Genomic DNA, 144179 nt, shown 5'->3' on the forward strand with positions numbered 1-144179 from the left:
AATAACTTCAACCAAACGTTTCCTGTAGTTGCAGATCAGACGTGCACAACGGTCAGGAGTAATTCTTGACCATTACTCTATACAGAACTGTTACAGTTCAGCAATATTCTTGGGATGTCTGGTGTGAATCGCTTTCTTGAGGTCATGCCACAGCATCTTAATCGGGTTAAGGTCAGGATTCTGACTGGGCCACTCCAGAAGGCGTATTTTCTTCTGTTTAAGCCATTCTGCTGTTCATTTACTTCTATGCTTTGGGTCGTTGTCCTGTTGCAACACCCATCTTCTGTTGAGTTTCAGCTGGTGGACAGATGGCCTTAAGTTCTCCTGCAAAATGTCTTGATAAACTTGGGAATTCATTTTTCCTTCGCTAATAGCAATCCGTCCAGGCCCTAATGCAGCAATCAGCCCCAAACCATGATACCCCCACCACCATACTTCACAGTTGGGATGAGGTTTTGATGTTGGTGTGCTGTGTCTCTTTTTCTCCACACATAGTGTTGTGTGTTTCTTCCAAACAACTCAACTTTGGTTTCATCTGTCTACAGAATATTTTGCCAGTACTGCTGTGGAACATCCAGGTGCTTTTGTGCAAACTGTAAATGTGCAGCAATGTTTTTTTTTTTACAGCAGTGGCTTCCTCTGTGGTATCCTCCCATGAAATCCATTCTTGTTTAGTGTTTTACATATCGTGGATTTGCTAACAGGGATGTTACCATATATCAGAGACTTTTGTAAGTCTTCAGCTGACACTCTAGGATTCTAATTCACCTCATTGAGCAGTCTGCGCTGTGCTCTTGCAGTCATCTTTACAGGACGGCCACTCCTATGGAGAGTAGCAGCAGTGCTGAACTTTCTCCATTTAAAGACAATTTGTCTTACCGTGGACTGATGAACAGCAAGGCTTTTGGAGATTCTTTTATAACCCTTTCCAGCTTTATGCAAGTTAACAATTCTTAATCATAGATCTTCTGAGAGCTATTTTGTGCGAGGCATCATTCACATCAGGCAATGCTTCTTGTGAAAAGCAAACCCAGAACTAGTGTGTGTTTTTTATAGGGCAGGGCAGCTGTAACCAACATCTCCAATCTCATCTCATTGATTGGACTCCAGTTGGCTGACACCTCACTCCAATTAGCTCTTGGAGATGTCATTAGTCTAGGGGTTCACATACTTTTTCCACCTGCACTGTGAATGTTTACATGGTGTGTTCAATAAAAACATGGTAGCATTTAATTATTTGTGTGTTATTAGTTTAAGCAGACTTTGATTGTCTATTGTTGTTACTTAGATGAAGATCAGATCACATTTTATGACCAACTTGTGCAGAAATCTATATCATTCCAAAGGGTTCACATACTTTTTCTTGCAACTGTATATATATAAATATATATATATATATATATATATATATACATATATACACTGCTCAAAAAAATAAAGGGAACACAAAAATAACACATCCTAGATCTGAATTAATTAAATATTCTTCTGAAATACTTTGTTCTTTACATAGTTGAATGTGCTGACAACAAAATCACACAAAAATTAAAAAATGGAAATCAAATTTTTCAACCCATGGAGGTCTGGATTTGGAGTGACACTCAAAATTAAAGTGGAAAAACACACTACAGGCTGATCCAACCTTGATGTAATGTCCTTAAAACAAGTCAAAATGAGGCTCAGGAGTGTGTGTGGCCTCCACGTGCCTGTATGACCTCCCTACAATGCCTGTGCATGCTCCTGATGAGGTGGCGGACGGTCTCTTGAGGGATCTCCTCCCAGACCTGGACTAATGCATCTGCCAACTCCTGGACAGTCTGTGGTGCAACGTGACGTTGGTGGATAGAGCGAGACATGATGTCCCAGATGTGCTCAATTGGATTCAGGTCTGGGGAACGGGCTGGCCAGTCCATAGCATCAATGCCTTCGTCTTTCAGGAACTGCTGACACACTCCAGCCACATGAGGTCTAGCATTGTCTTGCATTAGGAGGAACCCAGGGCCAACCGCACCATCATATGGTCTCACAAGGGGTCTGAGGATCTCATCTCGGTACCTAATGGCAGTCAGGCTACCTCTGGCGAGCACATGGAGGGCTGTGCGGCCCTCCAAAGAAATGCCACCCCATACCATTACTGACCCAATGCCAAACCGGTCATGCTGGAGGATGTTGCAGGCAGCAGAACGTTCTCCACGGCGTCTCCAGACTCTGTCACGTCTGTCACATGTGCTCAGTGTGAACCTGCTTTCATCTGTGAAGAGCACAGGGGGCCAATGGCGAATCTGCCAATCTTGGTGTTCTCTGGCAAATGCCAAACGTCCTGCACGGTGTTGGGCTGTAAGCCCAACCCCCACCTGTGGATGTCGGGCCCTCATATCACCCTCATGGAGTCTGTTTCTGACCGTTTGAGCAGACACATGCACATTTGTGGCCTGCTGGAGGTCATTTTGCAGGGCTCTGGCAGTGCTCCTCCTGTTCCTCCTTGCACAAAGGCGGAGGTAGCGGTCCTGCTGTTGGGTTGTTGCCCTCCTACGGCCTCCTCCACATCTCCTGATGTACTGGCCTGTCTCCTGGTAGTGCCTCCATGCTCTGGACACTACGCTGACAGACACAGCAAACCTTCTTGCCACAGCTCGCATTGATGTGCCATCCTTGATAAGCAGCACTACCTGAGCCACTTGTGTGGGTTGTAGACTCCGTCTCATGCTACCACTAGAGTGAAAGCACCGCCAGCATTCAAAAGTGACCAAAACATCAGCCAGGAAGCATAGGAACTGAGAAGTGGTCTGTGTTCACCACCTGCAGAACCACTCCTTTATTGGGGGTGTCTTGCTAATTGCCTATAATTTCCACCTGTTGTCTATCCCATTTTCACAACAGCATGTGAAATTGATTGTCACTCAGTGTTGCTTCCTAAGTGGACAGTTTGATTTCGCAGAAGTGTGATTGACATGTTTTTGTGGCTTCGAGATAGAGTAACACTGCCTTACATACATCCAGCCTGTGGAAATTCTCTTCCCCTTTTGTTTTTGGGTTTGAGCAAAACGATGGGACAATAATTTCTTCTTGTCTGTGGAAATTTGATACCACTTTGGGAAGAAAAGAATTGTCCAATCTGAACACAATTCTGTCTGAAAACACGATGCAGAAGGGTTCCACTATCTTTAGAGCTTGAATTTCGCTTTCTCTACGTCCTGAGGTAATTGCCACCAAAAATAAAGTCTTTAGTGACAAATATCTCAGGGAGGTTTCTGACAGGGGTTCAAAGGGGGCAATTGTCAGACCTGATAGTACTAAATTGAGGTCCCAAGGGGAAACACTAGGTCTTAGAAATGGTCTTAACCTATCTGCCCCTCTCAAAAAATGGATAACCCATGAGTGCTCCACAATCTTTTCTCCAAATACAGCACTTAATGCCAATATGTGCACCCTTAATGTATTTGGACGTAATCTCTTTTCAAAGCCTGACTTCAGGAAGCCTAAAAACTGCTTGGACCGAAAACTTCTGGGAAGAAGTTTTTTCTTGAACATCAACTGAGGAACTTTCTCTAAACTTTGCGGTAAATTTTTGAAGTTACATCTTTTCTGCTGGCTGAAATAGTGTCGATAATGGCTTCTGATAGACCCTTTGACCTCAAAATCATCCTTTCAGGTTCCAGGCTGTCAGATGTAACCTTTCTATTTTGGGATGGCAGATCGGACCTTGAAGCAATAGATCTTGTTTCCAAGGAAGAATCCATGGGCTCTGGACTGACAAAGTCCTAAGCAATGGAAACCAAGTTTTTTTCGGCCATAGAGGGGCTATTAGAATCACATGGGCCCTGTCTAGCCGAATCTTTTTTAAAACCCTGGGAATTAGCTGAAGAGGGGGAAAGGCATATTCCAGTTGGAAATCCCATTTTTGTGATAGTGCATCTACCCCTATATTTCCGTCGAAAGGATTCAGGGAAAATTACTTTTTTTAATTTTGCATTTGTTGCTGAGGCAAATAGATCCACTTTTGGAGTCCCCCATAATTCTGTGATTTGGAGAAAAACCTGTTTCTCTTGGCTCCATTCTGTTGATTTTAAAGAAGTTCTGCTTAAGAAATCCGCTTTTATGTTTTGTGACCCTTTTAGATGTATAGCTGATAGGGATCTTAAGTGAACCTCCGCCCAGAAGAATATTTTTTTCGTTAACTGGCTCAGTGCTAAACTTCTTGCTCTGCCCTGATGATTTAAGTAAGCGACTACTGTTGTATTGTCTTTGCTTTGTATGTAATGAGCAAACACCTTTATTGCTTCCCAGACCGCCGTCAACTCCCTTTGATTTGAAGAGAGAGATTTCTACCTGTAGGACCATTTTCCTTGGGAAGAGAGATGAGAGCAGTGCGCTCCCCATCCCCAAAGGCTTGCATCTGTCATGATTATAATCAGATGTTTGGGATTCCATGGAACTCCTCTTAACAGATGATCTGACTGTTTCCACCACAGCAGGGACTGAATTACTAGCAAAGGGATTTGAATTCCCCCCTCTAGTGATTCCGGACTTCTGTCCCAACACCCTAATATCCACTTTTGTAGGATCCGAGTGTGGAACTGTGCCCATTTTACAGCCGGGATGCATGAAGTCAGGGAACCCAGTAGCTTCATTGCCTCCCTGATTGTACATACATATTGGTTCTGAAATCTTGTCATTTTTTTGCTTATCCCTATTACTTTCTGGGTTGTAAGAACTGTCTCTTGACAAGTAGAATCTAGACGGACCCCTAAGAAAGTTAAATTCTGAGATGGGAAAGGATTTGACTTTTTCCAGTTTATTAACCAACCAGTCTGATACAGTGTTTGACAAGTCAAAAACAGATTGCTTTCCAGTGCCTGTTTTGAGTTGCCTACGATCAACAGATCGTCCAGGTAGGGTATAATTAGGATGTTTCGCCTTCTTAAATGAGCCACTACCTCTAGCATTACTTTGGTAAACACTCTTAGGGCGGAGGTGATTCCAAAGGGAAGTACTTCGAACTGGAAATTACATTTTTTCCCCCAAATAACTGCTATGTGGAGAAATTTCAGAGATTTCTCGCATACCGGAAAATGGTAGTAAGCATCTTTTAGGTCTATTGATGCCAAAAAATCTCCTTCTTTTAACAGCTTTATTATGGATTTTATTGTCTCCATTTTGAATCTGACATATTTTATGAATTTGTTCAAGCTCTTTAGGTTTATTATTAATTGGGATTTTCCATCCGTTTTTTTACCAGGAAAATTGTTGAATAATAGCCCTTTTTTTGTTGTGAGACAGGAACCGGAATAATTGGAAGAGCCGAAGGAGGATCAAATTTATACTTCCTGTCCCTAACTGGTTGGAGGTGAGTCATCTCTCATGATATGCCGTCATGGAGGATGAAAGGGAAAATACAAAATTTATGGTGTCATTGCCCCCATGTGTCCCCTAAGCAAAACGCTCTGGGAAGCTTGAGCATGGAGGAAAATGACCCCTTTCAGACTTAATAACTGAACCATAGTAATTAATAAAATAACGACATGGCACCTTTTGTTGGAATAAAAATGGCCGCAATTCTTTATTAAGGGTAAATACATTAATAAATAATTAAAACTTCAAATTCATTAAATAAATAACCATTAAAAACTCCAATAATTACCGAAATCCACTCAGCAATAGCTGAGTGATACAGCCCCACAAGCCAAGCCTTAAAAAGGCGAGGCCCAACACAAGCACTGCAGCCATTTTTCAATCACATTCTGCAAGCCCACATTGAAAATGTCGATACCCACCTCAGGTGAACAGGTGAACATTATCAGATCTGTATAAACCTGAGAGATAACCTTCTAGGTCCACATGCCTGTAACTAAAACCACCAAGCAATGGAATACATTTTTCCATTGCCCGGTTTACCCGCTTTCTTAACCTAGGAACAATTTGCGAAAAAAACTATTTAGTGTTAGGCAGCATACATCGCAAATAAGCCAGATCTTTCTTAATTTCCCATAAGAGGTCAAAGGTTATTACTTTCCCTATATCGTTACCACCAACATGAAGAATAATCATATCAGCAGAAGGCCATCTACAAATTAATCTCAGTACTTCAACCAACAGTCTTTCAAACTAATCCTCTACTACCCCACCAAAAAATTTGCAAGGATGAACTGTCAAAAGAAAGGTTTGTAGAGTAAGATCTCCTTTCAGCTCGCTTCCGAGCACAGAATATAAACGAGTGGCCCAGAATCAAGACTATAAATTGACAGCCTGCAAAAATAGAAAATTACATTAGTCTGATAACATTAAATCTGGTCTAACATAAAGCCTAACTCTGTGAGTCCCAACGACCTATACTATGAATCACTGATTCATCCAGAACACAATTTGCCGCTTCTGTACCAGCACCAATCCTAAAGGAAAGGGACAAAATTTTAGCGAACTCAAGCCCAAAGCATTGAAACATTTTTTCTAAACCGAACAAAACAGAAATCTAGTCAAAGGGGAACAATCCTTTTGTAATAGAAAAGGACCTGACAAGGACAGACACACTTCTAGCCATGTCTTAGCAATAGCCACTGGGCATAAAACCGAACCAACCCATTGATTCAACTTAATAAACCTTCCTCTCCCAAACGGATCTGTCTTAGAGTGTCTCCAAAAAATATCTATTGAGGTCTCCTTAACTGACACATCTGAACAAGCTAACCCAGAACAAACAAACTTATTGTCTGCTACCAACTCCCCAATTCTTAATGCAGCAAAAAACGCGAAAATCAAAGCTGTCCTGAATAATAAAACTTCAAATTTATCAAAACAAACTTTCAGTAAAACATTATACAAATCTAATAACAATTGAATGGAAATAGGCCTTCTACTATCAACATTGGCAAATTGTTTCCTGTACTCTTTTAACATTTGCTTAATCTGAAAACAAGCAAACAGAGGCTGCTCACCATATCATTTTTGAAAGAAAGAAACACCTGAAACAGACTTAGACACAGCAGAAAAAGACAACTGCCTGTGACACAAACTTGCAACAAATAATAAACCTTTATCAGAGACATTACCAAAGTTATCGTCAAAACCAGAATTTAATAAAACCCAATCACGCCATGCGGCTGCATAAGTAGCCCATGTTCTGGGTGCTAACGAGCGTACAATATTCTCTGAAATTACTCCCAAATAAGGTGCCATAAGTAGCGGGGCATGGAATCCCTTGCTGACTTGCTTCCGGAGCGAGTTGCTGAAACTTCCCAAACTGCAAGCGAGATAAAGAGTTGGCTAAGCTATTTGATGACCCTACAACATATTAAGCTTTAATCCAAATGTTGCATTGCATACAAAGCAGCACCAAGTGCCTTAACAGCTTAAGCACTAACTCTGATTTGGATGTCAAAGGGTTAATGGCAAAAAGCACACCTTTGTTGTCTGTGTGAAACAAAATGATTTTATTCTTAAACTCTGAACCCCAGATTGCTACAGCAACAACCACAGGAAATAACTCTAAAAACACAATATTCTTTTTCACACCACAACTAAACCATGAATCAGGCCATCTCTCCGCCGACCACTTACCTTCCCAAAAAAAAAACATAACCGCAACTCCCGGCAGCATCAGTAAATAAACCTAACACTTTAGAATCTACAAATTCCTCTTGCCAAAAGCTAGAGCCATTGAAGTTCTGTAAAAATTCCAACCAAATACAAAGATCATCTTTCAAGCAATTAGTAAGCCGAATGTGCGAGCTAGGAGATTTCAAACCCCTAGTGGAAAAATAAAGGCGCTTTGAAAAAACTCTACCCATGGGGATAATTCTACTAGCAAAATTAAGTGTACACAAAACGGATTGCATTTCCTTCAGAGTACATTTCCTTCTCCTCAATAATGTGACTAACAGATATCTCAATTTAACTAATTTTGCTTCTGGTAACCTACATTCCATTCTAATAGTATCAATAGTAATTCCTAAAAATTGTAAACAACAACACGAAAAAACATTCTTTTCATGAGCCACTGGAATACCAAAACAATTACAGATATCAAAACATTTCAACAATAAATCGAAACAAAGACTAGAAACGGGAAAACCTACAAACAGAAAATCGTCCAGATAATGTAAAATACCGCCAATAGAAATTAAAGAAAGCAAAACCTAATGAATAAAGCTAGAAAATGCTTCAAAATAATAACACGAAAATGTAAAACCCATAGGAAGGCACTTGTCAAAATAATAAAAACCTTCAAATTGAAAACCTAGAGTGCAAAATCCAGCAGGATTCACTGGGAGAAAGTGAAAGGCCGACTTTATGTCAGCCTTAGCCAACAAAACGAACTGCCTAAGGATCAACACTGCACTGTCAAAAGAAGAATATTCCACCGTAGCACAGGACTTATCCCCCATGTCATTCAGAGAATGCTTCTCTGGAAATGACAAATGATGTATAAGTCTAAATTCACCTCTTTCTTTGTTACAATACCCAAAGGAGAGAGTCTAAAATTCTCAAAAGGCGGGCTGCTAAATGGACCCTCAATTCGGCCCAAAACCAATTCTTTCTGTAGTTTCAAACTTACAACATCCTTATGAATAGAGACAGACTTTAAAGGGACACTGACAGGCGAAATCAGCATATATAGTTAGATATATCACATTACAGGTCTTATAGAGTCTTTTAAAAGCATATGACTATCCCCCCTGTCCACCTTATAAAGAGCGAAATATAAAGTTTTATAACCTGCTTCTCCGTTCAGCAATCTGCCCAAGGGGCGGCGTTTCATGTGAAAATGCGCCCAGCCAGCCTTCCCAACTGCCGTTCTTAAGCCCCGCCCAGCTCATCATTATTCACTTCGCTGGGCGGGGCTAGAACTCTCCCCAGTCCCGATCCTGCGCCTGCGCAATTCAATCCTCCGGGCATCGTTCATGCCCAATCTTCTGCGCCTGCGCCCCGCCGTGCCGTCGGACGCACTATAATTAACCCCTTATATGATGTGAGTGAGCAGCGCTCTGAAGCGCTGCTCTGAACAGTGCATGGCTGAGGCAGCAGCAGCCTCAGCCATGCACTGTTCAGAGCAGCGCTTTAGAGCTTAGGGGCTTAAGAACGGCAGTTGGGAAGGCTGGCTGGGCGCATTTTCACATGAAACGCCGCCCCTTGGGCAGATTGCTGAACGGAGAAGCAGGTTATAAAACTTTATATTTCGCTCTTTATAAGGTGGACAGGGGGGATAGTTATATGCTTTTAAAAGACTCTATAAGACCTGTAATGTGATATATCTAACTATATATGCTGATTTCGCCTGTCAGTGTCCCTTTAAATTGTCAACCCAGCAACAGCCCTTACCAAGGAACTCAGGTATAAGAAACACTTCATTAAATCCGTCAAAAATCAATTTAGCTTTCTGCTGATCTGTATAACGCTCTAGCCATGGGAGCATTGCAGATAATTTCACTGGACTCAACGCTTTTGAGAACTTGTTCCTTGGCACCAAGCTGCTGCTGACCCGACTGTGAGTTCCTTTTGAAACAGCGCACCATGGGGTGAACGCCCCCACAAAAGGAACACTCATGCTTGTAGCGACAATTACTCAACCATTTGCATGATGTTTAATTAAACTAAAAGCAAATGCCTTTTTTCCTTTACACCCCATTTAAGAGATGGATAGACCACCAGCTTCTGATGAAATGTTTCTTCATAATAAAACCAAGCCAGGCCTCCAAAATTACGATAAGCCTCAATAATGATATCCAGGTGTTGAAATAGTCCAGAACAGAATTCTGGATGCTTTTCTCCCAGCACAGCTGAGAATATACAAAAGGCTTAAAGCCAGTTATTAAATGTCCTGGGCATGACACGTTTCCTCTCATCGTCACCCTTGTCCTCCTTCTTATCAGCCTTAGGGCTCTTTCACACTTGCGTTCTTTTCTTCCGGCATAGAGTTCCGTCGTCGGGGCTCTATGCCGGAAGAATCCTGATCAGGATTATCCCAATGCATTCTGAATGGATAGAAATCCGTTCAGGATGCATCAGGATGTCTTCAGTTCCGGACCGGAACGTTTTTTGGCCGGAGAAAATAACGCAGCATGCTGCGCTTTTTGCTCCGGCCAAAAATCCTGAACACTTGCCGCAAGGCCGGATCCGGAATTAATGCCCATTGAAAGGCATTAATCCTGATCCGGCCTTAAGCTAAACGTCGTTTCGGCGCATTGCCGGATCCGACGTTTAGCTTTTTCTGAATGGTTACCATGGCTGCCAAGACGCTAAAGTCCTGGCAGCCATGGTAAAGTGTAGTGGGGAGCGGGGGAGCAGTATACTTACAGTCCGTGCGGCTCCCCGGGCGCTCCAGAGTGATGTCAGGGCGCCCCACGCTCATGGATGACGTGTCGCATGGATCATGTCATCCATGCGCATGGGGCGCCCTGACGTCATTCTGGAGCGCCCCGGACTGTAAGTATACTGCTCCTCCGCTCCCCACTACTACTATGGCAGCCAGGACTTTAATAGCGTCCTGGATAGAGTTGAGCGAACACCTGGATGTTCGGGTTCGACGAGTTCGGCCGAACTTTCGAAAAATGTTCGGGTTCGGGATCCGAACTCGACCCGAACTTCATCCCGAACCCGAACCCCATAGAAGTCAATGGGGACCCGAACTTTTGGGCACTAAAAAGGCTGTAAAACACACCCGGAAAGGGCTAGAGGGCTGCAAAAGGCAGCAAAATGTAGTTAAATCCCCTGCAAACAAATGTAGATAGGGAAATGATGAGTTAACATAAAATAAATAAAAATTAAACAATATTAATTGGAGTGAGGTCCCATAGCACAGAATCAGGCTTCAAGTCACCCACCAATGGAGAAGGTCACTTACTATTATTTTGACCACAGCACCCAGACAAAGGAGAGAGGTCCCACAGCAGAGAACCAGGCATCATATCACCCACCACAGGAGTAGGCCACCATTTAGTTACTTTGACCCCTACACCCAGACGGAGGAGAGAGGTTACACAGCAGAGAATCAGGCATTTAGATCACCCACCACAGGAGTAGGCCACCATTGAATCAGACCCCGGCAACCATGTCAGATGGCACAAGCATAAGCTTTATATCAATCAGCACAGGAGAAGGCGACTTTGACAGACTTTGACCCCTACACCCGGACGGAGGAGAGAGGTTTCAAAGCAGAGAATCAGGCATTTAGATCACCCACCACAGGAGTAGGCCCCAATTTAATGGGACCCCGGCAACCATGTCAGATGGCACAACCATCAGCTTCATATCAATCAGCACAGGAGAAGGCGACTTTGAAAGACTTTGACCCCTACACCCAGACGGAGGAGAGAGGTTTCACAGCAGAGAATCAGGCATTTAGATCACCCACCACAGGAGTAGGCCCCCATTGAATCAGACCCTGGCAACCATGTCAGATGGCACAACCATCAGCTTTATATCAATCAGCACAGGAGAAGCCACCATTGAGTTACTTTGACCCCTGCACCCAGGAAGAGGAGAGAGGCCCCACAGCACATATTCTGGCATCATATCAGCCACCACAGGAGAAGCCACCATTGAGTTACTTTGACCCCCGCACCCAGGAAGAGGAGAGAGGCACCACAGCACATATTCTGGCATCATAATAGCCACCACAGGAGAAGCCACCATTGAGTTACTTTGACCCCTGCACCCAGGAAGAGGAGAGAGGCCCCACAGCACATATTCTGGCATCATACTAACCACCACAGGAGAAGCCACCATTGAGTTACTTTGACCCCTGCACCCAGGAAGAGGAGAGAGGCCCCACAGCACATATTCTGGCATCATATCAGCCACCAGAGGAGAAGCCACCATAGAGTTACTTTGACCCCCGCACCCATTAAGAGGAGAGAGGCACCACAGCACATATTCTGGCATCATATCAGCCACCACAGGAGAAGCCACCATTGAGTTACTTTGACCCCCGCACCCAGGAAGAGGAGAGAGGCACCACAGCACATATTCAGGCATCATATCACACACCACAGGAGAGGGCCTCTCTCAGTGATTTAGGCCTTTGGACCCAGACAGAGGAGAGAGGCACCACAGCACATATTCTGGCATCATATCAGCCACCACAGGAGAAGCCACCATTGAGTTACTTTGACCCCTGCACCCAGGAAGAGGAGAGAGGCCCCACAGCACATATTCTGGCATCATATCAGCCACCACAGGAGAAGCCACCATTGAGTTACTTTGACCCCTGCACCCAGGAAGAGGAGAGAGGCCCCACAGCACATATTCTGGCATCATACTAACCACCACAGGAGAAGCCACCATTGAGTTACTTTGACCCCTGCACCCAGGAAGAGGAGAGAGGCCCCACAGCACATATTCTGGCATCATATCAGCCACCACAGGAGAAGCCACCATTGAGTTACTTTGACCCCCGCACCCAGGAAGAGGAGAGAGGCACCACAGCACATATTCTGGCATCATATCAGCCACCACAGGAGAAGCCACCATTGAGTTACTTTGACCCCTGCACCCAGGAAGAGGAGAGAGGCCCCACAGCACATATTCTGGCATCATACTAACCACCACAGGAGAAGCCACCATTGAGTTACTTTGACCCCTGCACCCAGGAAGAGGAGAGAGGCCCCACAGCACATATTCTGGCATCATATCAGCCACCACAGGAGAAGCCACCATTGAGTTACTTTGACCCCCGCACCCAGGAAGAGGAGAGAGGCACCACAGCACATATTCTGGCATCATATCAGCCACCACAGGAGAAGCCACCATTGAGTTACTTTGACCCCCGCACCCAGGAAGAGGAGAGAGGCACCACAGCACATATTCAGGCATCATATCACACACCACAGGAGAAGGCCTCTTTCAGTGATTTAGGCCTTTGGACCCAGACAGAGGAGAGAGGCACCACAGCACATATTCTGGCATCATATCAGCCACCACAGGAGAAGCCACCATTGAGTTACTTTGACCCCTGCACCCAGGAAGAGGAGAGAGGCCCCACAGCACATATTCTGGCATCATATCAGCCACCACAGGAGAAGCCACCATTTAGTTACTTTGACCCCTGCACCCAGGAAGAGGAGAGAGGCACCACAGCACATATTCTGGCATCATATCAGCCACCACAGGAGAAGCCACCATTTAGTTACTTTGACCCCTTCACCCAAACAGAGGAGAGAGGTTCCACATCAGAGAATCAGGCATCATATCAACCACCACAGGAGTAGGCCACAATTTAGTTTATTTGACCCCTGCACCCAGGAAGAGGAGAGAGGCCCCACAGCACATATTCTGGCATCATATCACACACCACAGGAGAAGGCCTCTTTCAGTGATTTAGGCCTTTGGACCCAGACAGAGGAGAGAGGTCAGAGATTAGCTTTATATCCCCCAGCACAGCAGAAGACCGCTTTATTTGACTTAGGCCTCAGCACCCAGACAGAAGACAGAGGTAGCATGTCAGAGGTTATGGCTTCATGTCACCCGTTAGTTTAACCGGCCACTTTCATCTGGTTAGGCCCCGGCGCCCAGACAGAGAAGAGTTTCATTCAACTGTGGGTTTCATAAAATTTGTATCAAATAAAGAAGTGGCCCGTAGCACAACAAGACATGTTTTAGGCAGTTAATAAGGACTACTCTGCACAAGGGAGGGACAGGTCCTGTGGGATCCATGCCTGGTTCATCTTTATGAAGGTCAGCTTGTCCACGTTGGCTGTGGACAGGCGGCTGCGCTTGTCAGTAATGACGCCCCCTGCCGTGCTGAATACGCGTTCAGATAAAACGCTGGCCGCCGGGCAGGAAAGCACCTCCAAGGCATAACATGCTAACTCTGGCCACGTGGACAATTTCGAAACCCAGTAGTTGAATGGGGCCGAACCATCCGTCAGGATGTGGAGGGGTGTGCAGACATACTGTTCAACCATGTTAGTGAAATGCTGCCTCCTGCTAACACGTTCCGTATCAGGTGTCGGTGCAGATAGCTGTGGCGTGGAGATAAAACTTTTCCACATTTCTGCCATGCTAACCCTGCCCTCAGATGAGCTGGCCGTGACACAGCTGCGTTGGCGACCTCTTGCCACTCCTCTGCCTTCACCTTCCACCTGTTCCCCTGTGACATGTGGGAATGCTCTCAAGAGCGCCTCTATCAGCGTGCGCTTGTACTCGCGCATCTTACGGTCGCGCTCCAGTTCAGGAATTAAAGTGGGCACATTGTCTTTATACCGGGGATCCAGCAGGGTGGCCACCCAGTAGTCTGCACACGTTAAAACGTGGGCAACTCTGCTGTCGTTGCGCAGGCATTGGAGCATATATTCGCTCATGTGGGCCAGGCTACCCATGGGTAAGGACAAGCTGTCCTCTGTGGGAGGCGTATCGTCATCGTCCACCGTATCCCCCCAGCCACGCACCAGTGATGGGCCTGGGCTGCCACCCCGCTGTGAACTTGCGTCATCCTCGTCCCCCTCCACCTCCTCCTCCTCATCCTCCTCGTCCTCCAGTACAGTGCCTTGGCTGGCGACTTGTGAACCTGTCCTCTGCTGCTTAAACAAACCTCCCTCTGAGCCACTTCGAACAGACTGGCCCGAAAGTGTTAGAAACGAGCCCTCATCCTCCTCCTCCTCCTCCACCTGGGCCACCTCCTCTAACATCATTGCCCTAAGTGTTTTCTCAAGGAGACATAGAAGTGGTATTGTAACGCTGATAACAGTGTCATCGCCACTGGCCATGTTGGTGGAGTACTCGAAACAGCGCAGCAGGGCACACAGGTCTCGCATGGAGGCCCAATCATTGGTGGTGAAGTGGTGCTGTTCGGCAGTACGACTGACGCGAGCGTGCTGCAGCTGAAACTCCACTATGGCCTGCTGCTGCTCACACAGTCTCTCCAGCATGTGCAAGGTGGAGTTCCACCTGGTGGGCACGTCGCATATGAGGCGGTGAGCGGGAAGGCCGAAGTTCCGCTGTAGCGCAGACAGGCGAGCAGCGGCAGGATGTGAACGGCGGAAGCGCGCACAGACGGCCCGCACTTTATGCAGCAGCTCTGACATGTTGGGGTAGTGGTGAATGAACCTCTGCACCACCAAGTTCAGCACATGCGCCAGGCAAGGGATGTGCGTCAAACCGGCTAGTCCCAGAGCTGCCACGAGATTTCGCCCATTATCGCATACCACCAGGCCTGGCTTGAGGCCCACCGGCAGAAACCACTCGTCGGTCTGTTGTTCAATACCCCGCCACAACTCCTTTGCGCTGTGGGGCCTGTCCCCCAAACATATGAGTTTCAGAATGGCCTGCTGATGTTTACCCCGGGCTGTGCTGAAGTTGGTGGTGAAGGTGTGTGGCTGACCGGATGAGCTGGTGGAAGCAGTGGAGGAGGAAGCCGAGTAGGAGGAGGAGGCTACAGGAGGCAGAGAATGATGCCCTGCGATCCTAGGGGGCGGAAGGACGTGCGCCAAGGAACTGTCCGCCGGGGGCCCAGCCGCCACTACATTCATCCAGTGTGCAGTTAGTGAGATATAGCGTCCCTGGCCGTGCTTACTGGTCCACGTATCTGTGGTTAGGTGGACCTTGCCACAAATGGCGTTGCGCAGTGCACACTTGATTTTATCGGACACTTGCATGTGCAGGGAAGGCACGGCTGTCTTGGAGAAGTAGTGGCGGCTGGGAACCACATACTGCGGGACAGCCATGGCCATCAGCTGTTTGAAGCTGTCTGTGTCCACCAGCCGGAATGACAGCATTTCAAAGGCCAGCAGTTTAGAAATGCTGGCGTTCAGGCCAAGGGCTCGAGGGTGACTCAGGGGGAATTTGCGCTTCCTCTCTAAGGTTTGAGATATTGAGAGCTGAACGCTGCTGTGTGATATAGTGGAGACGCTAGTTGACGGTGGCGGTGGTGGTGGTGTCGGTGGCACATCCTCTGTTTGCTGCTCGGCAGGTGGCAACATTCCTCTCGAGGCGGAAGCCGAGGCAGCAGCGGTAGAGGGAGCAGGGGGAGCCTCAGCGAGTGCCTGGTTTTTAAGGTGTGTACCCCACTGCAGTTCATGCTTTGCATGTAGATGCCTGGTCATGCAGGTTGTGCTGAGGTTCAGAACGTTAATGCCTCGCCTCAGGCTCTGATGGCAGAGCGTGCAAGTCACTCGGGTCTTGTCGGTAGGACATTGTTTAAAGAAGTGCCATGCCAGGGAACTCTTTGAAGCTGCCTTTGTGGGGCTGGGTCCCTGTTGGCGATGTCCAGTAGCAGGCGAACTCTGGGGGCGGCGGCTCGTCTGCTTTGGCCCCCTGCTCCCTCTTTGGCTTCGCTGTTGTCTCGGTCTCACCACTACCTCTTCCTCTGAACTGTGAAAGTCATCGCCACGACCTTCAGTCCATGTGGGGTCTAAGACCTCATCGTCCTCTGCATCGTCTTCCACCCAGTCTCCCTCCCTGACCTCCTCCTGTTCAGTCTGCACACTGCAAAAAGACGCGGCAGTGGGCACCTGTGTTTCGTCATCATCAGAGAGTCGGTGACTCTGCTGTGGTGGTATTCCCATGTCCTCTTCATCTGGAGACATAAGTGGTTGTGCGTCAGTGCATGGTATGTCTTCCTCCACTGGGGAAGGGCTAGGTGGACGCCCCTGGGAAACCCTGGAAGCAGAGTCTTCAAACAGAAGAAGAGACTGCTGCATAACTTGTGGCTCAGACCGTTTCCCTGATATGCTTGGGGGTGATGTGACAGACTGATGGGCTTGGTTTTCAGGTGCCACCTGTGCGCTTTCCGCAGAAGACTGGGTGGAAGACCATGTGGTGAACGTGCTGGAAGCACTGTCGGCCACCCAATCGATTAATGCCTGTACCTGCTCAGGCCTTACCATCCTAAGAGCGGCATTGGGCTCCACGAGATATTGCGGTACATTCTGCCGGCTAGTTGAGGGAGTTCGTTCCCTACTGTGTGCGCCTGGGGCCGAACGGCCACGTCCTCTACCAGCAACAGAGGCTCCACGGACACCACCACGACCGCGTCCTCGTCCCTTAATAGTATTTTTCTTCATTGTTGCGATTCAACTCGCACCACAATGAAATATATTATTTTTTATAAGCAAAATCCCCTCACTGGAATACTTTCAGTCTTTTGACTGTATGGATTACAGATGGAATGACTGTTATATGTGAGTACCGCTTTCTTTGACAGATTCTAGTATGGGTACATATATGTTTTCCCAACCCCAGCACATTAGTTTGCTAATTCCAGATGTATGAAACGCAGGCCTAACTGTATCTAGTATATTGAACGCCAGATAAACTAACTTGGCCTTTTTTAAATAAAATAAAAATTCCCTCACTGGAATACTTTCAGTCTTTTGACTGTATGGATTACAGATGGAATGACTGTTATATGTGAGTACCGCTTTCTTTGACAGATTCTAGTATGGGTACATATATGTTTTCCCAACCCCAGCACATTAGTTTGCTAATTCCAGATGTATGAAACACAGGCCTAACTGTATCTAGTATATTGAACGCCAGATAAACTAACTTGGCCTTTTTTAAATAAAAAAAAAATTCCCTCACTGGAATACTTTCAGTCTTTTGACTGTATGGATTACAGATGGAATGACTGTTATATGTGAGTACCGCTTTCTTTGACAGATTCTAGTATGGGTACATATATGTTTTCCCAACCCCAGCACATTAGTTTGCTAATTCCAGATGTATGAAACGCAGGCCTAACTGTATCTAGTATATTGAACGCCAGATAAACTAACTTGGCCTTTTTTAAATAAAAAAAATTCCCTCACTGGAATACTTTCAGTCTTTTGACTGTATGGATTACAGATGGAATGACTGTTATATGTGAGTACCGCTTTCTTTGACAGATTCTAGTATGGGTACATATATGTTTTCCCAACCCCAGCACATTAGTTTGCTAATTTCAGATGTATGAAACGCAGGCCTAACTGTATCTAGTATATTGAACGCCAGATAAACTAACTTGGCCTTTTTTAAATAAAATAAAAATTCCCTCACTGGAATACTTTCAGTCTTTTGACTGTATGGATTACAGATGGAATGACTGTTATATGTGAGTACCGCTTTCTTTGACAGATTCTAGTATGGGTACATATATGTTTTCCCAACCCCAGCACATTAGTTTGCTAATTCCAGATGTATGAAACGCAGGCCTAACTGTATCTAGTATATTGAACGCCAGATAAACTAACTTGGCCTTTTTTAAATAAAAAAAATTCCCTCACTGGAATACTTTCAGTCTTTTGACTGTATGGATTACAGATGGAATGACTGTTATATGTGAGTACCGCTTTCTTTGACAGATTCTAGTATGGGTACATATATGTTTTCCCAACCCCAGCACATTAGTTTGCTAATTCCAGATGTATGAAACGCAGGCCTAACTGTATCTAGTATATTGAACGCCAGATAAACTAACTTGGCCTTTTTTAAATAAAATAAAAATTCCCTCACTGGAATACTTTCAGTCTTTTGACTGTATGGATTACAGATGGAATGACTGTTATATGTGAGTACCGCTTTCTTTGACAGATTCTAGTATGGGTACATATATGTTTTCCCAACCCCAGCACATTAGTTTGCTAATTCCAGATGTATGAAACGCAGGCCTAACTGTATCTAGTATATTGAACGCCAGATAAACTAACTTGGCCTTTTTTAAATAAAAAAAATCCCCTCACTGGAATACTTTCAGTCTTTTGACTGTATGGATTACAGATGGAATGACTGTTATATGTGAGTACCGCTTTCTTTGACAGATTCTAGTATGGGTACATATATGTTTTCCCAACCCCAGCACATTAGTTTGCTAATTTCAGATGTATGAAACGCAGGCCTAACTGTATCTAGTATATTGAACGCCAGATAAACTAACTTGGCCTTTTTTAAATAAAAAAAAAATTCCCTCACTGGAATACTTTCAGTCTTTTGACTGTATGGATTACAGATGGAATGACTGTTATATGTGAGTACCGCTTTCTTTGACAGATTCTAGTATGGGTACATATATGTTTTCCCAACCCCAGCACATTAGTTTGCTAATTCCAGATGTATGAAACGCAGGCCTAACTGTATCTAGTATATTGAACGCCAGATAAACTAACTTGGCCTTTTTTAAATAAAAAAAATCCCCTCACTGGAATACTTTCAGTCTTTTGACTGTATGGATTACAGATGGAATGACTGTTATATGTGAGTACCGCTTTCTTTGACAGATTCTAGTATGGGTACATATATGTTTTCCCAACCCCAGCACATTAGTTTGCTAATTCCAGATGTATGAAACGCAGGCCTAACTGTATCTAGTATATTGAACGCCAGATAAACTAACTTGGCCTTTTTTAAATAAAAAAAATTCCCTCACTGGAATACTTTCAGTCTTTTGACTGTATGGATTACAGATGGAATGACTGTTATATGTGAGTACCGCTTTCTTTGACAGATTCTAGTATGGGTACATATATGTTTTCCCAACCCCAGCACATTAGTTTGCTAATTCCAGATGTATGAAACGCAGGCCTAACTGTATCTAGTATATTGAACGCCAGATAAACTAACTTGGCCTTTTTTAAATAAAAAAAAATCCCCTCACTGGAATACTTTCAGTCTTTTGACTGTATGGATTACAGATGGAATGACTGTTATATGTGAGTACCGCTTTCTTTGACAGATTCTAGTATGGGTACATATATGTTTTCCCAACCCCAGCACATTAGTTTGCTAATTCCAGATGTATGAAACGCAGGCCTAACTGTATCTAGTATATTGAACGCCAGATAAACTAACTTGGCCTTTTTTAAATAAAAAAAATTCCCTCACTGGAATACTTTCAGTCTTTTGACTGTATGGATTACAGATGGAATGACTGTTATATGTGAGTACCGCTTTCTTTGACAGATTCTAGTATGGGTACATATATGTTTTCCCAACCCCAGCACATTAGTTTGCTAATTCCAGATGTATGAAACGCAGGCCTAACTGTATCTAGTATATTGAACGCCAGATAAACTAACTTGGCCTTTTTTAAATAAAAAAAATTCCCTCACTGGAATACTTTCAGTCTTTTGACTGTATGGATTACAGATGGAATGACTGTTATATGTGAGTACCGCTTTCTTTGACAGATTCTAGTATGGGTACATATATGTTTTCCCAACCCCAGCACATTAGTTTGCTAATTCCAGATGTATGAAACGCAGGCCTAACTGTATCTAGTATATTGAACGCCAGATAAACTAACTTGGCCTTTTTTAAATAAAAAAAATTCCCTCACTGGAATACTTTCAGTCTTTTGACTGTATGGATTACAGATGGAATGACTGTTATATGTGAGTACCGCTTTCTTTGACAGATTCTAGTATGGGTACATATATGTTTTCCCAACCCCAGCACATTAGTTTGCTAATTCCAGATGTATGAAACGCAGGCCTAACTGTATCTAGTATATTGAACGCCAGATAAACTAACTTGGCCTTTTTTAAATAAAAAAAAAATTCCCTCACTGGAATACTTTCAGTCTTTTGACTGTATGGATTACAGGTGGACTGGTATTAGTAGGGGTGACACAAGCACACCCAAGTCCCTGATGTAGGATTTCTATGGCACAGACCACTATTACAAGTGATTAATGGACGTTGGGAGAGATTGTGCTGCAGCACTAGTCCCAAGATGGCCGCCGCCTATCAGCCCAGTAACATGTGCCACAAAATGGTCTGCACAACCTTTAAAAAAAATAGCCTTGGACTGTGCTGCTAAATCGCTATTGGTCTGAATCCCAGGTGTAGATGTCTGACTTGTTTGGAGCTTTGGAATGCACACTGTGGCAGCTTCTGCTGCAGCACTACAAGTCGCAAAATGGCGGCCGGCGGTCAGCCCAGGTACATGTGGATGGAAAAATCACTCTGGCCACTCTAAAAATAGCCAATCCCTATCAAAAAAGCAGCTCAGCTGCAGTTGTTCAGATGAATCACAGGTGGAGGAGAGAAATTTGCTTCCAGTTATTCAATTATCCCTGCCTATTCTCGCCCTAGCATCAGCTGCGTCTATCCCTGTTCTATTCACATCGGGAGTGAGCACGTCCCGACGTGCGCACAAGCTTATAAAGAGGCTGAGTCACATGCTGCACTTGGCCAATCACAGCCTTGCCAATAGTAGGCATGGCTGCGATGGCATCTTAGGGCAAGTAGTATGATGCATGTTGATTGGCTGCTTTGCAGCCTTTCAAAATGCGCCAAAATACATGCCGAACGACGAACCCGAACTTTTACGAAAAAGTTCGGGTTCGGGTCCGTGTCACGAACACCCCAAAATTCGGTACGGACCCGAACTATGCTCGAACTGTTCGCTCAACACTAGTCCTGGATGCCATAGTAACGTTGAATGCATTTTGAAGATGGATCCGTCTTCAAATGCTTTCAGTTGACTTGCGTTTTTCCGGATCCGGCGTTAAATTCCGGCAAATGGAGTACACGCCGGATCCGGACAACGCAAGTGTGAAACCAGCCTTAGCCACATGCTATTTAGCTGATGGCAAAAGCGACATAATGTCCACATACTCCCTACGCCATAACCTCTCCTTAATGCTGATGCTTAGATGAAAACCAAGAGGTGAGACCTCACATGCCAAAGCCTCTTTAAAACAAATCTCCTTAACACCAGCTTCTTTTTCCAAAATAGGAACCCCATCCCCTGTAAGAGATTTCGAGCTTGTGCTTAAAACATTTGCAGCTGCATTAACCGTTACACTGCCCGCTGCATTAACTTTTTATATACCAGAAAACAAAGATACCCCATCAGCATTAAGAGATTTGGAGCTTGCACTCCATACATCTGCAGCAATATTAAGATTCCTTGCCCGCTGCATTAACCCCTTGTCTGCCAACTGAATCTACCACTGGCTTAAAAAAATCAGCTAACATAGCAGACTCAGACAGTGACAACACTGACATTCTTACCAGTATTCTGCTCCTCTTGGACCTGTCCAGAGGTTGAAGCCAGAGGCTGACTTGTGCTCCTATGGGGGCCCAGAGGTTGCTCAACCACAGAGCGTGGGAGCTCCTCAACAGGCAGCCCCACTGAATCTGTTACATGCAGCAGGCTCGATCCACTCCGTGCTAGCAGTGATGGACAGGCTGCTTCCTGATTCTTCAGCTGTGGCCTCTTCCTGCTGCTGTGCACAACTTTCTTCTGGCCGCTCTGTACTTGACTCTCTATGCTCCTGGAGGACAGCTGCCTCTGCTGGTAGGAAGAAGGAGCTGAAGTCACACTACGTCTGCTCTGTCTGTAGCCGCATCCTGGGGGAGGGGTATAAGCAGCCCTAGCTTTGCAAGATCTTTTGCATGGGCGCATATTTAACCCCTCCTCTTGGCTCCTCTGCTTGGTCTTCTTGCTCCAGGCGGTCCTCTCCTGCACAGCAATGGCAAATACAGCCTGGGGAGCGGCAGTGGAGCAGGCAGTGGCAGTGGGTGAGGTGGGGATGTCAGCGGGCAAGGTGGCGATACTTGACGTGGCGACATCTCCAGGCAGGCTCGTAACCAGTCTTCTTTTCCAGCGCCTTCAGCCTTCTCTATCAGCCGACGAAGCAAAGCCTCCATCCTGCAGATCCAGCGACGATCCGGTCTTGATAAAACTGTCCCAGAAGTGTTGACGAAACCCTCTTTTTAAAGGACCATACTTTCCCACTGCTGGCATCAACACCAATAAGCTGTCTGGAAATCTCCCTCATCAACCAGCTGCACTAATCCGAGAAGATCCCCGCCTGTCATCCAAGGCTCAGGTAAGATGGATAAGACCAGCTGATTCTGTCAGAAACCTTACAACTTGAGGTAAACCTGAAATAAAAAAGAGCGGGAAAAGCAAGAAGGGGGGGAGAAAAGAGAGCAAAAAACATACACAAAATACTAAATATATGGTGTCATTGCCCCCATGTGTCCCCCAAGCGAAATGTTCTGGGGGGCCTGAACATTACTGCTCTATTCACATAGGGAATCAGGGATGCCCATACTTCAAGTGTTCATTTTGGTAAAAACTTTTTAAAGGGAACCTGTTCATGATGGCCTTTCTTAGATCAGCATGCAGTAGTAGTCACTGCCAATCTCATTTCAACAATAGTTAAGATTTACTAATGAATTTGCGCCTAAAATCTGACTAAAATGTGTAAAATTGCATGATTTGATGCAATTTGGCCTAGCCAGGATTTTGGCCTAGCAAGGATTTCTAACTTTCTACAATTATTTTTGACTTGCTCAAAGAGAGAGGTGCTTTGCAGGAAGGTGGGATGGCCTAAGACATTTTATTCCAAAATTGCATCTACTGAAATAAACTTGACAGCATTATGTCAGTACAGTTCTGTAAATGCAAGGTCAGAGACACACAGCAATATAAATCATTTTTTATGCCATGTGGTCCCATGAAGGGAGCAGTATTTGTAAAGTAAAATCATTCTCCCACACAGGGCATGTTTTCCGCACTGGACACTCTAGTCTAAAATTACCCTAAGGACGCATTTTTTTTGCTTTTTCCTAGCATAATTCAAAGGCCATAACTTTTTTGGTTTTCTGTTGATATAATAATAGGAGAATTTGCAAATTTGTATTATTGTTGGTCAGGGATCGCAATCACAGACTTCTCCTCTGACAACGGGATTCAAGTCCAAATGGGGCTTTATTTTGGCACTTTAGCACCAGCACAAACATAAATCCAAACCTGCCTATCTGGGCCCTAGCTAATACAGAGGTCTTCTCCCTGACTCACCTCTAAAGTGCAGTTTACCCACAGAGTCTCAGGTTTTGACACTAGGCAGGTCAGCTCACCTAACACAAATCCAGGGGAGAGATCCGGCTTCACTAAGCCTCACGGTCTAGCACCTCTCAGGCTTCCGTCTCTGTAGGGTCCTCTTCCCCCAGACTCCTACACTGAGGGTTGATTTATCCCAGCTTGATGAAACCAGATGGCCTTACCTGGGACCAGGAAACCTGTAATGGATTAGGGTGTAGACTGGAAGACTCCCTTTACCAACCTGTTTCCCAGTCCATGAAATCCAGCCAATACAACTTTAAATAAAAAACAGCTGCAGCCACTAAGCCTTGCTGAAGCCATACCATTTCTGGATTTCAGTTCTGACCGAGATAAACTGAAAAACATGGCGAGATACACACCCTCTACCTCTACTGTGCACTTTACTGTTCAGTGTACACATTACCACTAGAGATAAGCAAATCAAATCAGATGAAATGGAATTCGATGCAAATTTTAGGAAAAATTCTATTCGCAACGAATGTGAATTTCATCGCGCTTCGTGGTAACGAATCACAATTTTTCCTAAAATGGTGGCTACAATGGCGGCTACACGTGTGAGGACATGGAGCAAGGAACTCTGGGAAGGCGGGCTGACCCATAATGCCATGCATGCAGCCAATCAGCAGCCAGCCCTGTGATGTCACAGCCCTATAAATACAGCAGCATCTTAGAGTCAGAAATTTTCCAGTGTTCTGAGTGCAGGGACAGACATGAGAAGGCGCTAGGGACAGCAATAGGAAAAACCTCACTGTGGCAAAAAAAATGAAAGAACGATTTCTAAGTGCAGGGAAAGGATAAAGAAGAATCATTCACAATATCTTAGTGCAGGGAGAGACATCTGAAGTCGTTAAGGACAGTGCTAGAAAAACCTCATTGTGAAGAAAAAGGTATTTACAAGTGCAGGGAAACATTATTTGAGGATCCAAGTAGACATTATACAGCTCTAGCATTCCAGCAAGTTGTTCTTGTTATTGGGGTGCAAGCGCTATGTTGAAAAGCCTTTAGGGTACTTTCACACTTGCATTGTTTGATTCCGACAGGCAGTTCTGTTGCCTGCCTGATCAGGCAAACTGTATGCAAATGCATGTCATTTTTTCTGACTGATCAGGCATTTTTCAGACTGATCAGGATCTTGATCAGTCTGAAAAATGCCTGATCAGTCAGAAAAATGCATTGCAATACCGGATCCGTTTTTCCGGTGTCATCAGGCAAAACGGATTCGGTATTTATGATTCTCACAGTTTTAAAGGTCTGTGCATGCGTAGACCGGAATACTGGATCAGTCAATGCGGCGCTAATACATTCCTATGGAAAAAAATGGCGGATCTGGCATTCAGGCAAGTGTTCAGTTCTTTTGAAAAGTCAAAAAGACTGAACTCAAGACATCCTGATGCATCCTGAACGGGTTACTCTCCATTCAGAATGCATTAGGATAAAACTGATCAGTTCTTTTCCGGTATAGAGCCCCTAGGACGGAACACTTTGAAGGAAAAGAAAAATGCTAGTGTGAAAGTACCCTTAGTGGCTTATATCTGTGGAAAAATAAAAATATATACACACATTTCACGTCTGCAGTTATATGTGGTGAAAGCGTTCGGTGTCCTATTTCAGTACAAAAAGGAAAAAATATATATATGCACTTCACTGTTGCATTTATTTGTGGTGAAAGACTTTAGTGGCCTATTTCAGTACAAAAAGGAAAAATATATACGCATTTCACTTCTGACGCTATATGTGGTGAAAGTGTTCAGGGTCCTATTTTATTACAAAAAGGAAGAAAATATCAGCACTTCACTGTTGCATTTATTTGTGGTGAAAGACTTTAGTGGCCTATTTCAGTACAAAACAAAAAATATATACGCATTTCACTTCTGCAGTTATATGTGGTGAAAGCATTCAGTTTCCAATTTCAGCACAAAAAAGAAAAAATATAAGCACTTCACTGTTGCATTTATTTGTGGTAAAAGAGTTTAGTGGCCTATATCAGTACAAAACGAAAAATATATATGCATTTCACTTCTGCAGTTATTATTTTAATACAAAAACAAAATATATTTAGCGTTCACTTATGCAGTTATATGTGGTAAAACCTTTTGTGACGTATTTCGTTAAAAAAACAAATTTTATTCAGCGTTTCGCAATGCAGTTATATGTTTTAAAATCTTTATTGACGTATTTCGGTCAAAAAACATGCTGCTGCCACCTCCAGACTCTGTCATTGTGCCACTCTGTGGCCTCCTACTGATGCTGCTGCTGCCGCCACCTCCAGACTCTGCCATTGTGCCACTCGGTGGCCTTGTCCTGATGCTGCTACTACTGCTGCTGCCACCTCCACACTCTGTCATTGTGCCACTCGGTGGCCTTATCCTAATGCTGCTACTGCCGCCGCCACTTCCAGACTCTGTCATTGTGCCACTCTGTGGTCTTCTGATGTTGCTGCCACCTCCACACTCGGTCATTGTGCCACTCTGTGGCCTCCTACTGATGCTGCTGCCGCCACCTCCAGACTCTCTCATTGTGCCACTCAGTGGTCTCCTCATGCTGCTGCCACCTCCACACTCTGTCATTGTGCCACTCGGTGGCCTGCTCCTGATGCTGCTACTGCTGCTGCCGCCACCTCCAGACTCTGTCATTGTGCCACTCAGTGGCTTTCTCATACTGTTGCCACCTCCACACTCTGTCATTGTGCCACTCGGTGGCCTCCTCATACTGATGCCACCTCCACACTCTGTCATTGTGCCACTCGGTGGCCTCCTCATACTGATGCCACCTCCAGACTCTGGTCCCATGGGACTAAATGAACAGATTTCCTTCGGTTGTTTTATTTAGTCTCCCTCTTTTTCATATAATAACCATACTCTATGGTGACCTTTTCAAATATGTTATTTAAGAATAACTTACTTTATATCGGACCGAAATTGGTCATTTTTATATACAGTCAGGTCCATAAATATTGGGACATCAACACAATTCTAGCATTTTTGGCTCTATACACCACCACAATGGATTTGAAATGAAACTAAGATGTGCTTTAACTGCAGACTGTCAGCTTTAATTTGAGGGTATTTACATCCAAATCAGGTGAACAGTGTAGGAATTACAACAGTTTGCATATGTGCCTCCCACTTGTTAGGGAACCAAAAATAATGGGACAATTGGCTTCTCAGGTGTTCCATGGCCAGGTGTGTGTTATTCCCTCACTATCCCAATTACAATGAGCAGATAAAAGGTCCAGAGTTCATTTCAAGTGTGCTATTTGCATTTGGAATCTGTTGCTGTCAAATCTCAAGATGAAATTCAAAGAGCTGTCACCATCAGTGAAGCAAGCCATCATTAGGCTGAACAAACAAAACAAACCCATCAGAGAGATAGCAAAAACATTAGGCGTGGTGTGACTGCTGACAAAAGCAGCAGGATGAATTCTGAAGTGTTTTGGGCAATATTATCTGCTCATATTCAGCCAAATGCTTCAAAGCTCATTGGACGGCGCTTTACAGTGCAGATGGACAATGACCCAAAGCATATTGCAAAAGCAACCAAAGAGTTTAAGGGAAAGAAGTGGAATGTTATGCAATGGCCAAGTCAATCACCGGACCTGAATCCGATTGAGCATGCATTTCACTTGCTGAAGACAAAACTGAAGGGAAAATGCCCCAAGAACAAGCAGAAACTGAAGACAGTTGCAGTAGAGGCCTGGCAGAGCATCACCAGGAATAAAACCCAGCATCTGGTGATGTCTATGTGTTCCAGACTCCAGGCTGTAGTTGACTGCAAAGGATTTGCAACCAAGTATTAAAAAGTGAAAGTTTGATTTATGATTATTATTCTGTTCCATTATTTTTGGTCCCTTAACAAGTGGGAGGCACATATGCAAACAGTTGTAATTCCAACACCGTTCACCTGATTTGGATGTAAATACCCTCAAATTAAAGCTGACAGTCTGCAGTTAAAGCACATCTTGTTTGTTTAATTTAAAATCCATTGTGGTGGTGTATAGAGCCAAAAATGTTAGAATTGTGTTGATGTCCCAATATTTATGGACCTGACTGTATACCGTCAGGTATACAGGGGGGCCTGTTCTTTTGACATTAATTTATGTCATTACAGTTTATTTATCTAGTCCCTCTTCACACCCCATCTATAAGTATGTGGGACGTTTTGTTTATAAAGATGCATATTTTTATGAAAAATCATGGTTCTAGAACTTATATATGTATTATTCCTCCCCTCCCCTTGTAATCATGTGGGCAGCATCGCTATCTACCTCCTTGATCTCCTCAAGGAGAATGACGCCAGCTCACTTCCGGTTTTGGAATCACATGTGCGTTCCACCTGGCGCCGCGTGCATTCCAAATACATTAAGTGGCGCTTTCTTCAATACTAAGGCAGTCATAGGGTTATCCAAGAGGTGGGGCAGTTTTCTAGGCGCAAAAAACAGGTATTTAAATTACTTATTCAGCAATACCAGTGCACCTTATTACACCAGGAGGTCTGCTATATAATTACCAGAATTTTTTGCCCCACAATATCAGATGGGCAATTACCATTAATGAAACCTGCAACAATGTATTATTTTATTATTTTCGAATCAACAATTATTAGAATTGAAGTTTGTAAAGATCTGATCATCTATCCTCAGTCCCCTGATGAACCAGTTTTTACGATTACTGGGGAAATGCGTCGGGACAAGCTGCTAAGAAGGGACAAACATCTTCAATCCTTACAGGCAGGATAATATTAGGCGACAGCGAGGGCTTAGCCACTGAGAGGTGGGGTTGCCCCTTTTGGGGCGGGTGCTCCGCCTGTAGGCAGGGGTACATTGAGGGATGTATTAGGGATTTTGTTCCCCCCCTCATCTATCCCCGACCCAGATTTCACCTCTCGTTCACCGTCTGGCCAGGTCCACAGTCATCTAACTGTAAGTTGCCGTTATTTTTTATATATCGGACTGTACTATCCTGGATACGTCCAAAGTAAGGCCTTGTCTATTTATTTGACTTAGCCTAATATTATATCTTAGCCTAATATTATAGATGGGGTAATATTTTAACCAATGATAGTAAAAGTTATGTTTTAGATGAAAAGTCATTTCTTTCTGTGATACACCTCCAGACTCTGTCATTGTGCCACTCGGTGGTTTCCTCATACTGCTGCCACTTCCACACTCTGTCATTGTGCTACTTTGAGGCCTCCTCATGCTGCTGCCACCTCCAGACTCTGTCATTGTGCTACTCTGTGGCCATTGTGCTACTCTGTGATGCTTCTGCTGCCGCCATTGTGCTACTCTGTGGCCATTGTGCTACTCTGTGATGCTTCTGCTGCCGCCACCTCCAGACTCTGCCATTGTGCCACTCGGTGGCCTTCTCCTGATGCTGCTACTGCTGCTGCAGTCCCCTCCTAACTCTGTCATTCTGCCACTCAATGGCTTCCTCATACTGCTGACACCTTCACACTCTGTCATTGTGCCACTCGGTGGCCTTCTCATACTGCTGCCAATTCAACCCTCTGTCATTGTGCCACTCTGTGACCTCCTCATGATGCCGCCACCTCCAGACTCTGTCATTGTGCCACTCTATGGCCTCCTACTGATGCTGCTGCTTCCGCCACCTTCAGATTCTGTCATTGTGCCACTCGGTGGCCTCCTCATGCTGCTGCCACCTCCTGACTCTGTCATTGTGCCACTCGGTGGCCTTCTCCTGATGCTGCTGCTGCCGCCACTTCCAGACTCAGTCATTGTGCCACTCATTGGCTTCCTCATACTGCTGCCACCTCCACACTCTGTCATTGTGCCACTTGGTGGCCTTCTCCTTATGCTGCTACTGCAGCCACCTTCAGACTCTGTCATTATGCCACTCTGTGGCCTCCTGATGCTTCTGCCACATCCACACTGTCATTGTCCCACTCTGTGGTCTCATCATGCTGCCACCACTTCCAGACTCTATCATTGTGCCGCTATGTGGCCTCCTGATGCTGCCGCAGGCTCCAGACCCTGTCATTGGACCACTCTGTGGTCTCCTCATGCTGTTCCCACTTTCCCCACTTCATGACTGGGCCACTATTTTGCCTTTCGGCCAGGCTGACATCATTATTTGTTTGACCCTTCTCCTGATCTGTCACAAGGAAGGAAAAATGAGACGCACAATGGATCCTGTCTGTGTACAAGCTGTACGGCCTGTACAGGGAGTGCAGAATTATTAGGCAAGTTGTATTTTTGAGGATTAATTTTATTATTGAACAACAACCATGTTCTCAATGAACCCAAAAAACTCATTAATATCAAAGCTGAATATTTTTGGAAGTAGTTTTTAGTTTGTTTTTAGTTTTAGCTATTTTAGGGGGATATCTGTGTGTGCAGGTGACTATTACTGTGCATAATTATTAGGCAACTTAACAAAAAACAAATATATACCCATTTCAATTATTTATTTTTACCAGTGAAACCAATATAACATCTCAACATTCACAAATATACATTTCTGGCATTCAAAAACAAAACAAAAACAAATCAGTGACCAATATAGCCACCTTTCTTTGCAAGGACACTCAAAAGCCTGCCATCCATGGATTCTGTCAGTGTTTTGATCTGTTCACCATCAACATTGCATGCAGCAGCAACCACAGCCTCCCAGACACTGTTCAGAGAGGTGTACTGTTTTCCCTCCTTGTAAATCTCACATTTGATGATGGACCACAGGTTCTCAATGGGGTTTAGATCAGGTGAACAAGGAGGCCATGTCATTAGATTTTCTTCTTTTATACCCTTTCTTGCCAGCCACGCTGTGGAGTACTTGGACGCGTGTGATGGAGCATTGTCCTGCATGAAAATCATGTTTTTCTTGAAGGATGCAGACTTCTTCCTGTACCACTGCTTGAAGAAGGTGTCTTCCAGAAACTGGCAGTAGGACTGGGAGTTGAGCTTGACTCCATCCTCAACCCGAAAAGGCCCCACAAGCTCATCTTTGATGATACCAGCCCAAACCAGTACTCCACCTCCACCTTGCTGGCGTCTGAGTCGGACTGGAGCTCTCTGCCCTTTACCAATCCAGCCACGGGCCCATCCATCTGGCCCATCAAGACTCACTCTCATTTCATCAGTCCATAAAACCTTAGAAAAATCAGTCTTGAGATATTTCTTGGCCCAGTCTTGACGTTTCAGCTTGTGTGTCTTGTTCAGTGGTGGTCGTCTTTCAGCCTTTCTTACCTTGGCCATGTCTCTGAGTATTGCACACCTTGTGCTTTTGGGCACTCCAGTGATGTTGCAGCTCTGAAATATGGCCAAACTGGTGGCAAGTGGCATCTTGGCAGCTGCACGCTTGACTTTTCTCAGTTCATGGGCAGTTATTTTGCGCCTTGGTTTTTCCACACGCTTCTTGCGACCCTGTTGACTATTTTGAATGAAACGCTTGATTGTTCGATGATCACGCTTCAGAAGCTTTGCAATTTTAAGAGTGCTGCATCCCTCTGCAAGATATCTCACTATTTTTTACTTTTCTGAGCCTGTCAAGTCCTTCTTTTGACCCATTTTGCCAAAGGAAAGGAAGTTGCCTAATAATTATGCACACCTAATATAGGGTGTTGATGTCATTAGACCACACCCCTTCTCATTACAGAGATGCACATCACCTAATATGCTTAATTGGTAGTAGGCTTTCGAGCCTATACAGCTTGGAGTAAGACAACATGCATAAAGAGGATGATGTGGTCAAAATACTCATTTGCCTAATAATTCTGCACGCAGTGTATGGCAGTGGCGTCTCTAGCTTTCAAATTTTGGGGGGGCACACTGGGGGCCAGGACAAAAGTAGGGGGGGGCAGCTATAACAACGATACATTTACACGCTTAGAAATGCTGCAATACTTTACCCAATACCTAAAACCGCAACAGGGAAGAAAAGTCCAGCTGTCTGTGGATGACACTTTTATAGAGAGGGGGATCTGTGGATGACACTGCTATGGGGGGATCTGTGGATGCCACATACCGTATATAGCATCTTATGCTATATGTGTCATCCACAGATCCACCCCATGACAGTGTCATCCCCATTTCCCCCTCCATAACAGTGTCATCCACAGATCTCCCTCCCCGCCTCTCACAGGAGTGTACATATATAAAATAAACATATTTCACAAGAACACTTACAGTTACTTGGCTTGGCCCTTGGGGATCTCGGACGCCACTTCCACACTTTGGTCGGGGGCTCGGCGGAGCTGATGTGTTTTATCCTAATGAGAAAGATTTCATAATAAGGATTTGGAGAAGGGGCAGAGGGGTCACAGAGCAGGGAGAGGCTGGTGCTGCTACTAGGGGGTCATACCATGGGGGAGTAATAAAGCCCACCATAATGCCCCCCAGTAGAAATAATTCTCCTTATAATGTGCAAAACATACCCCCTTATGCCCCCAGTTGAGCTAATGTCCCCCATAATGTGCCAGATTAAAATACCCCTATATAGTGCCCCAGTAAATGCCTCCATAGTGCTCCTCTCCCCCCTCCCTGCTAGTGCCCTTATAATGTACCAGTATAAAATGCCCCATATATCGTGCCCCAGTAGATGCCCTCAGTGTCCCCCATAATTTGCAAGTATAAAATACCCCTTCTTAGTGCCCCCCGTAGATGACTCCATAGTACTCCTGTCTCCCCTTCTCCATAGTACCCACCATAATGTGTCCCAGTATAAAATGCTACTGTACAGAGCCCCCCATATAAAACACCCCTTGTTTGTGGCCTCAATAGATGCCCCTATAGTGCCCACCAATAATGTGCCAGTAATAAGTGCCCTCAATAACGTGCCACTGCCAGTAACAAGAGCCCCCCAATGTGCCAGTAATAAGCCCCCATCACGTGCCAGTAACAAGAGCCCCCATCACGTGCCAGTAATAAGCCCCCCATCACGTGCCAGTAATAAGCCCCCCATCACGTGCCAGTAATAAGCCCCCCATAACGTGCCAGTAACAAGAGCCCCCATCACGTGCCAGTAATAAGCCCCCCAATGTGCCAGTAATAAGCCCCCCATCACGTGCCAGTAATAAGCCCCCCATCACGTGCCAGTAATAAGCCCCCCATCACGTGCCAGTAATAAGCCCCCCCATTACGTGCTAGTAATAAGCCCCCCCCATTAAGTGCCAGTAATAAGCCCCCCATTACGTGCCAGTATTAAGCACCCCCATTACGTGCCAGTATTAAGCCCCCCCATCATGTGCCAGTATTAAGCCCCCCCATGTTCCAGTATTAAGCCCCCCATCATGTGCCAGTATTAAGCCCCCCATCATGCCAGTATTAAGCCCCCCATCATGCCAGTATTAAGCCCCCCCATCATGTGCTAGTATTAAGCCCCCCCATCATGTGCCAGTATTAAGTTCCCCCCATCGTCATGTGCCAGTATTAAGTCCCCCCCATCATGTGCCAGTATTAAGTCCCCCCCCATCATCATGTGCCAGTATTAAGTCCCCCCCATCATCATGTGCCAGTATTAAGTCCCCCCATCATCATGTGCCAGTATTAAGTCCCCCCATCATCATGTGCCAGTATTAAGTCCCCCCATCATCATGTGCCAGTATTAAGTCCCCCCCATCATCATGTGCCAGTATTAAGTCCCTCCCATCATCATGTGCCAGTATTAAGTCCCCCCCATCATCATGTGCCAGTTTTAAGTCCCCCCCATCATGTGCCAGTATTAAGTCTCCCCCCCATTGTAATAAGCCCTCCCATTGTAACAAGACCCCCCCAATGTGCCAGTAACACTATTGTAAAAAAACAAAAAACAAAAAAACACAAAAAACACTTATACTTACCTCAGTGTCAGCGATGCGATGCAGACTCTTCCTGTGTCCCGCGCTGTAAGGCTCAGGCGGCGCGATGACGTCATCGCTCCGCCTGCACCGGCCTCTGATAGGCTGCCGGCCTAGTGCCTGCAGCCTATCTGAGGAAGGGGAAGGGACACCCCTCTCCCTCCCCTGCACCTCCGCTGGCACAGGCAGGTTAAAATGGAGATGAGCGCAATGGAAGCGCTCATCTCCCTGTGCCCGGTGACGGCGGCGGCTCACTTAGGGGCGGGGGGGGCATTTTAGTTGGGGGGGCACATGGGGGGGCACAGCATGATGTAGGGGGGCCGTGGCCCCCTCTGGCCCCCCCCTGGCGACGCCACTGCTGTATGGTCACATCAAGTAGCGTAGCTAGAAATGACTGGGCCCCACAACAAATTTTGGAATGGGGCCCCCCTCCCCAGTAATTTTTTTGCAACCCCTTCCTTTCTGTAAGGCTGAGTTCATATTTCATTTAGTTTGTCGATTTTGGTTCCGTGACTGCCCAAATAATAAACTGTGCAGTGATTCTAAGGCCTCATGCACACGACCGTTGTTTGGGTCCGCATCCGAGATGCCATTTTGGCGGCTCGGATGCGGACCCATTCACTTCAATGGGGCCGCAAAAGATGCGGACAGCGCTGCGTGTGCTGTCTGCATCCGTGGCTCCGTTCCGCGGCCCCGCTAAAAAAATATAACATGTCTATTCTTGTCCACGCTTTGCGGACAAGAATAGGCATTTATATTGCCGGCGCCCGTTCCGCAAATTGCGGAAGGCAATACGGGCAGCTTCCTTTTTTGCGGATCCGCGGTTTGTGGACCACAAAAAACGTCACGGCCATGTGCATGAGGCCTACGAGCGACGCCTGTCATCTGCATGTCATACTGACTCACAGTATTATTTCATTACCACTGCAGACTATCTATGTGTGTTACTGCAAGGTACAGTGTTCTACACCCCTATAAAGGCTCTCTGCAGTTTGTTAACGTGAATAAATTCGGATCAAAGCAAATTTTTTCGGAAAATTCAGTGAACCGGCCGAATCCATTCTTTTTGAAATTCACTCATCTCTAATTACCACAGTTGTTCTAATTTTGCACAAAAAACAATATACACCAACCAAAGAACGGGTGCAATGTCCACAAGGGCAGCGGCAATACCCCAATGATACAGCTTCAAGAAAATAGGACTGCAATCCAGATTAAAAGTGAAAATAGTGAGCTTTTATTCACCCATAATATGGCAACCTTGCGACGTTTCGGCTCACAAGAGCCTTCTTCCAGCCTGGAAGAAGGCTCTTGTGAGCCGAAACGTCGCAAGGTTGCCATATTATGGGTGAATAAAAGCTCACTATTTTCACTTTTAATCTGGAGTGCAGTCCTATTTTATTGAAGCTATATATGTATATATATATATATATATATATATATATATATTTATTTTTATTTATTTATTTTTTTTCTGTTGGTGGAGAGGTTTGAGTTCTTTTTTTTGTTTGTTTTTTGTATCTTTCATTGGCACCATTTCAGGGTACATATGAGGTTTTTTTTAGCATTTTTTATTGCAGTTTTTGGAAATTAGAATGAACATGAAAGGGATTGTCCACTTTGTTTATATTGATGACCTATCCTCAGGATACGTCTTTTATATCAGATTGGTAGGGGTCCGACTCCCGTCACTCCCGACGATCAGCTGTTAATTGTTTACCTGCTCGCTGTCGCGACTACAGAGATGAGAAGGTATAATTATATCTCAGCCATCCCATTCACTTAAATGGGACAGCTTCTTCTTATTAGGCTACTTTCACACTGGTGTTTCTCGGTCCGCTTGTGAGATCCGTTTCAGGGCTCTCACAATCGACCCAAAACGGATCAGTTCAGCCCCAATGCATTCTGAATGGATAAGGATCCGTTCAGAATGCATCAATTTGGCTGCTTTTGGTCTCTGTTGCGTTTTTTAGGCGGTCACTAAAACGCAGCTTGCAGCGTTTTGGTGTCCGCCTGACGATGCGGAGCCAAACGGATCTGTCCTGACTTACAATGTAAGTCGATGGGGATGTATACGTTTTCACTGACACAATATGGTGCAATTGAAAATGGATCCGTCCCCCATTGACTTTCAATGTAAGTCAAGACGGATCCGTTTTGAGTTAGACTTTTTTTTTTTTATGAATAATGCAAACGGATCTGTTCTGACAACAGCGTTTGCATTATCGGTGCAGATCCGTCTGTGCAGATACAAGACGGATTCGCTCCGAACGCCAGTGTGAAAGTAGCCTTACTTGAAAAGGAAAGAGCCGTCCCAATGAAGAGATGGCTTACTCTTCAAACAGCTGATCAGCGGGGGTGCCAGGAGTCAGACTCCAGCCGAAATGTTATTGATGACCTATCCTGAAGGTAGGTCATCAATTTAAAGAAAGCAGACAACCCCTTCAATTTTTGCTATTATTTCTACTATGTTTACCATACAGGATTAAAAATGTGATAAATTTTTTTATATGTGTCATTACAGACTTGATGATATCAATCATGTATAGTTTTTGTTAAATAAATAAACATATTTGCAAGCTGAAAATGATGGTTTGTATATATTTGGAAAGAAACAAAATTTTTCTAATTTTTGTTCTGTACATTACCACAATGGACTTTGAACAAAACAATTCAGATGCAGTTGAAGTTCAGATTTTCAGTAATTCAGTTGGTTGAACAAAATGATTGCATAAAAATGTGAAGAACTAAAGCATTTTTTAAACTCATTTCAGGGGCTCAAAAGTAATTGGACAAATTCAATAATTGTAAAGAAAAAGTTCATTTCTAATACACTGCTCAAAAAAATAAAGGGAACACAAAAATAACACATCCTAGATCTGAGTTAGGCTACATTCACACGTCAGTATTTTTCTATAATCCGAATTTCGGTCAGTTTTTTGCAGATCCGTTGTTCCTGAAAATGTTTCCGTATGTCATCCGTATGTCATCCGTTTTTTGATTTCCAGGAACGGAATCCGCATAAAACGGATGACATACGTAATGACATCCGAATGTCTTCCGTTTTTTGCAGATCCATTGACTTTGTATTGTACCAGGATCCGAATTTTGCTGAAAAGAATAGGACATGTTTAATATTTAAACGGACATGCGGTACGGAACAACGGAAACGGACAGCACACATTGTGCTGTCCGATTTTTTCCAGGACCCATTGAAAATGAATGGGTCCAGATCTGGTCCAGATCTGTTCCGCAAAAAATGGAACAGATCAGTAAAGAAAAAACGGACGTGTGAATGGACCCTTAATTAAATATTCTTCTGAAATACTTTGTTCTTTACATAGTTGAATGTGCTGACAACAAAATCACACAAAAATTAAAAAATGGAAATCAAATTTTTCAACCCATGGAGGTCTGGATGTGGAGTCACCCTCAAAATTAAAGTGGAAAAACACACTACAGGCTGATCCAACTTTGATGTAATGTCCTTAAAACAAGTCAAAATGAGGCTCAGTAGTGTGTGTGGCCTCCACGTGCCTGTATGACCTCCCTACAATGCCTGTGCATGCCCCTGATGAGGTGGCGGACGGTCTCCTGAGGGATCTCCTCCCAGACCTGGACTAAAGCATTTGCCAACTCCTGGACAGTCTGTGGTGCAACGTGACGTTGGTGGATAGAGCGAGACATGATGTCCCAGATGTGCTCAATTGGATTCAGGTCTGGGGAACGGGCGGGCCAGTCCATAGCATCAATGCCTTCGTCTTGCAGGAACTGCTGACACACTCCAGCCACATGAGGTCTAGCATTGTCTTGCATTAGGAGGAACCCAGGGCCAACCGCACCAGCATATGGTCTCACAAGGGGTCTGAGGATCTCATCTCGGTACCTAATGGTAGTCAGGCTACCTCTGGCAAGCATATGGAAGGCTGTGCGGCCCTCCAAAGAAATGCCACCCCACACCATTACTGACCCAATGCCAAACCGGTCAGGCTGGAGGATGTTGCAGGCAGATGAACGTTCTCCACGGCGTCTCCAGACTCTGTCATGTCTGTCACATGTGCTCAGTGTGAACCTGCTTTCATCTGTGAAGAGCACAGGGCGCCAGTAGCAAATTTGCCAATCTTGGTGTTCTCTGGCAAATGCCAAACGTCCTGCACGGTGTTGGGCTGTGGACGTCGGGCCCTCATATCACCCTCATGGAGTCTGTTTCTGATTGTTTGAGCAGACACATGCACATTTGTTGCCTGCTGGAGGTCCTTTTGCAGGGCTCTGGCAGTGCTCCTCCTGTTCCTCCTTCCACAAAGGCAGAGGTAGCGGTCCTGCTGCTGGGTTGTTGCCCTCCTACGGCCTCCTCCACGTCTCCTGATGTACTGACCTGTTTCCTGATAGCGCCTCCATGCTCTGGACACTACGCTGATAGACACAGCAAACCTTCTTGCCACAGCTAGCATTGATGTGCCATCCTGGATAAGCTGCACTACCTGAGCCACTTCTGTGGGTTGTAGACTCCGTCTCATGCTACAACTAGAGTGAAAGCACCGCCAGCATTCAAAAGTGACCAAAACATCAGCCAGGAAGCATAGGAACTGAGAAGTGGTCTGTGTTCACCACCTGCAGAACCTCTCCTTTATTGGGGGTGTCTTGCTAATTGCCTATAATTTCCACCTGTTGTCTATCCCATTTGCATAACAGCATGTGAAATTGATTGTCACTCAGTGTTGCTTCCTAAGTGGACAGTTTGATTTCACAGAAGTGTGATTGACTTGGAGTTACATTGTGTTGTTTAAGTGTTCCCTTTATTTTTTTGAGCAGTGTACTTGGTTGAAAACCCTTTGTTCGCAATGACTGCCTGAAGTCTTGAACTCATGGACATCACCGGACGTCGTGTTTCCTCCTTTTTAATGCTCTGCCAGGCCTTTACTGCAGCTGTTTTCAGTTGCTGTTTGTTTGTGGGCCTTTCTGTCTGAAGTTTAGTCTTTAAAAAGTGAAATGCATGCTCTATTGGGTTCAGATCAGGGGACTGACTTGGCCATTCTAGAATATTCCACTTCTTTGCTTTAATAAACTTCTGGGTTGCTCTGGCTTTGTGTTTTGGGTTATTGTCCATCTGTATTATGAAACGCCGACCAATCAGTTTGGCTGCATTTGGTTGGATTTGAGCACACAGTAGTCTCTGAAAACCCCAGAATTCATCCGGCTGCTTCTGTCCTGTGTCACATCATAAATAAACACTAGGGACCCAGTGCTACTGGCAGTCATGCATGCAAAAGCCATCACACTGTCTCCACCGTGTTTTACAGATGATGTGGTATGCTTTGGATCATGAGTAGAGTTGAGCGGACACCTGGATGTTCGGGTTCGACGGGTTCGGCCGAACTTCGAAAAAAAGTTTGAGTTCGGGACCCGAACTTGACCCGAACTTGACCCCGAACCCTATTGAAGTCAATGGGGACCCAACTTTTGAGAACTAAAATGGCTGTAAAAATGTCATGGAAAGGGCTAGAGAGCTGAAAATGGCGTCAAAATGTGGTTAAGAGCATGGCAAGTGCTCTGCAAACAAATGTGGATAGGGAAATGACTTGAAATAACATAAAATACGTAAAGATAAAAAATTATAATCATGATCTAGGAGGAACCAGGTCCATATGGAGTAGGAGGTTGAGGAGGAAGTGGATGTGGCGGTGGCGGTGGAAGCGGCGGTGGAGGAGGAGGTAGCCTACACTGGTTTTTTGTTTTAAATTTTATTTTTTAAATTTGGGTACACCCCAAAACATTGGGAAATATAGCCTGTGATAACCCCCTCCAGTCATGCTAAACACACGTTCAGACAATACACTGGCTGCAGAGCAGGCCAGCACCTCCAAGGCGTAAAGGGCAAGCTCAGGCCATGTACCCAATTTGGAGACCCAGAAGTTAAAGGGGGCAGACCCGTTATTCAGTACGTGTAGGCGTGTGCACACATATTTCTTTGCACAAAATGGCTGTATTTCAAATGGCTGTATCTCTAATGCCTGATTTAAACCCCTGTATGTAGGGGGGTATCTCACACGGTCTGAACCACTGTAGGCCTGAAGTAAACATATCTTTGCACAAAATGGCTGTATTTCAAATGGCTGTATTTCAAATGCCTGATTCAAACCCCTGTATGTCTCACAGGACCTGAACCACTGTAGGCCTGAAGTAAATATATCTTTGCACAAAATATCTGTATTTCAAATGGCTGTATTTCTAATGCCTGATTCAAACCCCTGTATGTAGGGGGGTATCTCACACGGTCTGAACCAGTGTAGGCCTGAAGTAAATATATCTTTGTACAAAGTGGCTGTATTTCAAATGGCTGTATTAAACCCCTGTATGTATAGGGGGAATCACACACGCCCTGAATCAGTGTAGGCCTAAATTAAAGATTTCTTTGCACAAAATGGCTTTTTTTTCAAATGGCTGTATTTCAAATGGCTGAATCAAACCTTGTATGTATAGGGGGGAACACACACGCCCTGAATCAGTGTAGGCCTGAATAAAAGATTTATTTGCACAAAATGGCTGTATTTCAAATGGCTGTATTTCAAATGGCTGAATCCAACCCCTGTATGTAGAGGGGGAATCACACACGCCCTGAATCAGTGTAGGCCTAAATTAAAGATTTCTTTGCATAAAATGGCTGTTTTTCAAATGGCTGTATTTCAAATGGCTGAATCAAACCCCTGTATGTAGAGGTAAGATCTCACACGCCCTGAATCAGTGTAGGCCTAAATTAAAGATTTCTTTGCACAAAATGGCTGTATTTCAAATGGCTGAATCAAACTCCTGTATGTATAGGGGGATCTCACACGCCCTGAATCAGTGTAGGCCTAAATTAAAGATTTCTTTGCACAAAATGGCTGTATTTCAAATGGCTGTATTTCAAATGGCTAAATCAAACCCCTGTATGTTTAGGGGGGATCTCACATGGTCATGGTCGTGACTTTTTGAGCCGCATGCAGTTGCCCGCGGTCTGGTCTTGTTGTCAATCACAGGTGAGGGTTGTTAGTATTATGCCTCACGTGTGGTTGCCGCTGGCAACATGATGTTATTTGGCAATATAGCAGCCTTTGTACCTGGCAACCTCTCTTTGTAGGTGTGCACTTGGTATATTTGGTGTGCACGGGATTTAAGTTGTGTGCATTTCCTCTTTAAGTGACACTTACCTCCTTTGGTGTTGGAAGGCTTAATTCCTTTCCTAGTATGTCTGTGTGGGTGTGGATACTTGGGCTATTTAGCCTCTGCTGGAAGCCTGTAGCTGAGGGGTACTCCTGCCATGCTTTATGCTGGAGTCATCCTCCTGGTTCATTTACCATCTGTCCAGTGAGGGCCACCCTTGTGGTCATAAAAGTTATGCATGATGTTAAGTTGATGTTGTTATCCTTTCTATGTTTATTGCAGCTATGGATGTCCTGGTTATCTGTGTGGTTTGTGGTGTGCGCTGTGTCCTCAGTGTTTGTGTGGACAGCAGTACTGGTGCATGGGTTCCAGTCAGCGAGGCTGTGGCAGGTAGGTTTGGAGCTGGTGTAGTTCACCTGCCATAGCCATATGTCTGTATATGTTCCCCCTTCCTTGCAGCTTGGCCAGTGAGACTCCTGTTCATCCGTGTCTTGGAGGAACAGGTTGTCTTACCCTGCTCCTAGCACAGGGTTTTCCTGAGGGATAGTAGGGACCCTAGGTTCCAGAGTATGAGCCCTCCTACCATCTGCGTTGGCTCATACAGTTAGGAGTCAGGGTCAGTATTAGGGACGAGATAGGAGGTGACCTGCTCCCTGATCCTGTGGTCCTGGCCTAGCAGCTACCCTATTCCATAACATCGCACGGATGAGGGTTTCCCCCACTCTCATCTGTGACAGTATGACCACAATGGCTCCTTGCTTGGATCTACCTTCGAAAGAGGATGACACATGTATCGCCATTGGTTGATGGGGTGCATGTGCGTTCTCCGGAGGGAGAGCGTTATGGGGGTTTCACCGTTAATGGCGCGGTGAGTGGCTTTTCCCCGTCATTCGATTCTCGCCGTTCTTTGTATTGGTGCCCCCTTACTTTGTCATTTCCCTCCCCCCATCCCATTGTTTGTAGTGCCCCACCAACTTTCCCCTTTTGTGGTTGGGGGGGACTTTGAGGGGTGGGAGTGTCTGGCCTTCGGAAGAGGGCGCAGCATGTTGCGCCTGCTGTTTTCTGGCACGCATGCTTATCCTCCGGAGGGAGGGTGAAAGGGGAAACCTGATACAATGCAGTTCTCTGTAGCAGTGGTTGCAGTGTGTGTGAACTAGCATTTGTGGTTGGGTCTCCCCTCGTCCACGTCTCAGTGGTTCTTGCACTTGTGTCGGTGTGGCTAGCTGCAGTCCTTGTTAGACTGGCTTAGGTGTTTGCTGGTGGAGGATACATGCTGGCAGCGACTTGGTGGGAACAGGTCGTCTTACCCTGCTTCTAGCACAGGGTTTTCCTGAGGGATAGTAGGGACCCTAGGTTCCAGAGTATGAACCCTCCTACCATCTGGGTTGGCTCATACAGTTAGGAGTCAGGGTCAGTATTAGGGACGAGATAGGAGGTGACCTGCTCCCTGATCCTGTGGTCCTGGCCTAGCAGCTACCCTATTCCATAACATCACACGGATGAGGGTTTCCCCCACTCTCATCCGTGACAGTAGGCCTGAATTAAAGATTTCTTTGCACAAAATGGCTGTATTTCAAATGGCTGTATTTCAAATGACTGAATCAAACCCCTGTATGTATAGAGGGGATCTCACACGCCCTGAATCAGTGTAGGCCTGAATTAAAGATTTATTTGCACAAATGGCTGTATTTCTAATGCCTGATTTAAACCCCTGTATGTAGGGGTGTATCTCACACGGTCTGAACCAGTGTAGGCCTGAAGTAAATATATTTTTGCACAAAATGGCTGTATTTCAAAAGGCTGTATTTCAAATGCCTAATTCAAACCCCTCTATGTAGGGGGGTATCTCACACGGTCTGAACCACTGTAGGCCTGAAGTAAACATATCTTTGCACAAAATGGCTGTATTTCAAATGGCTGTATTTCAAATGCCTGATTCAAACCCCTGTATGTAGAGGGGGTATCTCACAGGGCCTGAACCACTGTAGGCCTGAAGTAAATATATCTTTGCACAAAATATCTGTGTTTCAAATGGCTGTATTTCTAATGCCTGATTCAAACCCCTGTATGTAGGGGGGTATCTCACATGGTCTGAACCAGTGTAGACCTGAAGTAAATATATCTTTGTACAAAGTGGCTGTATTTCAAATGGCTGTATTTCAAATGCCTGATTCAAACATCTGTATGTAGGGGGTATCTCACACGGTATGAACCACTGTAGGCCTGAATTAAAGATTTCTTTGCACAAAATGGCTGTATTTCAAATGACTGTATTAAACCCCTGTATGTATAGGGGGAATCACACACGCCCTGAATCAGTCTAGGCCTAAATTAAAGATTTCTCTGCACACTAAGAGTGCGGCTGAGCGGTATGACGTAGCGGTGTAGCTACGTAGACGTACCGCGCGTCCACATGGGGACCGCCCCTTCATCCACCTGCCTCAGCCTGGCGTCTCGGCGTCCTCCCCTCCTCGCCTGCTAGCGAGGTATACACTGGGCTTTGTTCGGAGCTTGATCGGAGCTGTCGGCACTTTGCCTGACCGGAGTCGTCGTCACCATTCATGACACCAGCAGCGGCTAAAACAGGGCTACTGGGCTAATACCCAGCACCGCCGGACAGAAGTTCTACTGCGGATTGATGCCTGGCACCCACGTGGAACCTGACAATCAGTACCCGTATCTACAGCCTGCACAACCTGCACAGCGCATTTAACCGGGCCCCTGAAGTGTCTGATGTCTGGCTATACTGTGAAAACGCCGAGACCACATTTGACACCACACACCTGACGACTATACCTGCACTATATGCCCCCCCTCCTGGCCGGCCGGCTGAAGATGGGTGAGATCGCTTTTTCTTGGCCCTTGGCGTTTTTGGTGTTTCCCACTGCGGAGGGAGGGTTGATGACTGATTGATCGGCCAGGGGTGCAGGTCGCTGTGCCTCCCGTTGTGCTGTTGGGGGTTGCGTTGTGGGTGCGTTTTACCGAGATGGCTCTGTGGAGATGCCGTTTGATACCCCTGGTGAAGCTGCAAGCTGAAAAGCGAGGTGGTTTGATGATTTAGTCTGGTGGTACGGGTGTGCCAGCTTGCTGCGCCCCCCTCCCCAATCCTGCTATTCCCCCTCTGCATTGGCGTATGGCCGCGGAGCATTAGTTGGTCACTCGGATGGAGGATTTGTGGTGCATCCATATCAGTGTGGTTCTAACTGGACTACTGCGCTCTATATCCTCTTCTCAAGGGAACGGTGAAATCTACACCACTTGGAACACCACGATCCCATGGCCTAGGTAGGAGGCCGAAGATTGGTGAGATAAACCTACTTATATACATCATTGACACTTCTACGGGTGGACATAGCTCACCTAATCCTGTCCGGCGCAGCATTGGGTGTACGCGGGGTGTGGTGAGGCGCACACCCACATCATCACGGCCTTCATTTGTATATATTTTTGCGGTGTAATATCCATCGTGGGTGGTGCAATATCCACCTTGTATTATCTATCTCGTGACATTACTGCGTTGTTTACGTGGTTACTGGACAGAATATTGATCCTCACCGGTTCCGGGACATTGTGACACTTTTATGCCTGTTTTTCTTTTTTTTCTTTTTCTTCCTCAGTTGTATTTTCACCATATATGTTTGTGGCTGTGGGCTTGCGATCTGGTAGGGGGGTGGAGTAGGTTGGTCAGGTACTACCCCCCTCCCCTCCTGAGTGGTCACGAGACACCAATATTCGGCATGTAAGACACACTTTAGGGTGTAACTAACTAACTGCCGTAAATTTACAATCTAGAGCACAATACATGCCAACAAATAACTGGCCGCAGTAAATTTACAGCCCAGAATATAATACTCGCCAAAACAAATAGTTAATAAATGATTGTGGACCCGACCTTAGCCTGTGCTAAACAGGTAATATAACTCTGGTGCGACATCGCAATCTTTGCTGCCCTGGGACTGCTTTACCTCCCGTCACTCCTCTCCTGTTGCTAAATACACTGCTTGCCTTTCTAGGCTAGATTATTGTCAAATATGCCTCCTAAATGCAACAGGAGATCGGTGGGTATGGAATCCCCGAAGGCGGGCGAGGGCGGCTGTCCACAGGCCAGGATGGACAAATATCTGAAATCACCCCCACCCAAACATAGAGCAGGGAAGAGAATTCCAGAGCCGGTGGAGATACAGGGGGACTTACCGATAGTGGCGGAACAACATACTAGACCTGACATGGGTAGATTTGACACCATAGACAACAAGTTGGCAGATATATTGACGGTAGTCCATACAACCAACCAATCAGTTACAGATATCTCCACCACGGTAAAGACACTACAGGCAGAGTTAATGCTGATTAGAGACGATATGAACAAAATTAGGGCCAGTATTAAGTATGTTGAAACTGGCTTATTGGAGGTTCAAACAGTCCAGAGACAGATGACCACAAAAATAGACGACTTGGATAGGGAAAACAAACGGAGTAATGCGAGATTAACAGATATGGAGGATAGTGCACGCCGAAACAACTTGAGATTGGTGGGCTTCCCTGAGGGTGTAGATGGGGAAAACCCAGTGGAGTTTATACAAAGGTGGTTGATTGATATGTTGGGAGCTCGTGGGGTTGCCCCCCCCGCTCTGTGTAGAGAGAGCACATAGAATCCCCTTTAAAAAGCCTCCGCCGGGCGGTTCCCCTCGATCCCTCTTGATTAGAATACTATCCTCATGTGATAGAGATTGGGTGCTCCGATGTAAGAGGGAACTAAAGGAGATTGCTTTTAATGGGCATCCAATACAAATATACTCTGACTTTTCTAGAGACACCCAAAATAGGCGCAGGCAATACTTTGATATAAAGAAAAGACTACGAGACGCCAACATCAAATACTCCATGTTATACCCCGCTAAACTCAGAGTAGTCTACAGGGACAGTGTACGGTTCTTCCAGTCACCTAGTGAAGCCCTAGAGTGGCTGGACACCGTCGGAAAACAGACAACATGACGCAGGTAGATGGGGTGGGGGGAGGCTAGGTTACCGGGGACGGCGGGATGGTGGGGGCGGCCCATGGATGGATGGGCGAAATGTAAGAGGTTGACAGGATGCTTCGCATCAGTGAACCAGTTTGGGGGATAGGGGGTGGGGGGGTGGAGGGTGGGTTTTCGAGGGCGGTGGGAGGGGGGGTGGCTCCTGGCCTGGTTGCCGCTGCCCTTGGGGGGCGACGGATGTTCTCTTTACAGCTCACAGCATGACTAATAACAGAGTTATGATATGGAATGTACATGGACTGGGTGATAGAACTAAACGGGTTGTGGTCTTTGATCTGATTACTCGGCACCTCCCCGCAATAGTTGCCCTATTGGAAACGCATGCTACACCTGATATCCCAGAATATTTAACAAAGAGATGGGCTGGGCATCAGTTCCACTCCGGCTTCTCGTCATATTCCCGAGGGATCAGTGTGTATGTACATCAAAGCATTGACTTTATCCTACTGGACCAGTCGATTGACAGAGACGGGAGATTCATCTTCCTCTATGCCCAGTGGAATGGCAGAAGGTGTGTCCTTGCTTTCCTTTACATCCCGCCACCATTCGCAATGACAGTCCTAAAGCAGCTGACGCTTTTTATGCATAATAGGGAGCGGTCACCGGTATTAATAGGCGGTGACTTTAACTGCGTACTGGACCCGGCGCTGGATAGATTTTCAGCTGCGGGGAAAAGTGTGCAGGGAAAGCACGCATTACTCCGAGGATTTTGTGAGGAGATAGGACTAATAGATGTCTGGCGATGGCTCTACGGTAACAAACAGGTGTTCTCTTGCTTTAGTAAAGCGTATAGTGCTATGTCCAGGATTGATATTGCCTTGGCCAATGGCGAGATGCTCGATTCCATCCAAAAAATGACATACGAGATCCATGGCATCTCTGACCACTCACCGATCTTACTGGTGATGAAGACCGGACAACAAGCTGGTATTATCAGATCGTTCAGATTGAATGAGCACTGGTTAACCATATTAAATGATTCTGTAGGGATCGACAAAGAACTCATACAATTCTGGCAGGAGAACATTGGCACAACACACGTTCACTATGTTTGGGATGCCATGAAGGCGTTTATCCGTGGGCTTTATTTTTCCAGAATAAAAAGGAAAAAAAATGAATTCTTTGAAGAGCAAAAAAAGCTGGAAACAAATATTGCATACCTGGAGGGTTGTATTCGAATACACCACGATGCTAGCATACGCACTAAGTTAAAAACGGCTAAAGACCACTATATAACCTTTATGAAAAAAAAGCTCAGAACCAATTATTCTTCATGGGGTATAAAGACTTCTGCGAGGGTGGCACCCCGGGCAAGCTATTGGTCTCTATCATAGCGAATCAAAAGCCCCCCCAAAAAATCAGGCAAATACTGACGGGTGATGGGCGCAGATTGGAAAGAGGAGTGGAGATGGAGGGAGAATATTTTAATTATTTCGGTAACTTGTATCGCTCCGGTGTGGAGGATACAGAGACCAGGATAGACGATTTCCTAGAACAGGTTAAGATCCCGGTGCTATCGGATGTGGTCTCGGCCTCTTTGAATGCCCCCATTTCCTTGGATGAGCTACAGGCTGCTTTACATGAGACTCGGGGCTCCTCGGTGCCCGGAGCGGACGGATTACCGTTTGGCATATATAAGAGCCATGTAGGGGTGCTCCTGCCCGGGCTGCTGCAGGTCCTGAATGAATCTAGCAAATGCGGAAAGCTACCTCCGTCTTTGACAGAGGCAACGGTTACGTTGATCCTCAAGAAAGGGAAAAATGGCAACAGAGTGGAAGATTACCGTCCTATATCGCTGCTTAATGCAGACTATAAAGTAATTGCAAAGGTTCTCTCCAATAGGTTAAAAAAAGTAATAACTGGCCTAGTCCATACAGATCAGACAGGGTTTATCCCCGGGCGACAGATCCAGACCAATATACGCCGGACCATTCTTAACATTCAGATTAGAGGGGGGGAGGACCGCTCCATCCTGTCACTGGACGCCGCTAAGGCGTTTGATCGGGTGGAGTGGTCCTTCCTCTGGCGCGTCATGCACAAGATGAATCTGGGTCAGGAATTTATTGGATGGGTCAAATTACTATATAGAGAAGCAACAGTTAGAATTAAGGTTAATGGGGTGCTCACCCCGGCCGTCTCCCTAAGACGGGGGACACGGCAGGGATGCCCCCTCTCTCCACTCCTCTTTTCAATTTTTATGGAACCCTTCGCCTGCAGGATACGGGCTGAACCTTGTATAGTGGGGTTTGGGGGGAGAGGGACGGATGATAAGATCTGCCTATATGCAGACGACGTGCTGCTTTATCTGAATGATGGATGGAGAAGTGTCCCAGACGTTATGCGGATAGCAGAGGAATTTGGTAGGATTGCGGGATATGAGATAAACTGGACAAAATCGGTTCTTTTCCCCCTGAATCGGATCCCTCCCTTGAACAATCTTAGGGTCAGAATTATTGCTCCAACAGACCATCTAGATTATTTAGGGATAAAAATTAGTAACACCATCAGGGACTACAATTCATTAAATATTACCCCTTTAGTCGGGAAAATAAGGGAAAAAATAAGGGTATGGCAGAAACTTCCGCTTTCGCAGATTAATAGGATTGCTTTGATTAAAATGATTTTGTTGCCTTGGATATTGTACACGGTCAGCTCCTGCCCTGCCTGGATTGACGATAGTGTTTTTAATCTGATTGACCGATTGATAAATGATTTAATATGGGGTAGAAAAAGGGTTCGTATTAAACTACAATACTTGCGAATGACGGCAAGGGATGGCGGCCTAGGCCTGCCCCATTTTCAAATCTACTACTTGTGCTCACAACTACAGTGGTGCGTCAATAGCGGGGACGGAATATTATTATCACATATTTCAGGGCAACGTCAACAGCATACATATAATATGTTCAGTATACTGGAATCCGGGCTTCTGGAGCGTGCAGACATTTGTTGCCCCATTGGGGCCGCGCTACAGAAGACCTGGAATAAAATCAAGGTACTTATCCAGGCCCCCCAAATTCTGGATTTTTCCCCGCTATGGGATAACCCTGCGTTAACCGAATTCCTGACACTCAACGAAAATGATTATTGGACTCGAAGAGGTATCACGTTATTTTCACATATATACACGAAAGGGAAAATTAAATTAATAGGGGAACTGCTTCAACAGACACCAATAACTGCATTAGAACAATATAGATACTTTCAAATACAACACGCTTAAAAAAATACCCTTTATAGCAGCCACTCAGAGGTTTTTATTATTTTGCTATAATATAGTAGGGAATAAAGTTAAGATTTCAGTAATATATAGGAGATTTATTGAGGAACTAAGTGCGATCACTAAATTTAAAAGTGTAGATAAATGGAAGGTGGATATAGGGGAATGTAACTCTTCACAATGGCGGGAAATATATCAAAATATTAAGAAGGCTTCGCCTTCAAGACAACACCGGTCGATACAATTTAAAATTATACACCGTTTATATGTTACCCCGAGTCTCTTATCTAAAATGTATAGTAACAAGGGACAAGAATTCAGTTGCTTGAAATGCTCCCTTGTAGCCGCTGGGTTTGTACATATGCTGTGGGACTGCCCAGTTATTAAGATCTTCTGGGGCAGCATATTTCAGGCGATGACGCTACAAAGTGGGAATAGCCCCCCCTTAACTATCCAAGTAGTCGTGCTTGGACTTTTCCCTCCTGAGTACAAAAAAAATATTACCAAAAAGGAACTGGCTTATTGGTTGAAGGGTTTTCTATTGGCCAAGGTAATAATTATGAGACAATGGGTGAAAGACAGGCCTCCATCAATAAATGAATGGCAAAGTTTAATGACACGAATAACTGATTTTGAGGGCATGAAACGGCGTGGGGTGAATTACGCCACAGAAATGGGCGTATAGACAGGGGAAATGGCGAGAAGGTATATCCTGACTGGAACTGATGATCACCCACCCGCTGTGACTATGCCCTAATACTAAACAAATAGATTGTCGCGCTTTTTTTAATAATGAATATCATCACAACAGTCCATACTAAATAGGATTTGATATCATGAAGGTTTAAAAAATACCCAATAGAGGGGCATGAGCGTCCTAACGCCCCTCGTGGCGGCCGTACCAGGCCAGGTACACCGGGTGGGGGGATGTAGGGGGGGTTTTGGAACTTAGGAGCAGGGATGGGTTTTGGTTTTGACATATGTAACAGAGAACTGATGTTAATTGAGGGTACTTCGGGATTTAGATGCCTTTACATGTATATACGCTGTCTAGCATCGAAGTGATACACTGTTTTAAAAGTACCTGTTATATGTACCCACCCTCTGTGACCAGATAATTTTTTTTTTTTACACTGGTTTCACTAAGAAAACAATAAAGATATTTAAATAATAAAGATTTCTTTGCACAAAATGGCTGTATTTCAAATGGCTGTATTTCAAATGGCTGAATCAAACCCCTGTATGTATAGGGGAGAGCACACACGCCCTGAATCAGTGTAGGCCTGAATTAAAGGTATATTTGCACAAAATGGCTGTATTTCAAATGGCTGTATTTCAAATGGCAGAATCATTCCCCTGTATGTATAAGGGGGATCTCACACGCCCTGAATCAGTGTAAACCTGAATTGAACATTTCTTTGCACAAAATGGCTGTATTTAAAATGGCTGTATTTCAAATGGCTGAATCAAACCCCTGTATGTATAGGGGGGATCTCATATGCCCTGAATCAGTGTAGGCCTGAATTAAAGATTTCTTTGCACAAAATGGCTGTATTTCAAATGGCTGTATTTCAAATGCCTGATTCAAACCCCTGTATGTAGAGGGGGTATCTCACACGGTCTGAATCACTGTAGGCCTGAAGTAAATATATCTTTGCACAAAATGGCTGTATTTCAAATGGCTGTATTTCTAATCCCTGATTCAAACCCCTGTATGTAGAGGGTGTATCTCACAGGGCCTGAACCAGTGTAGGCCTGAATTCAATATTAGTGCACCAAATGGCGGTATTTAAAATCTCTGAATGTAACCCAAATTTATTAAGGGTGTATCTCACAGTGACATCTGCATCAAATGCTACCAACTAAATTTTTTGTACCCAAACGAGTGTTTGTTTAACAGCTGAATTTGACAGCAGTATATAAGCCTGTAATTTCACATGTGCTGATGCTGCAAGGCCTGAAAATAGTGTTTTTTGTCAAAAAAGTGTGTTTTTCAAACCCCAGAAAATGATGGGTGTATTTCTAGCTTAAATCGCACACTGACCAATCAAGATGTTGTAGATTGCCCAAAAAATTTTTTTTTTTAAACAGAAATATGAAAGATGTATATATTACACTTGAATTTAACACTTGCAGATCTGGAAAATACTGTTTTTTTTATTTAAAAAAAGTGTGTTTTTCAAACCCCAGAAAATGATGGGTGTATTTCTACCTTAAATTGCACACTGACTAATCCAGATGTTGTAGATTGCCAAAAAAGTATTTTTTGCTAACAGAATATGAAAGCTGTATATATTAAACTTGAATTTAACACTTGCAGATCTGGAAAATACAGTTTTTTTGAAAAAAAAATAGTGTGTTTTTAAAACCCCAGAAAATGAGGGGTGTATTTCTACCTTAACCACCTCAGCCCCCAGTGCTTAAACACCCTGAAAGACCAGGCCACTTTTTACACTTCTGACCTACACTACTTTCACCGTTTATTGCTCGGTCATGCAACTTACCACCCAAATGAATTTTACCTCCTTTTCTTCTCACTAATAGAGCTTTCATTTGGTGGTATTTCATTGCTGCTGACATTTTTACTTTTTTTGTTATTAATCGAAATTTAACGATTTTTTTGCAAAAAAATGACATTTTTCACTTTCAGTTGTAAAATTTTGCAAAAAAAACGACATCCATATAGAAATTTTGCTCTAAATTTATAGTTCTACATGTCTTTGATAAAAAAAAAATGTTTGGGTAAAAAAAAAATGGTTTGGGTAAAAGTTATAGCGTTTACAAACTATGGTACAAAAATGTGAATTTCCACTTTTTGAAGCAGCTCTGACTTTCTGAGCACCTGTCATGTTTCCTGAGGTTCTACAATGGCCAGACAGTACAAACACCCCACAAATGACCCCATTTCTGAAAGTACACACCCTAAGGTATTCGCTGATGGGCATAGTGAGTTCATAGAACTTTTTATTTTTTGTCACAAGTTAGCGGAAAATTATGATTTATTTATTTTTATTTTTTTTTCTTACAAAGTCTCATATTCCACTAACTTGTGACAAAAAATAAAAAGTTCTATGAACTCACTATGCACATCAGCGAATACCTTGGGGTCTCTTCTTTCCAAAATGGGGTCACTTGTGGGGTAGTTATACTGCCCTGGCATTCTAGGGGCCCAAATGTGTGGTAAGGAGTTTGAAATCAAATTCTGTAAAAAATTACCTGTGAAATCCGAAAGGTGCTCTTTGGAATATGGGCCCCTTTGCCCACCTAGGCTGCAAAAAAGTGTCACACATCTGGTATCTCCGTACTCAGGAGAAGGTGGGGAATGTGTTTTGGGGTGTCATTTTATATATACCCATGCTGGGTGAGAGAAATATCTTGGCAAAAGACAACTTTTCCCATTTTTTTATACAAAGTTGTCATTTGACCAAGATATTTATCTCACCCAGCATGGGTATATGTAAAAAGACACCCCAAAACACATTCCTCAACTTCTCCTGAGTACGGGGATACCAGATGTGTGACACTTTTTTGCAGCCTAGGTGGGCAAAGGGGCCCATATTCCAAAGAGCACCTTTCGGATTTCACTCCTCATTTTTTCCTGAATTTGATTTCAAACTCCTTACCACACATTTGGGCCCCTAGAATACCAGGGCAGTATAACTACCCCACAAGTGACCCCATTTTGGAAAGAAGACACCCCAAGGTATTCCGTGAGGGGCATGGCGAGTTCCTAGAATTTTTTATTTTTTGTCACAAGTTAGTGGAAAATGATGATTTTTTTTTTTTTTTTTTCCATACAAAGTCTCATATTCCACTAACTTGTGACAAAAAATAAAAACTTCCATGAACTCACTATGCCCATCAGCGAATACCTTGGGGTCTCTTCTTTCCAAAATGGGGTCACTTGTGGGGTAGTTATACTGCCCTGGCATTCTAGGGGCCCAAATGTGTGGTAAGTAGGTAAATGACCTGTGAAATCCGAAAGGTGCTCTTTGGAATGTGGGCCCCTTTGCCCACCTAGGCTGCAAAAAAGTGTCACACATCTGGTATCTCTGTATTCAGGAGAAGTTGAGGAATGTGTTTTGGGGTGTCTTTTTACATATACCCATGCTGGGTGAGATAAATATCTTGGTCAAATGCCAACTTTGTATAAAAAAATGGGAAAAGTTGTCTTTTGCCAAGATATTTCTCTCACCCAGCATGGGTATATGTAAAATGACACCCCAAAACACATTCCCCAACTTCTCCCGATTACGGAGATACCAGATGTGTGACACTTTTTTGCAGCCTAGGTGGGCAAAGGGGCCCATATTCAAAAGAGCACCTTTCGGATTTCACAGGTCATTTTTTACAGAATTTGATTTCAAACTCCTTACCACACATTTGGGCCCCTAGAATGCCAGGGCAGTATAACTACCCCACAAGTGACCCCATTTTGGAAAGAAGAGACCCCAAGGTATTCGCTGATGGGCATAGTGAGTTCATGGAACTTTTTATTTTTTGTCACAAGTTAGTGGAATATGAGACTTTGTATGAAAAAAAAAAAAAAAAAAAAATAAGCATTTTCCACTAACTTGTGACAAAAAATAAAAAATTCTAGGAACTCGCCATGCCCCTCACGGAATACCTTGGGGTGTCTTCTTTCCAAAATGGGGTCACTTGTGGGGTAGTTATACTGCCCTGGCATTTTCCAGGGGCCCTAATGTGTGGTAAGTAGGTAAATGACCTGTGAAATCCTAAAGGTGCTCTTTGGAATATGGGCCCCTTTGCCCACCTAGGCTGCAAAAAAGTGTCACACATGTGGTATCGCCGTATTCAGGAGAAGTTGGGGAATGTGTTTTGGGGTGTCATTTTACATATACCCATGCTGGGTGAGAGAAATATCTTGGCAAAAGACAACTTTTCCCATTTTTTTTATACAAAGTTGGCATTTGACCAAGATATTTCTCTCACCCAGCATGGGTATATGTAAAATGACACCCCAAAACACATTCCCCAACTTCTCCTGAGTACGGCGATACCAGATGTGTGACACTTTTTTGCAGCCTAGATGCGCAAAGGTGCCCAAATTCCTTTTAGGAGGGCATTTTTAGACATTTGGATACCAGACTTCTTCTCACGCTTTGGGGCCCCCAGAATGCCAGGGCAGTATAAATACCCCACATGTGACCCCATTTTGGAAAGAAGACACCCCAAGGTATTCAATGAGGAGCATGGCGAGTTCATAGAAATTTTTTTTTTTGGCACAAGTTAGCGGAAATTGATATTTTTAATTTTTTTCTCACAAAGTCTCCCGTTCCGCTAACTTGGGACAAAAATTTCAATCTTTCATGGACTCAATATGCCCCTCACGGAATACCTGGGGGTGTCTTCTTTCCGAAATGGGGTCACATGTGGGGTATTTATACTGCCCTGGCATTCTAGGGGCCCTAAAGCGTGAGAAGAAGTCTGGAATATAAATGTCTAAAAAATTTTACGCATTTGGATTCCGTGAGGGGTATGGTGAGTTCATGTGAGATTTTATTTTTTGACACAAGTTAGTGGAATATGAGACTTTGTAAGAAAAAAAAAAAAAATTCCGCTAACTTGGGCCAAAAAAATATCTGAATGGAGCCTTACAGAGGGGTGATCAATGACAGGGGGGTGATCAATGACAGGGGGGTGATCAATGACAGGGGGGTTGATCAATGACAGGGGGGTGATCAGGGAGTCTATATGGGTTGATCACCACAGTCATTGATCATGCCCCTGTAAGGCTTCATTCAGACGTCCGGATGCGTTTTGCGGATCCGATCCATCTATCAGTGGATCCGTAAAAATCATGCGGATGTCTGAATGGAGCTTTAAAGGGGGGTAATCAATGACAGGGGGGTAATCAATGACAGGGGGGTGATCAGGGAGTCTATATGGGGTGATCACCACAGTCATTGATCACGCCCCTGTAAGGCTTCATTTAGACGTCCGGATGCGTTTTGCGGATCCGATCCATCTATCAGTGCATCCGTAAAAATCATGCGGACATCTGAATGGAGCTTTACAGGGATGTAATCAATGACAGGGGGGTGATCAGGGAGTCTATATGGGGTGATCACCACAGTCATTGATCATGCCCCTGTAAGGCTTCATTCAGACGTCCGGATGCGTTTTGCGGATCGGATCCATCTATCAGTGCATCCGTAAAAATCATGCGGACATCTGAATGGAGCTTTACAGGGGGGTGATCAGGGAGTCTATATGGGGTGATCACCACAGTCATTGATCATGCCCCTGTAAGGCTTCATTCAGACGTCCGGATGCGTTTTGCGGATCGGATCCATCTATCAGTGCATCCGTAAAAATCATGCGGACATCTGAATGGAGCTTTACAGGGGGGTGATCAGGGAGTCTATATGGGGTGATCACCACAGTCATTGATCATGCCCCTGTAAGGCTTCATTCAGACGTCCGGATGCGTTTTGCGGATCGGATCCATCTATCAGTGCATCCGTAAAAATCATGCGGACATCTGAATGGAGCTTTACAGGGGGGTGATCAGGGAGTCTATATGGGGTGATCACCACAGTCATTGATCATGCCCCTGTAAGGCTTCATTCAGACGTCCGGATGCGTTTTGCGGATCGGATCCATCTATCAGTGCATCCGTAAAAATCATGCAGACATCTGAATGGAGCTTTACAGGGGGGTGATCAGGGAGTCTATATGGGGTGATCACCACAGTCATTGATCACGCCCCTGTAAGGCTTCATTCAGACGTCCGGATGCATTTTGCGGATCCGATCCATCTATCAGTGGATCCGTAAAAATCATGCGGACGTCTGAATGGAGCTTTACAGGGGGTTGATCAATGACAGGGGTGTAATCAATGACAGGGGGGGTGATCAGGGAGTCTATATGGGGTGATAACCACAGTCATTGATCACGCCCCTGTAAGGCTTCATTCAGACGTCCGGATGCGTTTTGCGGATCCGATCCATCTATCAGTGGATCCGTAAAAATCATGCGGACATCTGAATGGAGCTTTACAGGGGGGTAATCAATGACAGGGGGGTGATCAATGACAGGGGGGTGATCAGGGAGTCTATATGGGGTGATCAGGGGTGATCAGGGGCTAATAAGGGGTTAATAAGTGACGGGGGGGGGGGGGTGTAGTGTAGTGTAGTGGTGCTTGGTGGGACTTTACTGAGTTACCTGTGTCCTCTGGTGGTCGATCCAAACAAATGGGACCACCAGAGGACCAGGTAGCAGGTATATTAGACGCTGTTATCAAAACAGCGTCTAATATACCTGTTAGGGGTTAAAAAAAACACATCTCCAGCCTGCCAGCGAACGATCGCCGCTGGCAGGCTGGAGATCAACTCTCTTACCTTCCGTTCCTGTGAGCGCGCGCGCCTGTGTGCGCGCGTTCACAGGAAATCTCGGCCATCGCGAGATGACGCAAATATGCGTGACTGTGCGCAGGGCTGCCACCTCCGGAACGCGATCCTGCGTTAGGCGGTCCGGAGGTGGTTAAATTGCACACTGACTAATCCAGATGTTGTAGTTTGCCCCCAAAAAATGGTGATTTGCAATGTCCCAAAAGCTCAGATGCAGTGCTTGGTGCACTGAGCATGCATAAAATGGCCGCCGCCTCCACCCACCTAACTAACAGAATTGTAAAATATATATTTTTTTTTGGTCAATGGCCTCAGGGCAAGGTAAAACGATTGTGTCCTGCACCCATACAACTATTTCTAGGTAGATCGCTGAGTTAGATTCTCTCCTATTCTCTCCCTGAAATCACAAGTCCAGCAGCATCCTCTCCCTACACTTGTAACAGCAGAGTGACATGCAGCGCTACGTGACTCAAGCTTATATAGAGCTTGGGTCACATGCTGCTCTGGCCAATCACAGCCATGCCATTAGTAGGCATGGCTGTGATGGCCTCTTGGGGAAAGTAGTATGACGCTTGTTGATTGGCTGCTGTGCAGCATTTCAAAAAGCGACAAGAAAGCGCCGAACACCGAACCCGAACCCAAACTTTTACGGAAATGTTCGGGTCCGGGGCCAAAAATCCTAAAGTTCGGTACGAACCCGAACTCTACAGTTCGGGTTCGCTCAACCCTAATCATGAGCTGTACCATGCCTTTGCAATACTTTTTTCTTTCCATCATTCTGGTAGAGGTTGATCTTGGTTTTATTTGTGGTCAGGACCTGGCGAATGGAGGACGCCCAACCACAACCCCCCCTACCTAACTGGCCTGAGGTGTGCCTTGGCCTCACTAGGTCGGTATGCCTGGAAAAGGGGGCATACCCTGGATGTGAAAGTTGGATGACTGCCTGAAGAAATGGGCATGGGTGGGCAGGGGATGTCCGAATGTCGACGTGCTGCCTGGGAGAAGTGGACCGCTTAAAACAGGTACAGGTCCCTCCCACAAATCCAGGCTAACCTGCGGCCAGCCTTATCACTTGTGGTCAGGACCTGGCGAATGGAGGACGCCCAACCACAACCCCCCCTACCTAACTGGCCTGAGGTGTGCCTTGGCCTCACTAGGTCGGTATGCCTGGAAAAGGGGGCAAAAACCCACCAGTGAGGGAAGGATGGCCCCCGTGCTATTCTGCCAACGTACTAAATGCCTGGACCAATTCTGCCAGAGGCTCCGGGATATACCGGACAAAGCACCCTGAGCGCCAGCGCCCCAAGTGCTTGATGATGTGCGCAGGAACTCCATGTTTGGACGCTGCGGATGCCGCACCAATGCGGAAAGAATGCCCCGAGAACTGCGCCGGATTCACTCCAATACTGGCCAACAGGGTACGGATATGCTTGGTGAACTGGCTGGTCGTGAGTGGCTCAACAGTGAATGGTAGCAACGGGTCGGTGGGCCCGTGGAGACTAAGGGCCAGCGCGAGGTTGTCCAAGACTGCTACTGGACACCAGGTGTTTGTGGTCTGGAAGAATTTGACTACATGGCCAAGACCTACCTGCCTGGTTTTATTGTGAGGCAACTGCAAATGGAAGATACTGCCCATCCTGACTAAGTCTCCCTTGCGGAGAGCCACCGCCCCTCGTCTGGCCTGTGTCACCTCACCAGGTCTGAGAAACCCATAAAAGGCCAGGTACATCGCTGCTTTGATCACCAGGCTGGGCAGGGCCCCGAACGGTGACAACGAGAGGACGTCCGACAGACTACGAAATGTGACCCCCGTAATAGGTTGACGGCTCGGCTTGCCCGTGACCTGGCTTTTCTGGATGCCTCTGAGGATGGCCTTAATCGGGTGAGCTGAAAAAATGGAGGGTCTATCTGGCTCTTGAAGTGCCAAAAAATGTTGCACCCCTGCCAAATATAGCCTGACGGTGTTGTAGGATAACGCTAGTACTGAGTGACAGTAAGATATGAAAGCCACCATGTACTTGACCTGACCAGCGTCACCCCTAGGGTATACCGACTGGAAGTCTAAGAAAACTACCCATGCTCGGCGGTATGACTTCAAAGTACTGGTGGACAAAGATTTCGTAATGAGAGAACTGGCAACCACCAACAGAGAGTCTAGTCCAAGACCAGCCGCCGCCAGTCCGGTACCGGGGTGCCCACCTCGTCTGCTTCTGAGTTCTGTAAGAAAAAGCGTGCAAAGTCAAAACGGGACAAAGCATCAGCCGCCACATTGCTGACCCCGTCCAGAAACTGTGCATGGAAATGAAACCCCTGATCCAGAGCTATCCAGGTCAACCTACGCATGAAAGACATGATGAGTAGCGATTTGGACCTACCCTTGTTAATGATCTCTGCGGTCGCCATGTTGTCAGTGTGGAAAACCACCGTGTGACCCGACCACCTACGCCCCCAAACTGTAGCGGCTGCCACAATAGGATAGATCTCGAACAATGCCGACGTCTGAGAAAACCCCGGCATCTGTAGTACGTGCGAGGGCCATGAGCCGGCGAACCAGTGAGGGCCGAATATGGCCGCGAAACCAATCGAGGCAGCCGCGTCTGAAAATACGTGTGGAGAATCCGAAGTGGCCCTCGGAATAAACATGGAAATGCCATTCCACCCACTAAGAAATCCGTCCCACATGAACAGATCTGCCCGGGCGTTAGTATCAAGATGCACTGATGCGTCCAAATCACTGGTCTGTTGCAGTAAGACTAACAACCTTGAAATGAATGATCTGCCCTGAGGAATGATCCTCATGGCAAAGTTCAGCATGCCCAACAGAGACTGCAATTCTCTCTTGGTGCAAACCTGAGACCTGAGCAAGGAACGGACACCTGATTTGATCCTATCGAGTTTGTCTAATGGTAAACTTGCCGACATGGTGCGTGAATCCAGAGAGATCCCCAAGAATGTGACAACCTGCGCAGGCCCTTCCGTTTTGTGGGCAGCCACCGGAATGTTTAACTCCTCGAACACCTGCAAGAGAACCTGCAAGTCAGCAGGCGCCCGTGAGGGTTCCTCTATCAACAGAAAATCATCCAGGTAGTGAATGACATTCTGGCAACCCTGAATTTCCAACAAAATCCATTCCAGAGCCTGCGCTAACTTGTCAAACAGACTGGGGCTGCTCTTGGAACCAAACGTCAACTTTGTGGCGAAATAGTACGCATCTCTCCATCTGATGCCATGCCACTGCCAAAGAGATGGGCTAATGGGCAGCAGTTTGAACGCATCAGAGATATCTGCCTTGGACAGCCAAGCGCCCCTGCCTGACTGTAGAATGACCTGGATAGCCTGATCCACGGAAGTATACTTCAATGAAAACTCTTCAGACGGAATCAGAGAGTTGAGACTAGGAACGTGGGAAGAATGTGGAGCAGACAAGTCATAAATCAAACGGAATTTATTTGAGTATTTACCCTGCACCACCCCCACCGGGCTCACCCTCCACGTGCAAAATGGAGAAGACTGGAAAGGACCGATGATAAAGCCCTTCTCCAGCTCACTTGCCAGCAGCAGATCCACCAGATCAGCATGGTTGGAAGCCGACTGCAGATTGGGGCATTCATGTGTCTGCTGAGGCAAGGCTATGAGCCCAGTGTGGAATCCCCATAAGAAACCTTCCACCAGAAAAGCGCGGAACGGCTGAACGGGATGAAGCCGCAGCAGGCTGTCAAGGACCACGACATTCACCCGGCTCAGTCATGCCGGCTTCACGGTGCAGACCGTGACCGGATGTGCCCTGAAGCATGTAGCACAAATATGCAGGAGCCTGCACTGGCTGAAGTTGCATACCGCATAGTTGAAATTGTTGCAAAGCTGCGCTTTGCCCAAGTAATGAATGGGTCTCCCCAGCTTATCAAACTGGGAAGCCTGCAGGCTAGGACCCGGGTTGATCCCACCTCTGGAGGTACTGGGGGCAGCAGTGAGGTCGGCCAAAGGCACCAGGCGGTAGTGTGAGCAGGAGACTGACATGTTGCGCACACCGGGGACTTCAGGCTGGCGAAGTGCCTGCAAAATAGCTCCATGTCAATGTCGCTCCAGTCTGTGACTACCTGGAACTGGGACCAAATGGCTGCCGCTTTGGCCGAGAAGGACCTATGGTAGTCATAAAATGCTGCGCCCCCGTACTTGTGAGCCAAGTCTACCACCCTGTAGAGGTAAATGTCCAACTCCCCTCTCCTATTGGGGCTGGCAGAGCACAACACGTCTCTGAAAAGACTGAAAGCCAGGACGAATTCAGCCAGGGTCAGCTTGCGGCTGAGCCTGGGGTCTTTGGCCTTGAGTACTACCGACATCTCGCTGCAACCGAAGGACTTATTCTCCGTTACATCGTGGGATGTAATCAACAAGGATGCCAGATTGACATCCTTGCGCTCTAATATGTCCTTTCTGATGCTGGGCCTAACGAAATATACCGGTGCCACTGAAGGCGCTCTCCCGCCCTGCGACAGGTTAGGTGCTGGAAGTAGGGACGGCACGGTACCTGTGACCACAGCTGAAGCTGCCGCGCTGCCAGCCGGCCCAACTGCTGGGGGGGGAATGCGATGCTGTTCCATTACTTCCATCCGGGCTTGCAAATCCTGAATGGAACTAGTGAGCGAGTTTAAGACCGAGTGGATCTGCACCAGTGAATTGGTGATGGTGGTATTGTCACCGGAAGAAGCCGGGCCGGCCTGTGGTGTAGCGGGAAACAGCAATTTGAAAAGTTCCGCCTTTCTGGCAGTAGTCGCGAACGGAATCCCTCTCCTGAGTAACTCTGCCGTTAACTTAGGCACAGTCCAAGCCCTGATGGATGGAGTGCTGCCGTGTTCGGACCCTCTTGGAGACGGAGGCAAAGACACAAACTCCTCGATGTCTGATGGCTGAGACATGATGACTAAAGAAAAACAACAAAAGAAAGAAAACACCAAACAAAACAAACAAAAAAAAAAACGTGGAAAGAAAGAAGAGGGAGAAATAAAAAAAAAAAAAAAAAAAACAACCTGTTAACCCTACGACCTGCAGCCCGTAAGCCGACAGATAACTGACGGAACCTGACCCCCCTCCCCCGACAGAATGAACGTATGAGGAGCAGTCGACGAGGCTCACGTGAAGTATGATAGTCGTTTCCACTGACGGATGAAGCGAGCCCGAGTTTGTCTGAATCTGTGGCGTGGCAGACTGATTAAAAACGAATACTGCGGGCTATCGAACCTACAGACGTGGTAGGTGAAATGTATGTAAGTATAGGAGTCGTGGAAAACAGACCGTATGACGTATGACACTATTCTACGAGATGATACGAAGTGTCTCTGACTGTCGTGCGAGAGTGTGGCTGTGGTTGGTGAATGTACCTATGCTAGTGGTGTCTGCAAGAGGCTAGCGGAATGATTTCCACCAGGCAACATGAAAATCTTTCCTTTAGAAAACCCTTTTTTTTTTTTTCCTTATTTATTTATAACCACGCCCCCTAAAGGAAAAATTTTCATTTACTTTTTTTTTTTTTTTTTTCGCCACTGTCACATGTGCGGACTACCTGTATGGGGTAAGTAGGTGGTATATGTATGTGAGGTCAACGTGTGCACAGACAGAACCGCTGCTGGAAATGCACAGAAATGACACAGGGACCCAGCCACTGGCCTAGGCAGCTGTGCCCCGGTCACTTGCAGCCCCAGAGTGTTATGGCTCGAATGGGCAGCGGAGCTGAGCCGGCAATGGTGCGTGTAGCAATGCTGCCCCCCGGTGTCAAACCTGAAAACCGCACGTGCCTGATCGCAAGGGAAAGCGATCCTGCCGCACACTACCCCCTACCCTCCCAACCTCCTGCCCTGCTTCGCTTACCCCACCTTCCTGACCAAAGACCAACGCTGGAAAAAGCTTGTAGCAAACGAAAAGCACCACCCGGCGTCTAGGAGCTCCAACACTAGCGGACGCTTGGTGATGACGTCACACCCGGAAGTAGCGATGTCCGAATGTCGACGTGCTGCCTGGGAGAAGTGGACCGCTTAAAACAGGTACAGGTCCCTCCCACAAATCCAGGCTAACCTGCGGCCAGCCTTATCACATGTCCAAAGAATGTTCTTCCAGAAGTGTGCTGGTTTTTCAAGATTTTTTTTAGCAAAGTCCAATCTAGCCTTCTTATTCTTGAGGCTTATGAGTGGCTTGCACATTTTTATGCAGTCTTCTCTTTATGGTAGATTCAAATATTGATACGCCTATATCCTGGAGAGTGTTGTTCACTTGGTTGGCTGTTGTGAAGGAATTTCTCTTTACCATGGTAATTATTCTACCGTCATCCACCACTGTTGTCTTCCGTGGGCATCCAGGTCTTTTTCCATTGTTGAGGTCTTTCTTTCTCTCTTTCTCTCTCTCTTTCTTTCTCAATATCTCAGATGGGTTTTTATGTTTTTGCAGATGAAGGATGGCTTGTTTCACCTGCATGGAGAGCTCCTTTGACCGCATGTTTACTTCTCAGCAAAATCTTCAAAATGCAAACACCACACTTAAAATCAACTGCAGGCCTTTTATGTGCTTAATTGAGAATGGAATAATGAAGGAATTGCCCACACCTGCCCATGAAACAGCCTATGAGTCAATTGAGTCAACCCTTTTAAAACAGGGTGCCACAGGTAAAAGAGCTGAAACTCCTAAACCCTTCATTCAATTTTAAAGTGAATACCCTCATATGAAAGCTAAAAGTCTGGACTTTATGCCCATGTCCACTATATAACTATAACTTGAATATGTTGTAGTAAGCAGGTAAAAAAAACAAAATATGAATCAGTATCCAAATATATATGAACCTAACTGTATATATATTTTATTTTTTCCTAAGTGTAATAACTGCCATTGGCAGATCTAAGTAGGTATTCATACATGGCATGTTCCATGGCATTGGCACAACATGATCAAATCATGAGGGTGTGGGGGCGAGTATAGCTCCTGAGCCCATGGCATCATACAATTACATTGTTTTGTATTAATTACCTACTTGAAGTGACACAACAGTATGGTGCAAGGCAGAAAGGAGTTTAAAGTAACCAGCCCTTAGCTGCAAATAGATTGAAAACCACGCTGCTTTGCATGTTGGCATGATTTGGCTGCATCCCTCCCACAACCCTGTGTAAATTCCGCCTAACCCAACACACATTATACCATGATTAAAATAAGACAACTAGGCAGCCTGTCTTCCATTTATATCATTTCCCAATTACTATTATTTTACCACCCTCAGAACCAAACTTAACTAAGGTTACTTTCACACTTGCATTGTTGGATTCCGGCAGGCAGTTCCATCGCCGGAACTGCCTGCCAGATCCGGCAATCTGTATGCAAACGGATACCATTTGTAGACGGATACGGATGCGGATCCATCTAACAAATGCATTGCAATACCGGATCCGGCTCTCCAAATGTCATCCGGAAAAACGTATTTATCTTTTTCACATTTTTTATGGTATGCGCATGCGCAGACCGCAAACCGTCATCTCATCCTGCAAAAATAATACCCTACCTAAGACAATCTCCCAACAAATATAAAAAACTATGGCTCTCAGACTATGGAGACACTAAAACATGATTTTTTTTTTCAACTATAATCTATATAAAAAAGTATACATATTAATTATTGCCACGTCCGTAAGGACCTGCTATATAAAAATATCACATGACCTAACCCCTCAGTTAAACAACGTAAAAAAAAAATTAAAATAAAAAGCCATTTTTTGTAACCTTACATCACAAAGTGTAATAGCGAGCAATCAAAAAGTCATATGCAAAAATGATATGCTGCCTAAGACAATCGCCCAAAAAATTAAAAAAATATTGATCTCAGACTATGGAGACAGTAAAAATTTATTTTTGTTTTGTTTCAAAAATTATATTATTGTGTAAAAGTTTAAATAAATAAAATAAAGTATACATATTAGGTATTGTCATATCCATATGGACATGTTCTATAAAAATATCACATGACCTAATCCCTCAGGTGAACACCGTAAAAATAAAAAATAAAAACCTTACATCACAAAAAGTGAAATACCAAGCGATGAAAAACTCATAGACATCCCAAAATCATACCAATCAAACCATCATCTCATCCCACAAAAAATGAGACCCTACCTAAGATAATCGCCCCCCCAAAAAAAAAAATATATTTCTCTCAGAATATGGAGACACTAAAACATGATTTTTTTTTGTTTAAAATTTTTTGTTATTGTGTAAAACTTAAATAAATAAAAAAGTATACATATTAGGTATTGACTAGAGTTGAGCGAACACCTGGATGTTCGGGTTCGACGGGTTTGGCCGAACTTCACAAAAAAGTTTAAGTTTGGGATCCGAACTTGACTCCGAACCCGATCCCTATTGAAGTCTATGAGGACCCGAACTTTGGAGCACTAAAATGGCTCTAAAAAAGTGGGGAAATGACTACATGAAACATAAAATACATAAAAATAAAAAATAATAATCTTGATCTAGGAGGATGAGGTCCATATGGAGTAGGAGGTTGAGGAGGCGGTGGATGTGGCAGTGTAGTTGGAACCGGCGGTGGAGTAGAAGGAGGTAGCCTACACTGGTTTTTGGTTTAAATTTTTTATTTTTATTTTGTTTACATTTAGGTAGACCCCAAAACATTGGGAAATATAACCTGTGATAACCCCCTCCAGCCGTGCTAAACAAACGTTCAGAGAATACACTGGCTGCAGGGCAGGCCAGCACCTCCAAGGCGTAAGGGGCAAGCTCAGGCCATGTGCCCAATTTGGAGACCCAGAAGTTGAATCCACGATCCAATTGGATATCTTCTCTATCAACTTTCAATGTTCTTTTCTGCGCCTACCATGTTGATCACGGGTAGTGGGGAATCAGGGTTCAAGGCCAGAGAGGGAGCCCAAAAAATGTGCGACAAATTATTGAAGCAGAAGCTTCCTAGTAAAGGAGTGGCAATTACCCACTTCTGACTCAGGGAGGTAGTGATGATAAATAACAATACAGGACTCTTAAGATGCCCTGTTATTGGAATAATTAATAAAAAATTACAGGGAATGTCACTGGGGTATTTTGGATTTGGAAATGTTAGACAGGAGAGGTCCTGCTGCCGCTTTGTTTACTCTAGATAACTTCTGCCTGATCGCTAGTCCCCGCGACGTCCACGATCCAATTGGATATCTTCTCTATCAACTTTAGATGTTCTTTTCTGCGCCTACCATGGTGATCACAGGTAGCGGGGAATCAAGGTCCCACGCCGGAGGTAGCGTGAGAAAGGGATACCAAATCCAAGGGAGGTCAATGACTGAAATGTGATCGAGTGGAAATGTGTGACAAGATATTAAAGCGGAAAGATCGAATGAAAGGTGGGGGCGCGCGTCAATTATAGACGAATTTTAGAAGTCCCTGTCACTTATGCAGAGGAGGGGTTTTTCATCAGCAAAAATGGGTTAATGTCACCCACCAATGGAACAGACGATTTAAAAAAAATTTGGTCCCTGTCAACAATGCAGAGCAGGGGTTTATTCATGGCAAAACTGTGTTCATGTCACCCACCAATTGAACAGACGATTTTACAAAAATGAGGTCCCTGTCACCTATACAGAGCAGGAGTTTGTATATGGCAAAATTGGCAAGATGTCACCTGACAATCTAACAGACGATTTTTTAAAATTTAGGTCCCTGTCACCTATGCAGAGCAGGGGTTTATTCACGGCAAAAATTGTAAAATGTCACCCAAGAATGTAACAGACGCTTTTACACCCTGCTCCCTCTTTTGCTGTGCTGGTGCCTCTGTGCGACCACCGCCTCTTCCTCCGAACTGGACAGGTCACTTGCATGACCTTGATTCCATGTGGGGTCTGGTACCTCATCATCCTCCACATCATCTTCCACGCACTCTTTTCCCCTGCCCTCCTTGTCGGTCTGCAGATTGCAGAAAGCCACAGCAGTTGGCACCTGTGTTTTGTCATCATCGGAGACGTGCTGCTGTGGTCTTTCCATGTCCTCATCCTGAAGCATAAGTGGTTGGGCATCAATGCACTCAATCTCTTCCACTTCTGGTGCAGGGCTATGTGGATGGCCCACGGAAACCCTGCCAGAAGAGACTGCTGCATGACTTGGGGCTCAGACTGCTTGCCTGATTTGCAAGGGGGTGAGTTGAAAGATAGATGGCCATGGGCTATAGGGGCCAACTCTGATCTTTCAGCAGGGGACTGGGTAGGAGACAATACAAAGGAACTGTAGGCACCGTCAGCCCCCCAATCTACTATAGTCTGTACTTGTTCTGGCCTCACCATTTGTACTTGCCTAAATGCAGTATAGACTGCAAATGTACTTTCTAGCGCAAAAGATGAGCATTTGTCACCCTCTAATATAACAGACAAATTAGTGAAATGTATTTCCTTGTCCACTAGGTAAAGCAGGGGTATATCACAGCCAAAAATTTGTGAATTTCACCCGACAATGTAACAGACAAATTAGTGAAATGTATTTCCTTGTCCACTAGGTACAGCAGGGGTATATCACAGCCAATAAATTGTGAATTTTACCCGACAATGTAACAGACAAATTAGTGAAATGTATTTTTTTTTTCCACTAGGTAGAGCAGGGGTATATCACAGCCAAAAAATTTGGGAATTTCACCCGACAATGTAACAGACAAATTAGTGAAATGTATTTCCCCTTCCACTATGTAGAGCAGGGGTATATCACAGCCCAAAATTGGTGAATGTCACCTAACAATGTAACAGACAAATTAGGGAAATGTATTTCCCTGTCTACTAGGTAGAGCAGGGGTATGTCACAGCCAAAAATTGGTGAATTTCACCCGACAATGTAACAAACAAATTAGTGAAATGTATTTCCCTGTCCACAATGTAGAGCAGGGGTATATCACAGCAAAAAAATTGGGAATGTCACACAACAATGTAACAGACAAATTTGTGAAAGGTATTTCCCTGTCAACCATGTAGAGCAGGGGTATATCACAGCCAAAAATTTGGGATATGTCACCCGACAATGTATCAGACAAATTAGTGAAATTACTTAAAATAAAAAAAATGCGTAAAAATTAAAAATAATAATCTTGATCTAAGAGGTGGAGGTCAATATGGAGTAGAAGGTTGAGGAGGCGGTGGACGTAGCTGTGTAGGTGGAAGCGGTGGTGGAGGAGGAGGTAGCCAACACTGGTTTTTGGTTTAAATTTCTTAATTTTTTTTTAACCTCTTGCTGACACAGTTACGCCCTGATGTCCGAGTCCTGTACAGGGTGTACAGGACTCGGACATCAGGGCGTAACTGTGTCAGCAAGAGGTTAAAAAATTATTATGTGTATTAAGTGTATTTCCGATCACCGCCGGACTGCTCCTTAAAATATGAGCTTTGGAAATGTTCATAAAAATTTTAAGATTTGCTTCTAAACTTCTAAGCCTTCTAACATCCCCAAAAATTAAAATGCAATTTACAAAATGATCCAAACATGAAGTAGACATATGGGGAATGTAAAGCAATAACTATTTTTGGAGGTATTAGTATCTTTTTTAAAAGTAGAGAAATTGAAATTTGCAAATTTGCAAATCTTTCTAAATTTTGGGTAAATTTGGTATTTTTTTATAAATTAAAATTAACATTTTTTACTTAATTTTACCACTGTCATGAAGTACAATATATGTGACAAGAAAACAATCTCAGAAAAGCATAGATAAGTAAAAGTGTTTAAAAGTTCTCGACATAAAGTGACACTGGTCAGATTTGCAAAAAATGGCCTGGTCCTTAAGGTAAAAATGAGCACAGTCCTTAAGGGGTTAAATTAGGGTACACCCCAAAAAAGGGGGAAATATCAAAAATACAACAATAAGCAATTGCGCTGGAGTATAACAATGGCTGGGTAAGGCCAGTATACATGTCTATTCTGCACAAGGTACAGACAAGTTCTTTGGGATCCATGCCTGGTTTATTTTAATGAACGTGATCTTGTACAGCTGCGCTTGTTTGTGATAATGCCCACTACTGTGCTAAACACAAGTTCAACCAATACACTGGCTGCAGGGCAGGCCAGCACTTCCAAGGCATAAAAGGCAAGCTCAGGCCATGTGCCCAATTTGGAGACCCAGAAGTTGAAGGGGGAAGACCAATCATTCAGTACGTGTATGCATGTGCACACATACTGCTCCACTATGTTGCTGAAATGCTGCTTCCTGCTAAGACGTTCCATATCAGCTGGTGGTGCTGATTGTTGTGGCATGCTGACAAAGCATTTCCACATTTTGGCCATGCTAACCCTGCCTTCTGACGTGCTGGAATGCCACCAGCAGCGTGTCTACCAGCGTGTGCTTGTACTCGCGCATATTATGATCACGCAACAGTGACGGAATTAAGGACAATACATTGTCCTTGTAAGGGGGATCCAGCAGCGTGGCCACCCAGTAATCAACACAAGTTAGAATGTGGCCAACTTGGCGGTCATTGCGGAGACACTGCAGCATGTATTCGCTCACGTGTACCAGGCTGCCCAGAGACAACGACAAGCTGTCCTCTGTGGAAGGTGTATAGTCTGTGTCCTCTTTATCCCCCCAGCCATGCCATGAGCTGGTTTGGGTGCCACCCTGCTGTTAACATCTCTTCTTCCTCATCCATCCACCTCCTTATCATCCAGAACTATGCCCTTCCTGGACAATTGTGTACCTGGCGTTTGTACCTCAGAGCCACTTGTGAATGACTGACCTGAAACTCTTGGAAATTATCCCTCTTCCTCCTCCTCCTTCTGTGCCACATCCTCTTCTATCATTGCCCGAAGCATTTTTTCAAGGAGGTATAGAAGTGGGATAGTAACACTAAGAACGGCGTCATCGGCACTGGCCATGTTGGTGGAGTACTCAAAACAGCGCAACAAGGCACACAGGTCTCACATGGAGGCCCACTCATTGGTGGTGAAGTGGTGCTGTTCCGCAGAGCGACTCACCTGTGCGTGCTGCAGCTGAAACTCCACTATCGCCTGCTGCTGCTCTCACAGTCTGGCCAGCATGTGCAAAGTGGAGTTCCAGCACTGACAGACGAGCAGCAGCAGGGTGAGAACGCCGAAAGCGCGCACAGACGGCCCACACTTTCTGCAGCAGCTCTGACATATTGGGGTAATTTTTAAGGAACCTCTGCACCACCAAATTCAGCACATGCGTCAGGCAAGGGATGTGCGTCAAATTGACTAGGCCCAGAGCTGCTACGAGATTTTGCCCATTATCGCACACCAACAGGAAGGGCTTGAGACTCACTGGCACCAACCACTTATCAGTCTGTTGTTCCATGCCCGTCCACATCTCCTGCGCGGTGTGGGGTTTGTCCCCCAAACAGATACATTTTAAAACTGCCTGCTGTCGTTTACCCCTGGCTGTGCTGAAGTTGGTGGTGAAGTTGTTATGCTGACCGGATGAGGAGGCGGTAGAGGAAGCAACAGGAGGCAAAGAGAAGCGCCCTGCAATCCTCGGTGGTGGAAGGACATGCACCAAAATGCTATCCGCCTCAGGCCCAGCCGCGATTGCATTTAACCAATGTGCTGTTATGGAGATATAACGTCCCTGACCGTGCTTACTAGTCAACGTATCTGTAGTTAGGTGGACTTTGCCACAGATGGCGTTGCGCAGTGCACACTTGATTTTGTCCCCCACTTGGTTGTGCAGGGAAGGGATGGAATGCCTGGAAAAGTAGTGGCGGCTGGGCACGACGTACTGTGGGACAGCCACCGCCATAAGGCTTTTAAAACTCTCCGTCTCCACCAGATGGAATGACAGCATTTCAAAGGTCATTAATTTTGAAATGCTGGCATTTAGGGCCAGGGATCGCGGGTGGGTAGGGGGGTACTTCCTCTTTCACTCCAGTGTTTGGCAGATAGACAGCTGAACGCTTCCATGGGACATTGTGGAGATGCTTGGTGACCCAGGTGGTGGTGTTGCTGGCAGATCCTCTGTTTGCGGGGTGGCAGGTGCCACTGTCACTCCAGAGGGGGATGAAGAGGCAGAGACTGCAGCAGGAGAAGCCAGAGACCTTTCTTTGTTTTTGAGGTGTATACTCCACTGCAGATCGTGCTTTGCACTTAAATGCCTGGTCATGCAGGTTGGGCTCAGGATTGGAACTTTTATGCTTGGCTTCAGGCTCTGATTGCACAGCGTGCAAACCACTCGTGTCTTGTCGTCAGCACATTGTCTGAAAAACTGCCACACCAGGGAACTCCTTGGAGCTTGCTTTGGTGTTCTCGGTTCCTTGGTGTGGTGGGCAGTAGCAGGCGTACTGTCTAGGGGACGGCCACTCCGCTTGTGCACCCTGCTCCCTCTTCTGCTGTGCTGGTGGCTCTGTGCGACCACTGCCTCTTCCTCTACACTACACAGGTCACTCACATGACCTTGATTCCATGTGGGGTCGAGGACTTCATCGACCTACACATCATCTTCCACCCAGTCTTCACCCCTGCCCTCCTTGTTGGTCTGCACACTGCAGAAAGCCACAGCAGTTGGCACCTGTGTTTCGTCATCATCCAAGCTGCAGTGGTCCTCCCATGTACTCATCCTGAAACATAAGTGGTTGGGCATCGGTGCACTCAATCTCTTCCACTTCTGGGGCAGGGCTATGTGGATGGCCATGGGAAACCCTGCTAGCAGAGTCATCAAAAAGTAGAAGAGACTGCTCCATGACCACGGGCGTACATAGAAATCACCGGGCCCCATAGCAAGAATCTGAATTGGGCCCCCTAACTCCGCCCACTACCCACCCCTGGCCCATCCCACCTCCTGTCCTGGCTCCTCCCATGCCACACCCCCATTTTGTCATAACTTCTGTTACCCCAAACGGTTGCAGTACGCCACTGCCCAAACCCCTTTAACTCCTTGCTGCTGATGCTCAGTGTGCACATAGCCACCAATCATATCCCCCCCCTAAAGGTGACTGATGTGTTGGGTGGGGGTGGGGGAATATGATTGGTGGCTATGGAATATGATTGGTGGCTATGTGCAAACTCAGAATCAGCAGCAAGGAGTTAGAGGGGTTATCCAACCCCTAATGCCCCCCAAAATGCCCAGGGAAGGGGGAAGGAAGGAGTAGGTGTAGGAGGAAAGCAAACTGTCCTCTATCAGCCTCCCCCCGAGTCCTCTATGAGCCCCCCAAACCCCTAATGCCCCTCAAAATTCTCAGGACAGTGTGCTTTCCTCCCCCTACTGGGCATTTTGGGGGGCATTAGGGGTTGTGGGGGCTCATAGAGGACTCAGGGGGAGGCTCATAGAGACCAGTGTGCTTTCCTACTACTCTTTTCCCACCCTCTCTGGCATTTTGGGGGGCATTGGACCCGGTTATGGAGGCTCATAGTGGACCTGGGGGGGGAGGGATGGGGGGGGAGTCTCATAGGGGCCAGTGTGCTTTCCTCCTACTCCCTCCTCCCGGGCATTTTGGGGGAGCATTAGGGGTTGGAGCTCATAGAGGACTCGGGGGGGGGGGGGGGGGGAGGCTCATAGAGGACAGTGTAGGAGAAAAAGCATGTCCCCCTCCCTATGAGTCCTCTCTTGCTGCATGCTCAATCAAAGTTATACATGAACTACAGTACTGAACCACACCAACCAGCAATATAGATGTTGGTGACCGTGTCACTCTGTCTGTCCCGTCAGCAGCGGTCCTCCACTTGCCTGTGCTGTGCCTGTCGGCTGTTGGTGAGTGGCGACGTTACCCTCCAGGTCGGAGTCTGGGTGGAGCATGCCTGTGCCAGCAATACACTGGCCAATCAGCAGCTGCCTCTTTCTGCTGACTTGCGCTGATTGGCCAGTGTTACGTGCAGCAAGCCCTTGACTGGATGGATCCGCAGGTCAGACAGAAACTGGGCTGGGAGCGGGGTAGACGGTCGCTGGATGCTGAATAAACACAAGTGCCCCGCTGCGCCACATATTAACTTCCCCCCCCCCACAGTTAACAGAGTGGGTGGGGCCAAACAGAGTGGGCGGGGCCTTTACTGCGCTCCGGGCCCCCCAGTGCCGCGGGCCCCATAGCAACGGCGTGGTCTGCCTATATTGGCGGTACGCCACTGTCCATGACTTGGGGCTCAGACTGCTTGGCTGATTTGCAAGGGGTTGAGGTAAAAGACTGATGGCCATGAGCTGCAGGTGCCAACTCTGATCTTTCAGCAGGAGACTGGGTGAGAGACAATGTAAAGTAACTGGAGGCACTGTCAGCAACCCAATCTACTATCGCCTATACTTGTTCTGGCCTCACCATTCGTAGAGCTGCATTGAGCCCTACCAAATAACGCTGAAGGTTCTGTTGCCTAATCGCACCTGAGGAAGGTGTTTCGCTTGTGCGTGTAGCTGGCACAGATCAACCACGTCCTCTGCCTGCAACAGGAGCTCCCCCAGCAGCACCACGACTGGGGCCCCGTCCCTTATTTGACGCTCTCCTCATTCTTTGCGCTCACCCACCAAACTAACAGATGGTTTATGTCAGGCGACAATGTAACCGCCAATAGTCAACAATTAAGTTCACTGAGAGAAAGGCAGTGCCGGTGTCATAAAGAGGAAAAATTTCTTGAGGTCACACCACAGTGTGACAGGTGAATTTTATACAATTACTTCACGGTCAAAAATCAAAAATTTAATTTCTCAACCAACAATGTAACTGCATTATTGACTGGTTGTATTTGACTGCGACAAATGCAGCAAAAGCCCCAGATGTAGGGTCTTGCACAAAATAGGTGTTTTTTTAAAATTAGAATATAACAGCAGTATCTAACACTTGTATTGGACTGTCATAAATGCAGCAAAGGCCGCAAATGTATTATCTTGCCCAAAATGGGTGTTTTTTTTAAACCCAGAATATAACAGCAGTATCTAAAGCTTGTATTTGACTTTGACAAATGCAGCAAAGGCCTCAGATGTAGGGTCTTGCACAAAATGTGTGTTTTTTTTAAACCCAGAATATAACTGCAGTATTTAAAGTTTGTATTTGACTGTCACAAATGCAACAAAGGCCGCAAATGTATTATCTTGCCCAAAATGGGTGTTTTTTTAATACCAGAATATAACAGCAGTATCTAATGTTTGTATTGGACTGTCATAAATGCAGCAAAGGCCACAAATGTATTATCTTGCCCAAAATGTTTTTTTTTTAAACCCAGAATATAACAGCAGTATCTAATGCTTGTATTGGACTGTCAGAAATGCAGCAAAGGTCGCAAATGTATTATCTTGCCAAAATGGGTGTTTTTTTAATGCCAGAAAATAACAACAGTATCTAACTCTTGTATTGGACTCTCAGAAATTCAGCAAAGGCCGGAATTTTATTATCTTGCCCAAAATGTGTGTTTTTTTTAAGCCCAGAATATAACTGCAGTATTTAAAGTTTGTATTTGACTGTCACAAATGCAACAAAGGCCGCAAATGTATTATCTTGCCCAAAATGGGAGTTTTTTTTAATACCAGAATATAACAGTAGTATCTAACGCTTGTATTGGACTGTCAGAAATGCAACAAAGGCAACAAATGTATTATCTTGCAAAAAATTGGTGTGTTTTTTTTAAACCCAGAATATAACTGCAGTATTTAAAGTTTGTATTTGACTGTCACAAATTCAGCAAAGGACCCAAAATGTATTAACTTTCAAAAAATGTTTTTTTTCCTCAATAAATTAAATCATCATTTAAAAACTATATTTTTGAATTTATTTAGGTTATCATTGATTTTCAAATTTGTTTGATAATTTTAAATGTGACAAATGTGCAAAAACAAAAGAAATCTGTAAGGAGCAAATACTTTTTCACAGATATATATATATAAAAATATATATATATATTAGATAGTAATCCACATCCTGTTAAAAACTCTGAAAATTCTGTATAGCCACTACATCTGTAATGACCCCAGCAAGTGTAAAGCTTAAAGTTGACTTCTTATTATCCTTAGAGATTTATATGACAATGTACAAAATCTTGCTGGAATGAAAGTATTTTCTGAGCTATCAAGCAAGGTTTAACACTGAGCCACACACAGTTCCCTGCATCTGAGATTAGAAGACACTTGTGCTTTGTGAGCACATATACTGTCTTCAATAAGAAAGCTATTCTACAATACTTTTTTCTGCTTACCGTATAGTCAAACAGCAATTTAGGAATAATAGTTTGAAGACATTTTGAGATAATGTCTCATTTAGGCCTGATGCACTGTAGCCGAAAACCTGGGCCCTGGTGCATTAAAAGCCACCAGTATTATGAATGGCATGGTAATTGGTGGAACCTGTTACAGATTTAGCATTTTGACCAATTGGCCTAGTAGTTACCCCAAAAAAAAAAAAATATTACGTATGGGTATTTTCAGGATTTGTTATTTTTTTCAGGATTTTTCAGGGAATTTTATAGGAGCAGTTACCAGATTTCGCTGGTATGTGACTGAAAATTAAAGAATATTGAAGAAAATTAAAGAATAAATATTATACTAGTCTACACTAGTTTAGAGGGATGTTACATTTCCTAAAGTTTAGTATGCTCTAGATTCAGTTTCCTTATACATTTTACAATAGGGAAGCCCTTTCAAAACATTTCCAATTTTTTATTCTTTAAAAAAAATTGTGGTTTTTCACTTATTTGTAATTAAAGCTTAATAACTATGTAAATAAAATATTCTACAAAATTGTAATATAGTTTGTGCTTCACTTCTTTACAATTTTTAGAGTATTAGTTTGCCATCAGTAAATTACAACACTCTAGTTTACATTTATAGGGAGTCATTTATCAAGGACCATTGTATGCTACTCTGGATTCGATATCCCTAGCACTGTGGGAGGGTGTGTTTAATTTATGACCAAGCTCATGCCACATCACCTTAACCCCTTCCCGACATATGATGTAAAAGTATGTCGTGGTGGCATGTGACTTGCCACATTTTGACATACTATTACGTCATGGTGATTGGGTGGGCACCGGAGCGGTGTGAGCCCAAACACTGCAGGGGCCCGGCAGTCCCTGATAGCCGGGCCCCTGCTGTATCCACCAGCTTCTCTGTAAAAGCTGATGCTGGTGGATTAACTCATTCTATACCACGGTCAGCGCTGACCGCGGTATAGAAGGTGCATGCACCGGGTAACGGAGCCCATCGGGTCCCCACCCTGCTGTGGCTGGGACCCAATGGGTGACAAAGCAGCCCGATGCCATGAACAGGCTGCCCAATGCCTTGCACAGCATCAGGACCTGCCTTCTAAGGGGGCTGAGGAGATCCAGCCCCAGGCTGGGTTTCCTAGGCAACCTGTTAGTGTATTACTCAGTGTAATACACTAACAGGCAATGCATTACAATATACCATAGATGTATTGTAATGCATTGCAGAGGGGATCAGACCCTCAAAAGTTTAAGTCCCAGAGTGGGACAGAAATAAAGTTTAAAAAAAAAGGGTTTAATAAAAAAATAAAGTTTCAAGTCAAAAAAGAAAAAAAAAAAAGACCCTTTCCTCTGATTTTATAATAAAAAATATGAAAAAAAACCCACACATATTAGGTATCACCTTGTCTGTAACGACCGGCTCTATAAATATATCTCATGATCCACCCCGTCCGATAAACAACAGAAAAAATAAAATAAAAACGGTGTCAAAAAGGCCATTTTTGTCACCTTACATCACAAAAAGTGCAATACCAAGTGATCAAAAAGGTGTATGTCCCACAAAATGGTACCAATCTCACCGTCACCTCATCCCACAAAAAATAAGCCCCTACATAAGAAAATCGCTCAAAAATAAATAAATATATAGCTCTCAGAACATGGAGACATTAAAACATTATTTTTTTTGTTTCAAAAATGCTATTATTGTGTTAGTGAAATAAATAAAAAAAGTATACATATTAGGTATCGCCGCATCCGTAACAACCAGCTCTATAAAGTTTTGCATGACCTGACCCCTAAAAACAGTGACAAAAAAGCAATTTTTTGTCACGTTACATCACAAAAATTGCAACACCAAGCGATCCAAAAGGCGCATGCCCCCCAAAATAGTATTAATCAAACCATCATCTCATCTGGCACAAAATAAGATCCTACCTAAGACAATCAGTCAAAAAAAATATATATATGACTCTCAGACAATGGACACTAAAATATTATTATTATTTTTTGCTTCAAAACTGCTCTTATTGTGTTAAAGTGAAATAAATGCAAAAAAGTATACATATTAGGTATTGCCGCCTTAGGTGAATGTTGTAAAAAATAAAAAAATTAATACGGTGCCAAAACAGACATTTTTTGGTTACCTTGCCTCACAAAAAACATCATATAGAGCAATTAAAAAGGATATGTACCCTAAAATAGTACCAATAAAACTGGCACCTTATCCCCTAGTTTCCAAAATGGGGTAACTTTTTGTGAGTTTCTACTGTAAGGGTGCATCAGGGGAACTTCAAATAGGACATGGCATCTAAAAACCAGTCCAGCGAAATCTGCCTTCCAAAAACCATATGGCGCTCCTTTTTTTCTGTGCCCTGTCATGTGCCCATACATCTGTTTACAAGCACATGTGGAGTGTTTCTGTAAACTGCAGAATCAGGGTAATAAATATTGAGTTTTGTTTGGCTGTTTACCCTTGATGTGTTAAAGAAAAAAAATTATTAAAAATTGTAAAATCTGCAAGAAAAGTCAAATAAACAAATATGATCTCCATTTTCCTTTAATTCTTGTGGAACACCTAAAGGGTTAACAAAGTTAGTAAAATCAGTTTTGAGTAACTTGAGTAGTGTAGTTTCTACAATGGGGTCATTTATGGGGGGTTTCCACTATGAAAGCCCCACAAAGTGACTTCAGACCTGAACTGGTCCTTAAAAAGTGGGTTTTGGAAATTTTCTTAAAGATTTAACGAATTGCTTCTAAAATTCTAAGCCTTCTAACATCCTAAAAAAAATAAATGACACTTACAAAATGATGCCAACATAAAGTAGACATATGGGGAATGTTAAGTAATAAATATTTTATGAGGTATAACTTTCTGTTTTAAAAGCAGAGAATTAGAAATTTAGAAAATTGCTAATTTTTCAAAATTTGTGGTAGATTTGGGATTTTTTCATAAATAAAGGTGAAATATATTGACTCAAATTTATGACTATCATGAAGTACAATGTGTCACGAGAAAACAGTCTCTGAATGGCTTGGATAAATAAAAGTGTTCCAAAGCTAACATGTCAGATTTCAAACTGGCCCCAAAAACTGTGCCTGTTGTTCCTATTTTTGTTTTAAGAACAATTCAAAAGTTTACTAACTTTTGTGCCTAATTTCTGTCCTATTTATGCCTTATTTTGTTTCAGATTTTGTCATAAAAACTATGTCTAATTTCTACACCACTCCATGGCTGGTGTACTTTTATGTCTCTGTATTGATTGGTGAGTTGCACCACAATTTGCATATTTTCAATGAGATGTGCGTAAAAATTCAGCTGACTTGTGCCACATTTTGATGCGCACACTATTTAGACCAGTTAGTGAATTTGAATCTGTCTCACAAGAAAATTACCATTAGATGCCAGACTTAAACCAAAAAAGATAAACCAAATGTATGAAAGAATAACAAATTAGTCACAAATTAAAGGCAGACTGCCAATACCCCTGTTTTTTTTGTACTCCAAAAAAATGGTGAGCTTAGCAAATCTACCCCAGTTCATAGAAAATAGTAATAAATTATGATAAATGTGTCATTTGCACCTAAGTTTAGTCTCAAAGGAAAGATAAATATATTGTTTCTGCCAATTTATTATTCTTTCTGAATATTTTGTGAGAGAGACACTTAATACTGTACTATATTAGAAACAAGACATACGAGGCAATCCTCCGCTCAAAATAACAAGAGTACTAAGTGCCTTAAGAGAAAATTGCACTCATTAGCTTACTGGCCTTGGGGGCACTCTTGGAGAAGCTCTTTCTCATTACAGAGACAAACAAGTATGCATGAAGAGTATTGTAGTCCAGCAATTGCTGCTCTGCCTTTCTCAGAAACATACAGTGGATATAAAAAGTCTACACACCCCTGTTAAAATGTCAGGTTTCTGTAATGTACAAAAATGAGATAAATCATTTCAGAACTTTTTCCACCTTTAATGTGACCTATAAACTGTACAACTCAATTGAAAAACAAACTGAAATCTTTTAGGTAGAGGGAAGAAAAAATATTAAAATAAAATAATATGTTTGCATAAGTGTGCACACCCTAAACTAATACTTTGTTGAAGCACCTTTTGATTTTATTACAGCACTCAGTCTTTTTGGGTATGGGTCTATCAGCATGGGACATTTTGCCCACTCTTCTTTGCAAAAACACTCCAAATCTGTCAGATTGCGAGGGCATCTCCTGTGCACAGCCCTCTTCAGATCACCCCACAGATGTTCAATCGGATTCAGGTCTGGGCCATTCCAAAACTTTAATCTTCTTCTGGTGAAGCCATTCCTTTGTTGATTTGGATGTATGCTTTGGGTAGTTGTCATGCTGAAAGATGAAGTTCATGTTCAGCTTTCTAGCAAAAGCCTGAAGGTTTTGTGACAATATTGACTGGTATTTGGAACTGTTCATAATTTCCTCTAGCTTTACTAAGACCCCAGTTCCATCTGAAGAAAATTCCGCCACCAACATGCTTCACTGTGGGTATAGTGTTCTTTTGGTGATGTGCAGTGTTGTTTTTGCGCCAAACATATCTTTTGGAATTATAGCCAAAAAGTTCAACCTTGGTTTCATCAGCCCATAACACATTTTCCCACATGCTTTTGGGAGACTTCAGATGTGTTTTTGCAAAATGTAGCCTGGCTTGGATGTTTTTCTTCGTAAGAAAAGGCTTTCGTCTTGCCACTATACCCCATAGCCCAGATATATGAAGAATACCGGAGATTGTTGTCACATGTACCACACAGCCATTACTTGCCAGATATTCCTGCAGCAACTTTAATGTTGCTGCAGGCCTCTTGGTAGCCTCCCAGACCAGTTTTCTTCTCGTCTTTTCATCAATTTTGGAGGGACGTCCAGTTCTTAGTAATGTCACTGTTGTGCCATATTTTCTCCACTTGATGATGACAACTGTCTTCACTGTGTTCCATGTATATCTAATGCCTTGGAAATTATTTTGTACCCTTCTCCTGACTGATACCTTTTAACAATGAGATCCCTCTGATGCTTTGGAAGCTCTCTGTGGACCATGGCTGTGGGATGCGACAAAGAAAATTTCAGGAAAGACCAACTAGAGCAGCTGAACTTTATTTGGGGTTAATCAGAAGCACTTTAAATGATGGCAGGTGTATGCTGACTCCTATTTAACATGATTTTGAACGTGATTGCTTAATTCTGAACACAGCTACATCCCCAGTTATAAGAGGGTGTGCACACTTATGCAACCACATTATTTTAGTTTTTTTTTTTTTGTTTTCTTACCTCCAACTAAAAAATTTCAGTTTGTTTTTCAATTGAGTGGTACAGTTTATAGGTCACATTAAAGGTGGAAAAAGTTCTGAAATGATTTATCTTTGTCTCATTTTTTTACAGCACAGAAACCTGATATTTTAACAGGGGTGTGTAGACTTTTTATATCCACTGTATATGCAAATTTTACTATCTCAAATCTGCTTGCATTAGATAGGTTTATTGTTCTTTTCTTTTTGGAAGGAAAACTAATGTGTGCAAATTAGTTTTCCTTCAAAAAGAAAAGAACACTAAGCTTATCTGATGCCAGCAGATATAAGATACTTAAATTTGCATATATGTTTTGGAGTTTCCTGGACTACAACATTTCTTATGCATATATGTTGGTCTCCCTAATGAGAAGAGCACCCACAAGAGTATCCCCCAAGGCAGCTGCTCAGCTATCAGCATGAGAGAATCAGTACAGTTATCCTTTTAGAAAGAGAACTGGCTTGAACATCTTTTTTTTCTAATGGAGCATTACATCTATCTCTCTATCTGAAAGTATACAGAAAAAATCCTAGGAAACCAGAAACTGTCACATTCCAGTTTTTAGAACATATTTGATTCATCTCTAGCTAAACGACATTTCAAAAAGTTGCAAACCCATCGTTTTTAACTTTTGTAAAACTGGTTTCTAGCATAGGGGTCATAGCAAATGACCCTCCTGGTTTGCAAACCCCTACAGGGATAGTTTGACTCTCAGCTGAGTATACTAAATGGTCTGTGAACTAAACAACCTTGTGTCCAAACGTATAGAATGTTGCAAAATGGCAGGCAACTTTGTGTATCTGCTGCTGATTTATTTTCTTAGAGCATTGTTTACACTCTATATAGTTTTTATCAGCTAAAAGCAGGATGGTATACAATAGAGATGAGCGAATTTCTAAAAAATTTGCTTTGGCCGGTTTGCCAAATGTTCCTAAAGAATTTGCTTTGATCCGAATATATTCGTGATGAATCGCGATAAATAACTGCTATTTCCAGGCTGCATAGAGCCTTTATATGGGTGTAGAACACTGTGCCTTGCAGTAACACGCATAGGGAGTGTGCTGGGATAGTGAAATAATACTGTCAGTCAGTATGACATGCAGATGACAGGTGTCGCTATTAGAATCACTGCAGACTTCACTTATTTGGGCAGTCATGGGGCCAAAACTGACCAATTAACTGAAATATTAACTCAGCCTTACAGGTCCATGTTAACATCAAGAAGAAGCGCACTCCTTTTACACTCTCGTCAGCTGATTCCACATAGATGTCTACAGAACCTGTTCTATTAAACGCTTATACAAGTGTTGTGTTGACGTCACTGATTATTTTGCCCTTCCTCTGACCATCAGAACAATAACCCACAAAAAAACGGATCCTGTCTGGGGAGCATAAGCCTTCACTCGGTCAGCATTTGCTCAGTAATCCATGAGTATTGGTAATGCCCCCAAAAAAAAGGCGTGGATCTAAAACAGAGATGACACATGAAGGTAATATTTGCATGTCTTCTGTGTTTTGTACCCACTCCTGCTTTTGGCTACCAAATCATAAGCCATTTCTGATGCGACCATACAGGCCTTACAGCTGCTACACAGAGAGGGTCTGTTGTGTGTCTCATTTTTCCTTCCTTCTGACCAATCAGAAGAAAGGTCAAATAAATGGTGATTTCAAGAAGGCCAAACAAGGACAGTAGCGACCCCGTCATAGAGTGGGGATAGTGGTAACAGCATGACAAGCCCACAGAGTGGCTCTATGACATAGTGGTGAGGTGGAAGCAGCATGAGGAGACCACCAAGTGGCACAATGACAGGGTCTGGAGGTGGCGGCAGCATCAGGAGGCCACAGAGTGGCACAATGACAAAGTGTGGAGGTGACAGCAGCAGTATGATTAGGCTACAGAGTGGCACAGTGACATAGTGTGAAGATGGCAGCATCAGGATGCCACAGAGTGGCAAGGTGACATAGTGTGGAGATGGCAGTAACAGCAGCAGCATGATACCACAGAGTGGCAAGGTGACATAGTGTGGACATGGCAGCATCAGGAGGCCACAAAGTGGCACGGTGACATAGGGTGGAGATGGCGGCAACAGCTTGATACCACAGAGTGGCAAGGTGACATAGTGTGGAGATGGCAGCATCAGGAGACCACAGAGTGGCATAATGACATAGCATGGACATGGCAGCAACAGCAGCAGCATGATACCACAGAGTGGCACGGTGACATAGTGTGGAGATGGATAATCTAATCTGAAGCATCAGGCATGGGTGAGTGGAATTCCTGGTTTATTCATGGCTAATTAATCTTGACATAAGTAAGTTTCTACACATTTTGTGGACAGGAGAGTTCTTCATGGGGTAACTATGGCCCCCGTCAAACTAAACACCCGCTCTGATGCCACACTAATGGTCGGGCAGGACAGCTTTTCCAGGGCAAACTCGGCCAGTTGCGGCCACAAACCCAGTTTGGCTGCCCAGTAGTCCAGCGGATCTTCTATGAAGGCTGGCAGGGTGCTGTCAAAGTATGCCACCACCTGCTGGTTCAGGTCCTGCTCCAGGTCTACCTGCTGCTGCTGGTGAGTAGTTTCTTCACTATGCGGGTGAAGAAAGCTGCTCATCAGCAACTCTAGACTCAGGCTGCTGGTGCTGCTGTCATTTGCAACGAAGTAAAAGATCCAGTCAACCAATCAAGAACCGCTGGGTTGCTGGTCAAGACACGACAGCTAGCTGACATGTGGACCTGAGGCCTCGGGAAGAAACCCTGCTGCCACGCCCCCTTACTCTGTTGCGACCTGTGCCTGCGCCAGAATCATTTACGCCTTTGACACTTCCCTGTGCAGGGCCTGGCACTTCTCTGTCTGAAATACTTTTGCTGAACAAAATAAATTAAAAGCAAATTAAAACACCCCTAAAAGCGCAAAATATATTTTTCATTTTTTACTGCGATAGGCAACGAAAGGATTTGAAATTGGCAAACAAACGATTTCAGTGTAAATAACAGCAAAAGTGAACTGCGTATATATTTTTCGTATTGGACTAAAATAGGCCACAAATGATTTCTAAGTAAATAACAGAAAAAGTGAACTGCGAAGATTTTTCTCTAGAAATATGACAATAAACGCTTTTAGCGCAAATAACACCGAATGCGAATTGTGTCTATTTTTCTCGTATTGTAGTGAAATATGACAATAAACGCTTTCAGCGCAAATAAAACCAAATTTGAACTGCGTCTATTTTTCTCGTATTGTAGTGAAATATGACAAGAAACGCTTTTAGCGCAAATAACAGCAAATATGAGCTTAGTCTATTTTTCTCATATTGTAGTGAAATATGACAAGAAACGCTTTTAGCGCAAATAACAGCCAATTATTTATCGTATTGTATTGAAATAGGCCACTAAATGTTATCAGCACAGTAAACAGCAAAAGTGACCTGCATATATATTTATCTTTTTCCACAGATACAAGCCACTAAAGGCTTTTTAACATAGCACTTGCTCCCCAATAACTAATTGCTGGAATGACAGAGCTGTATTATGAGACTATCTGGATCCCCAAGTAATGTTTACCTGCACTTGTAAATCGCTTTTTTTCACAATGAGAATTTTCCTATGACTCTCCCTAGCATCTGCACTTGTCTCTCCCTGCCTGTGAAATGATTCCTCTCACCATGCTTTCCCTGCACTAGTAAATCGCTTCTTTCATTTTTTTTGAACAATTAGTTTTTCTTTCACTCTCCCTAGCGCCTGCATACACGTCTGTCCCTGAACAAAGTACGATCGTGAATGGCAGACTCTAAGATGGCGGCCATATTTATAAGCCTGTGACATCACTGGGCTGGCTGGCTGCTGATTGGCTGCATGAATGGCAATATGGGTCATCCCGCCTTCCCAGAGTTCCTTGCCCCATGTCCTTACACGTGTAGACGCCATTTTAGCCGACTCTAGCTGCCATGTTAGGAAAAATTGTGATTCGTTACCACAAAGTGCGAAAAAATTTGCATTCTTTCAGAATGAAATTTTTCCTGAAATTCGGAACGAATTCGACTTTGTCAGCTTCGATTCGCTCATCTCTAGTATACAACTATGTACTGTAATGGTTTTCTTGCATTTCAGTCTAGAAAATACTGTTTGTCAGACTTTCTAAGACTGTGTCACACCAGTCCTAGTACAAAAAAAAAAGTCCCTTGGAGTAAGATTTTACAAATGTACTAATAAATTTGGTGTATCTTGGGCTATTCATGTCCAAAATTGTTTTATGCTGGAGCAGATCATAATGCACACCAGTTTACTGTATAAATGATGACAAATATATAGGAAGAAAATTACCAATCCCCTTCTGCCATGCTTTTCCTCTAAGCAGTGGAAATCGTTAAAAAGTTTGCAATTTATGTGCAAAATGTCAAGTACCTTATGTGGCCATATTATGAATCAGTGTTCTTTTCTTACATGCTGGTTAGGCCACAGATTTAATTAGTTTTATTACTTATTCTCAGGCTACTTTCACACTAGCATTAATGTTTTCCGGTATTGAGATCCGTTAGAGGGTCTCAATACCGGAAAAAAAAACCACTTCCGTTTTGTCCCCATTCATTGTCAATGGGGACAAAACATAACTGAACAGACCGGAATGGTACAAAATGCATTCCGTTCCATTCTCAAACCGCAGCATTCGTCCTGAGACCCACAATGTAAGTCAATGGGGACGGATCCATTTTCTCTAACACAATCTGATACAATAGAAAATGGATCCATCCCCCATTGACTTTCAATGGAGTTCATGACGGATCCGTCTTGGCCATGTTAAAGATAATACAAACGTATAAGTTCATAACAGATGCAGATGGTAACAGAAGCGTTTTTACTAAACCCTGCCAGATCCAGCAAAAACGCTAGTGTGAAAGTAGTCTTAGGCCTCATGCACATGGCCGTTGTTTTGGTCCGCATCCGAGCCGCCGTTTTGGCAGCTCGGATGCGGACCCATTCACTTCAATGAGGCAGCAAAAGATGCGGACAACACTCTGTGTGCTGTTGGCATCCGTTGCTCCGTTCAGTGGCCCTGCTAAAAAAATATAACATGTCCTATTCTTGTCCACGCTTTGTGGACAAGAATAGGCATTTATATTGAAGGCTGTCTGTGCCGTTCCGCAAATTGCAGAACGCACACGGACGCCATCCGTGTTTCGCGGATCCGCAATTTGCGGACAGCAAAACACACCACAGTCGTGTGCATGTGGCCTAAATCCTTGATTTTATAGTAATTATTGAGGGTACTTACTAGAGATGAGCGAATTTTTGAAAACTTTGATTCGCTGGTTCACTGAATTTTTTGGGAAAAATTTGATTTAATCGGAATAAATTTGCGGCTAATTACGTTAAAAAAAGGCTATTTCCTGGCTGCACAGAGTCTTTATAGTGGTGTAGAGCACTGTGCCTTGCAGTAACATGCATAGGGAGTCTGCTTTTGCAGTGAAATAATACTGAGTCCGTATGACATGCAGATGACAGGCGTCGCACTTAGAATCACTGCATACTTCACTTATTTGGGCAGTCACGGCACCAAAACCGACCACACAACTCAAGTATGAACTCACCATAGAGGTCGATGTTAGCGCCAAGAAGAAGCACACTCCTTTTACACCATTGTCAGCTGATTCCACATAGATGTCAACAGAACCTGTTCTATTAAACGCTTATAAAAGTAGAGCCCCCCGACAGAGTGGAGAGGGTGTCAGCAGTAAGTGTGTGTGGACATCACTTGTTATTTTGTCACAAAAAATAGATCCTGTCTGTGGAGCATCCGCCTTCACTCGGTCAGCATTTGGTCAGTAATCCATCAGTTTTGCTAATGCCAAAAAACAGGAGTGGATCCAAAACAGAGATGACAAGTGAATATTTGCAAGTCTTCTGTGTTTTGTACCCACTCCTGCTTTTGGCTACCAAATCACAAGCCAATTCTGATTGGACCATACAGGCCTTACAGCTGCTACACAGACAGGATCCGTTGTGCATCTCATTTTACCTTCCTTCTGACAGATCAGAGGAAGGGTCAAATAAATGATGATGTCAGCCAAGCCAAAAGGCTAAATAGTTGCCCAGCAATGAAGTAGGGAGGCCACAGAGTTGCCCCAGCAATGAAGTAAGGAGACCACAGAGTGGCCCAATGACAGAGTCTGGAGGTGGCAGCAGCATCAGGAGGCCTCAGAGTGGCAAGGTGACAGAGTCTGTAGTTGGCGGCAGCATCAGAGGCAACAGAGTGGCACAATGACAGAGTCTGGAGTTGGGTGGCAGCATCGGGAGGCCACAGAGTGGCATAATGACAGAGTGTTTGAGGTGGCAGCAGCATCAGGAGGCCACAGAGTGGCAAGGTGACATAGAGTGGAGGTAAGAGCAGCATGAGGAGGCCACAGAGTGGCAGGTGACATCGTTTGGAAGTGGTGGCAGCATGAGAAGACCACAGAGTGGCCCAATGACAGAGTCTGTAGTTGGAGGCAGCATCAGAGGCAACAGAGTGGCACAATGACAGAGTCTGGAGTTGGCGGCAGCATCAGAAGGCAACAGAGTGGCACAATGGCAGAGTCTGGAGTTGGCGCAGCATCAGGAAGCCACAGAGTGGCAAGGTGACATAGAGTTGAGGTCGGAGCAGCATGAAGAGGCCACAGAGTGGCAAGGGTGACATAGTTTGGAGGTGGCAGCAGCATCAAGAGGCCACAGAATGGCCAGGTGACAGTGTGGAGGTGGCGGCAGCATGAGAAGACCACAGAGTGGCAAGGTGACATAGTGGTGAGGTGAAAGCTGCATGAAGAGACCACAGGTCCAATTGCAGAGTCTGTAGGTCGAGGCAGCGTCAGGAGGCTGCAGAGTGGCACAATGACAGAGTGTGAGGGTGTCGGCAGCATCAGGAGGCCAACGGAGTGCAATTTCGAGGCGGAAGCGGCGTCCACCTGGCCAAGTTGCTGGTGTGGCTATGCAGGAACCACATTAACCCAGTGGGCCGTAAAGGACATGTATTGTCCCTGACCGTAGTTACAACTCCACACGTCGGCACTGCCGTGCACTTTGGCAGACACTGACAGGTTCAAGGACTGGCCCACCTTCTGTTCTACATAAGTATGCAGGGCTGGTACTGTCTTTTGGCAAAGAAATGATGGCTTGCGACTATCCACCTCTGCTCGGCAAAAGCCATCAGTCCTCTGAAAGGTGCAGAGTCCACCACTTGGAAAGGGAGGGACTGCAGAATCAGCAACTTGGCCAGGAGCACGTTCAGTTTCTGCGCCGTTCGGGAACCACACAAATATTGCTGACTCTTGCCAATCTCTTCAGTGATCGACTGCTGACGGGAATGCATGACGAGGAGTAGGAGGAGGAGGAGCAAGAGCATCAGGACCGGCAGATGATGGGAAGGACAGACATCTCACTTCGGCTGAGGTGGTGGAACCTTGATTGCCAGAAACCGGGTGCGTGCCAGTGGTTGATACAGCGGTTGCTACAGCAGGCTGGACCACCACAATGGAGACACGGTTCTCCTAGGCCACTGCATGTCAATGCTTCATATGTTGACGCAGAGCCGTAGTGCCAACATTGACATCCTGGCCACACTTTATCCTCTGCCCACAGATTCTACAAACGGCCACGTGTACCTCCTCCGGGAGGCTTTAAAAAAAAACTGGCCACAACCGCTGAATAGGGGATTTTACTTCTACGCACTGACTGCTACCCGCCGCTGCATCCTTGAGCCCATGCCCCGTTACTTCTCGGCAGGTAGGCTCTCACGAAGTGGGTGTTTTACCTGGGCATGTTTGGCTCCCGACCTCCCACTGCTGCCACACTGCTGACTCTCGGCCACGCTAGCGACTTGCTGGCTCACAGGCAAGCTGACGCCCTCTTTTCCCGATGATGATGAAGCCCCTTCGTCACCCCGGCTCCCAAGTGCAATCAGCTATATCATCATCGAGTAGTGTCTGCATGTCACTGATGTCCTCCTCACCCGTCCATGGGTCAGGAGCCTGACCGCTATCAACACCAGCTCCCACGCCACTTTCCTCATCACAAATTTCCCGCCTAGCGGAGGAAACAGAGGATGTCTCCTCACATCTTGACTGGGCAGTAGCTACTGACTATCCTATAGTACCTCTTCCTCGCTGAAAAGGAGGAGAGCCTACAGCATATAATTAGAGATTAGCAAAATTTTAGAAAATTCGATTTCGCTGATTCGCCGAAACTCACCAAAAAATTTGTTTGTGACAAATTACTTTGGCCAAGAAGAGCATTTTTGTAAGTACATACATAGTATAGTATAATCACGTCATCTGAGTGCACAGCGTGAAATTAACATAAAAAAAAAATTACATCAAACTTACCTGGTCCATTTGTGAGCGAAGGGCGGCCCCACCATCTTGCTTGAAGATCTCGCTTGAAATCACGTGCGGGCGCGAGGATTAAGTCATCACACCGGCTGGCGTGGTGACGATTGACATCAGCATGCCAGACAGCGTGATGATGTAATCTCATGCCACACAGGATTTCAGCCGAGATCTTCAAGCAAAATGAGGCTGACGGCCCCTTTGCGCGCAAATTGAGGCGGTAAGTTGAATTTTTTGGATTAATCAATTCACTGACACGAAGCATGAGGAAAATTTGGCTTCTAGGTGAATCAAATAATTCCTGAAATTCAGATTGAATACCACTTCATGCAATTCGATAGCTCATCTCTACATATAATACTCTCGCAGTGAGGGAACAGAAAAGGACAGAGGCAGGTTTGAGGACAGGTGAAGGCACAGGGCCTGCTCCCGGGCCATGTCAAATAAGGGTTGTGTCTGAAAAGCCCACTGACTCTTGGCTGGGGGTGTCTGATGTAAGTTGCGACAAAGTCAAAGATTGAGTCAACCATTCAAGATCGCTGGTTGCTGGTCAAGACACGACCACTAGCTGACACTGGGAGCTGAGGCCCTTCAAAGTGACCCCTGCTGCCACGGGCCCCTTACTCTGATGCGACCTCTGCCTGCGCTAGAAACATTTTGGCCTCTGCCATTTACCTGTGCAGGGCCTGGCACTTCTCTGCCTGACATATAGAGAGTGATTTATAAAGGGGACAGTGGGGATTTAGTGGGGGCTGGGTTAGCAAGGAAAATAGGGAGAACACTGGGCATAACTATACATTTATAATAAATAGAACTGCTGGTAGCAAGAACCTGTTACATACAAAAATTAACCAAGGTAACCAAAAAATCCGGATAATCACTTTACAGGTAATAGTAATTTAATATGTACTTTCACAAATGCCAGAAGTCTAGCTAGCAAAATGGGGGTTGCTGGAGGCTATGGTACTAGAAGAACACATAGATGTAGTTGGTGTGGCTGAGACATGGCTGGACTCTTCGCATGACTGGGCTGTTAATATTGAGGGTTTTACACTATTTAGGAAAGACCGGGTCAATAGAAAAGGTGGTGGTGTGTGCCTGTATGTGAGGAGTGATCTGAAGACAAGTGTGAGAGTCAATTGTAGATGAAGATGGTGAGGATGTGGAAACCTTATGGGTGGAAGTTCAAAGGGATATAAACACTGAAAAAATATACTTGGTGTAATCTATCGACCCCCTAACACCACAGAAGAGATAGAAACGCAACTGTATAACCAAATAGAGCGGGCGGCACAGGCCTGCACAGTAGTCATAATGGGAGATTTTAACTTCCCAGACATTGACTGGGGTCATGGTTCTGCCTCAACTGCAAAGGGGAGAAAATTCCTCAACTTGCTGCAGGACCACTTGTCACGATAGGTAGGGAAGGGAACAGCAAATTTAAAGACAAACTAAACAACGACTAGGACCTACAAGCTAGGGAAAAACAAGGTCACCTTTCCTTAGGCTGCTAAGCTATGTGCATACTCAATAGTAGATATACACATGTCCCCATGCCTAGAACTATAACACACTAAACAGACCCTCAGCAATCGGGAAAAGGTAAGAGACACCCTGCGCCTTCTACCACCGAAGGCGCTAGCGTCCCCACTAGAGGCCTAGACAAGACAGAAACAAAAGGGAAAAGAGAGGGAAAATACTTATCTGATAAGAGATGGAGCAGACGATCCACCAAGCATCCAAAGCTCACACAAGGTAAGAACTATAACCTGCAAAGGTTATAGGGAAAAAAGGAGGTACAAATAGCTTCACTAATCACCAAAAGAACACCACCTGGGAGAAGGTGGAACTGTGCTCAAACCACCGCAAACAAACTATCAGGTCGAGTCACGTGCAGCAATTAATGACAGATCTCTTCAAACCACCACAGGCAGGGCATGACAGTACCCCCCTTCTACGGGTGACCTTCGGACACCCAGGCCCAACTCTATCCAGGTGTGCCCTGTGAAGGCGTTCACAAGGTGGCTAGCATTAACATCCGTAGCCGAACCCACTTCCTTCCTCGGGACCATATCCCCTCCAAAGGCAACCAGTGTCACGTTGGGGAGTGGGGGGAAACTCCCCACCGTACAATGTCACCAGGTACTAGGCCGTGGGCAGGGAAAAGGGAGCTGGTCACCTCCTAAAGCTTCCCTAAAATAGCCCTAAGTCTCCTGGCTGTATGAGCCGCCTTCAATGCTAGGGGGCTCATACCCACGAACCTAGAGGTCTAGGAATCCCTTGCATCGCCCTCAACATCGTGACAGGGCAGAGACCTCCTGTTCATCCAACACCACGGATGAAAGGCGTCTCCAGTGGCCCAGTAGCTGACAGGGAGAAAGACAATGCAGCAACTGCACGGCAGGTAAGAACACAGTGTAACAACAGAACCATCAAACACTTACCTGCCGCAGCAAAGATGGAAAAAAACACACCAAAACAAACCTGGACCCCCATGCAGACACTGAAGCAAGGTGGCTCCAGGCAAGGCTGCTAATGTCTTTCGGTTCACCCCCCCTCCGGGAAAACAATAAGACCCCCTTTCGGAGGAGAGACGAACAGGGAAATGCCTAGCACAATGTCTAGCACAATGTCTAGCACAAGACATAAAACCAAATCCCAAATCAAACCCACACCAACATAGACACATAAGGATGGGTGGAGACATGGAGAAGACATAGGGATGACATTGCTAAAAGACCTTGATGTCAACAAGGTGGCCTTCAATGACTGGGAAGATGGAATAGCCACAGAATGGAGCATAGCTTCCAGCCCAAAGCAAGGCGTTAAGCAGAACTAACCTCCAAGCTACAATCAAAGGGCTCTAAATAGCTAGAAGAGATCACACCTTGATCTAACCAAGTCAGGATACTAACCCCAGCTCACACCACACAGCAGGGAGACACAACTTTAAGGGAATGTGCACGTGCACACACCGAAAACTACTCGCTGCCCCCAGCACCCAGTCCTGCATGGGCAACCGCGTCATGGTCAAACCACACGCCCGTGACAACGCTTGGTACTGAGGGAACCCCGAAGAACACGGTGTTCGAGAATCCTAGAGATCTGAAATTCGCAGATTACCATCAACCAAAACAGGAGGAGGGAGGAGGCAACGGAGATGGTTCCGCAGGTTCTACATACTTTTTCCACAAGGACCTGTGTAATACATCATGGATCTTCCAGGCCTGCGGAAGTTCCAGACGAAACGCCACCGCATTGACAATGGCCGGCGATTTTGTATGGACCAATAAATCTTGACCCAATTTCCAAGAGGGTACTTCAGATTTAATATTCTTAGTGGAAAAACCACACCAAATCACCCACACACAGTCCAGTCCAGTCATACGTCTCCTGTCAGCCATCCGTTTATATCTTTCACCCATCTTTTTCAAATTGACTTGATCTTCTGCCAGATAGATGATAAAGAGGAAGAGAACTCTCCTCCGTTATGCCAAAACGATATGGTCCCAGAAAAAGTACCAAACTGAGAGTGAAAACCATATGCACCAAAAATTGGCAACTTATCAGTTGACTCCTGCCTGTGGTTATTCAAGACAAACTCCGCTAAAGACAAGAACGATGACCATCACCCTGGCGACAAAACACCTTAAATATGTCTCCAGGCTTTGGTTAGTGCGCTCGTTTGACCATTCGACTGAGGCTGAAAGGCCGAAGAGAAAGATAACTGAATACCCGGACGAGAACAAAATGCCCTCCAAAACCTGGAAACAAATTGCGTCGCCCCTATCAGACACCACATCAGAGGAACACCATGTAGTTTCACAATGTATCAATAAAAACCTGAGCAAGGGTTTTCGCATTGGGCAAACCAGATAATGGTACAAAGTGAGCCATCTTGCTAAAGCGGTTCACTACCCACCAAAATCACGATTTTCCAGAAGAACTTGGCAAATCATTAATAAAGCCCATGGACAAAATGCGTCCAAGGATAAGACGGATGGACAAAGAAAGAAGAGATCCCGATGGCCGCATATGAGCCACCTTTGCACGAGTACAGGTCTCACGCTGCTACATAACCTTCAACATCTTTAGGCAACCCAGGCCACCAGAATCTCAGAGAAATAAGATTTACCATGGATCTACTTCCAGGATGTCCCGCAAGGACAGTATCATGATGTTCCTTGAACACTTTGTATCGCAGTTCAGAGGGAACAAACAACTTGCCTGGAGGACAAAATCAGGTGCCTCCTCTTGGGCCCCCAACATCTACCATCTCCAGCTCGGGTAAAAGGCGGAAACCACCACCCCATCAGCCAAAATTGGAAGAGGGATCCTCCGAATCTCCCACCCATGAAATCTACGTGACAATGCATCCGCCTTGATGTTTTAACCCCAGGGCGATAGGTGACCACAAAATTGAACCTGGTAAAGAATAATGACCATCTAGCCTGCCTAGATTTAAACGCTTAGCAGATTGCAGGTAAGGCCAGATCTTATGGTCGGTAAATACCGTAAAGCGGATGAGTAGGCCCTTCCAGCCAATGATGCCACTCTTCAAAGGCCAGTTTGATGGTCAACAACTCTATTCCCCACATCATAATTTCTTTTTGCGGCCGAGAGTTTCTTGGAGAAAAAAGCACAACGGACGCCATTTTCTGGGAGAGTGGCCCCTGCGACAATACTGCTCCGACACCTACTTCTGATGCATCAACCTCCACAATGAAGGGTTGAGACACATCAGGCTGGCATCAGAATGGGAACAGAAGCTCGCTCTCGACCAGACAGAGACATCAGCACCCTTCCTAGCATATCTGTCAGAGGTTTGACAATGGTGGAATTAATTCAGGATGAATTTTCTGTAGTAATTCGAAATCCTAAAAAACCGCATCAGGGCTTTCTGATTCTCCGGCCGATCCCATTCCAGTACATCACGGACTTGTTTGGGATCCATACGACAACCGTAGGCAGAAAGCAAGTACCCCAAAAACGGCAGCTTCTTGAACAGCAAACACACATTTTTCCAACTTAGCATACAATCTATTCTTTCGAAGGAGTCAATAACATTTGTCTTAAATGATCGTGATGGGTCTTCATATCTGGAGAATAAATAAGTATGTCATTGAGGTAAATAAACACAAACCTCCCCACCAAATGATGAAAAATGTCATTGTCAAAGCGCTGAAAGACTGCAGGGGCATTAGTTAAACCAAAGGGCATACAAAATTCTCAAAGTGTCCCTCAGGGGTATTGAAGGCTGTCTTCCATTCATCCCTTCCCTGATTCTGATCAGATTAATAAACTCCTCTTAAATCCTACTTACAAGACACCTTGGCACCGACAATCTGATCAAATAGATCCGGAATCAGGGAAGGGGATAAGGGTCCTGGACAGCAATGAGATTCAGTTCCCGGAAATCTAGGCACGGTCTAAGGGATCCATCTTTCTTCTTTACAAAAAGAAGCCAGCGGGCCATAGGAGACTTAGATGGTCTAATATGACCCTTTGTCAAACTCTCGGTAATATACTTCCGCATAGCTACTCATTCAGGTTGATAAAGATTATATAACTGAGACTTAGGCAATTTAGCTCCGGGGATAAGGTTGACCGGACAATCATAATCTCGGTGAGGGGGCAAATTCTGAGCTCCACCCACCGAGAATACGTCAGAAAAATCGGAAAGAAACTGAGGCCACACCATAGTTGGATACCCCCAAAATAGAGGCATTAGAGACAGTTGTTCATACAAAATTCACTCCAATTACAAATTTGTCTAGTTTGCCAGTCAATGGTAGGGTAATGTTTTATCAACCATGGTAAACCCAGAACCATCGGAGCCGGCAAACCTTTCATAGCAAAACAAGAAATAAATGAAACATGAGAATCACCCACGCTCAAGATGAATATCCTGAACCTATAAGAGTTTAGACTTCTTTGCGAGAGAGGGGCGGAATCTATAGCAAACACTGGTATCTCTTTGCTTAAAGCGCTAGTTTTGAAACCATGACTCTGGGAGAATCAATAAGATTTAATCCCTGTACCACTGTCAACAAATACCTTTAACTCAAAATTTCCAGAGTCTAGATCTACCGCCACCATGGCAGGCAGGAGAAATCAGGTACTGCAGGTAGGATACGAATATGCCTGCTCTGACTCCCATTCACGCTACCAAGCGTAGGGAGGTTTTTTTTTTCCTTTGAATAAATACCCTAATTGTTTTTCATTACCAGTTAGCGGTTTAATAAAGGGGCATACATTAATGAAATTACCTTTATTATCACAGAAGTAACACAGTCGATTCAGCTTCCTAAAATTCCATTACCAGAGCAAGAAGTAACCTGACCCAATTGCATAGGCTCTCTCCAGCCCCCTAATTCAGGTGTCAAAGTACCCGAGGGACAGGAGGGGACTGATTCCCCACCAGACCAGCACCCACTGTCCGAAGGGAACCTTGCATCTCTCCCTAAGACGTCTATCAATCCGTACGGCCAAATACTTGCCGCCTCCAAAGAATCAGGTTTTTTATGAAATGCAAGGGCATCTTTTAATTTTCTCAGAGTAGCCCCTGACAGAACTGAGCTACGGATGTGCAGGATAATTCCACTCCGAGTCAGAAGCCCATCTTCTAAATTCAGCACAAATACGACTTAGCAGTGCATTCTCCCTGGCACAAGCTGCGCAACTTAGATTCAGCCATGGAGATCCGGGTCAGGGTCATCATAAATCAGGCCCATGGCTCCGAAAAATTCATCCACCGACCGGAGGGACTGAGAACTAGTCAGCAGAGAAAAAGCCCGAGGACTGAGCGTCACCTTTAGCAGGGAAATAATAATCCCTACTCTCTGGTTTTCGTCTCCAGATGAAATCGGACGCAGACGAAAATACAATTTTACAGGACTTTCTGAACCGGACAAAGTTATCACTTCCCCCGGAAAACCTAGACAGGGAGAGCGACCTAAGGTACCATGGCAGACCTGGTTTCCCCCGGCTGGCACCAGACGCCAAGGTACTCTGACACTGTGCAACCAAATTGCGGAGGTCAGCTACCTCCAAAGACAATCCCTGCATGCGATCAACCAAAGCATCAATATTCTCAATTTTGCAAAAAAATACGTACGGGCAGGTTTGTAATGTCACGAAAGGTAGGGAAGGAACAACAAACTGAAAGACAAACTAAACAACAGACTAGGACCCACCAAGCTAGGGAAAAACAAGGCCACCTCCTAGAAATCCCTGACACACTTTCCTAGGCTGCTAAGCCCATGTGCATACCTCAATGGGTAGATATATACACATGTCCCCGTGCCTAAGACTATAACACACTAAACAGACCCTCAGCAATAGGGGAAAAAGGGTAAGAGACACCCAGCGCCTTCTACCACCGAAGGGCGCTAGCGTCCCGACTAGAGGCCTAATCAAACAGAAACCAAAAGGGAAAGGAAAAGACTTATCTGATACGAGAAGGGAGCAGACGATCCACCAAGCATCCAAAGCTCACAAAGGTAGAACTAAAACCTGCAAAGGCTATAGGGAAAAAGGGAGGTACAAATAGCTTCACTAATCGCCAAAAGAACACCACCTGGGAGAAGGTTGAACTGTGCTCAAACCCACAGCAAACAAACTATCAGGGTCGAGTCACATGCAGCAATTCTGACAGATCTCCTCAAACCACCCACAGGGCAGGGCTTGACACCACTTTAGTGGTCCAGTTTGTAGAAGCTCCGACTAGGGGCGATTGCTCTGTTGTATCTGGTAATTTTCAAGATGATGCAGAGGCTTGTTGGTAATGTTACTGTTCGAGAAACACTAGGTAATAGTGACCACAATATAATTATATTCCCCCTAAACTATAAAAAGAAACTCTGTCAGGCAGAGCAAAGACACTGAATTTCAAAAAGGCTAATTTCCCTGGGTGAGGGCAGCATTCAGGACATAGACTGGGAGCAGCTACTGTCACATAATAATACAGAGGATAAATGGGAGAGCTTCAAATCCACATTGAGAAATTGCACTAAAAAATGTATCCCTTTAGGTAACAAGTATAAACGTCTAAAATTAAACCCCCCATGGCTTACAGCTACTGTAAAAAGGGCAATAAAAAACAAAAAGAGGCATTTAAAAAATACAAATCTGAGGGGTCAGCTGTAGGTTTGAATATTACAAAGGGCTTAATAAAATCTGCAAAAAGGAGATAAAATTAGCAAAGATAAAAAAAGAACAGCAGGTAGCAAAAGAAAGCAAAACAAATCCCAAAGAGTTTTTTAAATATAAAATGCTAAAAAACCTAGTTCTGAGCAGGTAGGTCTCCTAAATAATGGTAAAGGGGGCTTAGTCACTGAAGATAAGGAAAAGGCAGACTTCCTAAATAGTTTTTTTTAGCTCTGTATATACAAAAGAAGAGAAAGGAGCTGATATATGTGGCGCCGGGATTGTTAGTACATCCAGTGATATAGTATTTGTAGATATTGTCCAAGAGCGCTAAAAGAGCTCTGTTCAGTCATTGCTGTGCCCCTGATTATAATTTTTAAGGATTCTCTAGGGACTGATACAGTGCCAAGTGATTGGTGCAAGGCAAACATGTGGTCCATAATCTTAAAAAGGATCAAGATCCTCCACAGTAATTATAGACCAGTTAGTTTTAACTTCTGTTGTGGGAAAAATGTTTGAAGGAATCTTAACCACCTGTTTTGAAGGAATCTTAAATTTGAGTCAAAATATTTCACCTTTATTTATGGAAAAAATCCCAAATTTTACCCCAAAATTTGAAAAATTTCGCAATTTTCTAAAATTTCAATTTCTCTGCTTTTAAAACAGAAAGTGATACCTCATAAAATATTTATTATTTAACATTCCCCATATGTCTACTTTATGTGGCATCATTTTGGATATGTCATTTTATTTTTTAGGATGTTAGAAGGCTTTAGAAGTTTAGAAGCAATTCTCAAAATTTTAAGAAAATTGCCAAAACCCACTTTTTAAGGACCAGTTCAGGTCTGAAGTCACTTTGTGGGGCCTACATAGTGGATACCCCCATAAATGACCCCATTGTAAAAACTACACCCCTCAAGGTATTCAAAATCCGATTTTACAAACTTTGTTAACCCTTAGGCGTTCCACAAGAATTAAAGGAAAATGGAGATCAAATTTTTAAATTTCACTTTTTGGGCAGATTTTCCATTTTAATAATATTTTTTTCTTTAACACATCGATGGTTAACAGCCAAACAAAACTCAATATTTATAACCCAGATTCTGCGGTTTACAGAAACACCCTACATGTGGTCATAAACTGCTGTATGGGCACACGGCAGGGCGCAGAAGAAAAGGAACTCCACATGGTTTTAGATGCCATGTCCCATTTGAAGCCCCCTGATGCACCCTTACAGTAGAAACTCCCAAGAAGTGACCCCATTTTGGAAACTAGGGATAAGGTGCCAGTTTTATTAGTACTATTTTTGGGTACATAAGATTTTTTGATCATTCATTATAACACTTTATGAGCAAGGGTGACCAAAAAAATTGTTTGTTTTAGCACAGTTCTATTTATTTATTTATTTTACAGCGTTCACCTGAGGTTTCAGTCAAGTGACATTTTTATAGAGCAGCATTGTTACGGACGTGGCGATACCTAATATGTAGTACTTTTTCTCATTTATTAAAGTTTACACAATAATAGCATTTTTGAAACAAAAAAATTATGTTTTAATGTGTCCATGTTCTGAGAGCTATAGTTTTTTATTTTTTGAGAGATTTTCTTATGTAGGGGGCTCATTTTTGCGGGATGAGGGTTACGGTTTTATTGGTAACCATTTTGTGGGAGCATACGCGTTTTTGATCACCTGGTGTTGCACCTTTTGTGATGCAGGGTGACAAAAATTGCTTGTTTTGACAGTTTTTTTTTTTTTTTTTACGGTGTTCACCCTAGGGGTTAGGTCATGTGATATTTTATAGAGGTAGATTTTTACGGACGCGGCAATACCTAATATGTATACTTTTTTTTATTTGTTTCACTTTAAACACAATAATAGCATTTTTGAAACAAAAAAAATGATGTTTTAGTGTCTCCATGTTCTGAGAGCTATAAGTTTTTTTTATTTTTTTGAGAGATTTTCTTATGTAGGGGCTCATTTTTTGCGGGATGAGGTGACGGTTTTATTGGTACCATTTGTGGGACATACGCGTTTTTGATCACTTGGTGTTGCACCTTTTGTGATGCAAGGTACAAAAATTGCTTGTTTTGATATAATTTTTTTTTTTTACGGTGTTCACCCGAGGGGGTTAGGTCATGTGATATTTTTATAGAGCTGGTTTTTAACGGACGCGGCAATACCAAATATGTCTATTTTATTTTATTTTTCTATTTTTAACTTTTTTTTCATTCCTTACTTGTCTTCCTTACTTGGTCTTTTTTTTTTACATGTGAAACTTTTTTTTTTTTTTTTTTCAACCTTTTATTTTTTATTTTTTATTTTACACTTTTCGTCCCCCATAAGGTCATACAAGACCTCTGGGGGACATTTACTTCACTTTTTCTTTTTTTTTTTTCACTGTTGATTTCTCCTGTAACTGGGGCTGACATAGTAGCCCCAGTTACAGGACAAATACACCCCTAGAGAGGCTGTACAGCAGCAATCCAGCGCTGTACAGCCTCAGAGCAGGGCTGATCGAGGTCTCTGAGAGACCTCACACAGCCCCTGCACTCTCCGGTCACGGCGGTCACATGACCGCCGGGCCGGAACAGGAAGCGCACAGCGCTTCCTTCTCTGCATACACAGCGCTCGGTGAGCGCTGTGTCTGCAGCGATCCGGAAGGCAGGGACACCTGGGCACTGTCCCTGCCTTGTCTTAGGGTTGCCCTGCTGTCACTGACAGCGGGCAACCCGATCAGCAGCTGCACGATTAGCGTGCAGCTGCTATTTCTGAAAGCACGTTTTAAAACGTGCTTTCAGAAATAGAGGTCCACCCTAGGACGTTTATATCCTATGGGCGACGTAAAGCGGTTAAGGGACTTTAAGGACTATATACAGAGTATATGACTATAAATAATATGATCAGTGATAACCAGCATGGGTTTACCAAGGACAGAAGTTGTCAGACTAACCTTATTTGTTTTTATGAGGAGGTGAGTAGTAGCCTGGACAGAGGGGGCGGCTTTGATGAAGTGTTTCTGGATTTTGCAAAGGCTTTTGATACTGTTCCTCATAGACGCTTAATAAGTAAAGTAAGGTCTATTGGCTTGGAAAGTATAGTTGTAATTGGATTGAAAACTGACTGAAGGACCGTGTCCAGAGAGTTGTGTCAATGATTCCTATTCAGATTGGTCCTAGGTTATAAGTGGTGTACCCCAAGTTAATTGCTGGGCCCTTTATTATTTAATTTATTTATTAATGATATTGAGGACGGGATTATTAGCACCATATCTATTTTTGCAGATGACACTAAGCTGTGCAGAACTGTATGGTCTATAGAAGATGTCCACAAACTACAAGCTGACTTTATCACTCTGAGTGATTGGGCATCAACTTGGCAAATGAGCTTCAATGTGGACAATATAAAGTTATGCATCTTGGTAGTAATAATCTCTGTGCTTCATATGTTCTAGGTGATGTACCACTGGGATAGTCACTTATAGAGAAGGATTTGGGTGTCCTTGTAGATGGTAGATTAAATTACAGCACACAATGTCAATCAGCTGGTTCTAAGGCCACCAAGATATTGTCATGCATTAAACGAGGCATGAACTCGCGGGGCAGGGATGTAATACTACCACTTTACAAAGAGCGGGTGCGGCCTCATCTGGAATACACAGTCCAGTTCTGGGCACCAGTCCATAGAAAAGATGCACTACAGCTGGAATAAGTACAGAGGAGAGCAACTTAAATGATAAGGGGGCATGGAGTGTCTTAGTTATGAAGAAAGATTAAAAGAATTGAATTTATTTAGTCTTGAGAAGAGACGTCTAAGGAGGACATGATTAACCTATACAAGTATATAAATGGGCTATACAAAAATTACGGCGAAAAGCTTTCCATGTAAAATGTGCTCAAAAGACAAGGGTGCACTGCCTCCGACTGAAGAAGAAAAAGCTCAGTCTTCCGGAAGCATCAAAGCTTCTTTAACTGTAAGAACTGTGAATCTGTGGAATAGACTTCCTCAGGACGTGGTCACAGCAGGAATAGTGGACAGTTTATAAAGGGTTTAGACAAATTCTTAAAAGTTAAAACATAAATGCTTATGAAAATGTGTAGAATGGAGCGAACATATTGTAAATTCAATGTGGGGAGCCATGATGTCATGGCACCTAACATTGAATAATTAACGGTTTAATAAATATTTATTACTTACCTGCTTGGAAATGGTTTAATCCTGAAGCTGTAGGTGCTCGTGTAGTTTTGGAAGTGTTGATTGGAGAACTCAGTAACTGAATCTTCTTGAACCTATAAAAGAGCAGAAAATAACGGTTACAGCGCATTCACGTAAGTATACTTCAAGATACATACCTGCAGTTTTCATCGCGATGGAGGATCTTCTAAAGCAACTTATCTACAAAGCGGAGAGTCAAGGAGGGGAAGCATGGTTGAAGAAATGCTTACAAAGTGCTCCGGTACAGCAAGAAGATCTTCTTCTATCCACAGATCCCGTCTGCTGCGTAGGACCTGGCGCGAGCTCCGATCTCATCGATTCATCTTACGTTACTGGCGCGCGCATGCGCAGTAACACAAAGTCTTTATCTCCGGCCGGAAAACGACAGAAGAAGGACAAGAGGGCATATTCTCCTTCTCAATATGCGCCTCCTCCTAAAAACAAAAAGATTCTCACATCAGTTAATCGAGTGGGCAGAAATTTCAAGCGTCGTCATCTTCAATCAACTGTCGCACAAGATCCATCTCCTGACACAGCTCCAACTGCCGATCATCCTCATGCAAGATCCGTTACTGGTGAGCTTAACTCATTAAAAAATTTAAGTGACTGCAATCTGCAGGGCACTATCATTCAGGATACCAATTCATTTAGCATCGATTCTTCACATCCGAAGATTCGCTTGTTTAATGAATTTTTATCATATTTATCTAAACAGGAAGAATCTCCTTCTAATGTATGGTCTGATGTGATTAATGTCAGCCAATTTAATGCAATCAATAGTGTAACTGAAGATATTTCAAACAGTCAACCTTCATTTAATATGTGTAAAGTATCTAATCTGAACCCGGATGTGTCAGTTGTTCCTGAACTTGAATTTAGTTCAGGAATAAAGGAGACATCTGTGAAGGAAGCTCTCACTTGTCAAATTTCTCCTTTAGGATTTCATTTGCCTTTAAGTTTGAAGGAAAAAATATGGAGAAAAGAATATATAGACATATTTTCTTTGCTTCCTTCTTCAAACGAAAACGTAAAAAATGAATCAAAGGACAAAAAATCAGATTCTGAAAATGAAAAAAGAAAAACTTATCAAAAATCTTTTTTCAACTGGCTGCAGGCATTTGGTATATACGCAGCAGTTTTAGGTGAAAAGCACCCTAATTTATGTACTGGTTTATTTTACCATCTCGACTGTATTTTAGAAGCTTATAAAAATTTTGGCGGTATGGGATGGTGTAATTATGATGAATCTTTTCGTCAGAAGCTTGCTGTTTATCCAAATCTTACTTGGGGCAGCAAGGACGTTGGACTTTGGTTAAACCTCATGCTTCCTAACAAAAATCATATTTTCGTCAATCCAATTCCCATACCGTCAAAAAAGGTATTTGTTTCGCATTCAATGAATCAACATGTAAATGGCAACATAATTGCAAATACCGACATGAATGTTCTTTCTGTTCCGGTGCTCACTCAGCCACCAAATGTTTTAAGAAACAGGGAATACATTTCCCAAATTCCAACAAAGAACTTCAATCATTTAAGCAAGGTGACACCTCTGAATTTATCAAGGACTAATTCAGTGGCTAGGTCATTATCCAAACAAATTGATGGCTAACCTATTATCTGACAGTTTTTCAAATGGTTTTTTTCATACCTGAATTTGCTGGTCCGGGTTGTATTTTAGTTGACAACGCATTATCTGTAAAACATAATATTGATATTGTTAAAGAAAAAATTTTATCTGAAATTTCAGCAGGCAGAATAGCGGTCCCTTTAAAATTCCACCATTTAAAAATTTCCGTATTTCTCCTTTGGCACTAGTCCCCAAAAAAGAACCAAATTCTTTTCGTCTTATTCACAACTTATCTTACCCTAAATATAGTTCTTTAAACGATGAAATTGATAAAAATAAAGCAAGCGTGAAATATTCATCTTTTGATCATGCTTTGTCATTTCTACATAAAGCAGGACAAAATTCTTTTCTAGCTAAAGCTGATTTGATATCAGCTTTAGGCTATTACCCTTAAACCCTATTGGTTATAATTCACTAGGTTTTTATTTTCTGGATAGATTCTTTTATGATATGGCCCTTCCCATGGGATTCACTCTATCATGCTTTTATTTTGAGGCATTTTCTACTTTCTTGCACTGGGTTGTAGATATTCATTCAGGTAGTGGATTCATGATACACTACTTGGATGATTTTTTATTTATTGGTCGTAAAGACTCTGATGATTGTTTGAATCTTTTGAATAGATTCATTGGTATCACTAATTATTTCAACATTCCATTAGCCTTAGATAAGACTGTTTATCCAACTACATGTCTGAAATTTCTGGGCATAATCATAAACACCGTAACTATGGAATTTAGTATACCAATGGAAAAAATTCAACAAACAACTCATCAATTAAACTGCATACTCAAAAAAGAAAAAATTACACTAAAACAACTCCAGTCACTTTTGGGTTCTTTAAATTTTATTTCTCGGGTGATTCCAATGGGAAGGGTCTTTTCTAAAAGACTTTATGCTGCCACTTCAGGTAAGTCCACACCAAAATCTCATATTAGGATCACAAAACAATTAAAAGACGACATTTATGTTTGGTCGCAATTTCTATGTGAATTTAATGGTCATACCATTTGGCAAAAAGAATTTGTTGGTTCTGACACTTTATCTCTATATACCGACGCATCTGGTGCTATAGTTACGGAGCTTATTTTAATAATTGTTGGTCCGCAGAACGTTGGCCAAAAAATTGGATCATTAATTCAAAATATTCAAAAAATTTAGTTTTCCTAGAATTATTCCCAGTTTTAGTTTCTTTAACAATTTGGTCCAAAAATTTCCAAAATAAGAGAATTCTTTTAAGATCTGATAACATGGGAGTAGTTTTTTCTATAAATTGTTTATCTTCCAAATCTCCATTAGTTTCATCTTTATTACGAAAGTTAGTTTTACTATGCTTACAAATGAATATTTGGATAAAAGCTAAATTCATTCCTGGTAAAGCTAATTATCTTGCTGATTATTTGTCCCGACAGCGCTTCAAGGAGTTCTTCTCAATGGCACCGCGAGCTTCCCGATTGGGAATTCCATGTCCCACTCAGCTTTGGGAGATAACAGACGATTAATTGATGAACTAATTTCGAGTTCATTAGCCAAAAATACATGGGCAGCTTATACTGCCGCATGGCTTGAATGGAAGTTTTTCTGTTTATCTCAAAAAATTTCCTTTATTGAATTTAATCCTGATAATTTCATCAAATTTATTCTTAATCTATATAAAAATGGTTTACAGGCTGATTCTATTTCTAAAAAATTGTCAGGCATTTCTTTTTTCTTCAAACTAAATGGTCACAATTCTATTTTAAATAATTTCATGATTAAACAAGTTATTAAAGGAATTAAAAGAAATTCAGTTCCCAAGGAAAAAATTAGACCTTTATCTATCGAATTACTACAAAAAGTTTTAAATAAGTTAGTATCTGTTTGTTCTTCTGAATACGAAGTCTTTTTGTTTTCAGCAGCTTTTTCGTTAGCTTTTTTCGCTGCGCTAAGGATAAGCGAGATTGCTGCTGACAATAAAAATTCAAATCCTCCAATTTTACAGACAGACATAAATATAGAAAATAATATTTTGAAACTTCTTATTAAAAAATCCAAAACTGACCAATTTAACAAAGGAATTTGTTTAATTCTAAAAAGTTATCCTATTACTTCAATCTGTCCGGTTAAAAATATTTTAAAATGGCTCCAGGTAAGAAAACCTGATTCCAATTCTTTATTTAACCACATTGATGGCTCACATTTGTCTAAATTCCAATTTAATTTCATTTTTCAAAAATGTCTCAAGGATTTAGGTTATAAAAATTTTAAATTTTCTGCACACTCATTTCGAATTGGTGCAGCTACATTTGCAGATCAATTAGGTTTAGATAGTTCTATTATTAAACGTATAGGTAGATGGAGGTCCAATTGTTATAAACATTATATTCGGCCTAACCTTGTTAGTCATTAATTTTAGGATCTTCAAAAGTTATATGGATCTTTGGGGACGAATTGATTCAATTGGCTGAGAGAAGATCTTCTTTTAGACTTTCTACGGTTAATTTAGGTTTCCCCAAGGACTTTTCTATAATTTGGTTTTCTTTCCCAGGCATAAAAATTTCTAATATTTATGAGAAAATCAACATGTATTCAAAAATGTCTAAACCTGATCTAATTATTTTACACATTGGTACTTCTGATTTGGGTAAATGTAAAACTCACTTATTAATTTATGAATTAAAAGATTTGTTAGGTAACATTAGTCAGTTACTTAATGACACCGTCATTATATTTTCGGATATCATCCCCAAGTTTTCTTGGTCAAAAAAGGAATTATCGTTTTTAGAAACAATTAGAAAAAGAATTAATAAAAAAATGGAGATTTATTTAAAAGAACTAGGACATAGTTCCTACAGACATGTTGAACTCGAAGGTTTTATTAGAGGAATTTACCATGATTAAATATGATCAATTATCCGATATTGGATGTGATATATTTATTTCGGATTTACAGAACATGATTGATTTTGGTATTAATTAAGGCTTGCAATGTTTATTGGGCCACTTGGTGTTTGATGTGGCGATGTGGGGGTTAAGTCACTCTTGTGAGTGGACTTTGTTGATATGGAGACTGGTTTAAATATTTATGATTATAATTGATGATTAAAAGTTTTATTATTTAACCAGTAATTATTTAATTGGTAAAGTAATAAGCATTGCGGCCTTTAAATACCCAACAATTAAATAAAGATACTTGTTTAATTCTAAATTGAGTAATGGTTTCTTTTATTCATTGGTTATTTAATGGGGCATATGACATCATGGAGCGAACCATATTGTAAATTCAATGTGGGGAGCCATGATGTCATGGCACCTAACATTGAATAATTAACGGTTTAATAAATATTTATTACTTACCTGCTTGGAAATGGTTTAATCCTGGAAGCTGTAGGTGCTCGTGTAGTTTTGGGAAGTGTTGATTGGAGAACTCAGTAACTGAATCTTCTTGAACCTATAAAAGAGCAGAAAATAACGGTTACAGCGCATTCACGTAAGTATACTTCAAGATCCCTCCCTCCCTTCCCTATTTTTCTGTCGCTCTGCTTATTGACGGGGGTTAAGTCACTCTTGTGAGTGGACTTTGTTGATATGGAGACTGGTTTAAATATTTATGATTATAATTGATGATTAAAAGTTTTATTATTTAACCAGTAATTATTTAATTGGTAAAGTAATAAGCATTGCGGCCTTTAAATACCCAACAATTAAATAAAGATACTTGTTTAATTCTAAATTGAGTAATGGTTTCTTTTATTCATTGGTTATTTTAATGGGGCATATGACATCAATCTGAGTCTCACTTCCTTCTGGGATTCACATCTCCACCTATCCCTTGGTTTAACTTGATGGGCATTTGTCTTTTTTAAACCGTATTAACTATGTAACTATGTAACATATTGTTAGATCAATTAACCAAATGCTATATCAAATATTTTTTATTTTGCCAGTAATACACAGCAAACAGTGCTTTCAAATATATCACTGCACCGCTAAACGGAAAATAGCCCGTAATTTATTTATTTTTTTTACACAAAAGGCTTTTCAACAGAAAACTACAACCATGAACAGCAAATATATTTGTATTTCGCCAGTAATACACGGCAAACTGGGCTGTAAAATATCTCATTGCACCGCTGAGCGGCAAAGATATTTTTCTTTTTTCCACTAATACACGCCAAAAAGGGCTTTAAAACAGATACTATAACTGCACCGCTAGGCGGAAAATATATTTTTCCTTTTTCCACTAATACACACAAAAAAGTGCTTTAAAACAGATAACTGCACTGCTGAGCGGCAAATATATCTCTCCTTTTTCCACTAATACACAGAAAAAAGGGCTTTAAAACAGATAAGTGCTCTGCTGAGCGGCAAATATATTTTACTTTTGCACTAATACACAACAAAAAGGGCTGTAATTTTTGCACTTCACCACACAATGGCTAATACGCCCTTACTTTCCCACTAATAAAAGCCAAAAAATACTTTAGAACATATAACTGCACACCACTAGAGCAAATAAAACCTAGAAATATTTCCTTGTAATAAACCCTGTTAATGCCTGTATCACTCAGCACTTGAACCCTAATAAGAACGGTTTGCTGGAATTACAGAGCTGTATAATGGCAATTTGGATCCCCAGTCAGTGCAGCAAGGCGTAGTAGGAATGTTCCTATAACCCAGGCTGTCACCTCCCCGAATGAACCCTGTTCAACAGAAATGCAGTGGAATGATTCCTCCATATCCTTTCCCTGCACCTTGAATAATCTTTCCCTGCACTTGTAATCATTTTTTTTTTCTAGCACAATGATGATTTTTCTATCACTGTCCCTAGCGCCTGCAGACACGTCTCTCCCTGCACTAAGTACACTGGTAAATGGCAGAATCTAAGGGCTGTGACATCACAGGGCTGGCTGGCTGCTGATTGGCTGCATGCATGTCAGTATGGGTGATCCCGCCTTCCCAGACTTCCTTTCTCCATGTTCTCACACATGCAGCAGCCATTTTAGGAAAAATGCAATTCGTTACTAAGCAGCGCGAGGAAATTAGCTTCGATTTGCTCATCTATAGTACTTACTGCAAACATTTAATAAGACACCATGCGAGCCATGCCTCCTAAATTTTCCACATACATAAAAACACTCCTGATTAGTTCTCGTGTGTTTTCATGGTTCTAGGAGGAAACATCTCTGTTACAGCAGAACTAACTAATCACCTATTGACATACTTCATAAGGTTCTTCATGCTTGGCAATATTTCTTCCCCTGTGCCACTCTCTGACATAGGAAAAAGTTATATATGAGTAACTGCTGATTGGTTTTCTATGTGTAGAAGTAAAGCAGTGAATGAATATTATGTTGGCACTCTGTCTATGACTGTTAAATGTTATAGGTTACCATGGTTAATGCTATTGTAGAGGAATTTGGCACCTAATTAAGGTAGATAAAAACTGTCTGCTGTACCATGCGTAGTGCATTGAATGACCCTTTGTAGCACAGACCATTTCATGTCACACAGAGAATTGTTTAAAGTTATGCCAAATAGCATATTAGCACAAATATAGAAAAAAATCTTTAAACCATATATTACTTGCCACTTCCCGGTCAGCATATATTCATAAATATTAAACCTTTCACTGACATTAAAAAGAACAAGAAGAAAATATTTTGTAACTGTCATGGTCTTACCTTCTTGCTGTTCTCCTTCGTTTGACATGTGCTGGCGGCCATCTTGGTTTCTGGGTTTCTTGTAGCCTTCCACCCTGCGGCTCCTCCTTCCCACTGGGAGGAGCTGGATGCCTAGCTCATATATATAGGAGGTCTGTGGCTTCAGTTCCTTGCTTGGTCCTCCTGTGTTCACATGCTTCTAAGACTGCTGCTGCTTCTGGTTCCTGATCCTGGCTTCGTCTGACTACCCTGCTGGTTCCTGATCCTGGCTTCGTCTGACTACCCTTCTGGTTCCTGATCTCTGGCCTCTCAAAGACTCTGCTTCGGTTTCACCATTCGTTTGGACTTTTGCTTTACAGCTTTATTTTCAATAAAGCCTTCTTATTTTCACTTATCTCTTGTTGTACGTCTGGTTCATGGTTCCGTGACATTAGGACCAAGCCATGAGTTCTGACGGTACAGGGCCATCCTCGCTACCCATGCTGGTTGCCAGACTTGATCAGCAGGATCACCTGTTGGGTCGGTTCGCTGTGGCGTTGCAAACCCTGCTTGAACGCACAGCTCATTTCGCTCCCGTTGCCGATGGGTCGGTTGTCGCTCCTACTGCCGCTCCGGTTGTTGCGCCAGAGTCTACCCAGACACCTGTTGTTGCGCCTGCGGTGTTTCGGGGTATGACCGGTTCTGCCCCTCTTCCACAGCGCTTTGGGGGAGAGCCAACTCAGTGCCGAGGTTTCCTTAACCAGGTGGGCATTTATTTCGAGTTGCTGCCACATGCCTTTCCTACTGACAGATCAAAGGTGGGCTTCTTGATCTCGCTGCTCTCGGACAAGGCCTTGGCCTGGGCCAGCCCTTTATGGGAGAACAACAATCCGGTGGTTGCCGAGTTTTCCGGTTTTGTTGCTTCTCTTCGGAAGGTATTCGATGTGCCGGCTCGTGCTGCCTCTGCTGCGAAGCTCCTTATGTCCATCAGACAGGGTTCACGATCCGTAGCTGAATACGCCATTGAGTTTCGTACCCTGGCAGCAGAAGTGGGCTGGAATAATGAGGCTCTGGTCGCTGCTTTCTCTCATGGTCTCTCGGATGCCTTGAAGGATGAGGTTGCAGCTAAGGACCTACCAGTGGAGCTCGAGTCTCTTATTTCTTTCCTGATTTTGATTGACACCAGACTCAGGGAGAGACTTTCCTTTAAGGAGAGCCTGCGGAGGTCTTCTAACAGATTGGCGCCTACGTTTGCTGTCCCACCCGTGCCTCCCTCTCCTCCCACGCCTCCTGGGGATGACTTGTCTGGGGGTGAACCCATGCAGCTGGGGTTTGCTCGCCTGTCCGAGGGGGAGAGGGTACTCCGGAGACGCGAGGGTCGATGCATGTACTGTGGTCTCGGTGGGCATTTTCGGTTGGCATGTCCGAACCGTCCGGGAAACGCTCGTACCTGAGATCCTGTCGGGGGCAGATCTTGGGTGGAGTCTCCTCGTCCCCGGTTTCCCGTGTTGACAAACCACTGATCACTGTTGTCCTCTCCTGGGTCGGGGGCTCGGTGACGACCCAGGCGTTGGTGGACTCTGGTGCTGGTGGTTTGTTCATTGATAGTGTGTTCGCTGCCGCCAATTCCATTCCTCTGCAGGCTCGAGGTTCCCCACTGGCTCTTGAGGCGATAGACGGCAGACCCCTTCTGTCGTCACACGTGACTCATGAGACCCTTCCAGTGGGGATAGCCATTGGTGCCGTTCACAGAGAGTCGGTCTGTCTCCAGGTTATTTCGTCTCCACACTACTCGGTGGTCTTGGGGTACCCCTGGCTCCAGAAGCATAATCCGACTTTCGATTGGAGATCGGCCGAGATCCTCTCGTGGTCACCGCAGTGTGGGGCTAGTTGCATCCATGGGTTTGTCAAGTTGCTGTGTACTTCCTCGGACTCTCTGTTGCCTCCTGAATACGAGGAGTACCGGGATGTATTCGATAAGGTGCGAGCGGTTGCCCTACCTCCGCACCGCCCATACGATTGTGCCATAGAGTTACAACCTGGTGCCGTTCCTCCTCGTGGCAAAGTCTATCCACTGTCGGTAGCGGAGAATGAGGCCATGGAGGAGTACGTGAGGGAGGCGCTTTTACGCGGACACATTCGCAAATCCTCGTCCCCGGCAGGGGCTGGATTTTTCTTTGTGAAAAAGAGGGGCGGTGAGTTGAGGCCTTGCATCGATTACAGGGGTTTCAATCGCATCACGATCAAGAACGCTTACCCGATACCCTTGATTTCCGAGCTGTTCGATCGCCTTAAAGGGGCCACGGTCTTTACCAAACTCGACCTGAGGGCGGCATATAACCTGGTAAGGATCAAGGCGGGCGATGAGTGGAAGACCGCGTTTAACACCAGGACCGGTCATTATGAATCCTTGGTTATGCCCTTTGGGTTGTGCAATGCGCCCGCATTCTTTCAGGAATTCATCAACGATGTTTTCCGTGACCTGTTGCAGCAGTGTGTGGTGGTCTATTTGGATGACATCTTGGTATATTCTGAATCCATGGAGGCCCACATTCTGGATGTCAGACGAGTGTTGCAACGGTTACGAGAGAACAAGCTGTTCGGTAAGCTTGAGAAATGCGAATTTCACCGATCCCAGGTAACCTTCTTAGGTTACATCATTTCCGCTGAGGGGTTCTCCATGGATCCTGAGAAGGTTTCGGCTGTCTTACAGTGGCCCCAGCCCAGTGGTCTTCGTTCCCTGCAGCGCTTTTTGGGCTTCGCCAATTATTATCGGAAGTTCATCAGGGACTTTTCCATGCTGGCCAAGCCTCTCACGGATCTGACCAGGAAGGGCAGTAATTCCCAGGTCTGGCCGCTCGAGGCCATCCGAGCTTTTGAGGCCCTAAAGTCCGCTTTTGTGTCGGCTCCGATTCTGTCGCATCCCAACCCTGGGTTGCCCTTTGTCCTCGAGGTGGACGCGTCTGAGACGGGAGTAGGCGCCCTTCTGTCTCAGCGTAGAACACCAGAGGGTCCTCTGCTTCCTTGTGGGTTTTACTCCCGGAAACTGTCTTCCGCGGAGTGCAACTATCAGATTGGTGACAGGGAGTTATTGGCCATCGTGCAGGCCCTTAAAGAATGGAGGCACTTGCTCGAGGGTTCGGTGGTTCCGGTTCTCATCCTGACGGACCATAAGAATCTGACCTACCTTTCTGAGGCCAAGAGATTGACACCACGTCAGGCCAGATGGGCTCTGTTCTTGTCACGTTTTAATTACGTGGTCTCCTACCTACCCGGTTCCAAGAACATCAGGGCGGATGCCCTATCACGGCAGTACTCCGAGCTGTCCAGGGAGGAGTCGATTCCGACTTCGGTCATACCTCCGAATCAGATCCTGGCCGCCATTCGCACCAGCCTGACCTCTCCCCTGGGTGAGCAGATTTTGGCGGCTCAATCTGGTGCTCCCCCTGGGAGACCCAACGGCAGATGTTTTGTGCCTGAGGAGTTGCGCACTCGGTTGTTGCGAACCTACCATAACTCCAAGACCGCGGGGCATCCTGGAAAGAATCAGCTGTCCTGGGCTGTTTCACGTCTGTTCTGGTGGCCTTCCCTACGTTCCGACATCGCCGCATATGTAGCGGCATGCTCCGTTTGTGCCCAGAGTAAGTCCCCTCGGCACCTTCCGTTGGGCCTTCTGCAACCCATAGCCACCGGGGAGCGCCCATGGTCACACCTGGGGATGGATTTCATTGTGGACCTCCCTGCATCCCGAGGCCATACGGTCATTCTCATGATTGTGGATCGGTTTTCCAAAATGTGCCACTGTGTTCCTCTCAAGAAGTTACCCTCTGCACAAGAGTTGGCCACGATTTTTGCCAGGGAGGTCTTCCGGTTGCACGGTTTGCCCAAGGATCGGGGGAGTCAGTTTGTGTCCAGGTTCTGGCGCGCCTTTTGCTCCCAGTTGGGGATTCATCTCTCCTTCTCCTCGGCCTACCACCCTCAGTCCAATGGGGCCGCAGAACGATCCAATCAGGCCTTGGAGCAATTCCTTCGTTGCTATGTCTCCGATCACCAAGACAATTGGGTTGACCTTCTGCCTTGGGCTGAGTTTGCCAGGAACACGGCGGTGAACTCTTCCTCTGGGACGTCTCCCTTCATGGCCAATTATGGGTTCCAACCTGCCGTGTTACCGGAGGTATTCTCTCCCCAGGATATTCCGGCTGTGGAGGATCACCTTTCCGTCCTACGTGCTTCTTGGGTACAGATCCAGAAGTCCCTTGAGGCCTCTGCGCAGCGCCAGAGACTCCAGGCTGATCGCAGACGAGCGCCTGCTCCTTCCTACCAGGTCGGAGACCGTGTATGGTTGTCCACCCGCAACCTCAACCTTCGAGTGCCCACTCCCAAGCTGGCGCCTCGCTTTGTTGGTCCCTTCCGAGTGCTTCGCAGGGTAAACCCGGTAGCCTATGCCCTTGCGCTTCCTCCTGGCATGCGGATCTCTAACGTGTTTCATGTCTCCCTGTTGAAGCCACTGGTGTGTAATCGTTTCACTTCCTCGGTTCCTCGGCCTCGTCCGGTCCGAGTGGGCAATCATGAGGAGTATGAGGTGAGCAATATCCTGGACTCACGCCTGGTCCGCGGTCGGGTGCAGTTTTTGGTCCATTGGCGTGGTTATGGTCCAGAGGAGCGTTCCTGGGTTCCCTCCGCAGATGTCCATGCTCCTGCCTTGCTCCGAGCCTTCCACGCACGCTTCCCTCAGAAACCGTTTTTTGCTCCGCGGAGGAGGGGCCCTTGAGGGGGAGGTACTGTCATGGTCTTACCTTCTTGCTGTTCTCCTTCGTTTGACATGTGCTGGCGGCCATCTTGGTTTCTGGGTTTCTTGTAGCCTTCCACCCTGCGGCTCCTCCTTCCCACTGGGAGGAGCTGGATGCCTAGCTCATATATATAGGAGGTCTGTGGCTTCAGTTCCTTGCTTGGTCCTCCTGTGTTCACATGCTTCTAAGACTGCTGCTGCTTCTGGTTCCTGATCCTGGCTTCGTCTGACTATCCTGCTGGTTCCTGATCCTGGCTTCGTCTGACTACCCTTCTGGTTCCTGATCTCTGGCCTCTCAAAGACTCTGCTTCGGTTTCACCATTCGTTTGGACTTTTGCTTTACAGCTTTATTTTCAATAAAGCCTTCTTATTTTCACTTATCTCTTGTTGTACGTCTGGTTCATGGTTCCGTGACAGTAACAAAAATACAGGTTGTAACAGTGTTTGTCAATGCTAGCCTGTGAATTTACATGAACTACGACCTTTGTTCTTGCATGTCTTACTCTTTTTGCCATCTGAAAATACACCACTCCATTTATTGTAGTTACATTTTATTTAGGGCACTCCAGATAAAGAAGATGCCAATCCTATACTTCATACATTTATTATATTACAATAAAGCTTCTATGAAATATAGCAATAAAAGGAAACTGTCATGAAAAGTTAAGCCAATAACCAATTGTCCAGGGGGCTATCAGGTTGACAGTGATATTCTTTTATATTCTGCCCCATTCCTCAGAATATAGGAAAAGTACTTCCACGCCCGCTGTATTCTAAATATCTATAAGGGGCTATCGGGTAGGGCCATTACTCATTAAGTCACACTGTCCGGTCCCTCTCCTGGCTTAATTGATGTCCTACAGACCATGTACTGTATGTCATCACATGCCACCTACAACAGTATCTAGGCCATGTGAAGTGAAGAGAGATCTACAAGTTTCAGCTTTATGTGAATGTGGGACATAAATCAAGCCAGTGCGACTCTTCAAAGAAGTGGCTTCACTCCCATGACACTACAAGTAATTAGAATATAGTGTAGTATATGTTTATTTCAAAGTACTTTTTCTCCATCAGCCACAATATAGAACAGCATCACTGTCAACCTGTTACTGTCTTGTATAAAAGATTGGGGTGGTTTGAGGCTTAAATGCTCATGATAGTTTTATTTTTTATTTTTTCCAATAGAACCTATCATAAAAGAGACCATTAAGAAGTAAGGAGATATAAATTAGATACCTAAAGTAAGGCCAACTTCTATCTATACTAAAATAAATTCAGACCTGCCAAAATTCAGAAGACCCATTTTGCTACTATATATAGCATTTGTGTATAACAGGGTTCAGTAGGGGAGGTTGACTGGGTAATAGGAACAGTGATGGCCTGTTCGCATTGTTCGCCTGCGAGGCATAGGTAAGCTTTTACCTGTGCCTGTGCCGGGAGCCGGTCTGAAACAAATGCGGTCAGCGGGAGCAGGCAGTTCCGAGAACAGCCTGATGAAGGCCCCCGGCGGCTGTTCTCGGAACCTCGCATGGACATTTCTTATGCCATCCACGCAGAGGACTTCAAGACTTTAAGGAATGATATTCATACATTAAAGGACGAGGTCACGTTAGAGGAAGTGGACAATTTATTCCAATGTTTTTACTCGCAGTTCTTCAGACACTTTAGAATCCACTTATCAGCAACCCAGCTCGTCAAGGTGACGGCATCTGTGGCATCAGCGCATTGTGAAGTTCCTCAGGAAGGATTACCTAATTCGATTACTGGGATTCAACACTAAGCTGACCATCAATAACATCCAATATTGAACACATGGACGACTCTCATCTCGGACCTTGTCCACAATGTTTGTGACCCCCCCGGACGTCTTATGTGTCTCAGACATGATCCATGCACTGCTTACTACATGTTATCCTGCTTCTTACCATTCTGTTACAGCGGCTGTGAGACCTGCACATACAAAGGCTTATTTATGAAGATTTTCGGGTGTTGCCTGTACCGACCAGTTACCTTCCAGCTGTGATTGTGTAGCCTGCACTGTAGGAATGAGCTGGAGTCCGCGTGTTTGCTGGACTGTCCTCCTGTTATCAGCCATAACCCCATACATTTCATGATCAATATGCATTACCATCGTGGTCACCCAGACACTGCTCGTCAATCCATTCTTGTTGATGAAGCAAATAATTGGCTTGTGATTTGGTAGCCAAAAGCAGGGGTGCGTACAAAACACAGAAGACATGCAAATATTCTGTTCACATGTCATCTCTGTTTTGGATCCACTCCTGTTTTTTTTGGCATTAACAATACTGATTGATTACTGGCCAAATGCTGACCCAGTGAAGCTAGATGCTCAACAGACAGGATCAGTTTTTTGTGGGTTATTGTTCTGACGGATCAGAGGAAGGGCAAAATAGTCAGTGACGTCAACACAAACTTACTGCTGACACCCTTTTCTCTCTGTCGGGGGCTCTACTTGTATAAATGTTTAATAGGACAGATTCTGTAGACATCTATGTGGAATCAGCTGATAATGGTGTAAAAGGAGTGCACTTCTTCTTGGCGCTAACATCAACCTGTAAAGCCGAGTTCATACTTGAGTTATTTGGTCAGTTTTGGCCCCGTGACTGAACAAATAAGTGAAGTGTGCAGTGATTCTAATAGCGATGCCTGTCATCTGCATGTCATACGGACTCACAGTATTATTTCACTACCACAGCAGACTCCCTATGCATGTTACTGCAAGGCACAGTGTTCTACACCACTATAAAGGCTCTCTGCAGCCAGGAAATAGCCTTTCTTTATGTAATTCACAGCAAATAAATTCGGATGTAACCAAATTTTTCCCCAAAAATTTGGCGAACCGGCGAATTGGATTTTTTTTTAAATTTGCTCATCTCTATTAATAAACTATGTTTTTATCTTCTCAGAAAAAAATGCTTTGTTCTACAGTTATCAGCTCATTTGCCCTTCCCCTTTTTCTAAACTAACATTGTCTCTGGAATTCCAGCATAATCAAAGATCAGATTACAAGCTTCCAAGCTGATTATGTGGAGTGGAAGGGGAGTAGGAGTGTGCTGCAGTGAAGGAGATGCAGAGAAACACAGACATAGAGGATGGAGAAGCTAATTGTGAATCCTCTGTATGACCCAAGTGCTTTATTCACATCCAGATGTCATTTTTTTTAAGTGGGGGAGAGAAATTAAATAAAATTAATTTTCAAAAAGTGAGCGACAAGAGAGAAATTATATAAATCCTAGGAGACCTCAGCCTGCGATACTCAATTTTTCAGGGCAATTGGAGCTATTTTGATTTGGGTAAAATCGATCGGGACCTCCTGAATCAAATCAGTTTATTGGTTTGGTGAAATTGAATCTAATTTGAATTTTGGGCATCGGGTAACATCAAAACAGCTAATCTCCAACTACTAGTATCAGGAAAAACGAAGGCCCCTTTCACACGGGCGAGTATTCAGCGAGGGTGCAATGCGTGACGTGAACGCATTGCACACACACTGAATCTTGACCCATTCATTTCAATGGGGCTGTGTACATGAAATTTGTTTTTCACGCAGCACTTGTGCATTGTGTGAAAAACTATATTCTGAAATGAATGTCCTTCTATCTTCATTCAGCAGGACCTGCGCTGACGTCACCACGCTCACCACGTGGTGAGCGCGATGACATCATCAAATGTCCTTTTGCAGGTCCTGCAGGAAGAAGAAAGAAGACGATACCGGCTGCGCGATCAAGTGGATGATGTGAGTTTATTTATTTTTTAAAACCCTCAATGGACATTTTAGTTAGCATTCTGTAATAAGAATGCTATTATTTCCCCTTATAACCATTTTAGAAGGGAAAATAATAAAATCAACAGAACACCTAACCCAAACCCATACTTCAGTGAAGAAGTCCGGGTTCTGGTCTGGGTACCACATTCAGTTTTTTATCATGCGCGTGCAAAACACATTGCACTCGCGCGGAAAAAACGGAAGACAATCGTAGACAAAACTGAAATTGCATGCCTACTCGCGCGGGTTTGCCGCAATGCACCCGCAAGGCATCTGGACAAAATCTGTGACGCCCGTGTGAAAGAGGCCTAAAAATTATAGAGACTACAGAGGGAAAAACTGCCAAACAATGCCAGTTGTAATCCATATAATGGTCAGGTATAGTGCTATCTTTCATATAGCCATATTACAGCTTATTTGAAAAGGCAATCTGAAAGTGTACAGTAGGTGTCCTTTAAGTATATATTACGGATAGATGGTTGATTTTAAAACAATACCGCAATCTAGCCCGAGCCAAAGCAGGCTGAACTGTATAGACTTGTAGCTCTCATTTCAGACTGTGTGAAGTAGGATGGTTTCTCTAGCGATTCCCATTACATGTTACAGTGATAACTATGACAATTAATACTAGAAAATAATGTCTAATATATTTTTTATGGTCGAAACAGATTTCTTTCAGTCAGAAATGACTATTGTTATAAACATGCTGAGAGGCATTTTGAAAATATGCTAGGTGTCTACTGTCTGCAAATATATGGGCATGGGGGTTTAGTGTGCATGTTTTCCTTTAGAATTTAGGCTTTATTTGTACTAGCAAATAAGTTTTAATTGTCATGGTTACCAGAGGTGCAAAATGACTAAACCCCCCATTGCTATCAAAAGGGTTAATAGTAGAGTTGAGAGGACACCTGGATGTTCGGGTTCGACGAGTTTGGCATAACTTGAAAAAAAAGTTTGAGTTCGGGACCCAAACTTGACCCCGAACCCGAACCCCATTGAAGTCAATGGGTACCCGAACTTTTGGGTACTAAAATGGCTGTAAAATAGTCCTGGAAAAGGCTAGAGGGCTGCAAAAGGCATCAAAATGTGCTTAAGAGCATGACAACTGTTCTGCAAACAAATGTGGATAGGGAAATGACTTGAAATAACAAAAAATACAGAAAAATTAAAAATAACAATCAGGATCTAGGAGTAGGAGGTTGAGGAGGCGGTGGATGTGGCGATGTAGGTGGAAACGGCGGTGAAGGAGGAATAGGTAGCCAACACTGATTTGTGTTATTTTTTAATTGGGGTATCCCCCAAAATATTGGGACATATAACAAAATAAAACAAAGAATAAGTGCACTTGAGTACAAGAATGGATGGTTGAGGCTGGTATAAATGTCTATTCTGCACAAGGTACGGACAAGTCCTGTGGGATCCATGCCTGGTTCATTTTAATAAACATAAGCTTGTCCACATTGGCTGTGGCCTGTGATAATGCTCTCTGCCGTGCTAAACACGCATTCACACTATACACTGGCTGCAGGGCAGGTCAGCACCTCCAAGGCTGACAAAGCTTTTCCACATTTTGGCCATGCTAACCCTGCCTTCTCAGGTGCTGGCAGCGCCCCAACTGCGTTGGCAACCTCTTCCTCCTCCTCTGCCTTCGCTTTGTGCTTCCACTGTGCCCCCGATGTCAGGTGGGGATGCCATCAGCAGCGTGCGCTTGTAGTCGCGCATCTTCCGATCAGTAACAGATGTTTTCACTAAATTTAGTTCCCTGTCAGCAATGCAGAGCAGGGGTTTATTCACGGCAAAAGGGGGATCTTATCACCCAGCAATAGAACACAGGATTTTGAGAGATTTAGGCCCATGTCACCCAGGCACAGCAGGGGTTCATTCACGGCAAAAGGTGGTTCATGTCACCCAGCAATAGAACAGAGGATTTTGAGAGATTTAGGCCCCTGTCACCCAGGCACAGCAGGGGTTCATTCACGGCAAAAGGGGGTTCATGTCACCCAGCAATAGAACAGAGGATTTTGAGAGATCTAGGCCCATGTCACCCAGGCACAGCAGGGGTTCATTCACGGCAAAAGGAGGTTCATGTCACCCAGCCATAGAACAGAGGATTTTGAGAGATTTAGGCCCCTGTCACCCAGGCACAGAAGGGGTTCATTCATAGCAAAAGGGGTTTCATGTCACCCAGCAATAGAACAGAGGATTTTGAGAGATTTAGGCCCCTGTCACCCAGGCTCAGCAGGGGTTTGTATACGCCAAAAATGGTAAAATGTTACCCGACAATTGAAAATAAGAATTTTTTCAATTTAGGGCACTAAAATTGGCACTTTTTTTAAATTAAAATGGCTATAAAATATTCCTTGAAAAGGCTAGAGGCATGTAAAAGGCAGTACAATGTGCTTAAGAGCATGTCAACTGCTCTGCAAACAAATGTGGATAGGGAAATAACTTAAAATAAAATAACTAAAAATTACAAATTATTAACCTGCAACTCAGAGAAGCAGGTGGATATGGAGTCGGAGGTTAAGGAGGCGGAGAATGTGGTATTGTAGGTGGAGGCAGCAATGGAGAAGGAGGAGGTAGCCAACAATGTTTTTTGTTTTTTTTTATTGGGGTAGGTAGCCCCCAAAATATTGTGACAATTAAAAAAAAAAGAAAACAAAGAATTATTGCACTTGACTTAAGTACAAGAATGTATGTTTGATGGTGGTATAAATGTCTATTCTGCACAAGGTACAGACAAGTCTTGTGGGATCCAACCCTGGTTCATTTTAATGAACGTGAGCTTGTCCACGTTGGCTGTGGACAGGCGGCTGCGCTTGTCTGTGATGACGCCCCCTGCCGTGCTAAACACACGTTCAGATAATACACTGGCTGCAGGGCAGGCCAGCACCTCCAAGGCGTAAAGGGCAAGCTCAGGCCATGTGCCCAATTTGGAGACCCAGAAGTTGCAGGGGGCAGACCCGTCATTTAGTTCATGTAGGCGTGTGCACACATACTGCTCCACCATCTTGGTGAAATGCTGCCTCATGCTAAGACGTTCCATATCAGCTGGTGGTGCTGGTTGTTGTGGCGTGCTGACAAAGCTTTTCCACATGTCGGCCATGCTAACCCTGCCTTCTGAGGTGCTGGCGGTGCCCCAGCTGTGTTGGCAACCTCTTCCTAGTCCTCTGCCTTCGCCTTGTGCTTCCACTGTGCCCCCGCTGTCAGGTGGGAATGCCATCAGCAGTGCGTCTACCAGCGTGCGCTTGTACTCGCGCATCTTATGATCACGCTCCAGTGACGGAATTAAGGACGGTACATTGTCCTTGTAACGGGGATCCAGCAGCGTGGCCACCCAGCAATCAGCACAAGTTAGAATGTGGGCAACTCTGCGGTCGTTGCGGAGACACTGCAGCATGTAATCGCTCATGTGTGCAAGGCTGCCTAGAGGGAACGAAAAGCTGTCCTCTGTGGGAGGTGTATCGTCTGTGTCCTCTGTATCCCCCATCCACGCACCAGTGATGGCCATGAGCTGGTCTGGGTGCCACTCTGCTGTGAACATGGTTCCTCCTCCTCCATCTCCTCATCCTCCACCTCCTCATCCTTTAGAACTGTGCCCTGGCTGGACAATTGTGTACCTTGGGTTTGTGGGGGCAGGAACCCACCCTCGGAGCCACTTTGGAATGACTGGCCGGAAACCCTACGAAATGATCCCTCTTCCTCCTCCTCCTCCTGTGCCACATCCTCTTCCATCATAGCCATGAGCGTTTTTTCAAGGAGGCAAAGAAGTGGGATAGTAAAACTGAGAACGGCGTTATCGGCACTGGCCATGTTGGTGGAGTACTCGAAACAGCGCAACAAGGAACACAGTTCTCGCATGGAGGCCCAGTCATTGTTGGTGAAGTGGTGCTGTTCCGCCGAGCGACTCACCCGTGCGTGCTGCTGCTGAAACTCCACTATCGCCTGCTGCTGCTCGCAAAGTCTGGCCAGCATGTGCAAGGTGGAGTTCAACCTTGTGGGTACGTCGCATATGAGGCGGTGAGAGGGAAGGCCGAAGTTACGCTGCAGCGCTGACAGGCAAGCAGCAGCAGGGTGAGAATGCCAAAAGTGCGCACAGACGGCCCGCACTTAATGCAGCAGCTCTGACATGTCGGGGTAATTTTTAAGGAATCTCTGCACCACCAAATTCACCACATGCACCAGGCAAGGGATGTGCGTCAAACCGGCTAGTCCCAGAGCTGCTACGAGATTTCGCCCATTATCGCACACCATCAGGCCGGGCTTGAGGCTAACTGGTACAAACCACTCATCGGTCTGTTGTTCAAGGCCCGTCCACAGCTGCTGGGCGGTGTGGGGTTTGTCCCCCAAACAGATAAGTTTTAAAACTGCCTGCTGTCGTTTACCCCTGGCTGTGCTGAAGTTGGTGGTGAAGGTGTTACGCTGACCGGATGAGGAGCTGGTAGAGGATGAGGAAGCAGAGTAGGAGGAGGAAGCCCCCTGCAATCCTCGGTGGTGGAAGGACATGCGCCAAACTGTTATCCGCCCAGCCGCCACTGCATTTACCCAGTGTGCTGTTATTGAGATATAACGGCCCTGACCGTGCTTACTGGTCCACGTATCCGTAGTCAGGTGCATCTTACCACAGATGGCGTTGCGCAGTGCACACCTGATTTTGTCCCCTACTTGGTTGTGAAGGGAAGGCATGGCTCGCCTTGAAAAGTAGTGGCGGCTGGGCACGACGTACTGTGGGACAGCCACCGCCATAAGGCCTTTAAAACTATTTGTCTCCACCAGACGGAATGACGGCATTTTAAAGGCCAGTAATTTAGAAATTCTGGCATTCAGGGCTAGGGATCGTGGGTGGGTAGGGGGGTACTTCCTCTTCCTCTCCAGCGTTTGGGATATGGAGAGCTGAATGATTCCGTGGGACATTGTGGAGATGCTTGGTGACCCAGGTAATGGTGTTGCTGGCAGATCCTCTGTTTGTGGGGTGCCAGGTGGCACTGTCACTCCAGAGGAGGATGAAGAGGCCACGACTGCAGCAGAAGAGGAAGCAGAAGATGCCAGAGATCTTTCTTGGTTTTTGAGGTGTCTACTCCACTGCAGCTCGTACTTTGCACTTAAATGCATGGTCATGCAGGTTGTGCTCAGGTTCAGAACGTTTATGCCTCGCTTCAGGCTCTGATTGCACAGCGTGCAAATCACTTGTGTCTTGTCATCAGCACATTCTCTGAAGAACTGCCACGCCAGGGAACTCCTTTGAGCTGGCTTTAGTGTGCTCGGTCCCTTGCTGCGGTGGGCAGTAGGAGGCGTACTGTCTAGAGGACGGCTGCTCCGCATTTGCACCCTGCTCCCTCCTCTGCTGTGCTGGTGGCTCTGTGCCACCACCGCCTCTTACTCCGAACTACATCGGTCACTCACATGACCTTGATTCCATGTGGGGTCGAGGACCTCATCGTCCTCCACATCATCTTCCACCCAGTCTTCACCCCTGACTTCCTTGTCGGTCTGCACACTTTCAAAAGCCCCAGCAGTTGGCACCTGTGTTTTGTCATCATTAGAGACGTGCTGCGATGGTCCTCCCGTGTACTCATCTTGACAAATAAGTGGTTGGGCATCGGTGCACTCAATCTCTTGCACTTCTGGGGCAGGGCTAGGTGGATGGCCCTGGGAAACCCTGCTAACAGAGTCATCAAAAAGCAGAAGAGACTGCTGCATGACTTGGGGCTCAGACTGCTTGGCTGATTTGCAAGGGGGTGAGGTGTAAGACTGATGGACATCGGCTGCAGGTGCCAACTGTGGTCTTTCAGCAGGAGTCTGGGTGGGAGACAATGTGAAGGAACGGAATCCACTGTCAGCAACCCAATCTACTATCGCCTGTACTTGTTCAGGCCTCACCATTCGTAGAGCAGCATTAGGCCCGACCAAATACCGCTGCAGGTTTTGTCGCCTACTCGCACCTGAGGAAGGGGTTTCACTTGTGCGTGTAGCTGGCACAGATCGACCACGTCCTCTCCCTGCAACAGGAGCTCCACCAGCAGCACCACAACCTGGGCCACGTCCCTTATTTGACGCTCTCCTTATATTTTTAGAATTTAGGATCTTGCCCTAAGTGGGTGTTTTATTAATAGTAAAAAAGAACGACAGTATGTAAAGGGTGTATCTCACACGGCCTAAAGCAGACTAGGCCGCAATGTATTTGCACAAATTGGCTGTATTTCAAATGGCTGTATTTCAAATGGCTGAATCAAACCCCTGTATGTATAGGGGGGATCACACATGCCCTGAATCAGTGTAGGCCTGAATTAAAGATTTATTTGCGCCAAATGGCTGTATTTCAAATGGCTGTATTTCAAATGCCTGATTCAAAACCCTGTATGTATAGGGGGGATCACACATGCCCTAAATCAGTGAAGGCCTGAAGTAAATATATCTTTGCACAAAAATGCTGTATTTCAAATGGCTATATTTCAAATGCCTGATTCAAACCCCTGTATGTAGAGGGTATCTCACACGGTCTGAACCTGTGTAGGCCTGAAGTAAATATATCTTTGCACAAAAAGGCTGTATTTCAAATGACTGTATTTCAAATGCCAAATTCAAACCCCTGTATGTAGAGGTAGTATCTCAGAGGGCCTGAACCTCTGTAGGCCTGAAGTAAATATATCTTTGCACAAAATGGCTGTATTTCAAATGGCTGTATTTCAAATGCCTGATTCAAACCCCTGTATGTAGGGGGGTATCTCACACGGTCTGAACCTTTGTAGGCCTGAAGTAAATATATCTTTGCACAAAAAGGCTGTATTTCAAATGACTGTATTTCAAATGCCTAATTCAAACCTCTGTATGTAGAGGTAGTATCTCACAGGCCCTGAACCTGTGTAGGCCTGAAGTAAATATATATTTGCACAAAATGGCGGTATTTAAAATGGCTGTATTTCAAATGCCTAATTCAAACCCCTGTATGTAGAGGTAGTATCTCAGAGGGCCTGAATCTCTGTAGGTCTGAAGTAAATATATCTTTACACAAAATGGCTGTATTTTAAATGGCTGTATTTCAAATGCCTGATTCAAACCCCTGTATGTATAGTGAGGATCACAAACGCCCTGAATCAGTGTAGGCCTGAAGTAAATATATCTTTGCACAAAAAGGCGATATTTAGAATGGCTGTATTTCAAATGCTTAATTCAAACCCCTGTATGTATAGGGCGGATCTCACACGTCCTGAATCAGTGTAGGCCTGAAGTAAATATATCTTTGCACAAAAATTCTGTATTTCAAATGGCTGTATTTCAAATGCCTGATTCAAACCCCTGTATGTAGAGGGGATCTCACACGGTCTGAACCAGTGTAGGCCTGAAGTATATATATCTTTGCTCAAAAAGGATGTATTTCAAATTGCTAATTCAAACCCCTGTAGGTAGAGGTAGTATCTCAGAGGGCCTGAACCTCTGTAGGCCTGAAGTAAATATATCTTTGCACAAAATGGCTGTATTTCAAATGCCTGATTCAAACCCCTGTATGTAGGGGGGTATCTCACACGTTCTGAACCAGTGTAGGCCTGAAGTAAATATATCTTTCCACAAAAAGGATGTATTTCAAATGACTGTATTTCAAATGCCTAATTCAAACCCCTGTATGTATAGGGGGGATCTCACACGTCCTGAATCAGTGTAGGCCTGAAGTAAATATATCTTTCCACAAAAAGGCTGTATTTCAAATGGCTGTATTTCAAATGCTTTATTAAAACCCCTGTATGTAGAGGGCCTGAACCTCTGTAGGCCTGAATTCAATATTGATGCACCAAATGGCGGTATTTAAAATCTCTGAATGTAACCCAAATGTATTAAGGATGTATCTCACAATGACATCTGCATCAAAGGCTGCCAACTAAATTTTTGGAGCCCAAACGAGTGTTTGTTTAACAACTGAATTTGACAGCAGTATATAAGCCTGTATATAAGCCTTTCACACGTGCTGATGCTGCAAGGCCTGAAAATAGTGTTTTTTTGTCAAATAAGTGTGTTTTTCCAACTCCAGAAAATGATAGGTATATTTCTAGCTTAAATTGCACACTGACTAATACAGATTTTGTAGATTGCCCAAAAAGTATTTTTTTTGCTAACAGAATATGAATGCTGTATATATTAAACTTGAATTTAACACTTGCAGATCTGGCAAATACTGTTTTTTGAAGGAAAAAAAAAGTGAGTTTTTCAAACCCCAGAAAATGATGGGTGTATTTCTAGCTTAAATTGCACACTGACTAATACGGATGTTGTAGATTGCCCAAAAAGTCTTTTTTTGCTAACAGAATATGAATGTTGTATATATTTAACTTGAATTTAACACTTGCAGATCTGGCAAATACTGTTTTTTGAAAAAAAAATAAAATTTGTTTTTCAAACCCCAGAAAATGATGGGTGTATTTCTACCCTAAATTGCACACTGACTAATACAGATGTTGTAGTTTGCCCCAAAAAAAGGTTGATTTGCAATGTCCTAAAAGCTCAGATGCAGTGCTGGTGCACTCAGCATGCATAAAATGTCCACAACCGCCACCCACCTAACTAACAGAATTCGAAAAGTTAGTATTTTTCGTCAATGAGCTCAGGGCAGGGTAAAACGATAGTGCCCTGCACCCACACAACTATTTGTCTATAGATCGCTGAGTTAGATTCTCTCCTATGCTATCCCTGAAATCACAAGTCCAGCAGCATCCTCTTACTACACTTGTAACAGCAGAGTGACGTGCAGCGCTGCGTGACCCAAGCTTATATAGAGCCTGGGTCACATGCTGCTCTGGCCAATCACAGCCATGCCATTAGTAGGCATGGCTGTGATGGCCTCTTGGGGCAAGTAGTATGAAGCTTGTTGATTGGCTGCTGTGCAGCCTTTCAAAAAGCGCCAAGAAAGCACCGAACCCAAACTTTTTTGAAAATGGTCGGGTCTGGGGTCCAAAAATCCTAAAGTTCGGTACGAACCCGAACTGTACGCTCAACCCTAGTTAATAGTGATGGCCAAAAGCAAACACATCCTATATGATTGTGGATGCTTAATACTGAACATAGTAATATATGCAACATGTACTGTTGGGTCCTTCCTAACATTTCCTCTTGGATGAACATTAGGGTTGAGAAAATCGAAGTATCCAAAGTGGACTTCGATCTGAATTTCAGGGAAAATTCTATTTGCCGCAAAGCCAAATTTCCTTATGCTTCGTGGTAACAAATAGATTTTCCCTGAAATGGTGGAAAAAAAATAATAATGCTCACCTCATCCATTTGAGCATGAAGAAATGTGATGAGCGGCTGGGGTCATATTTGAATTCGCGATATTTCGTAAATATTTTGTAGAATTCAAATATTCGTTATATTCTACGATTTTTTTCACTCGAAAAATCGACAAGATAATGATCGTATAATATGCAAATTTTTAGTGCAAATTTTTAGTGCAAATTTTTCAATTGCTGAGCAAAAACATGATTCCTCCCTGCTTCTTGCTTGTGGGCCAATGAGTCATAGCACTATGTCGAATATATAAATTTTTTCAAATAATCGTAATATTCTAAAACAAGAATATATAGCAATACAGCAAATATTCGAAAAAAACGAATGTAGAGCAATTTAGCTAATATAGTGCTATAATCCTTGTTTTCAATAGTTGAAATTTTTTTCCAATCTGGACTTCAGATGAGAAAAAAATTACAACTATTAGACAAAGAAGATTATAGCACTATATTAGCTAATTTGCTCTATATTAGTTTTTTAGAATATTCGCTATATTGCTATATATTCTTGTTTTAGAATATTACGAAAATTCGAAAAAAAACTAATATATTCAATATAGTGCTATATATTTGTTTTTTAGATTATTCATAATTTTTCCCGTTTAACCACCTCCGGACCGCCTAACGCAGGATCGCGTTCCGGAGGTGGCAGCCCTGCGCAGAGTCACGCATATATGCGTCATCTCGCGATGGGCGAGATTTCCTGTGAACGCGCGCACACAGGCGCGCGCGCTCACAGGAACGGAAGGTAAGAGAGTTGATCTCCAGCCTGCCAGCGGCGATCGTTCGCTGGCAGGCTGGAGATGTGTTTTTTTTAACCCCTAACAGGTATATTAGACGCTGTTTTGATAACAGCGTCTAATATACCTGCTACCTGGTCCTCTGGTGGTCCCATTTGTTTGGATCGACCACCAGAGGACACAGGTAGCTCAGTAAAGTCCCACCAAGCACCACTACACTACACTACACCCCCCCCCCCGTCACTTATTAACCCCTTATTAGCCCCTGATCACCCCTGATCACCCCATATAGACTCCCTGATCACCCCCCTGTCATTGATCACCCCCCCTGTCATTGATTACCCCCCTGTAAAGCTCCATTCAGATGTCCGCATGATTTTTACGGATCCACTGATAGATGGATCGGATCCGCAAAACGCATCCGGACGTCTGAATGAAGCCTTACAGGGGCATGATCAATGACTGTGGTTATCACCCCATATAGACTCCCTGATCACCCCCCCTGTCATTGATTACACCCCTGTCATTGATCAACCCCCTGTAAAGCTCCATTCAGACGTCCGCATGATTTTTACGGATCCACTGATAGATAGATCGGATCCGCAAAACGCATCCGGACGTCTGAATGAAGCCTTACAGGGGCGTGATCAATGACTGTGGTGATCACCCCATATAGACTCCCTGATCACCCCCCTGTAAAGCTCCATTCAGATGTCCGCATGATTTTTACGGATGCACTGATAGATGGATCCGATCCGCAAAACGCATCCGGACGTCTGAATGAAGCCTTACAGGGGCATGATCAATGACTGTGGTGATCACCCCATATAGACTCCCTGATCACCCCCCTGTAAAGCTCCATTCAGATGTCCGCATGATTTTTACGGATGCACTGATAGATGGATCCGATCCGCAAAACGCATCCGGACGTCTGAATGAAGCCTTACAGGGGCGTGATCAATGACTGTGGTGATCACCCCATATAGACTCCCTGATCACCCCCCTGTCATTGATCACCCCCCTGTAAAGCTCCATTCAGATGTCCGCATGATTTTTACGGATGCACTGATAGATGGATCCGATCCGCAAAACGCATCCGGACGTCTGAATGAAGCCTTACAGGGGCATGATCAATGACTGTGGTGATCACCCCATATAGACTCCCTGATCACCCCCCTGTCATTGATTACCCCCCTGTCATTGATTACCCCCCTGTAAAGCTCCATTCAGATGTCCGCATGATTTTTACGGATGCACTGATAGATGGATCGGATCCGCAAAACGCATCCGGACGTCTGAATGAAGCCTTACAGGGGCGTGATCAATGACTGTGGTGATCACCCCATATAGACTCCCTGATCAACCCCCCTGTCATTGATCAACCCCCCTGTCATTGATCAACCCCCCTGTCATTGATCAACCCCCCTGTCATTGATCAACCCCCCTGTCATTGATCACCCCCCTGTCATTGATCACCCCCCTGTCATTGATCACCCCTCTGTAAGGCTCCATTCAGATATTTTTTTGGCCCAAGTTAGCAGAATTTTTTTTTTTTTTTCTTACAAAGTCTCATATTCCACTAACTTGTGTCAAAAAATAAAATCTCACATGAACTCACCCTACCCCTCACGGAATCCAAATGCGTAAAATTTTTTAGACATTTATATTCCAGACTTCTTCTCACGCTTTAGGGCCCCTAGAATGCCAGGGCAGTATAAATACCCCACATGTGACCCCATTTCGGAAAGAAGACACCCCCAGGTATTCCGTGAGGGGCATATTGAGTCCATGAAAGATTGAAATTTTTGTCCCAAGTTAGCGGAACGGGAGACTTTGTGAGAAAAAAATTAAAAATATCAATTTCCGCTAACTTGTGCCAAAAAAAAAAAATTTCTATGAACTCGCCATGCCCCTCATTGAATACCTTGGGGTGTCTTCTTTCCAAAATGGGGTCACATGTGGGGTATTTATACTGCTCTGGCATTCTAGGGGCCCCAAAGCGTGAGAAGAAGTCTGGTATCCAAATGTCTAAAAATGCCCTCCTAAAAGGAATTTGGGCACCTTTGCGCATCTAGGCTGCAAAAAAGTGTCACACATCTGGTATCGCCGTACTCAGGAGAAGTTGGGGAATGTGTTTTGGGGTGTCATTTTACATATACCCATGCTGGGTGAGAGAAATATCTGGTCAAATGCCAACTTTGTATAAAAAAATGGGAAAAGTTGTCTTTTGCCAAGATATTTCTCTCACCCAGCATGGGTATATGTAAAATGACACCCCAAAACACATTCCCCAACTTCTCCTGAATACGGCGATACCACATGTGTGACACTTTTTTGCAGCCTAGGTGGGCAAAGGGGCCCATATTCCAAAGAGCACCTTTAGGATTTCACAGGTCATTTACCTACTTACCACACATTAGGGCCCCTGGAAAATGCCAGGGCAGTATAACTACCCCACAAGTGACCCCATTTTGGAAAGAAGACACCCCAAGGTATTCCGTGAGGGGCATGGCGAGTTCCTAGAATTTTTTATTTTTTGTCACAAGTTAGTGGAAAATGATGATTTTTTTTTATATTTTTTTTTTCATACAAAGTCTCATATTCCACTAACTTGTGACAAAAAATAAAAAGTTCCATGAACTCACTATGCCCATCAGCGAATACCTTGGGGTCTCTTCTTTCCAAAATGGGGTCACTTGTGGGGTAGTTATACTGCCCTGGCATTCTAGGGGCCCAAATGTGTGGTAAGGAGTTTGAAATCAAATTCTGTAAAAAATGACCTGTGAAATCCGAAAGGTGCTCTTTTGAATATTGGCCCCTTTGCCCACCTAGGCTGCAAAAAAGTGTCACACATCTGGTATCTCCGTAATCGGGAGAAGTTGGGGAATGTGTTTTGGGGTGTCATTTTACATATACCCATGCTGGGTGAGAGAAATATCTTGGCAAAAGACAACTTTTTCCATTTTTTTATACAAAGTTGGCATTTGACCAAGATATTTATCTCACCCAGCATGGGTATATGTAAAAAGACACCCCAAAACACATTTCTCAACTTCTCCTGAATACAGAGATACCAGATGTGTGACACTTTTTTGCAGCCTAGGTGGGCAAAGGGGCCCACATTCCAAAGAGCACCTTTCGGATTTCACAGGTCATTTACCTACTTACCACACATTTGGGCCCCTAGAATGCCAGGGCAGTATAACTACCCCACAAGTGACCCCATTTTGGAAAGAAGAGACCCCAAGGTATTCGCTGATGGGCATAGTGAGTTCATGGAAGTTTTTATTTTTTGTCACAAGTTTGTGGAATATGAGACTTTGTATGAAAAAAAAAATTAAAAAAAAAATCATCATTTTCCACTAACTTGTGACAAAAAATAAAAAATTCTAGGAACTCGCCATGCCCCTCACGGAATACCTTGGGGTGTCTTCTTTCCAAAATGGGGTCACTTGTGGGGTAGTTATACTGCCCTGGTATTCTAGGGGCCCAAATGTGTGGTAAGGAGTTTGAAATCAAATTCAGGAAAAAATGAGGAGTGAAATCCGAAAGGTGCTCTTTGGAATATGGGCCCCTTTGCCCACCTAGGCTGCAAAAAAGTGTCACACATCTGGTATCCCCGTACTCAGGAGAAGTTGAGGAATGTGTTTTGGGGTGTCTTTTTACATATACCCATGCTGGGTGAGATAAATATCTTGGTCAAATGACAACTTTGTATAAAAAAATGGGAAAAGTTGTCTTTTGCCAAGATATTTCTCTCACCCAGCATGGGTATATATAAAATGACACCCCAAAACACATTCCCCACCTTCTCCTGAGTACGGAGATACCAGATGTGTGACACTTTTTTGCAGCCTAGGTGGGCAAAGGGGCCCATATTCCAAAGAGCACCTTTCGGATTTCACTGGTCATTTTTTACAGAATTTGATTTCAAACTCCTTACCACACATTTGGGCCCCTAGAATGCCAGGGCAGTAGAACTACCCCACAAGTGACCCCATTTTGGAAAGAAGAGACCCCAAGGTATTCGCTGATGGGCATAGTGAGTTCATAGAACTTTTTATTTTTTGTCACAAGTTAGTGGAATATGAGACTTTTAAAAAAAAAAAAAAAAAAAAAAAATCATAATTTTCCGCTAACTTGTGACAAAAAATAAAAAGTTCTATGAACTCACTATGCCCATCAGCGAATACCTTAGGGTGTGTACTTTCAGAAATGGGGTCATTTGTGGGGTGTTTGTACTGTCTGGGCATTGTAGAACCTCAGGAAACATGACAGGTGCTCAGAAAGTCAGAGCTGCTTCAAAAAGCGGAAATTCACATTTTTGTACCATAGTTTGTAAACGCTATAACTTTTACCCAAACCATTTTTTTTTTACCCAAACATTTTTTTTTTATCAAAGACATGTAGAACTATAAATTTAGAGCAAAATTTCTATATGGATGTCGTTTTTGTTTGCAAAATTTTACAACTGAAAGTGAAAAATGTCATTTTTTTGCAAAAAAATCGTTAAATTTCGATTAATAACAAAAAAAGTAAAAATGTCAGCAGCAATGAAATACCACCAAATGAAAGCTCTATTAGTGAGAAGAAAAGGAGGTAAAATTCATTTGGGTGGTAAGTTGCATGACCGAGCAATAAACGGTGAAAGTAGTGTAGGTCAGAAGTGTAAAAAGTGGCCTGGTCTTTCAGGGTGTTTAAGCACTGGGGGCTGAAGTGGTTAAAGTCATGATTCCTCCTTGCTTCTTGCTTGTGGGCCAATGAGCCATTGGCCCACAAGCAAGAAGCAGGGAGGAATAATGTTTTTACTTGGCAATTGAAATATTTGCAATAAAAATTCTCATTACGAAAATTCGCATTACGAAAATTCGCAATAAAAAAATCTTGAATATACGAAATTACGAATATATATCACTATATTCTAAATATTCGCGAATTTTCGAAGTACCTATATTTGCAATAAAAATTTGCAATTCGAATATTCGTGATCAACACTAGTGAAGAGGCCACCACTGTCATCTTGATTGAAGATCCCGAGCAAAATCTTCTGCCGTCACCATGCCGGCCATCATGATGACTAGATTTTGCGTGGCATCTTCAATCAGGATGGTCACAGCGGCCTCTTCGCGCTCAAATGGATAAAGTGAGCATTTTCTACACCGCTGCAGCAAGGGACACGCCTCATACAAAAAATCAGTCCAGTACAGCAGAGGGAGTGCAGACACCGGAGCCTATACCGGGCGAACGGAGCGGCGCCCAGACATACTAGTAAGTGCAGGGGGACCCCTGGGCGCCGCTCTGCCCACTGATATAGTTAGTTTTTAGTTTGTAGAGTAGTGAAAGGTCCTCTTTAACCAAATTAGAGCTAAGATAAGGGTGGAACTGTGCAGTGACTTGCAGGTATACTACTAAAGTTGTCAAATGGTTCACTGCTAAAGGGTTAATTTTCTAATGCACTATGGTTCATTACTGCAAGCCTTAATGTACAGTCGTGGCCAAAAGTTTTGAGAATGACACAAATATTAGTTTTCACAAAGTTTGCTGCTAAACTGCTTTTAGATCTTTGTTTCAGTTGTTTCTGTGATGTAGTGAAATATAATTACACGCACTTCATACGTTTCAAAGGCTTTTATCGACAATTACATGACATTTATGCAAAGAGTCAGTATTTGCAGTGTTTGCCCTTCTTTTTCAGGACCTCTGCAATTCGACTGGGCATGCTCTCAATCAACTTCTGGGCCAATTCCTGACTGATAGCAACCCATTCTTTCATAATCACTTCTTGGAGTTTGTCCGAATTAGTGGGTTTTTGTTTGTCCACCCGCCTCTTGAGGATTGACCACAAGTTCTCAATGGGATTAAGATCTGGGGAGTTTCCAGGCCATGGACCAAAAATGTCAACGTTTTGGTCCCCGAGCCACTTAGTTATCACTTTTGCCTTATGGCACGGTGCTCCATCGTGCTGGAAAATGCATTGTTCTTCACCACACTGTTGTTGGATTGTTAGAAGAAGTTGCTGTTGGAGGGTGTTTTGGTACCATTCTTTATTCATGGCTGTGTTTTTGGGCAAAATTGCGAGTGAGCCCACTCCCTTGGATGAGAAGCAACCCCACACATGAATGGTCTCAGGATGCTTTACTGTTGGCATGACACAGGACTGATGGTAGCGCTCACCTTTTCTTCTCTGGACAAGCCTTTTTCCAGATGCCCCAAACAATCGGAAAGAGGCTTCATCTGAGAATATGACTTTGCCCCAGTCCTCAGCAGTACATTCACCATACTTTCTGCAGAAGATCAATCTGTCCCTGATTTTTTTTTTAGAGAAGTGGCTTCTTTGCTGCCCTTCTTGACACCAGGCCATCTTTCAAAAGTCTTCGCCTCACTGTGCGTGCAGACACGCTCACACCTGCCTGCTGCCATCCCTGAGCAAGCTCTGCACTGGTGGCACTCCGATCCCGCAGCTGAATCCTCTTTAGGAGACGATCCTGGCGCTTGCTGGACTTTCTTGGATGCCCTGAAGCCTTCTTAACAAGAATTGAACCTCTTTCCTTGAAGTTCTTGATGATCCTATAAATTGTTGATTGAGGTGCAATCTTAGTAGCCACAATATCCTTGCCTGTGAAGCCATTTTTATGCAACGCAATGATGGCTGCACGCATTTCTTTGCAGGTCACCATGGTAACAATGGAAGAACAATGATTTCAAGCATCACCCTCCTTTTAACATGTCAAGTCTGCCATTTTAACCCAATCAGCCTGACATAATGATCTCCAGCCTTGTGCTCATCAACATTCTCACCTGAGTTAACAAGACGATTACTGAAATGATCTCAGCAGGTCCTTTAATGACAGCAATGAAATGCAGTGGAAAGTTTTTTTTGGGATTAAGTTAATTTTCATGGCAAAGAAGGACTATGCAATTCATCTGATCACTCTTCATAACATTCTGGAATATATGCAAATTGCTATTATAAAAACTTAAGCAGCATCTTTTCCAATTTCCAATATTTATGTAATTCTCAAAACATTTGGCCACGACTGTACACTGTGGATGTATTCCTGGTGGATGTATTCCTTTGATAACAATGGCTGGTATGCACTTTGTATTCCACAAGGTTCAGTATGGGAAGGAAATAGTTAACTGGCAGTCCTTAGTGATAGTTGCCAGGTGGTGGACTGGTCCTATTTTACCCTGGATAGGGACTTCCTGGCTAGTAAGCCAAGAGAGAGGATGTGTACGCTGCTGCTAGTGTGTAAGCCAGACAAGCAAAAGCTGGGAACCAACCTCTGAGGAAGAGAAGAACAGACTTTTTACAAAAGGTTGAGGATCATTGAAAAAAGGAGTGCACAAGAAAGGCACTGAAGGTAAGTAATCCCCTAAGCACTTCACATGGAGTTTTTCTTTTGAATGAAGTTGTTTTTCTCAGCAGGAGAAGGAAGATAATGTTCTAAAGTGACCACTGAAATAAGCTGGTTAGCATAATACCAGAATGTGCCATGAGCCATGACACACCCTTATATAAATAATATAATGTCACCCAACAAGGCTCAAATATTAATGACCCTTAGGCAGGGGCGGATTAAGTGCATGATAGGCCCGGGGCTGTCTACCCAACTCGGGCCGCTCCCTCCATTTTAGTTTAATGTATGAAGAGGCTGCGGTGCTTCATGAACGCCACAGTTCTTCCTAGGCCATATGACATCACATTCATTATTCACATAGGGCCAGATTTATCATTACTATCTCAGCTCACTCCACTTTCACATATGGCTAAAGTCAGTTTTAGCCAAGTCAGATTTATGATCGGCCCTTTAAGACTGTAATAAATGTGGTTTGATGGTAGCAGTTTATCTGTCAGTAAGCAGCTTTACAAAAGTCGCACATCTTTACGAAAAAGTCGCACGTCTTTACCAAAAAGTCGCATGTTCTATTAAAAAGTCTCATAAGATAAGCATGGTCCTCACTGGAGTGAAATTGCGCATTTTTTTGCGACTTTTTTGCGACTTTTTAAATAGTCCCAATAGTAAATCTGTCTAGAGATTCATTTACATAAGAAAAAACGCCCACTTTCAGAAAACTGGCGAGTATAGTGCAGAGCAGAAAAAAGTCGCAAATTTGTGCGCAGTTTTAGCGTTTGCGCATTATTTTGCGACTTTTTCACTCCATTATTCTGACTTGAGCTAATGATAAATCTGGCCCATAGTCTAGGTGCAGCTCTGTCCCATCTGAGTGATTGGGTCTGAGCTGCAATACCAATCAAATGGACAGCGCTGTGCTTGGTAAGGAGCAAAGAGGATGCGAGGCTCACTGGAACATCGCTGTCTCCTCAAACAGTGGATTGGCGGGTGTGCCAGGAATCATACCCCCACCATCTCATAACTCTCTGAGTACAGATGTCATAGATGTTACCTGCAGTCCAGTGAATTACTGTGTTATGTGGGGTGCTACATAGGACTGCAGGGAACATCTACTAAGTTATCTGTACTTAGAGAGTTATCACTGTTATCTGGGCTGTTACATAGGACTGCAGGGAACATCAACTATGTTATCTGTGCACAGAAAGTTATCGCTGTTATCTGGGCTGTTACAAATTTGCCAAATTTAAAATACATATGATTATAATAAAAAAGACTTGAAGGAGAATACAGCACCACGTACCTCTTACATCCAGGGACATCTCCTGTCATGTAGACCTTTTCTTTCCTCTTCTCCTGCATCTGACCCAGACCACCATGACAAATTCTTTCAGCCGCATCTCGTCTCTACAGAGTTTGTAACACAGACACGTTAGATTTCTAAATTTTTCCATCAACCTCCCCATCCTGGTGTCCCAACAATTTCATCCTGCTGCCACTCCCAATATTGTGCCCGTTGTGCTCCCCAATGTACCAGGTACTATGCTGCTGAAAAAATAGTGACCTCAGTGGACATGATGGGGTCATTTATCAAACTGGTGTAAAGTAAAACTGGCTTAGTTACCCATAGCAGCCAATCAGATCCCACCCTTCATTTTCCAAAGAAGCTGTCAAAAATGAAAGGTGAGATCTGAATGGCTGCTATGGGCAACTAAGCCAGTTCTATTTTACACCGGTTTGATAAACTATCTCAAGGATTCCTATAGTGTCTACAGCAGTAATAATGTCCCCTAGAGTGCCCCCAGTAATAATAACATCCTATATTAGGCTCCAAGTAATAATGCCTGAATAGTGTCCCCAAAAATAATGTCCCCTAATATGTCCTGTAATAGAAAGGCCCCTCCAGTGCCTCCACAATAGCAACATCCCCCACACCACATAGTAATTTCCCCCACACTGGCCCCATATAGTAATTTCCCCCGCATTGCCCCATATAGTAATTTCCCTAACACTGCCCCCACATAGTAATTTCAACCACACTGCCCCATATAGCAATTTCCCCCACACTGTGCCCCATGTAGTAGTTTTCCCCCACGCTGCCCCCACAAAATAATTTGCCCTCCACACTGCCCCATGAAGCAATTTGCCCCACACTGCCCCATGAAGTAATTTGCCCCACACTGCCCCCATGAAGTAATTTGCCCGACACTGCCCCATGAAGTAATTTGCCCCCACACTGCCCCCATGAAGTAATTTGCCCCCACACAGACCCCACACTTCCCCCCATTAAGTAATTTGCCCCTACACTGCCCCCATTAAGTATTTTGCCCCCACACTGCCCCCATTAAGTAATTTGCCCCCATGTAATCATTTGCCCCCACTGTCCCTGCAGTAATATGACCTCCTCTGCCCCCCAAAGTTGGCACACACAAAAAAATAAAAATAACTAAAGGCTAATACTTGTGTCCGTGATGGTGAGGGCGCGGGTACATCAAAGCCCTGCGCCCCGTCACAGGCGCGCGGTGACGTCAGCACGCCTGCGCCGAGCTTTTGCTACCACATAGGCCTCAGGCCTACTAGGCCTGAAGCCTATGGTTGTGAAAGGCGGCGGGGCAGGGAACTATGTTCTCCCGTGCCCCCGCCGCAGTATGTGGGCGTTCGGGTTGCGTTGGACCCCCCAGTGATGCCAGGCCCGGGGCTGCCGACCTGAACGTCCCTATTATAATCCGCCACTAGGCCCCTTTCACACGGGCGAGTATTCCACGCGGATGCGATGCGTGAGTTGAACGCATTCCACCCACGCTGAATCCTGACCCAATCATTTCTATGGGGCTGTGCACACGAGCGGTGATTTTCACGCATCACTTGTGCGTTGAGTGAAAATCGCAGCATGCTCCTCTTTGTGCGTTTTTCACGTAAAACAGGTCCCATAGAAATGAATGGGGTTGCGTGAAAATCGCAAGCATCCGCAAGCAAGTGTGGATGCGGTGCGATTTTTATGCACGGTTGCTAGGAGACGATCGGGATGGGGACCCAATCATTATTATTTTCCCTGCACACAGCAAGAAAGAAGACAGAAGAGAAGCCGGGCTGCGCGAGCAAGTGGATTAAGGTGATTTTAATTTTTTAATTTTTTTTTTTAACCCCTTCAGCCCTATTCTACTATGCATTCTTTATTAAGAATGCTATTATTTTTCCTTATAACCATGTTTTAAGGGAAAATAATACAATCTACGCAGCACCTAACCCAAACCCGAACTTCTGTGAAGAAGTTCGGGTTTGGGTACCAAACATGCGCGATTTTTCTCACGCGAGTGCAAAACGCATTACAAAAATCGCGCATGTTCCCGCAACGCCCTTGTGAAAGAGGCCTTAGGCCCCTTTCACACGGGTGAGTTTTCTGCGCGGGTGCAATGCGTGACGTGAACGCATTGCACCTGCACTGAATCCGGACCCTTTCATTTCAAAGGGGCTGTGCACACGAGCAGTGATTTTCACGCATCACTTGTGCATTGCGTGAAAATTGCAGCATGTTCTATATTCTGCACCGCAACGCAGGCCCCATAGAAGTGAATGGGGCTGCGTGAAAATGGCAAGCATCCGCAAGCAAGTGCGGATGCGGTGCGATTTTCACGCACGGTTGCTAGGAGACGATCGGGATGGGGACCTGATCATTATTATTTTCCTTATAACATGGTTATAAGGGAAAATAATAGCATTCTTAATATAGAATGCATAGTACAATAGGGCTGGAGGGGTTAAAAAAATTAATAAAAATAATATAACTCACCTTAATCCACTTGATCGCGCAGCCCGGCTTCTCTTCTGTCTTCTTCTTTGCTGTGCACAGGAAAAGGACCTTTGATGACGTCACTGCGCTCATCACATGATCCATCACCATGGTAAAAGATCATGTGATGGACCATGTGATGAGCGCAGTGCCGTCATCAAAGGTCCTATTCCTCAAAGAAGAAGACAGAAGAGAAGCTGGGCTGCACGATCAAGTGGATTAAGGTGAGTTAAATTTTTTTTTTTTTTTTTTAACCCCTCCAGCCCTATTGTACTATGCATTCTGTATTAAGAATGCTATTATTTTCCCTTATAACCATGTTATAAGGGAAAATAATAAAATCTACACCTAACCCAAACCCGAACTTCTGTGAAGAAGTCCGGGTTCGGGTCTGGGTACCAAACATACCAAACGCATTACAATGTTTTGCACCCGCGCGGAAAAAAGGCAAACATGGAACGCATTCGCAGTGAAAACTGACTTGTTTTAGTGTAAAAATCGCACCATTTTCCCTGAACGCATCCGGCCCCAATCCACAAGGCCCGTGTGAAAGGGGCCTTAGAGTAGATTTTCCATTTTTGTGTTTTTGTTTTTAACTCCAGGTCTTCCCAGAGCCATAACTTTTTTCCATTCACATAGCCTTATGAGGGCTTGTTTTGTGGGACAAGTTGTAATTTCTAATAGCACTATTTAATATTGCATATGATGTAGCGGGGAGCAGGAAAAAAAAAATCCAAATAGGGTGGAATTGGAAAAAAAAAAGTGATTCGGTGAGTTTTGTGGGTTTTGTTTTCTTGTTTTTTTGTTTTATTTTCATTCTCCGGGTCAGTACAATGTCAATTCCACATTTGTATAGTTATTCTTGTGTTTTAATACCTAAAAGAATGTGTGAGCTGTGTGAGGGCTCATTTTTTTGCAATGCAATCTTTGTATGTATATAGGGTGTATATCTTTTCTTGCCTTTTAATACTGAAAAAAAAAAAGACTTGAAAGAAATGTGTTTTTTTTTCTTTTCATCACCATATTCTGACCCCTATAACTCTTTTGTAGTTATGTGTACAGAGCTATATTAGGGCTCACTTTTACTTTTTCTGTACTTTTCAGTGATATCACTTTGAAGTCTGTTTGACTTTTTGATGACTTTTTATTAAATTTTTTGGGCCATTTTGATATTTTTTTCCATTACGCCATTTGCCGTATGTAATAGATATTGTTATATTTTAAAAGTATGTGCATTTTTGGATATGACAATTTTTTTAATTTTTTCTTTTATTTTAATTTCGGGGAAAGGGGGGTGATTTGAACTTTACTATATATATATATTTTTTTTAATATTTAAAAAAACTTTTTTTAAGTCACCCTAGATAATTATGACTATCAATCATCAGATTGCCAATTGTGTTTTGTTATGAGTATATAGCCATCACAGAACACACCATTCACTGTATTCCAATACAGTGCTGCCACCTGCTGGCCTGTATTTGAATATTCCAGTGATGACTATCGGAGCCTGCTTGAGGCTTCAAGCCATCAAGGGCATATTACAGCTTCTCCGGTTTCAGCTGGAGAACGCTGTTACGAGCATCAAATTTGACATGTAAAGGGTTGAATGTATACAATCAGCCTTATGGCATTTGTCCTGGGCCTCCACTGCCTGAAACAGCAGAAACCTGGCAGCTATAGTGCCCACTGCACTTGCGATCAGGTGCCATTTTTAAAGTGACAACTACGGTGGAAGTTGTCAAGAGGTTAACTGATACTAGACTAATGTATGTTAAGTTTCTGTGGTATTCTGATACTGTTAGTTTAGAGTTGTAAGAGAACTGTTAACGTGGATATTTGCCAACTAAATATATTACTGTGTAATCACTTAGCTACTTTAAAAACCAGTCACCTGTTCTTGTTTTATTCTCTACAAACCACAGTCAGACCTTGTCAGTTCAACCGAAACTACATTCATTTGATGGCACAACTGTAATTGAAATGTGAACTAAATTGTAAAATACCTACCAAGCTAGACAATGGCAAACTCCTTTAAATATACATTTAAGAAGACATCTATTATCTATCAAAGGTGAGATTTCACCTTTGATAGATTGTGCAATGGATCCATTTTCTTGCATTGGATTCTATAGTATTGCCTTTTAATTTTTTTTATTTTTTTTTTTACATCCAACATTCTGTGTCCATAGTGGTTGGAGCTCCATTTTCCTGTTATAGAGAACCAGATCGGCTGTGTGAGGAAACTCACTAAGGAAAAAAACAAGAGCTAGATGACTAGAGATGAGAAAATTTCACAAAACAAATTTTTGATCCAATTCAGTTGAATTAGCTGACATAATTGATTTGGTCCAAATCGAAATTAGCCCCATTACTCTCAAAGGTTGTGTATGTTAGGGCTCGTTCACACGACCGTTGCTCCTCCGATGTCGTATTGTGGCCCGCATACGGTGGGTCCGCAATACACGGGGCACCGACCGCGTGCATTCCGCATCAAAGATCCAGACACATTCACTTGAAAAGGTTCGCAAATCCGGAGATGCGGTGCGGAATGGAACAGAAGCACGGAACGGAACCCCCTGGAAGCACTATGGAGTGCTTCCTGGGGTTCCGTTCCGTGCTTCCGCACCGCAAAAAGATAGAACTTGCTCTATCTTTTTCCGGAACGGATGGATCGCAGACTCATTCAAGTGAATGGGTACGCGATCCGCATGCGGCGGGCCCATGGTTGGTGCTCGTGCATTGCGGATCACAATTTGCAGTCCACAGCACGGGCACGGAGGGGCAACGGTCGTGTGAACAAGCACTTATTCTGAGGTCTCCTAGAATTGTATTCAACCCCTTTCAAGCTCTTTGATGCCAATACAGCATTAGTAATGTAAAAATGACAGCAACATATATGGCTGATAATAGCAACATAGCAAGTGGTAATAAAAACTTATTAAAAACACACTGCACTGTTGGATATTTTTTATTAAAAAGCAGTATAGCAGTAAAATATTAACCTTAATATTAATATTTTATGTTTTCTGATCTTTAAAATAGTGGCTGTCATTTTAAGCAATTTGTGAGGGATGAGTCCAAAAGTTTTGGATTTGCCCAAAAAAAAAAAATTTTTGGGAAATTTATAAAAAGTTTGTGCAGAATTGATTCATACATATGTAGAGCTACTATATACTGTTTTATAACATAGTTCAATGTGTCTTAGTATGCAGTGAGCTCCTAAGTAGAGTTGAGCGAACACCTGGATGTTCGGGTTCGAGAAGTTCGGCCGAACTTCCCGTAAATGTTCGGGTTCGGGATCCGAACCCGAACCGAACTTCAACCCGAACCCCATTGAAGTCAATGGGGACCCAAACTTTTGGGCACTAAAAAGGCTGTAAAACAGCCCAGGAAAGAGCTAGAGGGCTGCAAAAGGCAGCAACATGTAGGTAAATCCCCTGCAAACAAATGTGGATAGGGAAATGAATTAAAATTAAAAAAATAAAAATGAACCAATATCAATTGGACAGAGGTCCCATAGCAGAGAATCTGGCTTGACGTCAGCAGAGAATCAGTCTCTTCATGCCATAGCAAAGAATCTGGCTTCATGTCAACACAGAATCAGTCTCTTCATGCCATAGCAGAGAATCTGGCTTCATGTCAGCACAGAATCAGTGTTCATGTCATAGCAGAGAATCAGGCTTCACGTCACCCACCACTGGAACAGGCCACTGTCACACATTTAGGCCCCGGCACCCAGACAGAGGAGAGCGGTCCCGTAACAGAGAATCTGGCCTTATGTCAGCGCAGAATCTGTCTTCATGTCATAGCAGAGAATCAGGCTTCACGTCACCCACCACTGGAACAGGCCACTGTCACACATTTAGGCCCCGGCACCCAGACAGAGGAGAGTGGTCCCGTTACAGAGAATCTGGCCTTATGTCAGCGCAGAATCTGTCTTCATGTCATAGCAGAGAATCAGGCTTCACGTCACCCACCACTGGAACAGGCCACTGTCACACATTTAGGCCCCGGCACCCAGACAGAGGAGAGCGGTCCCGTAACAGAGAATCTGGCCTTATGTCAGCGCAGAATCTGTCTTCATGTCATAGCAGAGAATCAGGCTTCACGTCACCCACCACTGGAACAGGCCACTGTCACACATTTAGGCCCCGGCACCCAGACAGAGGAGAGCGGTCCCGTAACAGAGAATCTGGCTTTTTGTCAGCGCAGAATCTGTCTTCATGTCATTGCAGAGAATCAGGCTTCACGTCACCCACCACTGGAACAGGCCACTGTCACACATTTAGGCCCCGGCACCCAGACAGAGGAGAACGGTCCCGTAACAGAGAATCTGGCCTTATGTCAGCGCAGAATCTGTCTTCATGTCATAGCAGAGAATCAGGCTTCACGTCACCCACCACTGGAACAGGCCACTGTCACACATTTAGGCCCCGGCACCCAGACAGAGGAGAGCGGTCCCGTAACAGAGAATCTGGCCTTATGTCAGCGCAGAATCTGTCTTCATGTCATAGCAGAGAATCAGGCTTCACGTCACCCACCACTGGAACAGGCCACTGTCACACATTTAGGCCCAGGCACCCAGGCAGAGGAGAGAGGTCCCGTAACAGAGAATCTGGCCTTATGTGAGCGCAGAATCTGTCTTCATGTCATAGCAGAGAATCAGGCTTCACGTCACCCACCACTGGAACAGGCCACTGTCACACATTTAGGCCCCGGCACCCAGACAGAGGAGAGAGGTCCCGTAACAGAGAATCTGGCCTTATGTCAGCGCAGAATCTGTCTTCATGTCATAGCAGAGAATCAGGCTTCACGTCACCCACCACTGGAACAGGCCACTGTCACACATTTAGGCCCAGGCACCCAGGCAGAGGAGAGAGGTCCCGTAACAGAGAATCTGGCCTTATGTCAGCGCAGAATCTGTCTTCATGTCATAGCAGAGAATCAGGCTTCACGTCACCCACCACTGGAACAGGCCACTGTCACACATTTAGGCCCAGGCACCCAGGAAGAGGAGAGAGGTCCCGTAACAGAGAATCTGGCCTTATGTGAGCGCAGAATCTGTATTCATGTCATAGCAGAGAATCAGGCTTCACGTCACCCACCACTGGAACAGGCCACTGTCACACATTTAGGCCCCGGCACCCAGACAGAGGAGAGCGGTCCCGTAACAGAGAATCTGGCCTTATGTCACCGCAGAATCTGTCTTCATGTCATAGCAGAGAATCAGGCTTCACGTCACCCACCACTGGAACAGGCCACTGTCACACATTTAGGCCCCGGCACCCAGACAGAGGAGAGCGGTCCCGTAACAGAGAATCTGGCCTTATGTCAGCGCAGAATCTGTCTTCATGTCATAGCAGAGAATCGGGCTTCACGTCACCCACCACTGGAACAGGCCACTGTCACACATTTAGGCCCAGGCACCCAGGCAGAGGAGAGAGGTCCCGTAACAGAGAATCTGGCTTCATGCCAGCACAGAATCAGTGTTCATGTCATAGCAGAGAATCAGGCTTCACGTCACCCACCACTGGAACAGGCCACTGTCACACATTTAGGCCCCGGCACCCAGACAGAGGAGAGCGGTCCCGTAACAGAGAATCTGGCCTTATGTCAGCGCAGAATCTGTCTTCATGTCATAGCAGAGAATCAGGCTTCACGTCACCCACCACTGGAACAGGCCACTGTCACACATTTATGCCCCGGCACCCAGACAGAGGAGAGCGGTCCCGTAACAGAGAATCTGGCCTTATGTCAGCGCAGAATCTGTCTTCATGTCATAGCAGAGAATCAGGCTTCACGTCACCCACCACTGGAACAGGCCACTGTCACTCATTTAGGCCCAGGCACCCAGGCAGAGGAGAGAGGTCCCGTAACAGAGAATCTGGCCTTATGTCAGCGCAGAATCTGTCTTCATGTCATAGCAGAGAATCAGGCTTCACGTCACCCACCAATGGAACAGGCCACTGTCACACATTTAGGCCCCGGCACCCAGACAGAGGAGAGCGGTCCCGTAACAGAGAATCTGGCCTTATTTCAACGCAGAATCTGTCTTCATGTCATAGCAGAGAATCAGGCTTCACGTCACCCACCACTGGAACAGGCCACTGTCACACATTTAGGCCCAGGCACCCAGGCAGAGGAGAGAGGTCCCGTAACAGAGAATCTGGCCTTATGTCAGCGCAGAATCTGTCTTCATGTCATAGCAGAGAATCAGGCTTCACGTCACCCACCACTGGAACAGGCCACTGTCACACATTTAGGCCCCGGCACCCAGACAGAGGAGAGCGGTCCCGTAACAGAGAATCTGGCCTTATGTCAGCGCAGAATCTGTCTTCATGTCATAGCAGAGAATCAGGCTTCACGTCACCCACCACTGGAACAGGCCACTGTCACACATTTAGGCCCAGGCACCCAGGCAGAGGAGAGAGGTCCCGTAACAGAGAATCTGGCCTTATGTCAGCGCAGAATCTGTCTTCATGTCATAGCAGAGAATCAGGCTTCACGTCACCCACCACTGGAACAGGCCACTGTCACACATTTAGGCCCCGGCACCCAGACAGAGGAGAGCGGTCCCGTAACAGAGAATTTGGCCTTATGTCAGCGCAGAATCTGTCTTCATGTCATAGCAGAGAATCAGGCTTCACGTCACCCACCACTGGAACAGGCCACTGTCACACATTTAGGCCCAGGCACCCAGGCAGAGGAGA

This window comes from Bufo bufo, chromosome 4, assembly GCF_905171765.1.
Source record: "Bufo bufo chromosome 4, aBufBuf1.1, whole genome shotgun sequence".
NCBI lineage: Eukaryota > Metazoa > Chordata > Amphibia > Anura > Bufonidae > Bufo > Bufo bufo.